Genomic DNA, 144,179 nt, shown 5'->3' with positions numbered 1-144,179 from the left:
CTTCTTTCTCCAAAATACACTACTGCTCGACTATCTAAGAAAAGAAAAATAACTCACTGTGCTTCCAGTAATAGTTTGGCTTGGAATGGAGTGAGAAAACGAACTTCTGTGGTCATCAGTCAATACAGATGTCAGCAAATCCCCCAAAACTGGACGATTAAGCAAAGCTACTTTACATCTTTACATAGCTCAAGGCTACAACTGGCAATGCCCCATTCGGGAATTAAACCCGCAAACTTAGAGACCCAAGTGCAGTTCTGTCATTATTGTACAGCATTGCCACCCCATCTGCCCACTTGCTGGTGAGGACAGCACAGATTAAAAAAAACAAAACAAAATGGAAAGTTATACAATATACATTGATGATGCATAATACAAAGTGGAAGCTTGATTATCATTTGACTCAGGTTTTGATGGTCTGCTTTTTGGTTCAGCACATCTGTCAACAAATAAATAAACCATGAACATTTTCACCGCTCGCGGCCTGAGATAAAAAAAGAGAAATAACTTAAATTCACTGAATTGTGTGAAAATTATATTCGGCAGGCCTTTCTTTATTATTTTATGAATATAGGACTACATTTAAAAATATATATATAAATGTGCTATGTCTTTCAGTGTTTTGTAATTAGAAAAAGACTAATTCATCAGTTGATGGTGTACTGAAAAATATATATATATATATATATCACAGATAGCAAACACATACTGTACAAGAAATATTATGTAACGCAAAAAATATTTTATTATTTTATGAGGAGTGAAAGAATATGCTGTGCTTCTCATGGTGTGGTGGTCAGGTACCAGTTCAAAGACATAAACCTGAATTAGAGCAGAAGATTTTAACTAAGAGCTGTCTAAATACAAACTCTCTCTCTCTCTACACAATAATCCACTCAGTGGAGACGAGAAGCTTAGCTTGGTTTGTTCTCTCTCCCTTTCTCCTCCCTCTCTCTCTTTCTCTCTCTCTCTGTCTCACTCTCTCAAATCTCTTATGGTTAAATGAGGATAAGCACTTTAGGTTAGTTCTAAAATGCAAACCCCAGCCTCTCCATTGAAGTGAAGTTCAAAAATATGCCCTCAAGGCATTTCCATCAAAAAAAACCTCCCAAAAAAACCTGTTTGAACTGAGTATTTGAAAGTCAGATCATCTGTTTTGGACTCCAGTTCTGGATCAATCACCGGCAGCAGTCCCATCAATGCCGGCCTCAGGGAGCCGAGGCCACTGGGTTCTAGAAAATTCCGTCAGGGTGCATTCTGACCTTGAGCAGACCGAATCATCTGGACCAAGGCTCCGTGACTCTCCAGGGCCCGAGTCCGGAGCGTGCTCCGCCCGAGCCGTTAAACATCTAATGGGATCGATCGGCCGGGTGATTACATCGGCCCCGCCCCTGAGGACGGAGATTTAAAGAGGGCCGTAAACACCGCTGGACATTGGGGACTGGGGGAGCTGGTTGGGGTGGGATGTTGGCAGGCTGCCCTGGCGGAAAATAAGAGGTAACCGCGGTGGTGGTGATCCCTACTGAAGGGCGCCTATTTATTTCCCGAAATGTCTGACGTGGCCCGGGCGATGATTCATGATGTGTGGTGGTATTTGAGCCTCTGCTCCGTGTATTTGCTCAATCTGTTCTGCGTTACCCTTTCTGAGCCTAAATCAATACCCATGGGTGGAGGATGGGCATCTGCACCGCACAAAATAGACGGTAAGTTACTGAGCGCTGAAATGCCCAGATAGACAGGCTAACGTGCTAACGCACAGGCTGCTGCGCAGTGGGAATTGAGATGGAGACGAGTTAAATCTCAGCCAGATGTACGGCATCCTGTCCCACGGCAAAACTGTGCCCCAAAACCCCTTCCCTCCGCCCCCCTGTTCCCTTCCTCGACCCCCAGGCCCCCAGCCTCCAACCACAGGCCAGCTCAGCTGACAGCCCTCCACAGATTAACATAGAGAAAATGTCAGAGTTCATCCAGAAGTCATTCCCCGTTACTGTATTATATAAGCTTTGAGCATATGTGCAAACATGTGTGTAAATTATGTGTGCTTATGTGTATGTATTATCCAAGTGTTTTTGTGTGTGCACCTGTGCGTGCACAGGACTGTATGAGCATGTGTGTGTGCGTGTGTATGTGTGAGTTTGTGTATGTACGTGTGTATGTGTACTGTAACTGTGCATATGTATGTGTGTGCATTTGTATGTGTGAGTTTGTGTAGGTGTATGTACATGTGTGCGTATGCATGTCTGTGTGTGCGTGTGTATGTGTGAGTTTGTGTATGTATGTGTGTATGTGTACTGTACCTGTGTATGTATGTGTGTGCGTGTGTATGTTTGAGTTTGTGTGTGTATGTGTGGGTTTTTGTATGTGTATGTATATGTGTGTGTATATGTATGTGTGTGTGTGTGTGAGTGTGCATGTGTGTACTGTACCTGTGTGTATGTATGTGTGTGCGTGAGTTTGTGTGTGTATGTATATGTGTGGGTATGTGTATGTGTGTGTGTGCGTGTGTGTGTGTATGTTTGAGTTTGTGTGTGTATGCATACTGTACCTGTGTGTATGTATGTGTGTGCGTGTGTATGTTTGAGTTTGTGTGTGTATGTGTACTGTACCTGTGTGTATGTATGTGTGTGCGTGTGTATGTTTGAGTTTGTGTGTGTGTGTGTACTGTACGTGTGTATGTATGAGTGTGTGTATGTGTGTGTGTGTGTGCAGACAGCTCTGTGAGCAGCAGTGGAGGGTACATACGGGGTTATATAAGGAGGCTCAGAGGAGCTGAGTGGACAGGCTGACCACAGATCAGGTCAGTGGAGTGTGACACAGAAGAGTTCACTGCTGACAGACACTGCCTGTCACTGCTGCTTCCTGTCTGTCTGCCTGTCTGTCTGCCTGTCTGAGACTGCCCCCTCTGTCTGTCTGTCTGTCTGTCTCTGCTCCTGTCTGTCTGTCCGCCACTGCACCTGTCTGTCTGTCACTGCTCCTGTCTGTCTGTCACTGCACTTACCTGTCTGTCTGTCTCTGCTCCTGTCTGTCTGTCTGTCACTGTTCTTACCTGTCTGTCTGTCTGCCTCTGCTCCTGGCTGTGTCTGTCTCTGCTCCTGTCTGTCTGTCTGTCTGTCACTGCACCTGTCAGTCTATCTCTGCTCCTGTCTGTCTGTCTGTCACTGCACCTGTCAGTCTATCTCTGCTCCTGTCTGTCTGCCTGTCATTGCACCTGTCTGCCTGTCACTACACCTGTCTGTCTGTCACTGCACTTACCTGTCTGTCTGTCTCTGCTCCTGACTGTGTCTGTCTCTGCTCCTGTCTGTCTGTCTGTCTGTCACTGCACTTACCTGTCTGTCTGTCTGTCTGTCTGTCTCTGCTCCTGTCTGTCTTGCTCAGTTTTTCTATGTTGCCAGTTTAAGCACTTGCCAGACTGAGCTGAAAAACCTGCATGCATTTATTAATGTTTTTATGTTAAAGTTGAGAATCTAGGCCTATGACACCACACCAGTGCTTGTGTCTGACGTTGCTTTCGTTTGTCTGTCTGTCTGTCTGGTGCAGTGTCTCCTAGTTAGCCAACCGGGATTGGGCCGCGGACTTCATCAATCTAGCCCACGGGTGCCCTTCGATTAACGGGCGATTGAGCCAGTGTCTCAGCCGCAAAAAACCACAACCACCAAACGGCAAAGGTCCTTACTGCTAACAGGCACAGCCTGGCTCAAACCAGCACCTGAGGGAGGGACCGCTAACAGGCACAGCCTGGCTCACACCAGCACCTGAGGGAGGGACCGCTAACAGGCACAGCCTGGCTCAAACCAGCACCTGAGGGAGGGACCGCTAACAGGCACAGCCTGGCTCACACCAGCACCTGAGGGAGGGACCGCTAACAGGCACAGCCTGGCTCAAACCAGCACCTGAGGGAGGGACCGCTAACAGGCACAGCCTGGCTCACACCAGCACCTGAGGGAGGGACCGCTAACAGGCATAGCCTGGCTCAAACCAGCACCTGGAGGAAGTACTGCTAACAGGCACAGTCTGGCTCAAACCACCACCTGATGGAGGTACCCTTGGGATTTTAAGAAACCGGGAATTATGGGATGGTGGGCGAACACAAGCGAATATTTCACCACTGTTGCTGAGGGATGAGCGGGCCTTCCCGTTTGAGCTGGTGTGTCCTTCGGTGCTCGTTTCCAGCGTTTGATCTCAAACACCTGCCTTCTCTGCATCAGTTCAGCTGCATGTAGGATATGACTGCAGAGTTAAGAGGCTTTAAAGTCTTACAAACTGCAAACAAACCGGTGTGAAAACTCACATAATACACTGTCAAGAATGACCATGCATGAAAATATGATATATTAATTTGCCCAAGGGGATTAATAAACTATTTGTGTACATCCTGTATTATTTGTTGTATTATTTTTGACATAAGGTTATCAAACACTACAGGACAAGAATGTGAACGTAGCACAAGGGATCTGAAATAAGAACGCACCCAATTCATTCCACAGCAGTTTCAACCTCTATTAACCACCAATAAACTTCATGATTCAATCTCAGAGCCTAATCATAGCACAGCCCACTTGTCATCTGTTGGCAAAATCACAATTCAGCAACTAAATAGAGGTAAGTGACACATAATCCTACAAAAACTGTGCAGGAAAATTAATGTATGCATTTGGACATGATATTATATTCCATTTAAAGCATAAAAACAGCTGAATGCTGCAGCCTGAAAATGACTGCGGCCTGTGTTTATTCTCCTCAGGTCAGAGAATGTTTTTTATATTATGCGATTTACTGGCTCATTTTATTTCCAGTTTGATTTAGTCTTACTAGAAATGAAATTGCTTTCAGCACCCTCAGAAAAAAGAACATTTTAATTTGTCATACATATTATTATTATTATTATTAAAAGATGTAATTTAAGTTCACTCACTGTCAGCTCATAAACACACCACGGCGACACCATATACATCCCTCTTTGAAACGTGTGCGCGAACAACTTTTAACCGTCTCAGGACTCTGTAGAATCCGTGGACCAATTCATAATTTGTTAGCAATTTGCAGTGCTCAACCGTACATTTTGAAATCTCAAAAAAGATCTTAGGGAAGCCTCCAAAGTCTTAGACACAAATCTGTGGAACAGCAGGAAGACACAGAATAATAAATATGAACAAATTCCACAGCAGCTCAACGGAGGTTATCCCAGAAAAGTTGGGGTGTGGGTTTAGTAAATATCCAGCCCTCTGCCTTGCTCATCCCAGCGCAGACTGTGGATAATTACATTCTTATCACCACTGCCCTGGAGCTGCAGGGGACCTCAACACCACCGTCTCCCCCAAAAACGCGCTCACGGGGGTGACATGAAAAATGTGGGCTGCCGTGTTTAGTGGGAAATCAAATGTGTGCTATAAAACCCCACTGATGTACACACCAAGTAAATAAATATACATTCGCATTATACTGTTTAAGACATAAAACGCCGTCCAACAGCTGACCGCACACCGCATCAAGACACAGCAGGAGCGAATAAAAAGCAAATGAAACAAAGATAAGATAAGCAGCAAAATAAATTCCGCGGCCCAAATGCCCAGCACTTATCAGAGGACACATACTCCTCCATTCATCTGTTAAGGAAAGAAAAATGCACTTCTTTTAAAGAACACAAATAAATAAATCAGGCTCACAGTGTAATGCAAAGCCTCCCTAGCACGCACACACACACACACACACATACACAAACACACTCTTTCAAGGTGTCCTACTCCCATAAGTGCACACTTTAACCCAGCTGACATCCTCCAGTCACGGGGGAAAGAAGTCGCAGCGACTGAAACGTTTCTGAAACGCTGTGACGACGTCAGGAACGTGAACGCGGACAGAACCGGAGCCGCTCCGGACGAGCCGAACGAGAGCAGACAAAGTTTTGTGCAGCGCGCGTGGAGCGCCGGAGTGCGGAAGCGGAGGCAGAAGTTGGCGTATTCGGATGAGAACTCACCTGATGGGCATTTCCAGCGCTGCTCTCCCCCTCCCCGGACGCCAGCACCCCCGCCCCCCGGCCCGGATGCCCCCCTGAGCTGCCCTCACTGTCCTGCCACCCCCCTGACTCCGGACCTCGCTCCCTCGGGGGGGGGGGGGGGGGTCAGCCTCGGATCCTCACAAAAGACGCAGACGACAAGACGGACACCCGGCTCTCTGCTGCATGTCTGTGTCTGTGCGTGTGTGTGTGTGCGTGTGTGTGTGTGTGTGTGTGTGCGCGCACTGCTTGCCGGTCAAAAAAAAAAAACCTCCGCTCCCTCTTTCACACTTATCCTACCAACATCCAGCTCAGCATCCCTTCAGAAATGCACTTAGATTGCGAGGAACGGTGTGTGAAATTCTCTCTCTCTCTCTCTCTCTCCCTCTCTCTCCCTCCGCTAGCTTCACTCTATTCATTCCTTCTCAGGAAGGCGGCACACACCAGTTGTCCGTCCCTTCTCCCTCCCTCCCTCCCTCCCTCTCTCCACAATTGCTAGTAAATATAAAAGGCATGCTTGTACAGACCTCGCCTCGCGCTCCCCACCTCCCCCCCCGCCCTCTGTGTCGTTTACCCCCTCCTCCTGCCCCTCCGTCTCTCCCTTTCTCACTGTCAAAGCTGCTTTCAAATGCTGATTAGCAGGCAGAGTGAAAGAGAGAGGGAAGGAGAGAGAGAGAGAGAGAGAGAGAGAGAGGGAGGAGGTATGTGACTAAAAACAGGGGAAAGATTCCATCACATCCAAACACATCCGAGGCCGTCTCCCCTTCAGTAAAACACACAAGCTTACACACACGGCATGTACATGAGCACAGTGCCCGCATACACACACACACACACACACACACACACACACGCTTTGTCCCTCACTTCTCTACACACACACACACATAAAGTACCCCCAGAAACCCAAGGGCAACGCAAAATGGGGAATGGCCCCTCAACAGCTCGACCAAAACACACAGACCCAGACGCTTGCATGTGTAAGGACCGATGCAAACATGAACAAATACACACACTCACCCAGACACAAGATCTCTCTCTCTCTCTCTCCACAGCCGATCTCCTTCTCTTCCTCTCTCCCTCCCTCCCTCCCTCCTCCTCCCCCTCTCCTTCACTTCTTCTCCTTGCCCTCAAACACTACTCAGAATATTGAAACATTGCTCTCCCCCTCTCTCTCTCCATCACTCTCTCCTCTGAATACTGATAGGCTATCTGCTCTGTGGCACTGATTTCAACTTCTCATTGTTTTGGCACTCACAAATACAAATACAGTAGATATATAAACACAAAATGGAATATTGCGGAAGCTAATGCACTAAGGTAGACATATAAATTCACTTAAGCACCATTTCAGATTATGTTTGGCAAAAAAATGTTCGGCTCTAAGAACTGCAGGGCAATTGACGGGGTAGATGAAGTAAAATAAACCTCTGCTCTCAGAAACGGACATCAAGGAGCTGGCAAAAAGAACTCCAATGAATAAAGACAAGCTGTGTTCGGTGACTTTCCCTCTCAAAAGACACGGACATTATTAGGTCAGAGAAGCTACTTTTCCAAAAAAACAGTCCGACAAAGCGCTTCTCAGCGGCATATCAACCCGACAAACACTCAGACAAGAAAACGAGAGAAAGGGAGTGTTTTGAGGCCCGGAGCCTGAATGTTTGAGGAGCTGGGAGGGGTGTGTTTCCAGGAGTCCTTGACACCAGACGGGGCCCACAGGAAAAGTGCGGCTTGCAGAAACGCATCGCGCCGTTCGCGGTCCGTACACACATTGCACAAATAACGCTTTTAATCCCGCGTTCCGGGTGTACGTACGTGCGCTCGTACTCCACGTCGGTGTCGAGCGAGTATCCGGGATGCTTTGCCTTTTAATGCAGGAAGCGGGGGTATCTTTGCGTTCGCTCACGACACCAGCCTGGAGTCGGCACCTCTGCTTTAAACCAGCAGGTACAGACAGACATTCACCAGCCAGCCAAGCCATACACGGGAGGAAGTCTGCATATGTACCAATATGATCAAATATATGAACACACCTTTTAAAAACACGTGATGACTGCGAATTTTAAGAAAGAAACAGAATAAAAATGTCACCATGTGCATGATGTGCACCTTCATTTTCATACATTTAATTTGACAAACAGCGGGAAATATGTGCACAAAATGACATAGGAGTGCAAACAATTTAAATATCCTGTATGACAAATTTTTTTATCAATATTAAATATGACTTTTATTTTCATCTCATACATATCGTAGTGTACCAGTTTTTTCACTATTCACAGGAAAAAAATAAAAGCAGTACTATGTACTATATACTGCATAAACTCAGTGAGCACTTTATTAGGTATTTATTAGACCTATTTTTTAGACTTATTAAGTCTTCTGCTGCTCTAGCCTATCCACTTAGAGGTTTGACACGTTGTGTTCAGACATGCTGTTGTAATGTGTGGTTATTTGTGTTACTGTCACCATCCCGTCAGCGTTCTCCTCTGACCTCTCTCACTGACAACATGTTTATGCCCGCAGAACTGCTGCTCACTGGATGTTTTATGTTTTTTGTACCATTCTCTGCAAACTCGAGAGACTAGTGTGTGTGTGAAAATCCCAGGAGATCAGCAGTTTCTGAGATACTCAAACCACACTGTCTGACTGACTAAATATTTGCATTAACAAGCTGGTGTACAGGTCTACCTAATATAGTGGGCACTGAGTGTATATACATCAATATTGAAGTATTTATCCACAAAAATATGTTAGAATATAAACGTAATGTAGCATACTTCTTTCAGAAGTCACAGAAAAAATGAGAAGCAATATTATATTTCAGGGTTTACCGAAATCTCTCTCTCTCTGTTTCGTGATGACCCATCTGCCATTAGCTCACTAGCCGTCACCCATCTCTACATCTGGCATTCTAAAAGCAATTACCACTTTAATTATTCTGTCTAAGAGTGTGTGCGTGTGTGTGTGAACATGTGTGTGTGCACCTGTGTGTGTGTGCGCATGTGTCTGTGTGTGTATTTGTGTGTGTGTGAGCATTTATGTGCACGTGTTTGTGTGGATGTGTTTGTGTATTTTTCTGTGTATGCGTGTGTGTGTGTGTGCATGTGTCTGTGTGCGTTTGTGTGTGCGTGTGAATGCGTGTGCATGTGTGTATGTGTATGTGTGTGTATGTGTGTGAGTGTGTTTGTGTGTGTGCATGTGTGTGTGAGTGTGTGTGTGTGTGTGTATGTGTGTATGTGTGTGTGTGTGTGAGTGTATATGAGTGTGTGTATGTGTGTGAGTGTATGTGTATGTGTGTGAGTGTGTGTGTGTATGTGTATATGAGTGTGTGTATGTGTGTGAGTGTATGTGTGTATGTCTGTGTGAGTGTGTGTGTATGTGTGTGTATGTGTGTGTGTGTGTGTGTTTCACTACATGAGGCCACTCTCCCCTCGGCCCAATTACTCCAGAACCCAAACCCCAGGTACCGTCCCCAATCTCAAAATCCCTCCCCACCCCCTCCTCCTCCAAAACACCACCCCCCGCCCGCAGGGTCCCTAATGACAGGCCACGCTGGCCCCGACCCCCAAATAATACCCCAAATCCCAAACAGCCCCGCACAGCCGCCCATCCCCGGTGAGACGGCCAGCCCAGCATCACGCACGTCGCACCGTACCGGGCCGCAAGCACTAACGAGCCGCTCAGAATATCAACGACATCACTTTCATTCATTTTGAGGAGGTAAATGGGTGAACGGCCACTTGAACAGATGATCAGGGCTGTGCATTCATCACATGCAAAGACTGGTGTGCTTGCAGAACCAGTCTCTCCTCTCTCTGTTCCCTTCCTGTGTACACCTCCCTGCTGAAAAACAGAGCTCAAGCTAGGTTTTAAAACAGCTGGTACCTGGTGGACCAGTTCAGTCCAGCTCCGTACTTTGACCAGCTAGTTTTTGTGACTGCATTTCCGTTTATTTCATGTCCGTTTATTTGTGATTTGTTGTTTTTATTGACTGTTGACTGTTGTTTATGTATTATTATTGTTATTATTATTTTTTTTATTTTTTTTTATCCTGTGAAGCACTTTGTGACTCTGTCTGTGAAAGGTGCTATATAAATAAAATCTACTTACTTACTTACTTACTTACTTACTACAGCTATGTCTCCAAACAGCTGGTAGCTGGTAATCTCGATGGTCACAGCTGGATTTCACACCACGGCTGAGCTTAAATTCAGTACCCAACTCTTTTCCTTTCATTCGTCCTTTCAGCAAGCAGTGTTAAGAACACGGACATATCTACTGTGTACATTTGGCACTCAACATTACCAGCCTGAAAACACTGAGCAACATGTAAAAAGACTAAAATGTCTTTCTGGGACTATCGGAAATTAACGGCGGAGTGCAGCGCGGCTGGAGTGTGAGCCGTCATTACCGCGCACCTTTGCGTGAGAGAATACAGAGCGATAAATCTTAGAGGAGGGGGGCACGGTTTGCTGTAGGGGATGTTTTTAACGGAAAATGAGACATCAAATGCTTACCACGTTCCCCCCCCCCCACCCCCACCCTCTACCTCCTCCCTCCTGTTGCTCTCCTGCTATCCTTCTTTTAATCTTTTCCTCTCTCCGGGTTTCTCTCCTGGTTTGACTCTCACCCGTTCCCTCCCTCCATCCCTCCTCCCCTCTTTTCTCTCTCTCTCTCTCTCTCTCTCCGTCTGAGGGCTGGCCTACTCGATATTCCACCCTTGTCCTGCTGCAGTCTCTGGCAGAACTTTCCGACCCATTTCTCCCGGTCCCGCAGATCAAAGCTCCCAGGACAGAGCTGCCTTGGGCCAGGGGGAGAGGCAGAGGGAAGGATGAAGGGATGATGTAGAGAGAGAGAGAGATGGAAGATGGAGAGAGGAAGAAAGGAAGGATGGAAAGAAGGATGGTGTTGGGGAAGAGTGCGTTGCCAGCTCCGTGCCTCTCGATCTCCCAGCGCTGCTCTCCCTCCGTGATGTCACTGCCCCGTACACACACAAATATTACTGCCCCGGTTTCCAGAACCATCTCAGCGCCCACTCCCTCCTGGGAGAGGTGTGCAGCACTCCTCCAGGGGACTCCCATACCCAACGGAAAACCAAAGTAAAATGATCAAGTCTGACGGAGTACACTTCACTCTGACAGTGTACTCTTGATCAACACTGGACTCGTACGCGCTCTGTTCATAGCTGAATTAACACCGAACATTTTTCAACGTGTGTGGAAGGGTAATGAACGCACACCAACACCGGCACGTGTGAAGCTCAATTCCTTCATCAGACTCATCATTGCTTAATTCTGCCATCCTGTATTACCGGCATTTATAGTTCGACCACATAATCACACATAATCTGAAAAAGTCTGTTCCGGGCCAATTAGTTCATCCATTTTAATGGTCTCCCACTCCCTGGCCTCTTTCTTCTTCAGGTCCGATTGAATTTTGATAAAAACATAAATAACTGCAGTCGTGGCTGTGCCAGCAGGCGGAAGGACAGATGGACAGAGGAACAGGTTTGTGTTCGGCCATGTCCCGGGCGCAGCCACATCGACGTTCCCGGCGTTCCGGAGCAACACTGGGCCATTTGTACCCAGACGGGAGCGCCGTGTTCTTTAACATTCCCCCAGCATCTGACAAAGAGCACTAATTATAAATAAATTAGAGACACGACACGGTGTGCCATGGGGGGATGAGGGGGGAGAGAGAGAGCGAGAGAGGGGGAAGGAAGGAGAGAGAGAGGAGGAGGAGGAGGGGGAGTGATGGAGAGCAGGGGGAAGGAGAGAATGGGAAATAGATAAGGAAGAGAGAGGGCTGAGGCAGAAGAGGGATGGGGCGTGAGTGAAGGGAATGTAAACGAGGAGTGAGGCTTTGATTCGCGGGCGCACCGCGGAGCGCGGACGCCCGGTGCTTTTCGGGGGCGGGGGGCTGAGCGCCGTTTAAAGCACGCGTGCAGGTGAGGGGGCCGGGGGGGGGGTAGCGGCTCGCCAAACCAACAATATGACAGACGCAAGGCCTCTCCGCTCACGTCAAACGAAACGCGCGCTAGCGCAAATTACACTGCTCCGCTAAAGTTGAGAAGAAAATTTCAGGTTTGATTATTCTTTTGACACACAGTGTACGTTCATTTGATTAATATGTCATATCTTATGCATCAACAGCAACACAAAAACAGAAAAACAAAAGGAGACTTTCTGCAACATGTGATTTAATAAATTAACGATTATAAAATTGGAGTAAGTATGGAGCAATTATATATTTATTAAACACTGATATTATTTTTAAAAATGTAATAGAAACTCTGAGCCTGAAAAAGGTGGGCGGGCAAGGTCTTGATTGAGACCACAAATAAACATTTCAAATATTTACCAGCTGCCAATCACTCACAACTTTACCAGGAGGCTGTTTGTGCTGAGGGAGGGGGAGGGGAGGCCCAGACGATCTCCTTAACAGATACCAATGAAAGAAATAAGTATAATTGAACTATTTTAACTTCATTGCAGACAGTGGAGTGCATTGGTTCCCTAAACCAAGAAAAATCCATATACTTTTCATTTAGGTTTTTTTATCAACATGTGATCAAGGATCATTTATAAATTGCAGCTCCATTCCTTTGATTCTTAATTCAGTTGAATACGTTTTCAAAATTTTCCCCGTATTTGTGAAAACTTCAAGCAATCTATCTCTCTCCCTCTCTCTCTATCTCTGTCTCTCTCTCGCTCTCTCTCTCTGTCTCTCTCTCTCTCTCTCTCAAAAGTAAAAGAAAGCGAGACCAAACAGGAGAGAGCAGTCAGGGGGAGGTCAGAGGTCACACTCTGCGACACAGCCTGCAAAGGTCAACACTCTGACCTGACGTTGCCCCCCCCCCCCCCCCCCATCTCTGTTCTATACCCTCCCCCAATCCCCGTCCCAATCCCGCCATGATCGCTGGGACACAAACAGGCATGATGTCATAGCGGACACCAGACAGGGGGGTGGGGAGCTGCTGCAGACTGTCTGGAACAGCGATAATGGAGACCACACTCAAAATAAAGAATTGCTACATTATTAACATCACTACTAACTACTACTAACATGTTATTAACATTTACACACCTTACGCTGCAACGCAAGACAACGGACCCTTTACATCACTGATTTAAAACATAATAAGTCATTTATAACAGGACCGTCTGGAACAAGCAAAGTAAAATTATGAATACATGATATTCACAATGTTAATATTCTGTTGATAATATTTACCCCGTTAAACAGCTGACAGTAATCTCAGGCTATTAAACTGGCTTTTAGATGAAAAATCAGTAGTTCAGATCAGTTTGGTAAAATAACTCCCAAAGTATCAGAATGAGTGATTCTGCTCAATTGGAAATACACATGCAACACCTATTTTACAGTACCGAGTCATATTTACATTTATTCTTAAATCATTTCAAATATTTGCCTAAACATTTTAAATTGAACATAAAAAAAATGTTTTGTCTGAATTAAACAATTAGCTGGTCCAAATTTAATCCGTTTCTAAATTAAATAAAACAATAAAATGTGAAAGAGAAATTCGGTTGAAATGAAAGGTCCTATGGTCTCTAAAATATCTTTAATATATTTAAGCCTTTTATCTAATTGGGATAAAGACTGATTATTAATGTAATATAACAAACTGACAAACCAAATGAAATTAGGATCACGGTGAGAATGCTGTGTGTTGACTTGTTTTGTGATTTCATATTTCCTCATTTTGTACTGTATGCATTCCTTTGTATAAATCTGAGAAATTCACTCAATACTGTGGAGTGTATGTATTTGTGTATTTTTAACGATCAAATCCATGATCAATTCATCAGTCATATTAATAAATACTAATAATTCTATAATAAAGGGTAGTGAGCGGGATTTTGATATGAAGTTTGGCTGTCGAATAGGGCTATATCCTCTAGAATGTTGAGTGGGCAATTTATTGATCTGGGAGGGGTGATACCGTTTAATCTTCTTTCTTTTTTTAAATCGCAGAAGCACAATTTTTCAGCCTATAGCATAAATGATACACAAAATGTCCTACCTGTATGCATTTTATATTCATTCATCAATTCAAACCAATTTATAACTATTGAAGTTACTTACAGTTGTGCTTTTAGGGCTGCAGTGGCCTTTATTTCACTTGATTATTTGACAACTTTATTTGAACATTTACACAATTAAATACGTACTTAATATGTTATTTAAATATAGAGCTACTTCCTTGTTTCTCTAGATTAAAGTATCATTGTCTTACTTTGCCGGATGTAGCTCTAGAACTTTCCCAGCCAATCACGTTTCAGAATGACACCGGCTGACTTGCCTGAGCAAATCTGTCAGGGGCAAACACACTGTACATGCGTGAGCATCTACCGCCCAGGGCACTGCACCTCACAGGAGCGAGGGAAGGTGTGTATGTGTGTGTGTGACAGGCTCCCAAACAGCACCTCAATCACACACTCTGGGAAATCCGTAAACTAAGTGAAATACGTTGGCATGGCGATGATATTTTCATATCTTTCCTTGGTGAGAAGTCATCCGCGCGTAGCGCTCGGGGGAAACGCTCTCTATTAGGGGCAGGCGGCAGGTTCCTGTGACACGACGTCGCCGTGATGTTTGCCCTCGGCGGTGTACGTGTCTGGTCTGTGACGAGCCAAGTGTTTCCACGGCTACGGGCGCTTCTTCGAGGATTTGAAAACATACATACACTGAGCTCCAAAATAAAAAACAGGGTATTACCACAGTAGCACCATTCCCACTATGTGATCATCAAGCCCACAGGCATCCTGGGCTGAACCGCCACAGCCACCTCCATAGTTCTGGCCTGGTTATTGTCTGCATGAACTTCTAGGCCACTTGGAAGCTTCCGGGCCCTGGACTGAGGCTGAACATATCTTTCTGGTTTTGGTTTTCACCCAGGAAGCCAGCTGAGATTAGATAACTGCGGAAGCGTCTACTTTAATTGATCGATCAACCGCAGAGCAGAACAAGAACAAACAGAGCCTGGATTCTCTGCAGAACCGAGCGGACCCTTCGGGCTCCATCAGAACCTGGGCTGCCCCAGGCCTGTAGGGAGGTGGACAAACACCCGGATGAGGAGCCCAAAAGAGCCGTCTGGGTTTCATGGACGGTCACAGGGCAGTGCTGAAATGTCTCAATCTTTCAGATTCCTGAGATATCCCAGTCACCCCAAATACACACACAAACGCAAGCATAAACTGCTGCAATCCCATTACCAAAACACATGCGCGCACTCAAACACACACACACACACACACACACGCACTGACCCAAACCACCCCCCCCCCCCCAACACTCCCCCCACGCCCCCTCCACCAGCACCACTCCCTCCCCCAAGCCTCACCCAAGGCTCTGCTAATTGGACATCGATTGCCAGGCACGGCAATCTCTTTTGAATATCTAGCCCACTTTAATTGAAGAATTACTTTGCCGTTACTTAACCCTGAAGGAGAAGGAGACGCAGACAAATGCCTCGACGTGTGCACGCAGGTAAAAACACACACACACGCGGAATGGGAGATTATGCTCATTGTTCATCCAGACCCTTGTCCACGTGTGAATGTGCCTGACTTGCTTATCTCTCTTTTTCCTCCCACAAAAAGGCATTAGCCACTGCGATCCCCCTCTCATTCTTTCTCTCCCCTCTCTCTTCTCTCTTCTCCATTAGATACAGGTAGCCTTCAACCTTCACACCCAACCGGTTCATTACTATGCCACATTAAAGACTGCGACTCCTGGGGGGAGGGGGGCTAAATGTACCCAACCACCACAGTCCGGACAAATATACCCACTACCTCACACACGCAAATATACCCACCTCACACACGCAAATATACCCACCTCACACACGCAAATATACCCACCTCACACACGCAAATATACCCACCTCACACACGCAAATATACCCACCTCACACACGCAAATATACCAACCACCTCACACACGCAAATATACCCACCTCACACACGCAAATATACCCACCTCACACACACAAATATACCAACCACCTCACACACGCAAATATACCCACCTCACACACACGAATATACCCAACAACTCACACATGCAGACAAGCAAAGAAATCCATCTATATTTGGACTGCAGTTGACATCAGTTGACATCAGGAATGTTAGACCTAGCCTGCATCGCCTGCATTTACTATGACAGTTACTCAACTGCAGTCCCATCTCCATTTGTTACCCTCTCTGTTTTCTGCCTCTCTGAATAATGCAAAAAAACAACTAAAAAAACACAAAAGGAGGACAGATTTGCACACACCTTTAAAATAAATGAACAAATAAATATAAGCTACACATGCGTGGAATCAAACTAATAAAAAGTATTGAGGAAACACACCCCCTGTGCAGCTTAATAAAACTATTCACACGTTTCAATACAAAACTGTAAGTGCTTCTGATTTGAAACTGCAGGGATATCCTGAAAAACGGAACGTTCAGCACCTCCTGTGCTTCTCAATAAAGCTACGCAGGCCTACCTCCGCACCGCACCGTAAACCGATCAAAGGCTCTGTTTGGATTCACGGCGATATCGGGAAACCACATTCCACATTCCCAGAGCCCCTCTGTAAAACTTTTGGCCTACGGCCCTATCGTGAAGACTGCACTGCGACTACTCAAAGTCTGGATTTGGGATCAGGATGAAAACGAACGCTTGCCACCTTGGAGAGGGTGAGACCGTGGTATTCATTCCTTGCTGAAACTCCAGCACAACATGAGGAAAGAAGCGGAGAATTAACACCCGCTCCACAGCGAGAGACAGCCTTGAGTGGCTTTGCTCAGTACTCCAGACCCGTGTTGGTGTTTCCCAGCACGTCCTGCTGTCTGACTCCACGGTAAGGATATCCCCTCCGGTATCTGAGAGCTTAGAGATCTCCTCTCTAACAGACTAGGATATAAATTCAACCAAGCCACTGCACTCATCACGACTTAACTGTGCCTAACATGTTTAAGCAAGTCCTTTCCTTCTTTAAAAGGAATAATTACTTTATTATTCTTCTTCTATTCTTCTATACATTTCCATAACTAACAATAATAATAATAATAATAATAATAATGAATTCACCATCCGTTTATAATCCGTTCGTGTGATAATGAATGGAAATCAAACAGCCTCTCCACTACTTTAAATGTGGTCCTTTAAGGTTACCGAGGATTTGTAAACGTTCAGTCTGAACACTTGGATGAATGCGGTCCCTCTGTTCAGGCTGGTAGACAGCTTGTGGTTGTCGGATCTGTAGGTATCACGGTGCTACTCCACACGTTCATGGCTTCAAGGAATACTGCCATAATTGTTTCTGCCAGACATATCAACACCGGGCTGTGTAAAATGTGCATGACAAGGGCAACTGCTCAGAGAACAGATAATGTCATTAATATAATAGGCACATCCTTAGCTGCCACGGCATACGTGCCTGCAATGCATTAACTGTGGCCTTCATTCCTCCGTACTTGTGCTTTGTGTCTGTTTTTGACATAAGGGTATACCTCCATTTATGCATCTGGAACAGACTGTCTCTCTTGTTCTAATACAAATCAACAACACTGACTAGAACAATCCATATGCCCTCCTTGTGCCTACAGTCTATTGACTGAGGAAGGCGATATTTTAAAACGTTAAAAAAATTGCAAACCTGCGATTTCAGCCACAAACACTGACTCTAATTTAAATCGTTTCCCCCCACACTGCGGATTGATGTGCAAACACACACACACACACACACACACATACATAGAAAGAAAGATTGCAGATTGCAACAGAGAAAAACTAATGAAGCGTAATTAGACAATAAACCCATTCTCTCAATCCCGTCTCAAGCAGCCACTCGCTGCGGTATAAACAGAAACATATCGCCCATATCTGTGGAATAACTACTCTGGAACCCCCTCAGCTGCATCGCTGAGCCTCTCCGGGGCAGAGGTAGGGGGTGTGACTGTCACTCTGGACGTCCCAGGTGGGTGTGCTCCCCAGCCGGGAGACCCCTCAGTCGCCCTGGCCCGCCCCCCGATCTGCCCCCGGCATGATTAGGCCCTAATCCCCGCACTGATGGGGGTCTGCTCGGGGGCTCATCCGGGATTATGGGGGGCATCCAGTCAGGTCTCAGGGGGGTGGGGGGAGGCGGTAGAATAAGGGACTGAGATGGGGGTGGGGGGGGGAAGAAGACATGGAAAATGGAAGCGCAGAGCAGGGAAAAGGGTACGGCGTTCCTCTCTCCATCTTCTGCCCTGCGGGTCGGTCCGAGACTACCTGATCTCAACCCCACCCCCCACCTGGTGCAACCTGCTTACTACCTGATCTCAACCCCACCCCCCCACCTGGTGCAACCTGCTTACTACCTGATCTCAACCCCATCCCCACCTGGTGCAACCTGCTTACTACCTGATCTCAATCCCATCCCCACCTGGTGCAACCTGCTTACCACCTGATCTCAACCCCACCCCCCACCTGGTGTAACCTGCTTACTACCTGATCTCAACCCCACCCCCCACCTGGTGCAAACCTGCTTACTACCTGATCTCAACCCCACCCCCCACCTGGTGCAAACCTGCTTACTACCTGGTCTCAACCCCACCCCCCCACCTGGTGCAACCTGCTTTTCTGATGTTCGGTAGATGCTTCAAATTAACGTGGACGCATATTTTCCTGTCGCCCTGCCTCTCCTTTGTTTGACAACAGACTCGGCAGTTTGCTCTGACGTGCCTGGTTTATATCCTACATAACAGCAGCAGGGTGGCGTATCTGCTAGGACACTGGATGAGATATGGGTCCCAGATGGGGAATCATAGTTATTACCCATCTGCAGCCAGTCAACATTGTGGAAATGTTAAGAAAGCAAATGAATAAATGTACTAACAGTACTAGCTTGTTAGCCCTTGATAGCAGGGTCCGATAAAAATATTCTTAAGCATGCAAAGTTAGGGTCTAATCCAGAACTCAAACACGCAACCATCTGGTCATAAGAATGGGTTCTTCCCAGTACCCCCCCCCCCCCCTTTCCCCCGCCCGCTTGCATGTGAAGCTCCCCAAAATCACCTTGGGATGATCACAGGAGACAGAGGCAGAGAGAGCAGACAGCAGACAGAATGAGGGAGGGATTCATCTTCCCCAACTTTCAAGTGAATCCTGCTTGGAGTTTTAAATGCTTCCCCCGCTCCCCCCCTCCTCCTCTCTCTCTCTCTCTCTCTCTCTCCCTCTCCCCCCCACCCTCTCTCTCTCTCCCTCTCCTCTCTCTCTCTCTCTCTCTCCCTCTCCTCTCTCTCTCTCTCTCTCTCTCTCTCTCTCTCTCCACTCCTGGTTCATGAATTAAAAGTGCAGTCAGTAGGGAGAGGCATGTTTAATTCCAATCAGACGCCCCACCCCCCCCTCCCTGACGGCCGACTGGCAGGCAGACGGAGATGGGATCTGACAGTAAACAGCCTTCCGGATGCCTCTCGCGTGATTGACAGGCCGCCAGGTCGTGATACGCGGGCCCTGCACCTAATCCTGCCCTGTCAGTTCTAATTGGAGAGGTGGAGCCCCTGTGTCACCGGGGCGACTGATTGGCAGGACCCCGTCTTTGCATAGATATGAGCTTCAGATGAAGGGTGGGCACCGCTGCTACTGCTAATAGAGATAAAGTCAGACACGCATATACACACGCACACGCACACACACACACTCATATGCACACACACACACACACACATATACACTCACAAGCACATACACACACACATATACACACTCACAAGCACACACACACACAGACACCTGCATACACTCACACACACACACTCACACTCACACGCACACACACACACGCACACGCACACGCATACACACACTCATATGCACACACACACATATACACTCACAAGCACATACACACACATACATATACACACTCACAAGCACACACACACACAGACACCTGCATACACTCACACACTCTCACTCACATGCACACACTCACCCATCCACACACACACACACACACACATGCAGACATACATGTTGAGTATCTGGGTATAATCGATTCGAACTTACATTTTAAGAAACATATAAAAAAAGGTCTCCAGAAGCGTAAGAGCTAGCCTAATGAATTTTAGATATATTAGGCATCGACTACCTCCAGCCACTGCTAAGCTCTTTATGCACTGGATGATTATCTCGCACCTATCTTACAGTGCTACAAGCCGGTCACAGGCAGGTGTGACTACGCTAAAAAAACCAAGGAGCTACTGTCATTGTACCATCATTCAAAAGTACAGTATAATTTATTGATTTTTGACAGATATGGGCCGGAGGTATAAATTAATTCATGATCTTGCGCCACCATCACTTAAACAATTTGTGTCATTCTGCGGGGACAATGCTAGGGAGACCAGGGCATCAGTCAGAGGTGACTGCTCGGCTAAATTTAGGAAAACTGCTTTTGGACAATCAGCAATTTCAGTCAGAGCAGCAGATAAATGGAACTCAATCCCCACCCATATCAGAGAATGCACAGGCTTCAGGAATTTTAAAACACGTAAAACACAGCTCAAGACAAGCCCATCATGTGCTCACTGATTTAAACCTTTGTAGGGAACCAACTATTTTCTAAAATGGAGACTATGCAATATATTTTGTACGATCATTGCGATGTACTGTTTGTCAATTCTAATTGTAGTGCTTTTACTTGTTTGCATTGTATTGTTTGTATTGTATTGTTTTAATATCTTCCTGTCCAGGGACAGCATATATAAATGAGCTATATGGCCCAATGGTTGTGTTGTGCATGGCCCCTGTTAAATAAATAAACTACTACAACTACATACTCACACACACACACACTCACTCACTCACATGCACACACACCCACCCATACACACAAACACACACACACACACACACACACGCACACACACACACACACACACACCCACCCATACACACACACACACACCTGCACACATATACATTCACTCACATGCAGACACACAAACACACTCTCGCACACACCCACACACACTCACATACACGCACATGCACAGATGCACGCACACACTCACATGCACACACACACTCACATAAACACACACACACACACACACACACACACACACACACACACACTTCCAATCCTAAAGCTCAGAGGTCAATTGTTAAACTCACTCCTATCTTCCCCTCTCTCACCTGCTCCAGCCATAGGATCTGACCTCAGGGAATGCTGCAAGTACGGTGGCCTGCGAGGGACATAAAGCACGGTCTGGGAGTAAAGCCAGGCCCACACAACACTGGGACAATGCAGGGCTGTAAAATGGCGGCGCGCTGTGTCTCACCAGCCCGCGTTCGGGTCGCCGTATCCCGGCAAGCTTCGCCAGCGCTGGAGCGTTTGATTGACAGCTGCCGCTGACCCGAGCCAGTTGCGGCGCGTCGGTGCGGATCAAAGGTCGGAAGGCGCGGGGCAGTTCCCGAAACGACCTCGCCCCCTCATCCGAACGGCCCGGCTCATTAGCATGCTGTAGGTGGGGGATAATGATATTTCTGAAACAGACGAATTAAGAGGAATAGATGGAGAGGGTGACAGAAACAGCATCGGCGCAGTCTGAGAGCCGACTGCACAGAGACACGCTGAAGAATTCTGCTCACCTTGAAGAAGGAGGAAAGGAGCCCTTCATAGTAGTTTTAATTTTAGTTGCCAGGGGCACAGAATTGATCTTCAGGAGAGACATCCTTTTTGTGAGAAGCATATTGACACATTCTTGGACACCCTATCGTGTGTGTGTGTGTGTGGGTGTGTGTTGGTTGGCTGTCTGAACCACTGATCTGTTTGCCAATCAGTTAAACCCAATTAACTATAACATCTCCAGCAGTTGCTGTTGACCACTTTCACCCCTACCTCCACCTCCTGTGGTCTGCTTCTCCTTCCGATGAATCTTCATCTCCATCATCATCACAGTGTGGGGATTACAGACGTTACAGAAACACAGGGAATCCTCATCATCATCATCATCACCACAGTGTGTGGATTACTGATGTGGTACAGAAACACAGGGAATCTTCATCATCATCATCATCATCACCACAGTGTGTGGATTACTGATGTGGTACAGAAACACAGGGAATCTTCATCATCATCATCATCATCATCATCACAGTGTGTGGATTACTGATGTGGTACAGAAACACAGGGGAATCTTCATCATCATCATCATCATCATCATCATCATCACAGTGTGTGGATTACAGATGTGGTACAGAAACACAGGTGAATCTTCATCATCATCATCATCATTATCACAGTGTGTGGATTACTGATGTGGTACAGAAACACGGGAATCTTCATCATCATCATCATCATCATCATCATCACAGTGTGTGGATTACTGATGTGGTACAGAAATACAGATAATGTTCTTCATCATCATCATCACAGTGTGTGGATTACTGATGTGGTACAGAAACACAGGGAAGGGGGCCATGCAGAATGGACTACAGGAAGGTAGCAGCTTCACAAGATGCTCTCTACTCACCAGATACTCAACTCAGTATGATTTTTGAGGTCCCATCTCACTACCACTGAAGACAATCAAACCAATTTCAGGAATCTTCAGAAAATGAATTAATAGGCATAAATAACGCCAAAACGGGCATAAGCCAAAATTGTGGCAGCCACAGAACCAGCAACGAGTGTTCTGTACTTTATGATAGACTCTGATTACCAACCTGAATCCCAGTGGGATGAAATAGAGAGGATAGGAGATACCTTCTGAGTTATCCACAGAATCAGTGGTTATTGTTAGCACAATGGATTCTGGGAACTAGTGTTCAGTCTGCAGCATCTCTCCTGTAAAACCGTGACAGAAGAACGGAGGACTGGAGCGGCCTGCCGCAGCCAGGGAAGCAGCATAAACAACAACACGTTAGGCCAGGGACGCAGCATAAACAACAACACGTTAGGCCAGGGAAGCAGCATAAACAACAACACGTTAGGCCAGGGACGCAGCATAAACAACAACACGTTAGGCCAGGGAAGCAGCATAAACAACAACACATTAGGCCAGGGACGCAGCATAAACAACAACACGTTAGGCCAGGGAAGCAGCATAAACAACAACACGTTAGGCCAGGGAAGCAGCATAAACAACAACACGTTAGGCCAGGGAAGCAGCATAAACAACAACATGTTAGGCCAGGGAAGCAGCATAAACAACAACACGTTAGGCCAGGGAAGCAGCATAAACAACAACACGTTAGGCCAGGGAAGCAGCATAAACAACAACACGTTAGGCCAGGGAAGCAGCAGACGTCAGCTGACCAGCCTCACCCGTTGCCGTGGCAAGGAGTTTGGGAAAGGAGCGGAGGGCGGAACCTGAGCCTCTCGCTCCTGGCAGCTGCCTGCTGAGAGCCGGCGGAAATTCTCAGGGCGATCGATGCCAGGGATTATGGGTAGGCTTTGGGGCTCAAACGCCTGGATCTGAGCGTATTCTCCGGGGTGGGGAAGGGCGGGGGGGAGGGCGGGGGGCTAACCTGAAACTGTCAGACACGCATGAAGGGGCCTCCGAACCGGGGCCTTCCGGGCTGATCGACAGGACGTGCCGTACACACACAATTTCACCGCGCCGCCAACGTTATATAAACGTCGTGTAAACGCTACGAAACACTCAACCGGCCCCAACATAACACGGCACAAGCCAAGGAAGGCTGAAAACAAAATGTCTGTCAGCATATTCATTCTGATGCGGAAGCCTTAACTGTGCACTTTCTATATTTAATCTATATTTAAAAATGACATTAAACTATTCAAATGTATTTCATAATAATATTGAATTGTTACATTTTGAAAAATGAATCTAATGGCCAATCCAAAATTACAGTGATGGACCAACACAGACTTTGCTGGAGCAAAAGTATAATTAAACAGGCAAAAAACTATATTTGTGTGTTTAATTCCCGAATTTTACCATGTCAACATAAGAGATTAAATTATTAGGTATTTATTAGACTTATTTTTAGACTTATTGGTATCCACTTGCCAATATCCGCTTAGAAGGTTTGACGTGTTGTGTGTTCAGAGATTCTCTTCTGCATACCACTGTTGTAATGTGGTAATGTGGTTGTAATTGTGTGGTTATTTGCGTGACTGTCACCTTCCTGTCAGCATCGACCAGTCTGGCTCTTCTCCTCTAACCACATCTGCATGCTTTTATGCATTTAGTTGCTGCCACATGATTGGCTGATTAAATATTTGCATTAACCATCTGGGGTACAGGTCTACCTAATAATGTGGTGACTGAGTGTATATTCCCACTGACTCATCAAAGCTTTTAAAACAGCCAAGTCATTTGTGCCAGGAGTCTGACAGGTGGTGCTAATGTGGCACAGGGATCACTGGCCAGTAGCCTGCTGGCCACTACAGCACTGGACCAATCTCTGGCTGTCACCTGGTCATGTGACCTACACAGCCACGACCTACTGTTGTCAGGGTAACCCCGTGTCCCTGCCCCATGTCCCAAACTTCCTGAGTCTGGCTAACAAGCAAATCCATTTGTTTACATCAGTGGCAGAGCTTGGGCGTTCGGACAGGCGGTGCAGAGCCAGTTTAGAGGACATGTTTGCCATAATTTATTGAATAAAAAAGATCTGATCACAAAAAAAGTGGTTGTGAAATGGTGTGTATGTTGTAAATGCAGAAGCCTAATCTGTGCAGTGCTTCATTTGGGCTGACAGGGCACCTTCATACAGCCCGTGGTGACCACTCCTGCTGCCTCAGAACAATACTCCCAAACTGCTTTTAATTCAGCCAATAATCTGACACCACTCCTACAATGCAGCTACGTATTAACTGATTACATAAATAAATAAGTAAATAAATAAATGCATTCTTGGGTTCACCAAATATGTGATTCTACTAATTTACTACATTTTCTGATCTGTAGATCATTCCAATTTCGGTCAAGTGAGTCTTTCTTTGACCAAAAGACCTCTGTCCATTAGATCCTCCCCCCACATCGAAACACACATACATACATCAATATGCCCATCTCACTTTCAGCTGGTCAATAGCCCCCCTGGTGCCTTCATCAATCGAGGCAACGTATCGATAGTCAAATACCACCGCAACGCCAAAGAATCAATACCAACCTTGAGGGAAAATGGGGTTTCCTAAAATCATCGATGAAACTGATCAGGCCCGAATCAGGGTCTGGCGGCTTGCGCTGATCATACCTTCTCCACCTGTGGCGATAAACTGCCTGCCCGGCGAAGCGGCGGATCTGAATTCAATAGTCACAGCTGCGATGACTAAAAGACGCGGATGGAAGGAGGTACGTGCCACGACTTAACATGAGCATACACAGGAAAGTCGCAAAACTTAGTCTGCTTGCAAGGAAACTTTTCGCACCTTGTAGCCTGCATTGCACATGCAAAACAGGACAACTCACTAACCGTTTAACTCCATGTTTAAAGTTGCCATGTTTAGTTGAACGGCTTTGTGGAACTGGATTTATTCTCGTGCAAAGCCAGAGTTTAACACCCGGGGTAAGACACGGATGGTCTTTTTGCACTTGAATTCATTTGACATCATTGCAGTAGAATCTCGGCGAACACCAAGTAGCGTTAACTTCAACAATTATTTCCATGTACAAAGACGAAGTAAAACTTGGTTCACCGACATCTGTTTATAAGACAAGAGTGCCGTCCAGTGGTAGCAATGGGCAAAAACATCACGGACTATGGAGCGTAAGTTATGCGTATGGTTAAAGGTTAGGATTTATATAGCGCCTTTATCCGAAGCACTGCACAATTGATGCTTCTCATTCACGCACACGCACACACACACACACTGACGGCGATTGGCTGCCATGCAAGGCACCAACCAGCTTGTCAGGCGCATTTGGGGGTTAGGTGTCTTGTGCAGGGACACTTCGACACACCCAGGGCGGGATCAAACCGGGAACCCTCCGACTGCCAGACAATGGCTCTTACCGCCTGAGCTAGACGCTCCCTATATGATAGCCTTTCACACTTCATTATTGCTATAATCGATGTATAATTACAATATTTTTTCAGCAATAACCTCGAAAATGACACATACACAAGTATTAAGAGACTAATAATGATGTATATTGATCAAAATACAAATTCGAACCAATCATGTTTTGAAGGTTTTCCTGTGTGTACAGCTCCAATTACGTTACATATCCACGATTATAATTCTGGTATAATAAAGTATAGCTTTCTCAGCCAACTTTTACAGAAATTTATATTATGTAAAGAATCATAAACTGTTCTGGGGGCGCTGATAGGGGGAAGAAACCTAGTACAGCCTAGTACAGGCTCATGTGACCTATTGTCAAAATGAATGCATATTTGACAGATTTTACCTGAGTTCTGCAGATCCACGATAATGCAAATGAAAGCATGTTACTGAACCTAAACATGTAATTGTGTATATATATTTTTTGTTCAAAACATGTGAAAAAAATGCTTTTAATGCTTTTAAAAGGATCAGTAATCTGTAGGGACATTATTGGTGCCTAAAGGGTTTAGGCATTTCAAATATGAAATGTCTGTCCCTTGCTAGGTTAACTGTTACTAAGGTGACAATAGTGGACTATCGGCTGTATTTATTACTGGTAAGATAGACTATGGGAGAAGCTTGTGGCTGGCAGTCAGCAAGGACTCAAAGATGACTATAAATGTTCAAAGATTACTATCTGAGGGGAAAAAGCCACATTGATTAATTCCTACATCGATCAATGTGGGGGACTCATACTTTTGTTACCCTGGTGTCTTAATTCTATCCCATTTTAGAATATTTATAGTCACATTTTTAGGCCTCTGCCGTTGCTGCAACTCCCCACTGAATCCAGCAGAGCTCGGACGTGCGTGGGCAGTGGTCATGTGCGCGCTTTACCTGCGGTCCACCGATCGAGTCGGGCAGCCGTTGCGCTGGGGGGCGGCAGCGTTTAAGCCGATGATGTGAGCAGGCGGTCGATCTTTCGACCGGACCGGCAATCTCCCTTCCTCTGCGGTGATTCGCCCCCTTGTGGAAGCACTGTAGACAGCACTGGGACAATCGCTTCGCATTGGCACTTCAACTCCGAGCGTACGTCCAAATGTCCACACTTTTACTATGAAATCACTTACGCAATAGAAGTGTTTGCACAAAGAAAGGATTTATATATATATATATGATTTTGCACATTCCATGTGTTCTTTAGTGCTGTGGTTTACAGACTTGCCCCTGTGGACCAGTGTGTGCTGGTTTTCATTCAAACCACAATTGCAATCCAAGAATTCTACCAAGCTGTTCATTTTTTGTAATTATGGTTTTCATTTTTTGAGGGATTATTTACCCTCTTAAACCACAGTATGCCAGAAATAGCTGTGCATGCCATGAAGAATAAAAGTCCATATTCACATAGTGCTTATTGTGCTGTATTGCAAATGATTACATAAGAAGGCACAATATTAAAAATAGTGTCCACGTGGGGCCCCTATCATGAAGCAGGATTACACAGTTAGCTGGATAACTGCACTGAGTGAAGCCTGGATTAGCAGCTTTTTACATCGGTCTGTGTTCCAGATTTAGGAAGGTTCCTGGTGTCACTCTGGTGCCGTTGTTCATTATCCAGTGCAGTAGATGATGAATAATTTGAAGACAAAGCAAATGATTACTAGCCAAACCTGCATTGTGTTGATAAATGTAACATTTAAAAAAATAAAGAACCCACGTTGAACCAATTTAATTGAGCAAGAGATTGGCTGTAACATAAAAAAGCATACACAGGGTTCCCCAGGACCAGGTTTGACAACTACTGCTTTAGGGTGTAAAGTAAATGTAAATGTAGGGTGTGAAAATCCAGTCCTGCAGGGCCACAGTCTCTGCTTATTTTTGTGACTCCCTTTCAATCAGCGTCCAGTTTAGGCATCGGATACCGGGTGTGCAGACCCTTTAGCCAATCAATTACTTAAATTAAACACTTAACTGCAGGAAGACTTCAAAACCAGCAGGCACAGCCGCCCTCCAGGAGTTCAGTTTTTGAGTCCTGCTTTAGAGGAATTGACGCATGTGATGTAAGATGGGTAAACATGAATCAGTGGATGCACAAGTATAGGTGATCCTCAAATTGAATTTGGTCCGAGACCTCACGGGACCTCAAGACAAGCTGCAAGCACTCAGTTGGCCGGTAAGAATAGAACACCACTGCAAAACATCAGTTAATTGTGAGACAAACTGTCTACAAATGGAGAACATTCGAGTTATCCTCAATCCTGGTCCTGGTGAGCCAGTAACTGATTCAGACCCAAGAGACCCGTGACTTGCTTTGTGTATCGGTATTTTTAGTTGGCTAGGTAAGCAGTGAGCAGTAAGAACTTATCCCTGGTTATGGGTATGCACTTTGTTGTACGTCGCTCTGGATAAGAGCGTCTACCAAATGCCAATAATGTAATGTAATGTAATGAAACCAGGTGAGCTGAGCTAGCCTTGTAATCAACATCAAAGTCTTGAGTAACCACAAAAGCCAGCAGACCCTGCGGTTCTCCACGGCCAGGATGGAAGACCACTCATTCAAGACCACGGTGACTGTGGGGCTAATTTCAGGTGCTTATTTTATCCTTCCTTGTCTCCTTGTTCCTTGCCTGAGGTAGGAGCCAAGAGGCTCCTGAAGATTTCTTGAGCAAGGAATCTTGCGGCTCAAGCGAGGTTTAAAGTAGCTGGTAGCTGGTTGAGCAGTTAGACTGGCTCAAGCTATGTTTTGAAACAGCGGGGAACGGGTATTTCAAGCTGGACATAGCTGGGTTTTTACACCAGGGTAAAGTAACGAGAAAAATCAGACAGGGGACCAAAAGTAATCCCAGAAGCGCATACAAGGGACGGCAGGCCTGTCCTGCTGCAGAGTTCACATTTAAACATGATACAAGCTGTCTGCCAATGGTGTGCATGGGAGCTCCTGCCAAGAGGAAACGCTTGTGGTTCCCAGGAGAGCTTGTATAAAGTTACAGAGGACCTCCTGGATGATCCTGTAGATTTCCTGAACAATGTCCTCTGGATGGATGAATCTAAAAGCGATTTTTCTGTGCATCGCCAGAGGGCACGTCTGCTGAAAACCCAACACTGCCTGGCAGAAAGATGACCTTATTTCAGCTGTCAATCACGGTGGCGGGAGGGTCATGTTCTGGGGCTGTTTCTGCACCCTGGATCTGGACCACAACTAATTATTGTCTGAGAACTGCAATGTTATCCTTGCTACATGACCTAGTGATTCACTAAAAGAATAGATGCAAATACAATAACCACACAAGCACACCCAAATCTTTGTCAGATGAGCATTTGCAATATATTTTTAGTAACACGACAATAAGGTTCGATGATTTGTCATGTAGTTAACTACTACTACTACTACTACAGAGAAGTTAATCTGCATAGCTGTTAATGCATTTGTGCAGCATTAATTCATGTTAACATTAGTTATTGCCAATTCATAAGTTCATCCTATGGTTTGCTAATGTATAACCTATGTAGCAAATATGTTAGTTATTAAAAAATGCATTAACAAATGAAAAGTTAATTTCATACTTAATGTATTTGTCCATCATTAATTCATGTCAACTACATTAGCTACATTGCGAATTCTTGAACCTCATCGTAAAACGTAACCATATTTTGATATATTTGAAGCTATGCAGTTGTCAGAACATTTTTATTAACTCATAAATGGGTCTTGTTGTCATGTTATCTCCAAATTAAGACATAAAAACGGGCTTGCATTGCAGATTTGGTCACACCCATTTCAGAAGCTGAGCAAGCACTGATTCAATAACATTAACTGGAAACTTGCCCATCAACTTACAAAGGCCCACAAATAATGGCACAGGATTAATGAGGAATAAAAAAGATCCATAGAGCCACAGGCCATATCAGCCGAATGATCAGCAAATGTGCTTCTTCAATAAAACTTGGAACAACCATCTCAATTCACAGAATTGGACCATTTCTAATGATTGCGTTTTAAGTTCCAGTTATATACTCGCCTCCGAGCAATGAAATGGGCGATTTAAATTATCGCAGAAAAATAAATTACAAGGCGACGGTTCAACAAATTGTCATAATGTTGTGGTTTCTCTGGAGGAGCAGTTGCTTGCCCTTTCTGCTTACTGGGGGTGCTTTGTGGACCTTAACCAGGTCACTCTTTTATGGCTATGGTTTATGGGGCGCAAAGGCACAGCAGAACTTTAGTGGATTCCCCCTTGTGTTCAGACCTCAACCCAGGTGAAATGTTGAGTTCCCACCTGAAGGGACTTGTTCATGCAAGGCAGCCCTTAAATCAAGGCAGCCTGTAGTCTAGTTGTGAAGATACAATGCAGGGACCCGGGAGGTCGGTGGTTCAAGCCCCGGTGTAGCCACCATAAGATCCGCACAGCTGTCGGGGCCCTGGAGCAAGACTCTTAACACCGCATTGCTCCAGGGGGGATTGTCCCGTGCTTAGTCTGATCAACTGTAAGTCACTTTGGATGAAAGCATCAGCTAAATTACAAACGATTCAATCTGAAACAGGTTAAGCGCATCCGGAAGGAACAAAGCTCACTGCAAAAAGAGGTTCCACACGTTACTGAATCAAGAGGTTCCATACAACGATTTTTGAGTTCCTGTTAAAAAACATTTTGTATGATTTCTCTCTGTTACCGACCAAGCATGAATGCTTGTTGGCGACTATTCTGTCTTGAGGGGAGGTTTCGGGGCAATCCTACCACCACAGTGCTGACGGGAACTGTAGTCAAGGGGAAGCTTAAATGAACAACACCATATCCAGCTGTGGACTTCACTGCCCATCAGCATTCTGTTGCACTCGGTCTCTCTATGGGGTGAATACAGGGAACAATGCACCTTTTGTCTGGCCCTTAAAACAAACCACAGTTAATAAAGGACATGGGGGCAATTAAAACACAGATAAGGCAAAAGCACAGCATTCAGTAGTTCTACCTCTGGCTGTGGAGGGTACTGAAACTGTCTCAGGCTTCATGCTGAACACACAAACTGAGTGCTTTCAAACTTTTTCCATTAAAAACAGATAACAGAAAGACAGACAGGAGGCAGACTTTACAAGATTGATTTATTAACTATAATACAGGTCACATAAGGCCTTAATGTTTGTACACCATTCCCATTGAGACAAAGTACGATACTTTTAGCAAATAACATGATTTTTTGTTGATGTATCTTTTTGTTTTACTTCATTTATTTCATTTTTTTTCATTTTTATTTTTTTCATCATTTTATTTTTTTTTATTCTTTTTTTTTTTAAATATTGAGAGCAGCAGGTCGCTCCCATTGGCTTGGTCTTAAATCATGCACTATACTGAATTGGCCTCAACACCATTCACAAAATTGTTAAAAAATGGTCTTTTTTTAATTATTAAAATAAAACATTAAAAGAAATGTTTTTCTATCACCATCGACTAAAGGGCAGAGTGTTAGACCCCTAACATACAAATAAACAACCATTTGAATATAGTTTGCTTGTTTTTTTTTTTCATTTAACTTAACAGACAATCTGTCACCATTGTTGCAAAAATAAAGAAAAACAAAGTGATGCAGCCACATAAGATTGCTGAACCAATGTCACATTTTTTTTTTTTTTCAATACAATTGTTTTCCATTTTTGTCGCGTATGTTCTCCCTCTTGCCCCGTTAAGCGGCGTCTCCGTCTCTCGGTCTGTTTAGTGTTAATGCATTGATATACACAGAGAATGCGTAGCGGGCATTCAAACACAAGTACCAGAATTCGCCCCAACCCCAACTCCTACATGTCAACCCCCCCCGCCCCCTTCCCTTCAAACCCAACATATCACTACCCCCCCCCCCAAAAATAAAGATTAAACTGTGCTCAGAGCCATATTCAAAAAGGGTGGGGGAACACCAGCCAAGGCCGCTTCGCTCCTCTGCTTGAAAGCACAGTTTCTTCAAGTACGAGTCCCACGGACCCTCCGTCTGGAGAGCAGAGTGCCCAGGGGCCGCTCAGGACCGGCCCAGGAGCCCCCCGGCGGCCGGAGCGGGGGTGCGGGCGCGGGGGGGATATGTGCACAGACGGGGCGAAGCCCGGTGAGCTCACCCTCGCCCGAAATCGGACGCCGTTCCCCCCGGAGAAGAGCAGCCATTTTCACCTCGTCGTGGAAAGGCGGTTTGGATTCAAACGATTCAAACTCTGGGTTGGGCCTGAACCGGTGATGGCGTAGAGACTGGAACCGCGGACACAGGACTCATGTTCGAAGGGACCAGCCGGTCAGCTTGACATAGGTGGCATTTCCGTGTTACCGTCCCTGATGCATACACACGCATGCATACATACGTACAGCACATACAACCTTCCCAACTTTATTTTCAGGTGAAGCCATGACAAAATCTTTTCATAAATACAAAATGAAAAAGTGCCATTTCCCAATGTTCCCCAGCAGAAAAATCCCATTTAAAAATTCTCCCAAATATGCCTGTATATCGTCGAGCTAACTCCATGCGAAAACTCGATCTCCCAGAAATCAATGAAACAGCTTTCAGTGCTGCGAGTGCCCAGGAATTCTGGGATGGCTTGCCGGTTGGCGGGACGAACAGCAGACCTCCGAATAAAAGCCCACGTTCCACTCAGACCTTCCAGAACTTTACGGGAAGGGACTTCCTGAATTCGAGAACCCTATTCACACAGGATACAAACAGATTAGAGGCGTCCGTGGGCCTGAAGACAGGGGGGGGGGGTTCTAGCACGGTCAAGACCGGCCCAAATCACAGAGTCCGGTGACAGCCGCATCCAGAACTGCTGGAGAACTTCATCCTGGAACGTTAAAGGTGCGAATCACCCATATAAAGACCACAGCAATACTGATGTCAGGATAGTACAATAATAAACAACTCATTAGTGTCAATTGTGTGGGAATTCCTATTGGTCCACACGTTATTAATTTCACTGTGCCTTAATTTCAGTACTTTAAGAGAAATGACCACAGACACAATTTCAAAACCATAGACACCTTAGAGCAGTGGTCTCCAATCTTATCCTAAAAGGGCCGGCGTGGGAGCAGGTTTTTGTTTTAACCCAGCAGTAACACACCTGATTATACTAATGAACTAACCGTGGTCTTTAATCAAGACCTTGATGAGCAGAATCAGCTGTCTTAAGTCCTGTACTAAAACAACAACCTGCACACACACCGGCCCTTTCTGGATAAGATTGGAGACCCCTGCCTTAGAGGGTGACTTTTGGCCTGTTTTCTGTTGTTGGCAACTGTTTACCGAGGGTATGGCACAACAGGACAGTAACCCAAGAGTGGAATCAAAGTAAGCGTTCTGGGTTTGAGCAGCGTGACCAATCACACTGCAGTCCCACCTGTTCCAGGTCACAGCACGCTCCCGTGTTACGAGACGTTAATCGAATGCCAGCATACTCAAAATAAAATTAAGCGCCACGGTCGTAGCTCCAGCAGTGGACAGTCTGGCCGTGCCAGGGATTACACGGCCCAGTTCTCCGGGCTTAATCTGGGTTACTGTGTTTCACATGCCGGTCGGAAAAGTCTGGAGGAAAATTAGGTCAGCGGATACCTCTAATGGCTCACCTCCACTCAGCGCGCTCGGGATAATGCAGAGTGGAGAATATCTACAATGGTATGCTGGTTTTGCGTGACCTATAACCTCGCTGCATTCCGGTAAGGAGCGGAGGCAGCAGTGCGCGTGTTTGCCAGCAGGTGGCAGCGGTGAGCTCACGCTCTCCGTTACCGTTGTGCAATGTCTGAGCACAGGCTGCTGGGCCGACTGCACCATTTCTGTTTTTTAATGAAGAATGAGACAGCAAAGGTGAATGGACCCGCAGGCTAGTGCTAGGGACACACACACAATCATTCTCACTCTCTCTCACACACACACACAGACACACACAGACACGCACACACACACAGGCTCACACTCTTTGTGCCGAGAAGCAGAGACAACCAGCAGTTTAACTGGACCCGCTTTTAACCCTGGAAACTGAGTCCATCTTTTAAACCGGCCAACATTCAAGGTAGCTTTCATTTTTTTCTCTTTTTCTCTTTTTAAAGCGTATCTTCCGGTTGGTAATCCAGACGACAGTGTTCTGCAGTGATGGTGAATGCTGCTGCCAGCCTGCTTTGAGCTGCAGGGTTAGTTTTAATTGGGGCTTTTAGGAACAAACGGCAGCGCGGGCCCTTTATAGACTGCAGCCGCGGCGATATCTGGGCCCGGATCTGGCTGACACCCGCCAACAATCGATTCCGTCGCACCATTTTCTCCTCCTCTCTCCCTCCCTCCCTCTGTCCCTCTGCTCCTCTCTCCCTCCCTCTGTCCCTCTCCTCCTCTCTCCCAGTTTCCAGCTCAGACTTCTCATCGCAGGCTCCCACGGGGGGGGGGGGGGGGGGGGTGGGGGGAAGAGGACAGGGCCTTCCCTAACGGCCGAGACGCCTGCGGCTCTCTCTCCTCCTGGGCGCCATGGGAACACCCCTGATGTCAGAGGCACAGCTTGCCCGCTTTGCCTATCCAGCCCTAATAAGGCAAAGGTGAGTGTGAACCCTGTTGCTGTGGAGACGCCCTTTGACACGCTTGTGTCGCAGGGGGCGGATCGCCGCCCTGCGGGCCGGGCTGCGGCGGATGTGACCTGTAAGCTCATGCCAGCGTGCACTGCATTGTGGGATGTCAGGAGACATTTTTTTTTATCCTTTTTTTTTTTTCTTTTTTGCAGAGTTTTCAGATTGTACCCTGAGTCAGGGGCGACCAGCCCACCCTCTAGCCTGCTATACCCCTCACCAGAGGCAGCACACACACCCTGCTAACACACCCTGCTAACACACACAACGCATCCGCATTGTGCACCAGTCCGCTGCTCTTTTCTCCGTGTACCTGGCCCGACAGACATGAAATCACACACGGGGAAACGTTTACGCCGCGTTCCACCCGCCACTTCCTGTCTCCCTGTTTCTCCAACATCATCCTGGTGGCACCCATGGCAACCTCAATCAGACCAATCGGGGCTCCTCAATTTGGCCGACACAATTTCGCTCGGCAGCTCGACGTGTTGACACCTGCAGACATATTTTCAGCGCCTTATCTCCCCCCCGATCCCCCCTCTCCCCTCTGAAACTCGTTCCAATACCACCACCAACAAACACACTTTAAATCAACAGGATATTTTTATCTGTGCGGAGCCCGAAGCGACCGGGAGGCTGTGGAAACGGAGCACGGACACACACACACACACACACACGTCCACCGGACCGCGGGCTGCTCACGGTGACCCGGGAGTGAGACGGAGACAGAGGCTGGAGGCTCGGCCCACAGCTCCCAGCCGGAGAGGCGGAAACGGGGGCGCGAGCCGGCATGCTGGGATACGGGACGCTTTTGGAGGCCATCTTGGCGGGCACGTCCCGTTTCCTCCAGCGTCTGTGGTAGTGTTCTGAGGCCATTAAAGTGCATATCTTACTCGCACCCGTACCCTGTCCCAAACCCCCAAACCCCCAAAACCCCTACCCACCCCCCACCCCCACCCGCTAGCTACAAGTCCTTGACCCAGGAAGTCTTTTGAGAACCCACGCAGGAGCAGGGAACTCCCCGTGCGTTTGATCGCACGGTCCGAAAGCGCCGCTGAACTCGCCGAACGGCTGGATGACCCTGTCAGCTGATCCATCCCATAATTCCACACGTCAGAGATAAAGGAAAAGAAGCGGGGGGGGGGCGTGGAGGGGGCGAAAACAAGAAATGGAAATAAAAGCCTTCGGGCAGTCTTCTGCCAGCGGATGAAGCGACAGAGGAGACGCAGAGGGAGGCGCGGGGGGGAGGCGCGCATCGATCCGAGGGCGGACCCGACCTCCCAGGGCTCGCCCACAGAAGGTGGAGGGCTCTAGTCTGTGAAAGCAGGTCCGGTGGGCTGTTCGGGGGGGTCAGGGTTAGGGCCGGTGGGGCAGAGTAAAGGAAGAGCCTGAATGAATCCCCCCCCGCAGTACCACAGTACTCCCCTCCTGACAGGCTCAGACCGCACCCTGCACCCCATGCAAACTGGGCCAATTCCGGGGTCAAGGGTCAGAGGGGGACTGAAGAGCCAAAATGGAGCTAGAAGGGGGTTAGAGTTAAAAGTTTTTCAGTTCATCGACGGTCCAAGCACACCTCTCTGCCTGTTAGCCCAAATGTCATTGCGGGAGAGTTGAGTTGGGAGCACGTCACCCCAGGAGAGCTGCGGCACAGACTGGCACCACGAGGGGACTCCCCCGCCGGGCCGCACCCCTACACGCCGGGGCGGGGCACCGCAGGGCGGGGCGTTCCACACCACAGTGAGCGGGAGGGAGGAGGAACGGCAACAGACACCAGTGAACCTACGCCTCCGAGTGTGTGTGTGTGTGTGTGTGTGTGTGTGTGTGTGTGTGAGGTGTGTGTGTGTGTGAGGTGTGTGTGTGTGTGAGTGTGAGGTGTGTGTGTGTGTGAGTGTGAGGTGTGTGTGTGTGAGGTGTGTGTGTGTGTGAGTGTGTGTGTGTAAGAGGTGTGAGAGTGTGTGAGGTGTGTGTGTGTGTGTGTGTGTGTGCGTGTGTGTGCGTGTGAGAGTGTGTGTGTGAGGTGTGTGAGTGAGAGTGTGTGTGTGAGGTGTGTGTGGGTGTGTGTGTGTGTGTGTGGTGGGGGGTGTGTTGTTTCTAAGGCAGGAGGGCTAGGGGACAGGAAAGCAGCGAGGGAGACACAGAAACCAGAGAGAGCGCAAGAGGAGGGGCTCCGGGAAGACAAATAAGGAGTTTCAGTGTTCCTCTGCTCTCCTCTCTCTTCCTCCCCTCTTCCTCTCCTCTCTCCTCCCCTGCACTTCTCCTCTTCCCTCTCCTCTTCTCCCTCTCCCTCTCTCCCCCTCTAGCAGGGGGAAAAAAAAAGTGTCTGCATTCAAGAGTAAAGTCCAGCATTGCGGCAAACAAAATCATCCCTCTTCCCTTTTCCTTCACACTTACTTTCTCCCTCTATCTCTATCTCTCTCTCTCTACCTCCCTCACTCACTCTCTGTCTCTCCCTCCCTCTCTCTCTCACAGCGTCTGTGGTTCAGTGGGGGTGTGGTGGGGGTGGAGCGAGGGGAGCAGGGCCTGCAGGGGGGATTGGGGGGTGGCGGGCGGGGAGTGGGGCGGGGATTGCTGCAGGGGGGTGTAGGGGGAGGAGGCGGCGGCCGGGGAGGTGTAGCAGGAGTAGGCGGAGCCTCCGGACAGGGTGGTGGGGGAGGCGGGCAGGCAGGACAGTCCGGACAGTCCGGAGATGCCGCTGGGCGTGTCGACGAGGGGCTGATTGTAGAAGAAGTACGCGCACTGGTGGATGAAGCACTCGATGATTGTCTGGTAGGTGCGGGTGGCGGTCAGGGCGTCCATGGTGGTGAAGTCCGGCCGCATCAGCGTGGGCCAGAAGCAGATGGACAGGTTCTCACAGGTCATCAGGTTCACCCGGTTATTCTGGCTCACCCTGAGAGGAAGCAGGGGTTACTCCTGACTGTATACACACACGCATGCACACACACACAAATACACACACACACACACACACACACACACACACACACACACGTATACTCTCTCACATGCACTCACTCACACACACACACACACACACACACACTCTCTCTCTCTCACATGCACTCACACACACGTATACTCTAACACATGCACTCACACACACACACACACACGTATACTCTCACACATGCACTCACACACATGTATACTCTCTCACATGCACTCACACACGTATACTCTCTCACATGCACTCACACACGTATACTCTCTCACACACACACACATAAACATGCATATTCTCTCTCACACACACACACACAAACACATGCGTGCACTTATGCATACTCACACACATGCATTCACACCGACACACACTCACTTGTGGAGATGGCCGATGACGTATTTGAAGACGTCGTAGTTCTCACGCGGAAACTTCCGTAGCACCTCCTTCATGGTCTGCATCTTCTGCTCCCTGTCGTTAATCTCTGCGGAGACAGTGTAACACACACACATTACACACACACACACACACACACACATACACACAGAAAGCAGGGCTCTCCTCTGACACAATGCATTTAGTCTGCACAAACACACAAGGCACAGGGGCCTGCGAGGGCGCGGAGGGTGTTGAAAGTCACGGCCACGCTGTGTGAACCTGCTGTCAAAACAGCACCCGGCCCGCTCTGCCTGGGAAACCGTTTACGAGGCAGGAGGCCTGGGCGCGTCCACAAGACGAGCGCGATGTCACTTCCTGAAAGCGGTCTACCCCGCCCCCACCACCGCCAAACAGGTTGTGTCACTCAGAGGTGATTCTAAACAGTCCAGCACAGCCTACCGCGAATAGGCCAGTTTGGATTAATAGAACAGGGTTTTTGTCCAATCAGTCCCGTTGTTTCTCTCCACGCTTAGCTCTGCGCACTGGCCTCTCATTGGCCCTGCACTTTAGTGCTGGATCATGGCTGGTGGACCAATGATCGATGAGGAAAACCCCAGCCCTGTTTGTGCCACAGTGCTGACACTGCTCACACAAAGTTCCTTCTGTTTATTTCTGCCAGTGGAGGAATGAAACGGATTATAATAATCACTCATTTAATTTCTCTGTTTAAACAATGAAATGATGTAGAGGTTTCCATTAAAAAACACTGGAGAGGCATGATAAAAACAAATTGAGCAAAGCGAATTAAAAATCCAGGAGAATATGAATAGAAGTGGTTAAAGCGTTGCACACACACACACACAGGCACACACACACAAAATCACACACAGACACACACGCTCGTTTTCCCTCGTTCCGAGCACGCGGAACAATGGCAGCAGTGACTCAAACATGCTTACATCATCCGTCACATACAGGCAGCCCTGTATTCCTCGCTCGCTCGCTTAATCTCCCTCCCTCTCCCGCTCATGTGACCCCAGATGACAGATGTGTGCTTTGCCGGGCACAAACGCTGATGTCACCGCCATCGCCGCGGAGACAAGGCAGTGCCGCGGCGGATCGGTCACACGCAGAACCGGGGGGGTCACGGGTTTGAATCCCAGGGAGTGGCTCTGCTGCTGCATCCATAAGGACCCCGCACGACCTGATCTGAAACGCCCCAGAACATCCAGTGACATGCCCCAGTTTTGGGCTAAAAGGTTCGCCTGAAAGGGCAGAACGGCCCGTTCATTATGTATTCCAGTATCCTTGTATAGGCCTGTTCCTGGAAAATATATTTCAATGGATTGTTAATTTTATTGGGTCTTTTGATACTCGTTTTCAGTTGGGATATTTTCGATATTTTCAGAAGTTTCTAACTACCTGGCAACTTTACAATTGCTGGCACAGGGCTGTTCAGGGGGTCTATGGCCTTAAAACAGAAAAGACATTTCAGGGCCTCCAAAGCAGACGGTGCAGTGACAGGAGAGCTCCAGGGGCGGTACCTGTGCTGTTAACTGATTCCACTGTAATCATTATCTTCAGCTGGAACCATTTTGTTTGCCACGAGAAACCCGAGAGATCCGCTCTCGAGAAAATAAGCGTAAGCGTTTATATTTATATTCATAATTTATGTTCATAATAGTGACTTAGGGGTATAACATCTACATATGTACAGTTTCCGGAAACATCCGAGTATTTTCCCGGACATATTAATTAAGTGAGATCAAAAACCCGCCAATGGCCTACAGCGGCCATTTTGGAAGCCAGGAAGTAGTCAGAAACTTCTGGAAGCTTCCAACTTATCTGCCGTTAACTGCCAATCAAAAATGGACACTAAAGCAGAAAATTATGTCCTAAAAAAACACAGTAAGTGAGCTACTCTCTTAAATGTAACCTCGTATGAAAAATTGTATTTCATACAAGTCAATCCAAATGAGGGGAGAGAGGCAACACTCCAGAGGAACGGGCACCCCGGCCAGGCCAGAGGGCTTTGACTGTTCTGAACCCCTCCCATATCACACAGCCCATTTACCAGCCATCTGAGAGGCAGGAGATGATGGTGCAGAAAATGCACTTCCATTTCAATCTGTGCCTAAAAACCGTAATTGTTTTTAAAAGCTTAATTTGCACTCTGCGTGCCCGTTTCTATTCACGGGCTATCAACCAAGAGAGTTGTTAGCGCTGACCTGTAAAAGATCTAATGCGATAAAGCCCCGGTCCTCTCGGGGCGGGTCAGGGCCTGAAGCGGGCCCGGTACGGACTGCTGGGACGTCACAAAGCGCTGTGATTGGAGGACCGTTGTTACCGGGCACGCTGCGGGTGGCGAGCTTCACCGCGCCTCAAACCAAAGCGCTGTGTCACCGAAGATAACGGCAACCTTTTAAATCTAATTAAAAAATGTCATGTCAGCAGCAAACCGAACAAACGGGAGTAGGCTGCCAACAACCCGCGATGCGTTCGTCAGCAGGTCTCCTTTTGTTTCAGCCGTTTAAAAGGAAACAGATGGTCAGAAGACTTCTTTTTTTTAATTTAATTTTTTATTTTTTTACACAAATTAATTTTTTGTATGGATATTTATTCAATATCTATAATTAAATGCCGTGTATCTGGGCTGCCTTCGCGGCCCATTGAGAATCACCAGAGTGGGGTGAGGTGACGTGGGGCGGGGTGGGGTGAGGTGAGGTGGGGTGAGGTGACATGGGGTGAGGTGACGTGGGGTGGGGTGGGGTGGGGTGAGGTGACATGGGGTGGGGTGGGGTGACGTGGGCTGACGTGGCCCCCACGCGCCCGGGATTCCCAGGGGGGCCACGCACAGCTGGCGCCCGCATCCCCAGGGAGGGAGGGTGTCTGACTCTGGGCCTTCCCTTCACACTACAGGCCCACTGCAGGCCTCCAATCGATCATTCACGAGCAGCGCTAGCGCTACATCAGCACACTCAAACACGGCAGCCTCGGTAAGCTTCAGAATCAACATGTCAGAACTTCTGTTACACATGCAATATGTTCTGCTGCAGAAAGACAAGCTACAATAAAAATAACCCTAATGTATGTAGCCCTTACAGTAAGCCCCTCTGTCAATTACTTAAAAATACATAAGTGTTGCAATGACATAAACTACAAATATATACTCCGTCTTAATCGCACAACAAGTTTTAAATGGGGACTGGTCAATGTACCGTGAAACCGTAGCCATAGTGATAACTATATAAAGAAAACAAGTGACTCACCATTCATTATTTTATTTTTTACTTGCGTACACGCATCTAAAAGCACAAACCAACTATAGAGACATCCAAATGACAGCTTTATCACTTCCAATCAAACCCTGGAATGGGTTCAAGCCGGAGTTCAGCTTGTTGCTATTTTTACACACACAGAAGCCCGAGTTCAAGCCATTAGGACGAACAAGAGGAACGAACAGAGCGCGAACTCTCATCTGCTGCATCAAATACAGACGGATGAAGAAACTAATGACGAGGTCGCGCAAATACACTCAAGCAAATGAAGCATAGTTTCAAAATGTCAACCAATAAGAGCCTGCCAATCTTGTAGCGCTGAGCAGCAGCAGCAGCAGCAGCAGCAGCAGCAATGGGATCTGGGAAATGTAGTCGGTCTACAACTGTACTTCCCCTCTGGGCCTCATTCTTGCGTTTTTCTACTCCAGACAAAACTGCAGGCCCTTTTTGCAGCGGAGAGCCTTTCACAGTGCAGCAGGGGTAAGGGGAACAGAAAGGGCCGCAGAGTTATCGCTGGCCCCTGGTGCCGTGTTTGGATAAGCCAAAATCCTCAATCATTCAGCTGTCCGTCTCCGCAGGTGAGTGTTTGTGCCCAGAAAGGAAAGAGCAGGGAGGGGGAGGCCGCGGCCGCCCTCACATCTCATTCCCAGAGCGAGCGAGCAAGATCGTTTGCACTCCGGCATCTTCGCAAAAACCCAAACGCTTCACCCCAACACCCCTGCACGCCCCTGCCAGGCAGGAGGCCGGTCATTCTACCCCACGTTTAACACTGACCCTGGATAAGACCAGGCTTTACAACACAATGGATAGCGCTTATGGTTAATGTGGTGGACGCTGATCCTGGATCAGATGACCAGGGCAGGAATCTTTTTTTAAATGTATTTTTATCCCTCCATCCATCCCTCCCTCCCTCCCTCCCTCCATCCATCCATCCCTCCATCCCTCCCTCCATCCATCCATCCCTCCATCAGCACTCACTGTGAGCCTCCACCAGCTCGACCTGCATGACGTAGGGCACCAGTGGGTCAGGGAGCTCGGAGAAGAAGCTCTTCATGGCACCCGCCACCGTGTTCACAGTGAAGTCCTTCTCCATCAGGTCCAGGTTGTGATCTGTGGGGAGAGGGAGCTTTAAATCCGTCCCACAAACCCCCCAAACCCCCCCCACACAAAAAACACCAAAACACAGTCGAATGAGCTGCAATGTCCCTGGTCCCTGGGAATGATGTCATCATTATGAGCCGGTATTTAGAGACAAAACACACACACATTCAGTATAATAGAAATGCCCCTTTGTGCTTAGATGTGTAATCATTTAAATTGACAAATGCACAGATGCATTTACTGCATTGTATAGTTTTTGTGGCAATTGCACGCACAGTCTATCACAAAGAGAGTAAAGAAATGGTTAAGGCTTAAAATATTGTTCATGAAAACATAAACTAACAACCGACGCAGGTAAGCTTGCTTAGCAACCGTGACATCAAGTTCACCGCCTACAAGTTATTGCAGTAAAAAAAAAAAACAGCATTAACAGTATAGAATTCATCATTGTTCAGGGGAAAAAGGGCACTTAGTTTCAAGGCAAAACCTTCCTCTGCATAACCTGAAAGAGAGGACGATTTACACCCCCAGAAGCAGCGTAAGCTCCGACTCACGTCGTGACTTTGCGCACACACACTGCAACAGCGCCGCACACAAACACACAAATCACACATTTCAATTACCGAACATCCATGACCTCGCAGCCCCTGCACCCAAAGCAGTTCACTGGTTATCCTTTGCCCCCGCCATGCATTATTCATGGGGATTAATCCCTGCAAAGCGTGTTTAACACTTCGCTTCATAGCATTCGATGCTAATCTGGCGAGCGCAGGGACGGGGGTCCGGAGCGAACGAACGAACAGCAGGGTCTCATTAAAAACCATCGCAAGTGTAATTACTGTGGCCATCCTCCTGGACAGAATTTGTTTTAAATTAAAGAGAGGGATTCGATGACTGTTGAAAAGGATTTTTAAAAAAAAAGAAAGAAAAAATAGGAACTTAATTAAAAAATCGCTCCTGATTAATTCCTGCTCGTCTGGAGTAAAGTATAAAGCCCTGGAGTCTGACTGCGGTTCTCCCTACTGGGTTTGGATTTTTTTTTTTTTCTTTCTCCGACATCATCCTCTTCCTCCTCTCCCCCGCGTCGGTGAAGCGGAACCGGCTGACAGAACAAGCGCCCTCTCTGCCAGTGCAGTCTAACCTCCGCCCACACGGCGGGTCAGGGGTCCGGGGGCGGGCGGCCACGTGAAAGCCATTTCCCAGAGGGCCGCGGGGCGTGGGCGGAGGCTGAGGGGGCGGGATGGCAGCGGGAGTTTTGGCACAGTTTGAACCCCCTCTAACCACGCCGTCGCCTCCGCGTCCTCATCTAGCGGAGACGAGACGTCCCCTATCGATTACCTGAGCCAGGAGCGGCGGACAGGCGGACAGGCGGGGGCGCGGCGTTCCTCAGAACTGCGCCAGGGGCACGCTTCATTAGCCAATCCAATTTGGAGGAAATTAACAGGGGCGGGGGGCCGGCCTTGCAGAGCGCTCCGCGCTCCAAAGAAGTGGAAGAGAGGCATACCCCCTGCTCTCTCCCCAGATTGACAGCCGCAGACCAGACAGTCAGCAGGCAGGCCCAGCGCAGGCAGGGTCCCAGTGCCCAAACCAACTGCGCTGCCCAAGTGAAATGTGTTGGAATGGACCTACTGAATGGACCTACTGAATGGACCTACTGTATGGATCTACTGAATGGATCTACTGAATGGATCTACTGAATGGATCTACTGAATGGGCTTTTGCTTGTCAAGACATAATCATAATGTTCTTGTTAATTCTCCGTTAAGCATCTTGAATGGTGCTATAGAAATTATTATTGTTATTATGCTTGTGATATTGTCTCTCCCTACTTAATTGGAGGACAGCTTCATTGAACAACATGACGGAAGTCATGATACAGCATAAAACGCAACATGTGCCCACGCCAAGCAACAACATGAAAGTACGGTTTCCCCTCCACCAGGGACATTCAGTCGGGCGGTTAAAGCCGCAGTCGGAGGCGGTCAGACCGGGGGCAGTTGCGGTCAGGCCAGGGGCAGTTGCGGTCAGACCAGGGGCAGTTGTGGTCAGACTAGGGGCAGTTGCGGCGGACTCACCCTGGTCAAACTGCCTCTGCATGCTCTCCATCTCGGCCTTGTTCCCGCTCACGCGATAGATCCCCTCTGTCGTCAAACCTGTCGAGAGAAGCGCATCTCAATTACACACAGCACACAGTTTCATTACAGTCTACAACACACTAAGGACCAGACCTGAGTGAAATACACAATTGTTTTGGATTCAAATACTTATTTGTGCTCAAGCGATCATGCCTGATGTAACTGAGCCAACCAAAAAGACCAGAAGTCGGGGTTCGTGCCTTTAGAGAGTATGTCATAGGTTCCAATACACCAGACAAGCTCAGTAAAGCAAGAACATGTTTTTAATCCAAAACAATTACATATTTGAGCCAGGTCTGCTAGGGACACACTGGAACACTGTCATTAAACTGTACAACACACTGTAAGGAAAATATTAAGGAAACTGATGCTGGAAAACACTATAAACACAGAACACACTGGAATATGTTGAGGACATATTAGAACAAGCAGGAACACCGAGGAGGCACTGGAACAACACACACACACACACACACACACACACACACACACACACACACACACACACACACACACACACACACACACACACACACACACACACACACACACACACACACACACACACACACACACACACACACACACACACACACACACACACAGCGAGGACCCAGCAAATTCAATACAAAGCAACAGCACCAGACAGGAGTGAGAAGAGGTTTCAGTGGCTTTTCAGAGACGTACGTTTTATTGGGCATTTTAGCAGAATACACACATCGGGATATTAGATGTGCACACATCTTTCACAGCTGATTTCACATTATGCAAACGCTCGACATGCAAATCCGGCAGATACAGGAGGTTTCGGAGAACTGAACTCACTATCACATGTACCACTCTCTCTGGATGTTTCACAATTGCATACAACCCACAGGACAGGCATTGCGTTTCTCCAAAAGCACAAAAACGGAACCACAGAGAAAAACAACGGAAGCAGACATCCCACGTATGAATGGAGGATTACATGCTACTTACTACTATGCGAGTACTATTTGAGCACCATTTCTAAATTGTTGTATGCTTATTTGGAGTGCTTGTATAGCATCTTGTCGAACCCAAAAAAAATAAAAAAATAATTGCACTTGATGATGACTGTTTAGAACAGCACTTCATGTGTATTTTACTAGTTATGGATGTGACGCTTTACCTTGTGGAAGTACCCATGCACTTGTAAGACTTTGGATTAAAAGCGTCTGCCAAATGACTAAAATGTAAATGTAAATGTAAACGTATAGGAGCAAGCCAAGCTGAAATGCTACAAAAGGTTACAATCACCCAGTCGTGTGGCGCACACACCAGGGGAGAGAGAGGAAAGGGCTTAACGTGCCCCGTTAATGCAGTGACTTAAAGACGAGGCACAGTCGTGGAGGTGGGCGAATGAGATTAACCCCGGGCACAGCGGGCTGTAGAAGGGTCCGGTAAGAATCGACCAGAAGGCTTGGTGCGCAGGACGGCGACGCCCACTTCAGCGCCGGCCGGGGCATGACCGCCCCACGAGCCCCGGCGGTTAGGAGGCCCGAACCGTGGGCCCGTCCCCCGCCCCGCCCCGCGGCGCCCCCCCCAGGAGCGCACGCTCTCCCCCGGCCCGGCCCGGCCACGCCGCGGCCTGTGATGTCTGGGTGTCGATAAAGAAAGAGACACCAAGCTGTTCGCGGAAATGAGGAGGCTCGCTGTCAAGGCAGGCCACATCGATTCCCCTTCCCCCGATCAATTATCCACAAAAGCTTTTATACGCAGGCTGGGGCTGGGGGGGGGGTGCTACTGACGCAGGAGGGAGAGAGGCAGAGAGATGGAGGGAGAGAGAGAGGGAGGGAGGGAGGGACGACAGAGAGAGGTAGAGATATGGAGGGAGAGAGAGAAGGAGGGAGGGAGGGATGGACAGAGAGAGGCAGGGAGATGGAGGGAGAGAGAGATGGAGGGAGGGAGGGACGGACAGAGAGAGAGGCAGAGAGATGGAGGAAGAGAGAAGGAGGGAGGGAGAGAGGCAGAGAGATGGAGGGAGGGAGGGACAGACAGAGAGGCAGAGATGGAGGGAGAGAGAGAGAGAGGAGGGAGGGAGAGAGGCAGAGAGATGGAGGGAGGGAGAGAGAGGCAGAGGGAGACATAGAGAGGCAGAGGGAGACAGAGAGAGGGAAGGAGGGTGACAGAGAGAGAGAGAAAAAGGGAGAGGGAGACAAACAGAGGAAGGAGAAAGAGAGATAGGGAGAGAAAGAAATAGGGAGAGACAGGAAGAGGGGGTTAGGGGAGGGGGGGGTGTAATGGGGCAGCATTTCTCCAGCTGCCCAGTGTCCAGAGAGCGTTAAGAGCAGCCCTTTGGTCAGAGGTGGCGGTTAACGAATGGCCGCGGCCAGTAATGGGATCGGCCTTCAGCCTTCTCCAGCCAGCCACCACTGCCCCGGCACTAACAAAATATCAATTCCTAACTCACTTTCCCCCCCGGGGGAGACAGAGAAGAGAAAAGCAAGGTGCTTGTAGGAGAAATTAATACCGAAGAAACAAACAGCCATTTGTCTTGTACCCTCTGCACAACAAATATTTAGTCTGGTTTGGCCTCCGGTGAATCAGACAATTGACCCGTCTCCTGACCCGAGTCAGATTGGACCGAGTGCAGGGCGGGGCGGAGCCTGCCCAGCGCACCTCAGACAGCACCCTGAAACCCTCCAAACATTTAACCAACAATAGGCCCAAGTCCAATCTCATCATAAAATGGTGGCTGTGTACGCAGGTTTGGGTCCTGGCCCAGCACTAGGACACAGCTTCCAACTAATTAACGAATCAAGACTTAGAACAGTAGAATCGGATGTCTTTTTTTTTTTGCAGGGCTAAAACAAAAAAAGGCCCCTATGTGGATCGCTTCTGTATAAGATTGAACATCACTGACCTAAAGCATTAGCAGACTCAAATGAGCATTAGCCAGCCACAGGCCAGCCATCTTTCTTGTAAGTTTATACTACCGTGATTGTTTAGCGGAAGTGCAACAAAAGAAGGGCTGACAAATAGAGCAGTGACATTTTTTCGAGTTCTCCTACAACAACCGTAAAAGTAGCGTAGCGGTTAGCCTCAGGCCAGTGGGCGGCCAGTTCCACAGCGACAGGGGCTTGGGGAACGCACAGGCTAGCGTCTCAAACCGAACGCAGGTGCCTCGACGCCTCGCTGCCTGATGAGTCACTGTCCTTCAGAGGTGTCCTCAGAGGTGCTTAGCCAGCAAGTAACGAGAGGCACTTTGAGAGGCAGACAGACGTCACGGTAAAAGTAATGTGATTATGTAACGCGTGACGAAGCGTGATTACAAGCAAGTTAGCTGGCTAGTGGCGCTGAAGGCTCGCTGAGGCTTAAAGCCATTAAATACATTATATATATTTTTACTTACGTTACGTTAACTATTTCATACACAAGTACAGATAGTGGTCTCCCTGCCTTAGAATACTGTCCAAGAAGTTTGAGACGTACAACGTCAAACTCGTACAAACTCTGCATTTCCTGTCCGCTCTGCGTATCCTTTCACAGGCCTACTCCCCCACACAATTGGCTGCCAGGCCCAGCCAATCAGGGAAGGCCGAGAGGAATCAATTTTCTCTAACAAGATGGCAGACTGTCTCCCAGTAGAGAGAGCAGAGAAGGAAATGGCCATTTGTGGGGGGGGAAGAAAAAAACATCTGCTCTCATGTTGATAACACAGTCATACAAAGATAGTACAATATGTTTTTCTGATCTATTCACAGATAAAATATGTGCCCATAGCTTTTAGGAATTGTGAAATAAACCCATTCACATGAAAGCTCCCACTGTCATTGTGACCTCTGTTATTCTCAAGCAAACTAAAGTGAACTTCCTGGGCCTTTTTGGCCATTTCTATATCGCAGCAAGTAATGAGTGCTAATCAAGATGTTAAATCAAAGACTAAGTGGTGAAGCAGCCTAAAGGCACATTATTTCTCCAAAAGCATCCATTTGCATTTCTGAACTGCGCAGACAGGACGGCTGCCATCTTTTCTGTCAAAGAACATTTTCCCCCACAGTCATTTGCCTTGAATTATTACCAAACCCAACTGCAATGGCCTAAATAGGCAGCAGGGGTTTTTATTATTTTTTTTAAACTGAAAATTTGAATGCACCTACATTTGGCTATCCCATAATGAGTGCCACTAAATTTGAATGTTTTCCCCAAGGCAAAGCCTGCCCTCGAACGGGAAAAGTAACGGGATAATAAGCAGCAGCAATGGCACAGAGAAAACTAACCCTGGGGGACCGACATTATTTGGGAGGAGGGAGGGGTCGAGCAGGGCCAAAGCCCAAAGCGTTTCCCAGGCGCCCGCAGACAGCTGAGAAACACCATCGCCACGGCAACCGGCCCCAGGGCTGCTCCTGGGAGAGCAACCAGACCAACATCACTTCCTGCAAGAGCACTGGGGTTAGGGGCCCCAAACTACACTACGACCACTGGGGTTAAGGGCCCCAGTCTACACAACGACCACTGGGGTTAAGGGCCCCAAACAACATTACGACCACTGGGGTTAAGGGTACAAAAAGTACACCAAGAGCACCATTTTCCTAAATTGCTGCAAAGACTCAGATTCCAACAGCAGCATTATATTACACAAAAAGGTCACACTACACAATGGCAAGATCTTACTTTAAAATGATATCAAACGCAAAAATTTGTGCTTTTCTTTGTGTAAAACTAGACTCCTTTCCTTATGGTTTGAACAAGCAAAATAAGCCACTTCCTGTGAAAATGCCCTTCCTGACCACGCATCCCACTGGATCCTAAACCCCCCCGCCCCCACACACACACACACACACACACACACACACACACACACACAAGTAAATAAAGTAAAACACTTCAGGCACAGTGCCGGCCATCCCTGCCCCATCCCTGCCAGTCACAGTGATGCTCAGGAATCGTGATAGACACCTCACCACGGTTGTGCTGGTTCCAGGTTCAAGCCCCGGGCAGAATTACAGCCGTTGGCATACCTTGGCCAGGGAAATTCACCACCTGATTCAGTAAACGAACGCGTTTAAACGGAACATAAAAATCACGCAAGCTTTTTAAGCCACTCTGTCTGCTGAGGAAAGAAATGAAGCAAATAATGCTAAGTAAAGCAAAGCGGCAAACGGCACCTCGGCCAACAGACCAAACACACTTTTCACCGGACTACAAGCTCAGCCACACAAGGAGCATAAACCATAACCTAAGTGTGCCCAATTTCTGCCTCTCCCCAGCAGGGTCTCACTAAATCCCCACTCCGGTCCCAGAGATCTGGGGCGTGGGGGCGGATGGGGGTCAGGTCCCGAGGCCATTTTTCCAAAAGTCGCCGCAGAACCTATTTTTTTTTGGGGCCTCGAGTACCGGCCGCTTCAGCCCCTCTGTGCCTGCGGACGGTGGCGTGTGCCCAAACGCTGGAACGCCCTCTCTGCACGGGCGAGCTGCAGGGCTGAGATTAAAACGATACCCTCACACTCGGACCGAGGAAGAGCGACGACCGGCGAAGAGAGAGGAAGGAAGGGACCGTGAAACAGGACGTGAGGCGGCGGGAGACAATGCGCCACCCGCGCCGTATTTCTGTCCCAGGACAGAGAGCCGGGGGGAAGGATATACATCACCACAGGAATGCGGCAGAGAAACCGCGTTGAGCCCTCTCGAAAAGTCCAGCTCACAGGTAATTTATCTACGCCGTAACAAGGTCTTCCAGCACAGAAGAGCATCAAAATAAATGCAAATATCGATTTCATTCCCCTTTTCGCGGACGTTGATTTCGGGCGCCGTTTTAACGTGTGCTATTCTAAACACAGACATGCTATTTAAGTGAAATGCTTTTTGTCAGTTAGCCGATTGATGTCGCTCGCTGGGGCACTAACAGGTCTTTTTTCGGCATGTAAGACGAGCGTAAATCAGGCTGCAGTAATGACTGCATGCCAAGCTGTGCCAGGAAGGTATATTGGACATTGTTCAGAAAAGCAAGCTTTAAAATAAAACAAGTCTTCTAAACATGGAACTCACAACAAACCCTCACCAAACCAGAGTGTGACATCACATCCTCCTGCAGCTATATGAAGTGCCGTGTTTATATAATATAACCCTCCAAAGCAGTGGCTGATGGGCCGGTTTTTACACCTAGGTCACTTCTAGGTGAGAAATTGTGTCAACAGCTCAAAAAACTTCGAGGGCTGATTTCACAAAACACTTCAGTCAGACGCACATAATTTAACAAGCCATATCTCCAAAAAGAAAAATGATTTTTTAAAAAAACAGTAATAAAAATATTTGCTATCTGCGCTATGTTATCCCTCTCACTGCGTGGCGTCGCATGACATCAGAAAGCGGTACTCGTGAGGCAGTTGTGACCGAGGGACTCTGACGGGTTCTGACGCCCCCTTCCGCGCTGCGGTCTTGTCGCGTTCGGCGAGGGGCGAGGGGCGAGGGCCGTTATCGGCAAATCTGTCTCCGGGCTGTTGGGCCGCTGCTCTGCTCACAAAAAGCGCAGAACGGAGCCCGGCCCAAAAAGATTGTTCTAATTTCCTGCACCCTGATATCGATCTCAATGAGGGAGCCATCAGGCAGAAAATTACAGCTAGGAGCCTGGCACCCGCTAGCGTTGAGCAGAGCGGGAGGAGGGAGAGAGAGCGAGAGAGAAGGAGGGAGAGAATGAAAGAGGGAAATATCAGGAAAAAGGAGGAGAGAGTAGAGAAGGAAATCGGACAAGAAAGAGGTGGAATGAGAGAGAAGGCAAGAGGAAGGAGAGGAGAGATACCAGAATAAAAATGAGATTCTGAGAGGGAGAGAAAGTGAGAGGGCGGAAGGGGAGAGATTGGAGGAGGGGAGAGAGAGAGAGAGCAGTAGGGGAGAGATTGGAGGAGGAGAAAGAGAGCAGTAGGGGAGAGATTGGAGGAGGAGAAAGAGAGCAGTAGGGGAGAGATTGGAGGAGAGAGAGAGAGAGAGAGAGAGAGAGCAGTAGGGGAGAGATTGGAGGAGAGAGAGAGAGAGAGAGAGCAGTAGGGGAGGGATTGTGGGAAGAGAGAGTCCGGAGGCACCAGCGTACATAACACCTGTCACATGTTTGGGGGAGCTAGTTTCACCAGCATGTCTGCTGCTCATTGAGAGCGTGCAGGTATTCCACGTGTCACATGGTGTCCCTACCCTAACCTGTGGGTTCAGCTCCTGCGGCTCCTGGCAGAGCCTCCTGCTGCCTGGGTGTTGGGCCATATGCTACACCATTTCTGCAGTGCGGCGATATATCTCTCATAGCCGGGTGTAAAAGGGGGGGGGGGGGGGGGGGGGGCGGCGCCTGGGGTTGTTCTCCAGCTCCACATTCCTGCCGCACAGAGATATGCGGAAGACGTTTGGGAACGGGGGGGTGGATACAGGGAGGGGTGGAGAACGTTAATCCTTGAAAGGGAAGTTGGCTTAATCGGGGCAGAGATTACACAAGAATGCAGAAACAGGCGAAAATGTAAATACGCTGCTCATGATCCCTCTCTCGCCGTCACGCACCGACACACAGACACGCACGCACGCACGCACAAACAAATGTAGGCGCACACGCAGACACAATAAAGACACATAACCGCTTATTCCACACAAGGCGAATTCCGCATTTGGACTACATTTTACATTTAGCAACTGCTTTTAACCAGATCGACCCACAAAGCAAAGGTACATACACAAGAGATCGGGTAAAGTCCAGAGACGACACCCAAGACAGCACAACGATAGCAGAGGTTGTTACATAAACCTTCAACACAGAATTAAGTTCAGTAGTATGTGCAAGGAGACGTTCGAGGACATAGTGCCTAGAAAACCTTAAACGGTTTGAGGCGATATTAAATGTGGTATTGAACTTTCCATACGACTCCTACACAGCCTGCTACATATGAAGAGACATTTTCCTGTGAGCAGCTGAGACCATAAACATACACAGGTATAAAGGCAGCATCAAACTGGGAACCAGTGTTTCATTGCCTTCACCCCTCCTCTACCCCACGACTGCTCACCATGTCTCCTCATGGAACACACACGCGCCCGTGTGTACGAGATGCCAAATCAGAAAGGCAAGCCCAGATAGGGAGTTAAGAGCATCCTGCCATCGTACACCAATCCAATTTCTAACCAGTGCCCACACGTATCCTTAAGAGCTGACAAATCAAAGGTACAGTATATGTATATGTTGGCAGTCTTAACGGGCGTGAGCGGCCTCCTATCTGATAATGCTGGAGAAGATAGACCCAGGAGCAGAGCTGGGGGTGCCTCCCACATCATGTAGTCACCTCATAAACCGTCACCATAATCATAAAAAATGTTCATGGCATGATAATCACCACAAAGCCTGTTTACAATGCAACACTGATGTCTGTTTGGAGCGAGAGTCTGTACACACGGTAAAAACCCATAATAAACACAAGGGCAAGACTCCCAGAATCCCTGCCCTCGAAAGCGGAGCCAACATGGCCATCTGACATATACAAAGTCCGGCTAGTCCGCTACTCATCTGAGAGACTCATCTGACCTCAGGAGAATCCCACTGCAGGGCAAGCAGTGAGAGGACAGCTGTGGATTAGAGCTGGGAGCTGGAGATAAATACTGTATGTGCTAACTGCACACTGGCAGACTGGCATCTGCTCCTCAGAGAGGGAGAGGGAAACAGACAGAGATGGAGAGGGAGAGGGAGAGGGAGAGGGAGAGGGAGAGGGAGAGAGAGGGAGAGGGAGAGGGAGAGGGAGAGGGAGAGGGAGAGGGAGAGGGAGAGGGAGAGGGAGAGGGAGAGGGAGAGGGAGAGGGAGAGAAAGAGAGAGGGAGAGCAAGGACCTCGCAAATTAAGCAGGAATAACCTTCGGTTTTGTCCCACACTTCTTGAACCGTGCTGAGGGGGTTATAGATCACTCTCACTCTCACTCTCACTCAGGGCCTACCTGTAAGCTCGATGTAGCGGATGCACTTGTCGATGAAGACGGGAATGGGTCTCTCGGGGGACACCACGCTGACCAGGGGGATCCCGAAATAGTTGCTCTCCAGAGGCTTGGAGATGGAGTGGCGGGGCTTCGGACGCGTTTTCTGGAAAGATGGACAAAATGGTGGAAATCAGCGGCGTGATTCGACATTCCTTCTGAGGGGTGAGTAGAAGTGCATGGAGGCCCTCAACTACAAAGGCCAAATGTATTTCACCATCATGTACATATAATTAACAGCTACTCCACTCAGATGATTGGTATCAACAAGCATTTTTAGGAAATTACATTTCTGAATCACATGGGGAAATAGCTGTGAAAACATACAACATGAAATTGGAAAAACTAAGAGACAAGAAATTCAATTTTCCAACTTTATTGCCAATTTCCTGGGTATGGATAACCATAGCAGTTCAGTCACTTCAAATTCGACAAAATGTGAGTCTAACCCCAAAGCATCTCCAGTGTCTACTTCAGATCTACCTAGTAAAGCAGAAGAATCAGCACACTGTATGCCCCAAAATAATGTGACGTTATTCACACAAACTTGTCACCTCCCTCTCCTTATGGGGTCCCCCCCCCTGAATTTCAGACACTCTCCCCATTGCCATAAAAAAAAATAATGCAGAGACAAAACAAGAGTCCTTCAACCAAAGGAAAAAAAATAAAATAAACAATAATAATAATAATAAAAAGCCTTCACACACCATAAAGAAACCAGAATTCCCGCCTGCTACCCCCATACACAGACACAGAGACACAGAGACACAGAGACACAGAGACACAGAGACACACAGACACACAGACACACAGACACACAGACACACAGACACAGCTTTGGTGCTGTGCCAAAGGAGGTATCAGAACTGAGAGTTGCAGGAATGCACAGCACGAGGCGATTTATAAGGGTTAAGGGTAGAGGGAGCTTTTAGGGCGCTTATTCGGTAAAGCAGCTGGGCCAAACACTCGGCCGTACCCCATGCCGTACCCCACTGAGAGGCTCTATGAGGCCCAAAGAGACCAGCCCAAGAGCTCAACCGTACGCTGGGCTCCAAGGCCACAGTGGTTATCGCTGCCGTTAGACCACTTAGCCCCCAGGGGGGCCACACACAATTTTATAGGCCCGATAGCCGTCTTTTAATTAACGACTGATCTCGACCCTGGGCCTGAAAAACAGGTAACGCAACCCCAGGGGCCTGTTACATCCCCAATTAAGCAATAAAGACCCTGAAGCACAGAGAACATTCCGGGCTTCCCACCCTCCAGGGCCCAAACGACTCCTTTCCCAGAGCTGGGGTACGAATCAGTCGCAGTCAGAGAGAGCTGGGGGATGAACGAGTCTCAGTCGCAGAGAGCAGGAGTACGAACGAGTCACAGCTGGGGTACGAACGAGTCACAGAGAGCTGGGGTATGAACGAGTCACAGAGAGCTGGGGTATGAACGAGTCACAGAGAGCTGGGGTATGAACGAGTCACAGAGAGCCACAGGCAGGCAACCCGCCACTCGGTGCGAGACGTCTGCAGTGAAGCTTGGTTCCGCCGAATTGGCCCTGACTGACAGGTCTGATTGTTAACAATTTACACAAACACTGCATGGGCTTATTTAGCTTCTGCAAAAATAAATAAATAAAACGAAATGAAAAAAAAAGGAAATAAGAACACCAATTACCCATTGGGCTCATTCAGCTCTCACTGAAATGTTCCCAGCTTTCAGGGTGAACAAAATTGCCACAGCTGGATGGATTGGACGCATTAGGCCAGAACTGAAGTGCGGTTTCGTAAGGCGATAGACGGATTTGTGTACGTCCCCCGCCAGAGGCGTTCGCTGTCGTCCCAGCCGCCGCCGCCAGCAGGAGAGGCTGCACAGGCCCGCGCAGATCTGCTCCGGTTGCACAACGGGGGTCTTAACTACCGAGAGCGGCCGCCCCGCCAACCGAGCCCCCCCCCCCCCCCCCCGGGGAAGTCACGCACCCTCACACTGGAGACAAAAACTGGCGGGAGAGAAGGAGAGCCACTTAAGATGCGCCCATCACAGTTTTTTTGTTTTTTTTCTGACAGGAACCGTGCTGTGTGGAAAGTGAACAAGCGATACATAACGGTCAGGCCAAAACAGCAGGTTTGGAGCGGTCGTTTAGAGAGTGGGTAAAGGCCCAGATTTAATCTTGGATAAAGAAGACCAGTAGGCAGGAGACTGGGAGGGTGGCGAATATGACACCTTGCTTCAGGTCAAAAGAAGCAGATTCAGGTCGAGGATGGTGTGATCACCTCAATGGTCAGAAATTGACAAGAGTAAGAAAGATGGAGGACATTTTTGTCCAACTTCCTTGAACAATTTAAAACCAGTAACCACACTGAGGTCCTGGAAATCAAATGTTTTTCAACCAACATCAAAATAACTGCATGTATGCAGTAACAACAAGGGCATGTTAATACTTTGACTAATTAATGAAGAGTATTGGTGTTAAGTCCAGAAATGGATCTGCCCTTCAAGAACAGGGTTACCCCACACCTGCAATACTCTAATTTAGGCGAGTCCAGCACTGTTACTGACTGAGCCAATCAGCGCTGTCCCTCTGCTGTGATGCAATGAGGAGGAGAGCCAATCAGGAAACGGCTACATTGAACTGCACACCTCTGGCCCCAACAATCAGCATTAACAGACAATCCGTGTTCAAACAGCGTTCCGGTTTGCAGGTTCCGTAATAGGACGGTCTCAGCACACACAGAGGGAGATGTGGTTTATGTACAGTCAGTCTGTCAGATAAGGAGGAAAATTTGAGGGCCTGAAAACATTTCTTGAAATCCATTAAATTCCATTCACAAATGAGATCCGTATCAGTAAATGACTTGACACAGCTTTGACATTCATTTACTTTTCTCCTTAAATCCATGAAATGCAGATTTACTCCGCAATGTTGACTCCAGTGGAAAGTGATGGTGTTGTATTGTATCTCAGGAACCAGGGCCAACAGACCAACACGCTAAAAAGTGGAATTTTTACTAACCTTTCCCGCAACAGAAAGCACCGCATGCACACTCAACCTATACACACCCCTGTACACACGCATACACGCAGAAACACACAGTGGCAGGCAGGTGCACACACTCACGAACCCACACGCACACACGCGCACACACACACACACACACACACACACACACACACACACACACACACACACACACACACACACACACAGGCGCACGCAGGCACTTAGAAGATAGAATTGAAGGGGAAAACATTTTGGCATGCTGAATATCAGTCACCAGCGACTATTGGTGGTGAGCTCTGTGTGCAAACCAATTTGTGCCAATGCAGTGGCGTCAAGGCAGTCATTTAGCTCCCAAGATGGGCATGTTTTTCCAGGTGCACAGAAACCTTTTTTTACTTTAACTTAAATTTTTCCTTTTCTATGAATTTTGAAAGAAACGATGAGGTTCTAATCACTTTGCCATGCCATTTAAAGGAAAAACTTTGCCACACACTAACTAAATAACACACGGCTTGTTTATTTTTTCATTATTTCTCTTTTTTTTTTTTTTTAGTTACAAAACGTGGCTTTCTTCAAAATCTGCTGCGCTCTGAAGAAATAGTCGGAACTGGCATTGTAATACGATTCCCACCAGATCTGTCAGCGGCATGTCAGGGGCTGTTGACACACGATGCCCTGAACTGAGCTGCTGAATGCCTGCTCCAGGCATGGGAACCAGGAAAAAAGCTAAACTGCAAAACATGTCTTAAATCTTAACGTGTATTAGTCTTGTAATGTAAAAACTTCATAGTCATAGTCATTTTAATCTTATTTTTAGGTGGAAAATATTAGCTCGTTTTAGGTTACTTTCAACAAAAAAAAAAAAAAAGTTTAATTCTTACTCCATTGGCAAATCTTTTTGACTTGTAAGATGAACTTGTTTTCTTTGTTTCTGCAGTGGATGTACACACATGGAATGTCTGTACTTCAGTATTTCATTAAACAGAAGTAGATTTCCCAATCTATGTCATAGACAGTAATTTGTCTACTTCCAAGCCACGTTATCTTATCAAGCAGGGTACTCCATGTACCGTACTCTGGATGCCTGCTCTGTTATCTGTTGACAGTGAAAATACCTTTTTCCATGAATGACATCAAATTTAAAACCTTGGTTGCAAGTCTATTGGGCAGCTAAAGGGACATCTACATCATATCTTCAAAAGATCACCAGGGCCTGCACCCTTATCAGGGCCCCACCCCACGAACCGGCATGTCACGGTCAAGTCTTCTGTCTGTCCCGCCCACACGGAGGTGGAATGAGCATACCACAGAAGCCCTACTTATATTATGACAGAGTCTGAAGACCTTCCTTTCACCCAGTCCCACTGTAGAAAACATATTTTTCCTCTTTCTTTCCCACTGAATAATCCCCGCTGAGTTCCCACTGAATAATCTTTTCTTAGCTGTTATAGGTAGCTTATCTGTCTGGCAACACTTTTTAGTAGTCAGCATACACACTGTTGTTTGTTAAGTTAACATTACACATCACGGAGAGATCACATTTCTGACAGTTACTCTTTCTGTATGCCGCTCTGTATAAGGGATTGACATATAATGTATGTAATGCAACATATCGAGCATGACTGGGAGCCACAAGGTCAGACATTCATTCCCCAGTGTAGCCACGATAAGATCCGCTGTTTCTCTGGGGGCGGGGTTGTCTCCCACTTAGCCTAATCAACTGTAAGTCAGTTGGGATAAAAAGTGTCAGCTAAATAACATGTAATGTAATGTAATATGATATAATGCGATGTCTATGGCCAAAAAAGACCATGAAAATTACACACAGAGACACATTAGTGATATTACATTACATTATTGGCATTTGGCAGACGCTCTTATCCAGAGCGACATACAGTTGATTAGACTAAGCAGAAGACAATCCTCCCCTGGAGCAATGCAGTGTTAAGGGCCTTGCTCAAGGGCCCAACGGCTGTGCGGATCTTATTGTGGCTATACCGGGATCAGAAACACCGACCTTGCGTGTCCCAGTCATTTACCTTAACCACTATGCTACAGGCCGCCCTGTGATGGCGAACGGGACGCGGGCACGTACCTTCCCCGTGCGGCGCAGGCTCCTGAGGATGTTCCTCCTCTTGGGGTCCTCGCCCTCCTCGTTGAGGGAGTTGTCCCCCTTGTGCGCGCCGCCCTCGTCCTCCTTGGCCTTGGGCGGGCCCACCAGCTCGTCGTCGCTGCCGATGGAGAAGCTGGTGCGGAAGCTGCTGAACTTGCCCAGACGCTTGGACCGGTCGCGGTACAGCCGGGGCTTCAGCCCCAGCGCGGACAGCTTGCGCCGGCGCTCCAGGGAGCTGCTGTCCGCCTCGCTGTCCGAGCCGTTGCCTCCGCCGTTGGAGTGCGGCTTGTTGGCGTTGCGGATGGTGATGATCTTGCCCTGCGTGCTGTCGTGCGGCACGGAGTATATGTTCTCTTCTTCGCTGGGGCGGGGCTTGGCCACGGCGTCCATGGGCTCGGCGTAGTCGGAGGGGTCGTAGCCGGCGTCCCCGCCGGGCGCCCACGTGACGGCCGAGGGCAAGGAGCGGCGGTTGACGCCCGAGTCCATGTAAGGGCTGAGGTTCACCTTACGGAAGTCAAAGGTGACGGTGGGCTTCGGCCGCACCTGGGGTGGCACCTTGTTGTTGAGCCTGCTCTCGAAGGTGCTGATGTCAGTGATGACCGAGAAGGGGTCGCTGGCGTCCAGGTCGGGCAGCTTGAAACCGTGGGAGCCATCGTGCGGAGGATACGGGGGCGAGGGCTCAACGTCATCCTCCGAATCCACCTGGGTGGTGATGGGACTCGGGGAGCCACAACGGGGCGAATGGACGCTTTCGTTGGTGCTGCAGGCCTCCGCCACGTTGTCATACATGTGCGTGGCCTCCACGATGGTGCGCTTCTCCACCACATCTTTCAGGAAGGGCTGCAGGATGTCTATCCGGTGCAGGCCGCCAACCACCCCACTGGGCCCGCACACAACGGTGGTCAGCCGGGCCTCGATCTCGCGCGCCAGATCTTCCCCCTGGTTAAACTGCTCTCGGGAGCTCTCGCAGTCCGCCAGCTCCGTCTGGCTCTCGGTCACCGCCAGCAGCTGCACAGGGATGATGTCCTGCACCTCGCACAGGAACGCGCAGAGCGTCTCCAGGGAGGCGCGCCGGCGGGCCGAATACACGGCGATGTAGCCGTGGACCAGCCGGCTCTTGCGCAGGGAGAACGAAGAGTGGTAGGAGAGCAGCGAGAGCTCGATGCTCTGCCGCTGGCCGCCCACCGTCAGCTCCAGCAGCACCGAGGTGCCGCTCGTCAGGCTGGACGTGGGCCGGCAGTGCTGCTGCTGCAGGAAGGGCGCGAGGAGCTGGTCGACGTCGTAGGAGTCACCACACATCAGGCACATGACCACGCGCAGGTCGGCCTCGGGGCTCTGCTGGTGGTGCGAGTCTCTGAAGCCGGGGGGCGGAGGGGGTAAGGGTGGGGAGCTGCTTCCCAGGCTCCTCCGAGAGTCCAGGAGCCCCTTCAGCACCTGGTTGATCTGCTTCTCGTTCACATTGCGCCCGTAGCCCACGCCGGGCGAGGCCGGGTCCAGGAAGCTGCACTGCAACTTGCTGGCCACCTGCTGACCCTGGACGATCAGGCTGTGGGCCGTCTCCCCGCCGATGTCTCCCACCGACCCGACGCCCCGCTTTGTGACCAGGAGGAGGGACATGGGGAGCTGGACCAGGTGGTTGTCCCGGCGGCCTAAGGTAGACTCCCGGACTTTTTCAATGCTCTCCATTACATATGACAGGGACTCCTTGGAGTTATATAGGCAAAGGCAGCCGTGCGGGGAGAATGTGGGTGTGTGGAAGGAGTTGACTGGCAGGCGCACGTTCCCCTCGATGGGCCGCAGTGCCAGCTCGTACATCTTCCCGTCTAGCACGTACCTGTCGTCGTTTGTGCACAGTGCTCGGATCTCGTTAGCCAGCTCCCGAGACAGGCCGTCTTTCCCCAGAATCACCAGGTTGATCCGATCTGCCCTGCCCTCGCCAGGCTTCTGGCTCCCATCAAAACATGGGTACCGGGTCGGGAATCGGGAGGCCAGGGTCTGCTCGATCTTGCTGTCCACACACTGTGGGCTGCTAGGGCACGTGTCCTTGGTGGGGTGGTAGACAAAGTGGATGTGCTTGAGCACCAGGGCATCCCTCTCCGCCTGGAGCTTCTGCAGGGCCTTGAACCTCTGCTCCTCGCCCAGCACCTCCTGAATGGCACCCATCTTCTCCTTGCTGGGCTTGGCATCCACCTCAAGCTCATAGAACAGCTCAGAGTACTCCAGCAGGAGCTCCTGGAAATCCTCCTTGGCCCGGTCGATGATCTCCTTCTGGTGTCTGTTGTAGATATCAAGGTATTCCGGCTCTTCCAGCCACTGGTAGAAGTCCTCGTTCATGATGAAGCTCCGCGCTTCCTCCCAGGGCTTACCGGGCGTGACGAAGGGCGAGGCGCCCAGCTTCTCCTTGAACTCCCAGCGCATCTCTGCCCGAGTGCGCTCATTGCGCAGCTGCTCCAGGTGGGCATCGTAGACTATCTCTGCCGCCTCCGTCTCCAACAGGTCCTGGGGAATGCGATCGTCCTCCATGTTGTCGATGTGGGGCGTGGTCTCCCAGGGCGTGTCCTCCAGAACAACGAACCAGCTGCTGAAGTCCCGCTTATTTTCAAGAACTTTCTGCACCCCAGACCAACTCAGGTGGTCAATCTCCTCCAGGTCAGGCACCAATGAGCTAAGGGCCTGGGGCAGGGTGCCCAGGTAGAGCTTCCGCCTCCTCTCTATGTGCTCCTGTTTCAGCCGGTGAACATGCTGCTGGAACAATTTCTTGGCCTTTGTCGTGCCCTCCAGGAAGACGTACTCCTTGTACTCAGCGGAAGCCTGCATGCGGCGGCTAATGTTCAGCCACGTCTCATTGTGGTTCCTGACAATGCGGCTGACCAGCCACTCGTAGTGGTCCTTAGCGGAGGCGATCTGCTGACTCTGCTGCTTCAGCGCCTCGAAGTAGGGGATGATCTTGGGCTTGCCCCGACTCTTGTCGATGAGCTGTACCAGGGTGAGGAAGGCCAGGTCCACGTTGACGTTGGAGCGAGCAGAGGTCTCCACCACCTGCAGATTCTTCTTGGCCAGGGCGAAGGTATGGGAGTCCTTGATGTAGCGCTCCACACCCTCATCGCACTTGGTGAGCACCAGGACCACCGGCTTCTTGGTCTTGGCCAGCTGATTGTAGAGGTTGGTGACGAACTTCATCTGGTCATCAAAGTTTCGGTTCATGCCCCGGCTGACATCCACGCAGAGCAGGAAGCCGTCCACCATCAGCTTCCCCTCGGGCATCTGCTTCTGCTCAAAGTCCTGCTCCAGGCCCAGCTGGTCTGTGCAGAAGTACATGAGCTTCTCAGCGGAGGCCAGCTTGGTAGAGGCCGCCCTCTTGATGTAGGGTTGGAGGGCAGTACTGCGGTGCGGCTGGAAGGTCTGGTCGTCGATGAACTCGGTCTGCTCCACCACGTGCATCCGGCACTCGGGCCCTTCCTCCAGTGCCCGCGTGGCCTCCCCCCAGAACAGGAAGTGGTCGTTGTTGACCACCCGGCCCCCGAAGTCGCTAGTGCTCAGCACGGAGGTGTGGTCCAGGTAGAAGTCATCGGCGCTCGGGCGGACGAAGCGGTTGCAGAGGCAGGACTTGCCCACCCCGCACTGCCCCTTTTCTTTCTCCGTCCCGGACAGACCCACCACAACCAGGTTGTAGGTGGGAGCCCGGGCATCTTGTTTTTTCGCCATCATTATCGCACGCGGGAACTCATCCTGCTGTGCCTGGAAGCTCGGGAGAGGAGTCTGCCTGGGCACGTTTCCATGCAACCCTCTCTAATGCTCGCAAAAAAATATGTTTTTGTTTTTTATTTTTTGGCTTATCTTCAGTTCACTTAGTTTTGTGTCTTTTTTTATTGTTTTTGTGTTAAAGTTACTGCTGGAGCCGTTTTTTCCTTCGCTTTCACACGTTCTCGGCAATATCCAGAATGTTCATTTTTCAGTCCATTTCTGCAGCTCGGCGCTTGTGTCCAATGGAAGAAGGGAGGGTGAGGAAGGAGGGGAAATGGAGGGGGAGGGGGGACGTGGGAAGGGGGTGTGCTGACAGGGATCAGGCGAAAGGGCAGGAGACCACGCTAGCCCGACCCATCTCTTTCCCCCGGCAGCGTCTCTGTGCAGCAGAAGCAGAGGATGGTCTCAGAGCTGTCCAGTCCAGATCTGTCCCTGCAAAGGGAGAGAAAGAAATATTTAGAAAGCTAACCAGAGAAATCAACACCGGACATGATGTGGAACAGTCGCTTTAAGTGAAAAGGTCTCAGTACATTAAGTCTCTGAACAGATAGCTCATATTTGCTAAGCAGCTTTTTATTTTGACAAGGAATATGCTTCCAAAAAGTATCCGACAAAATATCAAAGCAAACTAACATACTTATTGGTGCGCTAAAGCTAACTGAGGTCTGGGGTTGCCAGACTGGGGTTTGAAGATAGCAGAACAGAATACAACATTGGAATTGCAAGAGACCAGAATTTTTACAAAGCAGGGCATCAACAGGCAAAGATGATTCCACACTCCCGAAGATTCTTGAACACATGATTATTTTGCTACCCACAAATGCACTGCGAGATGAAGGCTTTGATAAGTAGTCCTTTGCTGGAGTTATTAATTAGTCGACAAGGGAAACCCAGCTGTCTTTTAAAAGATTGCGCCGCACGTTGGCTGCTTTCCACAAAGTAAAAAAAACAAAAACAAAAAAAAACACGCTTTTTCCGGGTTTCTCCACAGGCAGAATCGAAAACAAGGGCCACTTGTGTTGGCTGATGTACCACCACTAATTACACATGCAAATGAAGAGAATCAACATCGACACGTTTACCTAGAGGTAATAAACTCACAGCTCCATACCATTCAACAGTTTAGTTGCATTCTCTCGCTTAAAATGCACCTCCAAGAGGGAAATTAGCCGCGTAGGAACATAATCAGACCGTTTGCGCAAATGAAAGAAAAGAACAACCATCTTGCACATGCTATCTGACAGAGGCCATGGTTTTCAGTCTCATTTGAAACAAAACATGACACGACAAGTCACTACTGACAAGAAGAAATATAAACAAAAAAGCCGGCGAATGATTCAGCGATCTGAAACGATTATTAGAACTTTTTTTGTTTTTTTTTCCCCCCACAGAACAGAAAACTCTTGAGTCAGCCCGGAGAAGCAGCTCGCAGATTTGATTTCAGCTTGTCATTGAGCATGTACAAACAAGATTCACTGACAGCATGATACATTAATGAAGCCCGCCCTAAGTCCAAAATTGGCGGTGAGCCGAGGGAGAAGACTAGAATTCAGCCAAGAGGAATACAGAAGTCCCATTTTGTGCCAATTTTCTTTTCTTTTTTTTCTAATGAAAGCGGACACTAACGGGTCCACAGCACGTCTGTCAAACTAGGAGAACTTAAAAAAAAAAATTTTTTTTAAAGAGCAATCTAACATTCAAATGGAACAGGAACACCCAGGCCAGCATGCTGAAATATGCTTCGTGGGCCATGCGAAAATGTACCTACGACCGCGAGCAACGCAAGGGGGGGGGGCGAGCCGTAAAGTGCAGTCCGGCAGTTCGCCGATCGATGCGGGATAGACGCTGGGGCTTGGGCCGCCATGGTTTATTCATGAGCCTTTCCCCGAACGCCTCTCTCTCTCTCTCTCTCTCTCGCTCCCCCTGGTTTTTGTGTAATTAGTCTGCGATCGATACGCACTTCCCACCAAAGTGTCACACGGACAGCTCACCTGGAAGGCCAACAGAAAGCCCACGCCCCAGAGTTTCTACTGTGCGGCAAAGCCCGGAGGTCTGGGGAACACCGCTGGCAGACAGAAGAGAGGACTTGTCGCCTGGAGCACGTGCTAGCAATTTAACAACGTTCCCTTCACAGATTTATCCCTTCACCTGAACTTAGGGCTGGTCACCTTACCGCAAACATAATTAAATGTTTTCTTTATTTATTTTATTTTAGTAATAACGAGCATGAAGCACACCGGCTTCCTTTCATCTTTTTTTTTTTTCCCCTTTCGTTATACGTGACGCGGTAGTAAATATCTAAACTTCACAGGTTTAAAAACTGCTTCCGGGGAAAAACATCATCACGGATATCTACTGGGCGTTGGCAAGACAAGGCCTTTGCAGCTTTCTTGTCACTGACAAAAACACATCACACGGTCACATGGAAGCTGTGCCACCTTGCATTTCAAATGGTCTCCCAAGTTTAGATAAACGATACGAAAACTAAAAGAAAGGCAAATGCAATACACTGCGTGGTGGCAGTGAGCTCAAAACTATTAGTTAATTATCGCCAATGTTAATTATCACCCAGCCCTACCCAAAACCTCAACTGGAACTGTAATAGTCTCGTGCTAGCCAAAAGGGGGAAAAGTATGCGCATGTGAGATTTAATTGTAAATGTTCTGCTGGACGATCCAACTACAGAGCAGCTGCATGAACGAATGATAAATATTAAAATTAAACAGAACTGCTATACATCTCACTGCTGGGGCTGGCTATTGTACCACCTAATTTAACTACCTCTTACTGAAACATGCACATTGCACAACCCATTTCATCAAGGAGATCCCGCCTAATTCTGTCGCCATTCATTCTCTATTAACGATTACAGTGGCAGCCAGTGGAGAATGGGAATCTCCTCCATAGTTGGGTTCTTAGATTTCTTCACATTGCTCATTACTAGGGGGTACAGGCCTGTTTTTTTGCTGGACAGTAATCTCTCTGCAATATAACGTATTTTGTATTTTTTTTGATACAAAAAAAGTTTAATTGAGCTGAATAAATATACGAATCATACCGACCTGCCATTTACGCTCCGATCCACAAAAATATTAAAAATAAAAATCCCATCAGAATTGGGTGATCCGTTTAAGGATTAATATTATGTATGGGATGTATGCTATAAGCAGAAAGTTATCCTTCAAAGAGAACAGAGAATATACACATCTCATTTAGATTATCCCAAAGCATATCCTGAGGAGGAATTCACTCAACAAACACAGACAAATCCATCTAGAACAATCTATCGAGAAATCTTTGGGCAACATAAATCTAAATGCCATAAAGCCGATTTTCCCCGTTTAGCCACACGCGTGGGCAGGTGGCATTTGAATAACAGTAATTGAAAAACAAATGAAAGCAGAAAATGAAAATACGGAATTATACCTTAAAAATACTCTTGGCGAAACTGCAGAGACATTGCAGGGCAAAGCGTTTCGAGAAATGTGCGTGTAGACATTCAGGGGCTTTAAAGCAGTAGATACGCAGTGCACCTATAGATTAGACGCGGACCACGTGTGTTCACAGGGCACGTGTCCGTGTGTGGCGACCGCAGCCGCCTCCAGAGGAGTATCGTGCCGCGTCGCAATCACCGGGTGCTGGAAGGAGGGGACGACACGTCAGTTCGGGATCAGCCGAGCAAGCCTCTCGTTCGGGTTGGCACAGTTACCGAGGGGTCACCTGCCCCGCCTGTTCTCAGTGGCAGCGGCGCAGCGCGGACATCTGCCCGCCTCGCCGCGGCCCGCGCGCCTGCACGCCCGCCCCTAACCGCCGCGCGGAGAGTGAGCGACAAAGCGGCGCCGAGCGAGGCTTTTAGCAGCACGCTGGAGGCGAGCGCTAAGCAAACACACTCAGCCACAGCCGCCGGTCCCCGCTGTCTGAGTAATGGGGGTAACCAAAGAAAACGGCGTAGACGCGGAGAAGCGCGTCGGCACACCCGCGCTCCGCTCTCGCTGGGTAATGGGGCGTAATGGAAGGAGCCGGAAGGTTTCCGGCGGGGTCGTGCACGCCCGCGCGGCACCGGCCCCTGCGCTTAACCCCGGCCTGCACCTGGCGCGGCGGTCACTCTGACCGCCCACGACGCCTCCGCCCCCGCGGGAAGTCACACGCCGCTCAGACGCCCGCTCCATTCCGCTGGTGATGTCACGTCGCCCCGGAGACGGGGGGCACGGAGGAGAAGCGGTGGCCTTGGGGCCGATTCGGCTGCTTTGGGAACGTTTTAGAAACGCTCAGGACTTTTTTTTTTTTTTTTTTTTTTTTGAATACAGAACGACTTCAAGGATACAGATTTTGGGTAACACTTTACTTGAAAGCCTTGCCATAAGGCTGACATAAGACCGTCATACACATGACATAACCTGACATAATCTGTTATGCCAAATGCAATACCTGCATCAGTAAACCCTATGACTGAAGCAGGTCACGACCCTCACAGAATGTTGCGACCGGGCATTGCATAGAGAGGGGAAAAGCAAACAAAGAGAAAGAAACAGGATGATGGAAAGATGCTCGAAGGAAGAACAGGAGGAAGCCACTCATACAGGTTTCAGGGCTGCTGATGCAGTTCCATTTACAGCCTGCCCCTGCCTATGCGACAGTCAGGTAAAATGATGATGATGATGATGACGGCTCTGCTGGTGATGACAAAGCAAGCCCAGGAGCAGGAAACACACTTTCGTCTGACTGATGCTCCCAGTCTACTCCTGACTGTATCCACTGTTAACGCCCACGCTAAAACGCTGGGCCCTCTCTCTCTCTCTATGTCTGTCCATTTCTCTTCCTCCTCCTCCTCCTTCCCTCTCTCTCCTGAGACCTGGGCTGCATTATCGCGGAGCCAGGGGAGCGGGGGGGGTCACACAGAAACCACTTCCTGTGCTGGAGAGACTGAGAGCAGCGCTGCAGATGAATGGGAGGACCGAGGCTTATGAAAAGGCATGAAATATTCAGCAGCGCGCTGTAATGAGAGACCCCCCCCCCACAGAGACCAGGCCTCAGGTCTGACACTGCGCCCTGGGACCGCTCGCCATCTTTAACGGAGAAATTAATAAAGCCCTGCTTTTACCTGGCCCCGCATCACACAAACACGGTTAGGTTGAGCACATGTGAACAGTAAGCGTGTGCGCACGCACAGCCATAAGCATGTACACCTCACACACACACACGCACGCACGCACGCACGCACGCACGCACGCACCCTCCCCTCCATAAACACACCGAGACATTCCCCACCCACTTTCACCACAAGCTTACTGTAGTGCGCCTCGTAATAAGGATGTAATCCCAACGGGATGGTCAGTTTCCCGGCGGATTACACCCACCTCCCCACACCCCCGCACCTCGGATTAAGCGGGCCCCCCCCCCTCCCCACGCGCCTGCACCTCGGATTAAACGGGCCCTTCCCGTGTTCACATTTTCAGGATCAGCCCGAGTGCGAGCGCGAGTTGATGTTGTTATATAAGCATTACACATCGGATGTCGGCAGAGCCAAAACCAGGGCCGGACCCGGAGTGAGATCCGGGGGACAGTCACACTGCCTAATCCCCCCACCGCTCAAACCTTCTGGAAACATCCGCCACGGAGCAGGAACACGGTGCAATGTTTTCATCTGTGAACTAACAGAATAAACGTGCATGGAGAGATCAGGCTCCAGTGTTGGCCGGGCCTTATAGACGGTCACATGGTACAGGATATGCTGCTACATACTGTTTATATGTGAACAGTGCCTTCCCCAGCATGGAGGCAGTTTTTCTTGACGAGGGCAGGAGTGAAAGGCGAGGGGAGGAGAGGGAGAGGGGGGAAGAGAGAAAAAAGAAGTCCACGGAGAGTCAGCTGGAGAGAGAGAGAGAGAGAGAGAGAGACAGAAAGGGGGAGAGGGGGGGAGAGAGAAGGAGAGAGAGAGAGGGGAGGGAGGGCAAGGGAGAGAGGGGGAGAGAGAGGAAATTCAGAATTTCAAACTACTTGGACACGATAGGCCAGAGGGTGGGAAAAGAGGCGGGGCGTGGAAAGGAGCGTGGGCGGGGTTAACCGCTCCATGGCACCCCAGAACCTCTGCGATAAAGAGGCTAAATATAAAGCAGCCTGGGACATGCCCGATGACAGGTATTAATGCAAGCAACAGACACGCATAACAGCGCAGTCACCCAGATAACAGCCCCCCGCTTCACCAACACGCCGGGCCCTGCCACTGGCACGAGGCCACACAGCCCACCTTCCTGTCCCAAATAACCTTCGGCTGACATTACCCTACGCCCGTCTCATCACACCTCAGCCTCCTCTCATTCCACACACGTCTCCCGGCGACGCCAATCAGCGCCCACCCTTCTGCGTCTCCCAGTTAAGGAAGTCTAAACGTGCGCTGTTAAAAAAAAGACGGCTCGGTACAATGCCAGACCGTTCAGCACAAGCGCGTAGACTTCAGTAAAAACCCACAGCGATCTGGGCTGCTTTACCGTGCCGCTATTTAGCATGTTTGTTAAAGCTTTGCAGCCCCGCTGGTGAGAAAAAGCGAAGTGAAGAATGTTCTCTCGCATACTTAATAAACGGCTCTCATTCACTTCTCTCTCTCTCTCTCTCTCCCTGCATTTCTCCTCTGTTCATTTCTGATTACTCATTTTTTTTAAGGTTAAGAGGAAGAAACTGTTGAAAGGACAGTTAATGCCCAGCGATCTGAATGGCTGTGTGAGCACCAGTCAGCGTTCTAGCGGGAGAAAACGCTGGCTTTCCTCAAAGCCAGCACAAAGCCCTGTGGATCTGCACTGGGACTGAATCCTTCCTCTTCCTCTCCTCTCCCCCCCCCCCCCCCCCCTCCCCGCTGCCCCCTTTCCCCAGCTCCACAGAGCCGCAGTCAGACAGGGACAGGATTTATATAGGCAGCACTGGCTGGAACTGAGAGCCATTCTGCCAGCTCTTTGTGTCACACACGCACACACAGTACTTCTCTCTCTCTCTCTCTCACACACACACACACAGTACTTTCCTCTCACACTCACACACACTTTTCTTCTCTCACAGTCTCCCTCAGTATCTCTCTGCTTTACCAACATAATACTGCGTCTCCCTCACTCTCCCCAAAACAGTCCCCGTTTCCTCCCTCTCTCTCGGTCTCCTTCCTCTCTCACACACACACAAACACACACACACACACACACACACAGTCTCCCTCCTCCTCATTCACACACACACACACACACACACACACACACAGTCTCCCTCCCCCTCTCTTTCACACACACACCGCACAACTGCTTCAACAACGAGCATCTTCTCTCCAGCTCTGTTCCAGCTGCTAATTGTGAGAATGAATGGCGCAGTAGAGCGGGTTAATTGGTTGGTTAATTAAGGTGACGGCGCAGGTGTTGGGGGCACCGCGCCAGCGAGGCGAGGCGATGGCGCCGTGTTAGGTCTCCGATTACACGGCCGTAACCGGGGGTAACCGCGGGGGGGGCCGCGAGAGTCGTGCTCACTGCACACGGCAGGTAGCTCTAATCCCACATCAGCCAACTCGACCCCAAACGCTGCACGACACAGCCTCCGCCCCCAAGCACAGCTGCCCCACAACTGCTCCCACACCTGCACACAAAACAGCGCCTCTGCGTGCTGACTGGATCAGTTCAGCGGCTACAGCTCATCTGCCCAGACCCTGATTTTTACGGAAATGGCTGATCCAGGGTCAGTACTCTGGGGACACCATCTATTCCATGGGTGTCCAATCTGATCCGAAAAGGGCTAAGAAACATGATTCTACTTATCAAGGTCTTGACTGAAGACCATGATTACTTTAGTCTTGAAACCCACGTCGGCCATTTTATCAGAAGTCTGGACACCCCGGACACATTTCTAGCCACTTTAGCCTGCTGACTGGGGCTACTCTTGAAGCCAGCCACAGGAAGCAGTGGGAGAACAAACACCTTTTAACGTTTCAGGCGCGCTAATCGCCCAAGAGCGCCAAAACAGGTCTGAAATAGTTGAGCAGCACTTACACTCATCTGATTGCAGGGGAGAGCACACACGATCAGGTCCTCTCATTTTCTAGCTCTATAATGATAACAATGATAAAAGAAAACAGTTTTTGCTCTCCCATCGATTAGCAGGGCCTTAACAATGGCAGAATGTGAAAACGTTTCACGGCTTTGTCATCTTTTGCAAGTGCAGGCTTGTTAAAGTCCGCAATTAGGAAAAACTCTCTTCTTTCAAGATAGACAATCCCTTCTCTTCTGCACACTGATTCTGGGGGGGGGCCTGGCCGGTTGCTATCGGAGACAGATGCCTTCCGCCACCCTCCATTTGCGGAATGTCAGGGCACCGTAATTACACTTTAACAGATGGAGTTCGGTTCCCCATCCAATTTTTTTGGCGTTCCGACTGTCACCCCCTTTCCACGCAACGGGAACAGAGCTCATTTTTAACGGGGCTTTTCATCGATGGCGAAGGTTTCCGACGGCGCCCAGCTACGTCCCGCGCCCATATTGCATTCCGTTTTGTGCCAAATCAGCGCAGAGCAGATACGTACTTCCAAGATTTTAAGATCCTTCCAGGTCCTCCTGGCCTACAACTTCACAGAGAATAACCGTGTCCCTTTTCAGCAAAAGATGGTGAGACTAAAAACTTGCAGCGATAACCGGGATCCTTAGTTATTTTGGGCCTCTGGTTCTGTCGCAGGTTCCTCTGTTCTTCGGACGACGTTCCAAGCTGACGTTCAGCTCATGTCAGACATGGGTCAAATACGTAATAACTTTGGATTCAAATACTACGTCTGCGCTTGATTGATGGTCGACCAGAAGGGGGTTTTTGCATTCCATAGGTTCCAATACACCAGTACAATACAATCAGTAAAGGGTAAAACAATATTTTAATCCAAAACGGTCCCCTGCATGATCGAAGTGGCAGACCCACCATGTACTCAAACGGCACGGTCTCCCCTGCCATCTTAATCTTCCACCGGACTCCTTCCCACACCAGTGTGGCCTCATCCCCCACTCCCGATTCTTTTCGCCCAAAGCCCCTCATCTGTCACAGACGGAATCCATATTAACTGACAACCCCTCTCCACTGGAGCCTAAAATATATTCCGGTACCCACCACGCAGTTCAACTGCAATCTTCTTCCATCTGAATTAGCATTATTTTTCCTTAATCTGCTTCAGCTACAGCGCGAGTGAGTTATTACAGAAGAAATTAACTTGTAATAAACCTGAGGATTATTCATATATTTTTCATTAAGAATCTGATTTCAAGAGGTAGAGTGACATTTTTGGTATTAAACCAATTCAAAAGTAGAATTAGCAAGGATATATTCTTTCTTTTTTTACATGATTACTTATTAGCTGAATACATCAAGGCAGAAGCAGTAGGATGAACAGCCTTTGACAGTGGACAGGCCTAAAGGCAATGGCTGTGTATGGCAATACACGGTTTAAAATAATTATTTAATAATCTCCAATAACTTTTTTTTAAATTGCCCACCTCTCTAATCTCAATTCTTGAAATTCTGGTTCATGTATTACATTTCTCAAAATGTGCTCTGCTGCTAGCGGTTATTTTCTCTCTTCTGCTGCCCTTTCAGGCCTTCTGAACAAAACCCTGCCCTCTGATGCAACCCACAATGCACTGCTCTGTGCCAACAGGGCGTTTGTGCACCTGTGTCTGCCTGGCATTAACCAAACCCAAGTTTTGATGCCGGGTCCTTGGTTCCTCACTTTGTACTGGTTTCAAATGAGCCATTCAGCATTATAAATCTCATCAAGAGGTTTCTTGAGACACAGAACACTCATTTGGCCCAAAATGCCAAACACATCCCACTGGCTCTCAACCCTCAGCCTTCTGATACAACTTCACAGCTCACAACACACAGTGTACTCTTACGCAACACACACCTGCTGGCTCAGCTGCCATGCATTCACACTCGCACGCGCGCACGCTGACAGACAGATGAACACACACACATACACACACACACACACACACACACACACACACACACACACACACACACACACACGGAAAGGAGGGAGGATGTTCGTATAGTTTGTAGGAATGTTCTCATCTGACGTTTTAATAGCGACTCAAAATGTGTTAATTATCTGCTCTTACTTTTGTTACGAGTGTTTGATTAAGCAAAGGTATGACTTCCACGAGAGGCTTGTTTTTTTTTTTTTAAACAGAGATTTTTTTAACAAAAGAAGTTTGATAGGGACTGAGTAACTACTTAATTTTATATACAAACATGAGTCATTTATTATAATACAGGTTTAATATACATGCACTGTTATTAAGACTGCTGTAAAATTAGAAACATCACCTTCCACATCACAAGGTCTCAACTGTCATGGATGACTGTCAATCATCGTTGATGGACGAGCCATCGAACTAACCCTAACATATACACACACGCGCACGCGCACACGCACACGCACACGCACACGCACACGCACACGCACACACACACACACTTCGATAAACCTCCAACTCCTCGTTTGGTAACCACTTAAAATAAAGAGCAATTAAATTATACCTAATTTCGGCCCAGTCGGAATGTTTTGATGCGCTGCCGCAGTCTGAAGCCAATTAAAACAGGATATGACAAGTATTGAGCCACAGAGAGAATAGTGTGTGTGGGTATGCATATGTGTGTGTGTGTGTGTTTGTCTGGAAGAGTGTGTGTGTGTGTGGACGAGGGTGTGTGCGTGTGTGTGTGTGTGTGTGTGTGTGTATATACACATGCAAGGGATTATAGGAGAAATCATGCACTGCAGGTTTAAAGGTATATTTCGGACTTCTAACGGCCAAGAGAGGAATAGCAGCAACAAACACCTTCAAACCACAAACACCTTTATCCCTCCCCCTGCTCTGTAAACGCGCTGACGTTAAAACGCCATTGGCTGCTGCAATTCGAACCAATTTTCAACCAATGAACTTGAATTATGGTACAGCTATACGATGTTTTGGTACAGAGCGTCGGGCCATCAAACTGTATATTTTGAAACCCGAATTTAAGGACGAAAACACAGGCAGCGGGCGAGTCAACATGTCAGTGAGCCTTTTTCCAATGATAGGAAGGGATTTACAATGGTCTTGTAACAAAGTTTTAACACAAAAATCTTACCTATTGTACCTTTAAGACTGCTGCAGATTTATGGGCGGGGCTGAGTGTCCACTTCCTGCCGGGAGAGGCGTTAGCATGGCCACTCCGCGGCGGCAGCCAATCCCAGGGCCGCGGCTCAACTGGGCACGCTCAGCAGAGCTTCTGCAAGCCCCCCGACACCATGGACGAGGAGGAAGAGGAGGAGGAGTGCGCTGCAAACACGAGCGGTCGTTCATAACGCAACGCGAGAGGTCAGCGGTCGCCTGGGGCCCCGCCCCGCCCCGCCCCGCACTGGCGGGTCTGCGTCTGTGAACTCGCCGTGCCGTCATACGTGCCCGAACTCGCCGTGCCGGGGGCAGGAAACTCCCCCCTCCACCCCTCCACCACTCCACCCCTCGCTTTCCCTTTCAGCCCAACAGCACGGTGAGACCGCCCAGCTCAGCTAGGCCCCTAAATCACTTTTTATTGCCACGAAAGACTGGAGACACAACACTCCCTCCCTCCCGTCAGCTCTTCTGCAGGGGGGGTGACTCATTCCCAGAGGAGCACACAGCCAAGCAACTGCCAGAGATAATGATTATTTTTTTTTTTTTTTTTTTTGTTATCACCACAGCAAACAAAACTTTTCTTAATGAAGTCTTTATTTTATTTTAATGATTTTTTTTCTTTTTTTCTTAATGAAGACATTACAAACCGGATTGCTAAAATAAGGAAGCCAGTTGGTTTGGATTCTCAGTGGGAGAAACGCCTCACAGACACAGCCATCAGACCCAAAACCCTTTTGCATATTGTTAGAAGCCTGTTGCTTGACAGTGAGCAATCACATCAAGCAATTACATTCAGGGGACTTTAGATTTATTCTTAACTCCCATCATAGGCAAATGGCCATCAAAGTGGACCGGACTAATAGCCAGGCTGAACATTACTGTACATAAGGAGTCTCCTAGCATGAACATTTCTCCTCACACTGGTGATGCCTGATTGGTTGTAAAGTATTCATGCTGGCCAATCAGAAAGAGAGAAGGCAGGGCTGGCAAATACGGTCAGCGAGTGGATTTGTAACACAAAGGTCTCAGGTTCAATTCATAGGGAGGACAGAAGCATTACACTCGAGTAAGGTACTGAACCTGAACTACTGCAGTAAATATCGAGCTGTATCAATGGATCCTGCTAAATGCCTGTACTGTAACATGTAAGCATCAGCTAAATGCCTGTACTGTAACATGTAAGCGTCAGCTAAATGCCTGTACTGTAACATGTAAGCGTCAGCTAAATGGCTGTTCTGTAACATGCAAGCATTTGCTAAATGGCTGTATTGTACTGTGGCATGTAACGCAAGACACCGGATGTGCTTTTCTGTCCCCAGACCGAGCCGGTTCAGAACCTGCTTTAAGCAGCTCAGCTCTCAACCTGCAGAGCGAGCCGAGATCAGCGTCAGAGCGAGCCGAGATCAGCGTCAGAGCGAGCCGAGATCAGCGTCAGAGGGCAGAGCAGCCCGCGCCGTCCTTTCCTCCGCTCCGACTCTGACCCCGGTGATTCAGAGCCGTTTCCCGGCAGGGCCATCTGATCGGCGCCAGGGGGGCGGGAGGCTGTCGGGCCGTGGCGCTGCCACTCACCCTCCTGCCACGGCCGCGTCCCGCCACACGAGGCCCGCTGCCGCCCCCCCCCCCCCCCCCCCCCCGCCAGGGCCTGCCGAGGGGGAGGGGCTAACTTCCACTCTGCGCGCGCGGTTTCACGGCAGCGGCCATTTTACGATCCTCACGCGCCTAACCTGGGACGTTAGTTTTGGACCGCGCCGAAACTCCTATGATCAGCCGCCGTGTTGCGATCGGTCCGACTTCTCGCTGCCGCCACCACCACTTCCGTTACCGCAGAAACAGAGGAGCGGCTCGGTGACATCACACCCCCAGAAGAAACCGTGGCGGAGCCCTGTCTGGCACGAACGCGGCGATGCGTGTGGGGTGGAAAAAAATGACAAAACGGGAATAAGAAAACACCGATTTATTCTGGGTTAATTCGCACAGAACATCCAGGGACAAAAGGAACAGTGCTGGACTGGGTGTGCCGGTGTTCTGGGCCGGACTCTGGCCATTAAGCGCACTCACCACTTATTAAATCCCTCTATCCTACCACACCGTCCTGGGCACTTCCACGTCAGACGTGCAGTTTAAATCAGGCGTGCGGGGCCTGCAGACACGATTCCTAACAGCCTGTAATCCTGTTGTTCCGCAGACAGAGAGACAATGAGGGAGTCCAGACTTAACCAAGGCACTTTTCCCCCCCGATCTGCTCATTCTAATCAATGTGCCATCGCATCCCCGGCCCCACACACGTCCATCTGTCTGCCCCTTTATGACTGTTTCCCAAAGCAATTTATTTCTGATTGTCATGGGGGGTGGGGGGATTAGGCCGGTGTCTGGCCCCCCATCGGGGGAGCGGGGAGAGGGCCGGCTCCATCTCGGAGATCTCCGCGGGGATTTGAGAACAGAGGACCGGGGGGGCTGAGAGAAGTCGAGTTCTAGATGTTTCTCCAAGATAGAGGAAAAATGTGTGATCCCTCCAGACTCGGCAGAACGGACAGGCCGATCGACCTTGAGTGCGACCGTTCACCGCGCCAAACAGAAAGGAAAGAACACGCAGGGGAAAAAAAAGAAAAAGAAAAAGGAAAAAACACTGATAAAATCTTCTCCGGGAGAAAGGCAAGGAAGAAATGAATAAACGAATTAAGCCTGATAAACCTTGGCCCTTGCTACACGCGGGAGCACAACTGCAATGAAAAATAAAGAATTAATCTTGTTGAATGAGAGACGGTAGTCTCTATAAAGCTCTTACCTCAAGTCGAGCACAGGGCACACAGCAGCATCATGAAGGTTAACAGCATGTGCATCAAATTTAACTCCAGGTTATGACTGGCTACATCGGGCGAGGCACAAAACCTTCCCACAATGCCCCAGCAATGCTGCAGCGAGCTGACGACGTCCCTTCACCGTTACACGTTAACCCAATCCAGTCGCCACCAGAGTTCTAGTCAGTTCCGGGGACGGGCTAAAGGCAGAATAATTTAACCCCAAACTCCAATGCCTTTCATCATCTTAACAGAAATGCATTTCCTAGCCAAAGAGCCCATTTTATTCCTCAGCAATAAAACAAGGTCAAACAAAATCATCTTTATGGCTCTGCAAACAACTCCGGAGCGATCACTCTCATAAAACACCCAGAATGCATTTCACAGTCTCATTCCCTCTGGATTGACGTGAGCTGTGTGCACTGAACAGCGCTGAAGGCATCTCGGTGCGTCTGAATAGAAATATTACCAGCACTAATAAATAACAATGTCCCAAAGACAATATGGACGGCATCGTTAATTTATTTTCCAAGACGAAAGCATAGCGTTCATCTCGACAGCGAAAAGGAGATTTGCCACCACTGATTTGAGCACTTTGATTTGATGCCTACTAAAGCGTACGGGCAGGAGCTTGACAGAACATCATTTAGTGGGGGTTCGTTTGTGTCGTGGCGGCTGCAGGATGTTGAACAATTTATAGAAAAAACAAGCGGAGAGAGACTACCCGTATCGGGACAACAGAAATGACGGACGCAAAGGCCTAACCGACCAGTCCCCATCCATCAGGACTGCAGTGCAGTGGTGGGGTGGTGTGTGAGAGTACCGGAGAGTCCTGACGGACAGGACCAGTCACGTCGCGGCCGTAAAGGAGACATGGAGTATCTGAGTGGGGAGCAGCCCTGGCTCCTGGCACCGTGTTCCGGCCTGCCTGCGTGAACAACCAGTGTCTCCAGTAGAGAGCTGGAAACCCCGTCCTCTTGTTCTCTGCCCGGTTTGGGAGCGCGCAGATGGCACCCTCTCCACGTTTTACTAAACTGGACAGTAAAGCTATTTCGCTGATGCTTTTATCCTTACACGCTTACAATCGCGCCAATCCCCCCCCGGAGCAAAGAGGGTTTAAGGGCCTAGCTGCACTGGGGCTTGAACCACTAACCTTCCGGGTCCCATTCAAACACCTTAGCCACTAGGCTATAGGCTGCCGCTAAGTTCCTTCCATGTCATCCTGCGTCTGGAGGAGCACCAAACCAAAAGTTGGGGTAATGGCCCGGTGCGCCCCTGCCTGAACTCGCCCCTAACCGCAGGGCGGGAGAACGGAGCACGCTCAGAGGGAGGGCCAATAGCACACCTAGGGGTCTAACCCTAACCCTGTGCAGCGGAGGAGGAGCCGTTCATACACGGCCCTCAGGGGGAGAGACTGCGGGAATGTTCCCATAACGTTACAGTAACGTTGCAAAAACGTTCAGAGGGGTGGAACACAGCCTAAACGCATGACCGTGTCCCATCCGCGGTCCACCGATTGGTCGAGAATTGCCATTGGACCTGCAGACGTCCCACGAAGGCGCGCCGCACAGCAACAGGTCAGTCAGGAGCCGGAGCCTCTGGAGCCCAGGTGAGGTCACGCAGGTGAGAGACAGGACCGAGGCGGAGACCAGCAAACTCCCCAGAGCACGAAGACGTCGTTCGTCCAGCAGCCGTCCCCCTGGAGTTAGAGCGGGAGCGCAAGGCGCACCACGAGTACCAGACGCGACCCGCAACCGCGCGCTAAAACCGCGCCGCTTCAACGCCGGCAGAACCGCAAGCGGTCACGTTCTGCCGCGTCTCTCGTGCCAGGAGCCTTCTCCACACAACGGAGAAAAAATTAATAAATTAATAAATAAATAAATAAAAGTGAAATGAAGATTTTACTCAGGAGCGACGCCAGCGGCTGGAACCCAGCCTGATCACAGGGAGAGGCTCCTGACATCCCGACAGTCTCTTTTATTACGCATACAAATGTATGCAAATGTATGCCAAGCGAAATATCCACCTGCAGGTACCATATCTGCATGTAAACTTCCGTCATTGCTATAGCTCAGACTGAGCTGCAACTCGCAACTCAAACTCCCACTCCCACACCCCAGCCCCCCCACCCTACATACATATTTCCTCTGATATTGCCTATCAGATATTGATATCAGCCACTCAGACTCAATCTGAGCAGGGTTACTGTACAGGCTGAGAGAAGTCTACACAAAGCGACACACACGCACAGTCTCACACACAGTGTCGCACGCACGCACGCACGCACGCACGCACGCACGCACGCACGCACGCACGCACGCACGCACGCACGCACGCACGCACGCACGCACACACGCACGCACGCACACAGAGCAGACAATGTCTCGGGAGTGCATGAAAAAAGCCACCCTGCGGAGACCCCAATTTCTCGGTCTCCACGGAAACCTGTGACAGCCTTTCAAGCGACAGGAGGCACACGCGGCCCTACACAGAGATAATGTGCCGGGGACACGTGTGTACATATTTATACACGCACACACAGGCCTGTCTCTGGAGGGGGAGATAAGACGGCCTCTGTGTGTATGTGCGTCTGCGTGCGGGTGCGTGTGCATGTCAGAGAGGGAGCACAAATGTGTGTATGTGTGAGACAGAGAGACAGAGAGCACAAGGTTGGTTGTGTGTGTGTGTGTGTGTGTGAGAGAGAGCACAAATGTGTGTGTGTGAGTGTGAGTGTGAGTGTGAGTGTGAGTGAGTGAGTGAGTGAGTGAGTGAGTGAGTGAGAGAGAGCACCACTGTGTGTGTGAGAGCACAAGGGTGTGTGTGCGCATGCATGCCAGTGAGAGGGAGCGCATACGTGTGTGTGTGTGTGTGTGTGTGTGTGTGCGTGTGTGCATGCGTGCGTGCGTGTGTGTGTGTGTGTGTGTGTGCGTGTGTGCATGCGTGCGTGCGTGTGTGTTCTTTGCCACAAACTCTTCCCGAGTTTTCGATTTTCCTAATCTCCTGCTTTCTGTGTCTCATTCTCTCCATCTCCCCTCGCTCAGCATCAAATGCCCGAGTTCTTAGAGCTGTTTCTCTATCTCTCCATCTCCCCTAAAGCTCCTTCCCTTTCAACCCTCTGAGCTCATCCTCCCATCCCCCACTCTGCTCTCTCCCTCCCTCCCTCATCTCTACCTGTCATATCTCTCCGCTGCATCTCTCCATCTCTCACTCATCCAATGTTCTCTCTTCTGTCATATTTCTGCTGTCTCTCCTCTCCTCTGTCAGAATCTGCCCCTTGAAGGCCTTACCCCCCCGTCCTCCCAAAACCTCTACCTGTCCATATTCCTCCCCAGTATCTCAATCCACGTCCCCTCTTTTCGTCCTCTGTTCCCTCCATTTCTTTCTCCTTCTCTCCGCTCCTGTGTCTGAAACTGTCGCTCAAAGCTTTGACTGGGGGGGCTGCTATAGAGTTCCCATCCGCCCCCGTCCCCGTATCTCTCCCTCCCTCCCCTCTCTGACACTTCCCCCTCGTCCACAGGCACGCCACTGAAGGCCCTTTCTCCCCGCCATTAACATCGCAGGCGACAAACCACACAGCAACCAAACAGAGAGAGGGGGAAGAGACACAGCAGGAGAGAGGGGAAGTGAAGCAGGACGGAAGGATGGAGAGAGAGAGAGAGAGAGGGAGAGAGAGAGAGTGAGAGAGAGGAAATAATCACACACAGATCAAACTCAGCTCAAGTGATATGACACGATTAGAGGAAAGGGGCATTTGGTTACCGCAGAAGCCCCCTGCCCTTGAACCCACGTTATTAAGCCATCGAGCCAGCACTACCCCATAATAAACTAACCACAGTAAGAGACGCAATTAACAATCCATCACAACAACGTCGACCGGACGCGATTACAACAGCGTCATTTCTCCTGCTACCAAGTAAATAAGAAAAAGCCCACAGCCTCCAGCTCGGTGACAAACAGGGATTTCAGCGCGAGAGAGAACAAAGAGATCAGTACAGCTGGCAACACAGCGGCCTTCACAGACACAACGGCTGTCAGGAGAGAGAAAGGACAACGTGAGCATTCACACGCCAGTGAATGATGCTTCTTTTCGCCTCCGGACCGATGAACTGAATGCGAAACTGAATTCGGATTGTTCCCATTCACACGCACTCTGGAGGGAAGACAGACAGGATACAGTGCAAGGTACAGAAGAAGGTATTGAGACGCGGGGGGGATTAGCACTCGGCAGGGCCGGGTGTCTGTGTAAACAGTGCTGAGCTCCGCGCGCGGGATCTGTCGTGGGTTTTTAAGTGGCTCGGTGGATGGGTCGGTGAGACCCTGGTGTGTGGGGGGTGTTCCTCACTGGGTAAGTGTGGAACCTGCCGCCATGTTTTTCATGGGGGCCAGTCGCTGTCTCTAACCTTCAGCCACGCTTTGCTCCAACCTTCCAGTTATCTCTCTCCAATGCTGCACATATCCCAAGCCCTACGTGCGTCTCCTGGATCCTGCATCGTCTATGCACTCGTCTCTCCTTCCTTCTTCCATCCCCCTTTCTCCTTTTCTATCCAACCATCCATCTGACCACGGTCTGCTCGGAAACTGAAACTGTCACTGCATGTCTGAGTGATCAGGGTCGGAGGGTCTACCCCACAGCTGCCCGTCTCAGACTGCAGACTGCTCTCCTCTCCCTGGTGTACGGTAATCACACCTGCAGAACGCGTGTTTGTCTGTGTGTGTGTGTGTGTGTGTGAGAGAGTAAAGTGCACCTGCAGAGCTTGTGTGTGTGAGTGTGTGTGCGTGCGTGTGCGTGCGTGCGTGCGTGCATGTGTGCGTGTGAGAGAGAGAGAGAGAGAGAGAGAGAGAGAGAGAGAGAGTAAAGTGCACCTGCAGAGCTTGTGTGTGTGTGTGTGTGTGTGTGGGTGTGTGTGTGTGTGGGTGTGTGTGTGTGTGTGTGGGTGTGTGTGTGTGTGTGTGAGACTGTGTGTGTGTGTGTGTGTGTGTGTGTGTGTGTGTGTGTGTGTGTGTGTGAGAGAGAGAGAGAGTGTGTGTGTGAGTGGGTGCACCCTCTTCAGCTTTGGGCTCCCTGTGAGGCGTGGGGTTCTCCTACTGTTCACTGGTCACAGCACAGAAACTCAATGACACGCATATAGAGGAATCGCTTCACGCTCTCTCACAACACGGCTTCACAGCGAGGAGGCTACGTGCTCCACATCCGCCCGGTTCTGCGGGCCTTTCGGTTAGCGGCACCAGGCCAGCGTTCCCCACGAGCGGAGCGTGCAGGGAGACGGAGAGCGCAGACGAAGTCAGCAGAGTTTCAGCTATAAACCACCGTCCCGTCAAAACCAGCAGCTCAGTCAGCCAGGCAGGGTCTCTGAAGGACACGTGACATGGGCTGGGGGGGTAGTTTGGGGGCACAAACGCTCAGTCTCCCACCGACTGGGAAGGAGGGGGGGCGGGAGGCATGTCACAGTCTGCCACTGCACTCTTTGATTAAGGAGAAGAGAAAAGCCTCTGACTCATTACACCTTTAAACAAAGCCCCCCCCTCCCCACGCAGACTCCCCTCTATCTCCCGCGAAAGGCCCCCCGACACGGCGGTAACGGGCTGGAGAATACTATCAGCCGTGAAAAAGGCGCGCGCGGATATCAAGACGAGCCGCGGAACACTGGCAGCTCCTCCGCATGCATCACGCGCAGAGACACTCGCGCCCATTCACGGTCCTCCGACCCCGGCCTCCCCCGAGCGCTCTGTTTGAACAAGATATGGCTTCTGTCCACCTCAGCATTTCTAAAGGGAGACCGACCCATTCTTCGGCCTCTCCCGTTCAATCACCACCGCCGCCGCCGCCCCCCCCCCCCCCCCCCCCCCCCCCCTCCCCCTCCAGAGAGAGAAGCCACTTGGTACGGTCCTACTATCTCCCCTTCCTGTGGCGCGCCTGATAGGGGAGTGCCGCGTTGTGCCCCACACTGCGGCGTGTATGTTCTGGAGAGGACGACAAAGGCTAATCCACACACGCGCTAATGGGCCTGGTATCCTACCATTACACGGAAGGGACCGAGGGCCCCTGCTCATTCAATTAGAGCTAAATTACACCAGCACGCAGCTGGCCCAGATAAAGGAGCTCATTTCAGCCCTGACTTGCATGTTACAGTGCACACGGCAGCTGAGCCAAGCAGATGACCTTTTTCTAAGCAACTCGTGCTGTGGACGCGTAATCTTAAGGTCTGATCGCTGCAGACCTGGGCACCTCCACCACAGTGAACGCCAAAAAGGACAGGAATTCCACTTGATGGAGAGCCTGTCACATTGAACTCAAACCAACAGGAAAACAGAGGGAATAAGTCACTATGTGATAAAGACCGCGGTCAACCAGGAGTCAACTCCAGACATATGTTTGCACTTGTCATGCCTAAGAACCACAGAAATAAAAGCACATGCCAACTAATTTGAACCTCCTCGAACTTGAAACAATGGCTTCAGTCATAAAATTACCTATTTATATTACTGGTTGCACCAAGGCACATTCTGATGAGGAGAAACTATGTTCCACAGGGATTGAGTCACAGGACAGCAGCCCCAGGAGACTCCACTCTGAGAGATTGAGTGGTCTCTCTCATTAAGTGCCATGGACTCTGTCTCAAAAGGGCCCCAGGCTCAAAGCAGTTAGCCTGCTGGTGTTCCTGACCCCAAGCTCTGCCGATCGAGGCGGTGGGGCCAGCAGGGCCTTTTCTGACCGCACACATCGGTCAGGGAACCACGCCCGGGAGGCAGCAACATAGACAGGAAGTGCAGGGTCAGTATCGCCAGGGACAGGCAACAGGCCACCACACCACCAACTGTGTAAGATGTACTTTACAGGGTCAGCACAAATGCATACAAACGTGCACGCATACACGCACTCTCACTCACACTCTAACACACAGGCACACAGGCACACAGCCACACAGCTGAAACCCTTCCCCTGCTCCAGCCTCACCACACCCTGCCCCTCCGTTCCTCCAGCACCAGCAGCACCAAGCCAAAACCAACACCGGCGTGCCGAGAACCGGAAACCCAGAACCGCACGCCCAGAACCGGAAACCCAGAACCGCACGCCCAGAACCGGAAACCCAGAACCGGAAACCCAGAACAGAGCCTCAGACACATATACGACTCCAGCTCCCATTCCAGGCCATAGGGGGCGCTGAGTCAAGTGGCATCAGCAGTCCAGAGCACTGCTTAGGGATATTATATTATATTTATATTATTGGCATTTGGCAGACGCTCTTATCCAGAGCGACGTACAGTTGATTAGACTAAGCAGGAGACAATCCTACAATCCTCCCCTGGAGCAATGCAGGGTTAAGCCCAACGGCTGTGCGGATCTTATTGCGGCTACACCGGGATTAGAACCACCGACCCTTGTGTGTCCCAGTCATTTACCTTAACCACTGCGCTACAGGCCGCCCTAAAGTCTGGATCTGAAGTATCATGACTATAAAATGCAGGTCTGAATCTCAGGCGGGATTCTGCAGTTGTATCCCCTCAAAAGAATGTTGAGTTAGATGAAGGGGTATGGTGTAAAATGTGTGTGTTGCATATTTGAGGACTTGAATGTACTGTAGCGCAACAAATCCATTCATATTAAATACCGCAAAAACATTAGCGAAGACTAATGTTTTTAAATGCAACTGAAGCAGGAAGTTGAGAAAGTCATCTCCCCCCAGGACAGTTCTGCCTTTGTCTTTTGGGCTCATGGGAGCAATGCCTCATGTGAACCTCAAAGTCTCCAGTCCTCCACAGAGGCCTCAGCACCAATCCCACAATTTCAGTGCATCCCCACTGCCTTCCAGTGTTCACATCACTCTCCCTGTCATTGACACACCAAAATGTACTCTTTGATTGACAGGAACAATGTCTCTGGGCATTGGATCAGAAGGCATCCTGCACACGCTCATAGACACAGCAAGTCCTGAGAATGAGGCCTGGATTCAAACCCACAGATCCCTACAGACAGGTCCCCCTGCCCTATGAAGGACACAGGGCATCTTCTCCAAAACAATCCCCATCAATTATTCATCCGAGCCTCCTCTGGAGCCGGGGTGACCCCACTGAACCTGAAAGACAGACACATCTATGGAAAGATGGAGCATCAACTCAAGGTTCAAACGGGCGAACGAAAAAACAAAGGGCTGCGCTATTATCGACAACTCAATCGATCATAATCCATTTTGTGAGAAAGAGTGCAGAAATGACACTGGTGTTGTATATGGATAGCAGAATTAACCCATTAATACTCATGAGGAAAGCACTGGTACTCTCTCAGAAATAAGGTGACACATTACACCCAAAGTAATATTCTCTTTGGGTACAAATTATACATTTTCCAAGCAAAAAAGGTACAAATTAGCTAGGGGAGGCTGCTCCAATCGCAAGCATTTGTACCCTTTTGAGGCACTTTTTGTACCTGTATTTCTAAGAGTGCAACTCCACCCATGTGACGTGTGTCAGCCGTCACTGTTAATGTCTGGGCCAGCCTATCAGCATTGAGAGCTGATTGAGAGCTGAGTTCCACATAGTCTGCATCTCAAGAACCAACATTTGGCTGACAGACACCTTCCCCTCTAAGAGGGTAAAGATTCCCTTGACTGTTCCTCTCCGTCTGCACCCCCTTTTCACGTTCCAACCCCCCTTTCAAACCATCTAGTAAATGGTAAATGGCAGGCATTTATATAGCGGCTTTATCCAAAGCGCTGTACAATTGATGCTTCTCCATTCACCCATTCATACACACACTCACACACTGACGGCGATTGGCTGCCATGCAAGGCCCCGACCAGCTCGTCAGGAGCATTTGGGGGTTAGGTGTCTTGCTCAGGGACACTTCGACACAGCCCGGGCGGGGGATGGAACCGGCAACCCTCCGACTGCCAGACGACTGCTCTTACTGCCTGAGCCATGTCGCCCCATCTCTCAAATCATGTCCAATTGTACACCGTGGGATGGGATTTGCCGCTAACTTCATTAGTTACGCCTCACACCAGGGCCTATAGATTACGTCTAATTAAGCAGCTTAACGTGGCTTAAACTGCCATAGAGTGAAGGGGAGCCTTATCTGTCAACCAGCTAAAAAGATTACATTTCTCTTCCTCCTCTGCTTCTTCCAGCGGTGAACTACCCACACTTCCTGCCTTCCCGTGTTCTTCACACGCTACAGACCAGCCTGAGGAATGCACCGTGGGGTGAGGGGCCTGTCTCACATGACTCCGCACCCCCCTCCCAGGAGTCAGCTTCCCAAAGCGGTGACCCCACCGCCGCCCCCCCCCCCCCCCCTCCTCCAGGGCACGGGTGGGCGATTCCTGACCTGCCGTGCACCAGGGACGGGCCCTCGCATTCCACCCCTCTTCTCCGTGGTGAAACCGGAGCGCTTATTTAGGGTAGAGCGCCTTCCGCCCCGAGGGGGGTCACAGTGCTGCACGTCTCACACGCAGGTGGGGGTTAGGTAGACACACTCACACACTCACACACTCACACCAGCTCGCCTACAATTATGGCAGAAAAAAAAAATTAAAAAATGACTTGATGCTTCCCTACTGAAGTGGCTCCTGGGTCTCAAACACACTCTCTGACTCCAACACGCAGTTTCAGACAAGAACTTAAAACGTCTCTTTTGTATTGCGAAAGCTGTCAACACCCCCCCCCCCCCCCCCACAAACCGCCAAACCCCCAAACAAAAAAAAAAAACTACGCTGCAAGTTTGCAGACTGTCCAAACTTTGACAGAAGACGTGCGACTCCAGAAAGTTCCGTGGTGAGACAGACTGGAGTAATAAATGGCCGCCGCCGCACGTTAACTGCAGCCAAGAGCTGCCGTTTGCTATCCTCGGGAGCCATTAAGAGGGACATCTGCAGCGTCGCGTTTCATCGCTGCGGTGGATTCCCCCCCTCTCTCTCCGGGCCTTTCTTCCCTCACCTCAGGAGACTCTCTCAGGTTTAAAACCGGGAGCGCCGGGCCCCCGCTCAAGCGTTTCCGAGCCGCCTCAACCCTCTCAACTGCGAACGGCAACGCAAATTAGAAACTTCAAAAAGAAATTCAAAAATGGGCCGCTGCGATCGCACCGTTGGATGGTGGTCACGTCGGGCCTTTAAAAAAGAGCCTCCCTCTGAGCTGAAGAGGACGTCGGAGGCCGATTCAGAACCCAGACAGCAGGCCGCCGAAGAGCTTCCCGGCCGGAGGGACAAACTCAAAATGGCGGCCGCTGGGGGGGGGGGGGTCATCAGCAGGATGTGAGTGTTTGGTGAACGCAGCGTCCCGCGTCGCCAGACTTGTCGCTGACTCACCGTCCCAAAAAGGGTTTCTGAAATCCCCCCCTTAGTGTATGTTTTTGGATAATGGAGCTGAAGTATCTCTTGAAGCAGCACTGCAAGAGAAGTGTGTGGTTCACTGGGCCCACGGCAGAGGTGCAGGTTCAGGGGGGCGCGATATGGAAGAGGGGGGGGGGGGAGGGGCTTGGAGGTCAAAGAACAGGATGTTGGACCAGTTTAATTCGATTTTATCCTCCATTTTTACTTTTGTCACGATTAGAATTATGTTTTGGTTTCTCTGTGGTCCTTCCAGGGGTGGGAGGAAAATAAATCTGTTCATGTCCTTTTGAAAAAATAAACTCTTTTCTTACAAGCCTCCTTTGAATAACCACCGAAATCCTTTGAAATAACCACTGACTCTCATACATTTTTATCTCAGAAGCTTACCCAATTCATTTTTCCAAAATCTCATACATTAGGTAGGAGGGGGAACTTTAAACTCTGGTAACCCAGAGGGGACCCGTGTACACAGAAACCTCACCGTAGCTTAATTTCACCAGTAACCATCCAGCAGTATCCAGTGCTCTGGAGCGAATACCACAGTGTATGTAGCTTTAAAAATGTGGTTGGTGATATAAGCGTGCCTTAGTGTCGCTGAGGAAGTGGGAATGTGGCTGTCACTCAACAGCAGTCCTCCCCCAGCACGGAACGGCGGTTTGCTGTTGAAGGCGGTTTCTGCCGTTCGGTTACGCTGGGTCAGAGCCGGACTGGTTTCGGAATACCGGGACACACGCCCGCCCCTCCGGGCGAAATTCCTTCAGCCGTCACAGTCCCCTAGCGCCCAGAGGGATCTCGGATCAGCGAACGCCACGGGACGGCTCGAAGGCCTCGTCGCCGCGACCGGTTTTTCCCGTTTACCGGCATCCAGACCGCTCAGCAGGACGGCGCTGTGCTGCCTCCCTCCTCCATCTCGCTCTGAACAGTCACACCATGTGGAAACTACAACTCCCATCATGCCCCTCGACCGTACAGAATGCTTCCTGTCAGGCCACAAGGACAGAAGACCTGAGAGGGGAAACAATTCTGCTTCGGCAGCACATACAAGGAGGGAGAGAGAGAGAGAATGAGAGAGAGAGAAAGAATGAGAGAGAATGCGAGAGCGATAAGCTGAGACAGAGATATGCAGAGAGAGAAGGCAGAGGGCCCCGCCTCCCGCGAAATACTGTCTGAGCTCTGCGCTCTTCTGTGAAGCGTAACGTTGGCGACTGGCATACGGCCCGATCGCGACTGAGGCTGCAGGCGGATGGAGGCTTAACTCCCCGCTCACCTCCCACGGCCGAGTCACGGACGTCTGAAAGGACTTCTGATTATGACAATTATGCCCGTTTCACCCCGCCAGCCCCCCCCGCCCTGGTCACGCCCACGCGTCTCCCTTCGAGCGGCGGGCGCGGAGGAGTTTGGAGGGGCCTGGCGGGGCTTGGCGGGGTTTGGCGGGGTCTGGAAACGACGGCTCCAGCAGCCCTTCTCCTCGCGGGGAGACCCTGGAAAAGCTCCTTCCCGCTCCCCGTGTGAGACACTTCCCCCTCTGCCAACCGTGCTCCCGGGGGTACCCTGAGAAGGGCAGGGCCACAGGGGGTCCATCCCCCACCCCCTACCACCTACCACCTACCCCCTACCCCCTACCACCTGCCACCAGATACCGCCTACAAGCCTTTACTAATTACCCAGCATCCCCTTCCTACAACCCGGGCGAGGGAGCAAACGCATCACTTATATTTCTGCAGCTGAATCAGTTGCTTTTTTTTGGTTTGAAATTCTCCTTGGAGGAACAGCAGAGTGATGAGGTAATGAGGATGATTGGGAGATTTGTGATTGGGAGGTTTGTGATTGGGAGATTTGTGATTGGGAGGTTTGTGATTGGGAGGTTTGTGATTGGGAGGTTTGTGATTGGGAGGTTTGTGATTGGGAGATTTGTGATTGGGAGGTTTGTGATTGGGAGGTTTGTGATTGGGAGGTGCGTTGTCCACTCCCTCAAAGCCTGTCACAGGGTCCACTCTTCATGCCTTATTTCTGGCCCGTCCACCAGCCCTGCACCAAACTCACCGGCACACACCAAACCCCAACAGTGGCCTATTAAAGCACATTCAGGCACAGAAAGGAGCACCAACACAAACAGGAACAGGAACAGAGCAGAGGCTCACTGACACAGGACAGCGCAACCCGAGAGCCTCCATTTTAGCCCCGGGGGGGGGGGCTCCCACAGAGACGTGCGTTACTGAGCCCTCACAGATAAACCCCCCCCCCCACAAGCCCAACATTTTCCCACAAAGCCCCTACACAAGACGGTCGGAGACGTGAACCAAATCACCAAGATCCAGTGTCCGTGGCTCTGACACGCAGAGGGAGGAGAAAGAACCCTAAACAAGACTGAGCTGCTTTTTCCAGAACGGGCTTCTGACCCTGGAGATTTCCCACATCTGCGCTGCCCCCCTCCCCTCGTTCTGCAGTCGGAATGTCTGCTGGGCTAACTCTCCCTCATTCAGCGTTGCACAATCTCCCAGCTGCCTCCCGCAAAATGAAGGGAATCTCCTCACGCAGCACAACAGGAAGTGTGAGCAGCACCGAGAGATTAGTGTGTGTGCGGGGTGTGTGTGTGTGGGGTGTGTGTGTGTGTGTGCGGGGTGCGTGTGTGTGTGTGCGGGGTGCGTGTGTGTGTGTGCGGGGTGCGTGTGTGTGTGTGCGGGGTGTGTGTGTGTGTGTGCGGGGTGTGTGTGTGTGCGGGGTGTGTGTGTGTGTGTGTGCGGGGCGTGTGTGTGTGCGGGGCGTGTGTGCCCGTTCCTGTTTGTTTTTACTGACATACCAGGAGTCTATGCGTGTTTGTATTAATGTATGTGAATGTGCGAGTGTGTTTGTTTTAGGTTTCGCACTAGCATTCCAAGAAGCTGTGTGTGCATGTGTGGGTTTATTTTCATTTTTTCTACTAATATACCAAAAGAATGTGTGTGTGTCTAAATGTGTAAATGTGTGTACAGTATTTTTCTGACTTGTATCCCCTAAGAGCACTGTGCATACATGCATGTGTGTGTGAATGCATGTTTTTGTTTGTATGTGAGTGTATGTGTGTGTGTGTGTGAGTGTGAGTGTGAGTGTGAGTGTGAGTGTGAGTGTGAGTGTGAGTGTGAGTGTGTGTGTGTGTGTGTGTGAGTGTGTGAGTGTCTCTGTACACGTGTATGTGCGTGTTCACATTTGGCTGGTGTATGAAGGCTCACTGGCAGCCCAGCGCTGCTCTGAAACAGCTGGAGCGCTGTCAGTATAACTGCCTCCCCATCACCGCGTGATGACCCGTCACATCCGGTCCATTCCGCCTGGCCGGGCCATGTTGGGTCGCGTCAGAACCCACAGAGTCCACCGACCTTCCCCAACACCGCATTCCTACCACGCCGTCTCCCGGCCCCGTCGGAACCGGACGGACCGCATTCCCGCAGCGGAAGTCGCACAACGCCAAGAGGGCATTCCGTTCCACCACCCCACCCCACCCCCCCCCTCCACCCTGTCGAGAAAGTTCTTCCCCGCCAAACCCCCGTCAATCGACTGAACCCGAACGAACCTCCGTTCTCAGAGGAAGCCAATTAAGAGGGCCCAGGTAAGGCCAGGAGCCGGGGCTTAATCTCCGTCAACACACACCTCGGCGGCAATTAGCCCGGCGGACGGTGGCGAGTGACGTGCGGTTTAGCTAATGCCGCCGGTGATGTCCTGATTAAGCGCCGGCGTCCGAGGTCACCCCGAGCCGGGAGTAAATAAAGGCCAGGGCGTCGCACGGGCTGAGCGGGGGCCGGAGACGCACCTGTGAAACCGAACGGCTCATTACCCGCGCCGCGCGCTAATCGCTCGCGGCAGCCCGACGCCCCGTCCCGGAGACTTCAGGGTACGAGGGTTACGCCCGCCGTCGTCTTCGCTTCAAACCTGAACTCTTTAACGATTGTCAAGTGTTTTTAAAACGCGCAACAATTACGCGTTTACTAGAATTTTCAGGTCCGCCGCGAAGCCGCTAATTGCCTGTTTTGTGTCAAAGGGTATGATGATCGAATAGCACTAACTGTACATCAGCAGATGGTTTAAATGACTGTAGGTTAAGCAGGTGCAGGAGAGAGGACGGAAGACATTTTGTAAGAAGCAGGGCCCGAGTGCCTTGTTGTGTAAAGTTGGGTCTGTTTTTCACATAAATGCCAGCTCTTTTTACCCTCAGAAGTTGGAATTGATCTGCGAGCAGAGCTGCAGCCGGCTTCGTCACGCGGAGATCCGGCCGACAGCTTACGTAAACGCTCAAACGTCTTCCCAGACAACGGCGCAGAGCATCAAGGACACTGCTGCCTCGCATTCAAAGGCCCAGGTTTGGCCAACACGATTACGACACATCCCGGTCTCTGACGATGCCAGAACATTCTGCCTTCAAAGTGCTGTAATGCAAGTCCCTCGCTGCTGCTGCTGCTGCTGCTGCTGCTGCTGGAGTTACGTCCATGTGCGCAGAGTCCGCACCGTTTTCCCAGGGTCATTACCGAAATGACAGCTCCTTTATTCGGTTTTCCTAAATGGATCAAAATGAGCAGTTATAAAGGACACCACACATCCGAACTCCCGCCCTCCCACCCTCCCTCCCTTTTGGAAATTTCGAGAGGGGCAACATGGCCGAATGGGTCTCCACGGCAGACGCTCGTGGGCTCCGACCCCACGCCGCCCGCTGCGGCCGTACCCTTCAGCAAGGTCAAAGCAAGGTCACAGTCAAACTGACAGCACATAAAACAACAGCAATACGGACTGCCCGGGGCAACACGGGTAATGACTGAAACGTCGATGGGAAGACCATTAACGGAACACAAACGGCAGTAAAGAAGTGATAAAAGGCTGAGAGGCGGAGAAGCGGAGGAGCTTCGGCGTTCCCGCCCTTCCCGAATCCCGGCCTCCCATCCCGGCCCCTGCTCGGGCGCGCGGGCGTAATCAGCCAAGTGGAGCCGGCCGGCGGCCCAGCGCAGGGCGATCGATGACCGCGACCGAGACTCCCCGAGCTCCACTCGCTCTCCGACGCGGCGAGGAGCGTTCGGCCTGCGCCTCTCCACCGTCCTCCGTCAGCGGCTGCACTCGCTGTCGCGCTCGGCAACGGTATCCGTGACGACCCACACCAGTGCGCGCCGAAACCCTTCAGCCTGGCTTTCAGTGTGGGGAGGGGCGGGGGAAATCAAACGTACTTATCCGCCCAAAGGGCTATAAGTTTCTGCGGTTTCCTTTCCATCACCATCTGATTTAGGCCCTGGAACCATGCCCAGACTCTTCAGCCAATCAGTGGTTTGCATGAACGGCTTTATATGCTGTAATGCACCAATCAACACTGCAGCCCTGGAGTCAGAACATGATCAGGTGATCAGGTGTTGAGCTCAGTCACTGATAGAGCGTCCTCAACACTCCCCATCACCTCTCCTGAGACCTGACCATACTTCCTGACGGTACAACAGGCTATTTTCAAAGATTTATTTTTCTATGCATTAAGCAATATCCACAAAACGTGGGCGAGTCCTGAATGCATTGTAGGGCAGCACGGGAAAACGAATTTAACCACGGTTTCTTACACCGTCAATGGAAATGCGCTGAATGAAAAGTGGTTATTAAAAATTGAATCATTGAAAGCTAAAAATTAATGGTAGTAAGTTGAATAACTGCAACAAAAGCGGAGGCTGACTTAAGACACCTCTGCCTGCCACACATCGGCTCAGCCGGGATTTTGCGCCTTCAGTCAGCTCGTAATAGATGTCAGTGTAAAACATGTAATTGGATCATAATCATAATAACGTAATGACATGAAAGAGAACAAAAAAAAAACGGGGAACGTGAATCGAAGGAAAGACTATTTTGACGTTTGGTTTAAACTGGCCGAAACTGGCCCTTGCGAATGCACCGCTGTGAGGAAACGGCATTAAAGGTCTTATCAGCCTCCTTCAGCCCACATCATTGTGCGTGCCTGGGTCTCTGTGCCTGACAGCACGCCTATGTGCATTTGCATTTCATTGTGTGTAGGTCATGCACGTGCGTACATATGCACGACAGTGTGCTGTGTGTGTGTGTGTGTGTGTGTGTGTGTGTGTGTGTGTGTGTGTGTGTGTGTGCGTGTGCATTTATGCATGACTGAATGTATGAATGTGTGTGTGCGTGCGTTGACACAAGGATGTGTTGGTGTGCAACCCCGGTGCATTTCACTCTGTGTATCCCCCCTTTGCGCAGGCAGCTGGACGGACGGACAGACGGTCACTCAGCCGGACCAGCGGACACTGCCCCGCTGCAGCAGCCAGCCTGAGGCAGCCCTGGAGCCCGGGGACCTGGCAGCACACACCACTGTTCTCCGGCAAGGTGGAACGCATCCAGATTCCCAAGCAACCGCGAAAAAAAGCTGACGCAACCTCCAGCGCTTCCCCAGAAACGGGCAGCCGGGGGCCAGCCTGCTGCCGAGGTCTCCGCTCCCGATCTCTCCCCTCGCCCGCCTGTTTATCTGACCGCCATTAAAGCTGCCGGCCCCAATTAAAATCAGCCAGCGTGCCTCTCTTCCTTCTCTCTAGGTGTAGGTGTGCTTACAGTATCCATGGCGATGGTCACAGTGTTACCAACAACTCCAGAAGTGACAAGACAGGTACGCTTGATGCGCAAACACAGCGCTCACCAAGACCACCATGCTAGCATTATAGACAACAGACTGAACCACCGCGCTAGCATTAGGTACAACAGACTAAACCACCGCACTAGCATTATGGACAATAGTCTGCACCACTGTGCTAGCATTAGGGACAATAGTCTGCGCTACTGCGCTAGCATTAGGGACAATAGTCTGAACCACCACGCTAGCATTCAGGACAATAGTCTGCACTACTGTGCTAGCATTAGGGACAATAGTCTGAACCACCGTGCTAGCATTAGGGACAATAGTCTGAACCACCATGCTAGCATTAGGGACAATAGTCTGAACCACCATGCTAGCATTAGGGACAATAGTCTGAACCACCATGCTAGCATTAGGGACAATACTCTGCACCACTGTGCTAGCATTAGGGACAATAGTCGGCTCTAGAGTTACAGACAATAATGGTGTGCATCACCACACCAGCATAAGGGACAACAGTGAAATACAACAGCGAGCCCCTTAATAAACCAACCGATTCAACTGCCACTGTTTAATGGCTTACAATGCCTCCCTGAATACACGTCCACCCTCAAATATGACAGCCAATCAGATCACTCAGTCCCCAGACACTGCAGGTGAAGGCGGATTAATATTTTGGGGGAGAAAGTGGTGATTTTCCCCCCAGCCTCCGCACTCCAGCCAGGTAAATGGCTGTTCCATTGTCCCCCTCTCAGAGCCCCGCCCCCACCTCCCCAGCCTGAGTGACAGGTCCCGCAGGTACGCCTGAGCAACTGCCAGAACTGGCACGATCTGACCCTGCAAAAACACAGCGAGGAGAACACATTACTGAGAGGAGAGAGGGAGGGAGGGAGGGAGAGAAGGGGAGAGAAATGGGAGGAGGAGGAGGAGATAGTCAGAAAAGGAGAGACAGACACAAAGGTACAGTTAAGAAACCGAGAGAGAAACGGTCCTATATTCTCCTCTCTGCAGGGCGAACCCCACACCCACTCCCTCCCCGGTGCACACAGCAGGGAGCAGCACCAGGTTTCTGCACCTCTTACATAAACGCAACCGCAACCACGGCAACCAAGAGAGAGACAACCAGTCAAACAACAGAGACTTGACAGGCACGGCATAATATCCTATCACAACGGAGATATCCAGGAGGCGGGAGAACCCATCTGAAGGGACCATCAATCGGGCAGAAACCGTGACACGGGCGGGCGCACGCACGCACGCACGCGCACACACACACGCTCACGCACGCACGCGCGCACGCACACACGCACAGTCACTCAGACAGACACCAAGCTCCAGGGGATCCTGTGAAATGTGGGTGGAACTGATAAATGTTACCTCCACTCATCAGTCTTCCCATGAGCCTCTCTGTTGCAGCTCTTCCCTTTCTGCCAGCACGCTTCCCTCTGTCTGTCTGCCTTCCAGACAATCAGCTTTCACTTTAAAATGCTGAGTCACACACACACACTCACTCACTCGGGTTGGGCCGATATCCGATAATATACTGCAATGTATAAAAATACTGACAGTGTTATTTCAATAGCACCCAAACAGCACAGTGTTTATAGCGCACACATTAATAAGCGTTACTGAGAAGCATCTCTTCATAAAGCACAGCCACTGTTTATGGATGTGACATGGTGACACGAACAACGCAAGCGATATTGTGGGATCAAAAGACGTGCAAGTGATCCTATTAGCTGGTAGATCAAAAAAGGGAGTGCTTGCTCTAATGTGGCAGTACAGAAGCCGAGAAATGTTCCAATTTGCCAAAGAAAGGCAACACCAGGCGCGTGTTCAAGATGGCAAACGTTCATGGTGAATGTTTGCAGCAAACAGAGACTGTTGAACAATTTTAAATGAACATTCCCTTTGGTTTGCCACCAACACCTTTTTAATACAAATGCGACTTGAGTCTAACAATGCTAGCTAGCCAATTAATTGCTTTCCTGGGATTTTTCTAAAGATAAGAACAAATATCATTGATTTAAGTGCATTACATTACATTACATTAATGGCATTTGGCAGATGCTCTTATCAAGAGTGACATACAGCTGATTAGACTAAGCAGGAGACAATCCTCCCCTGGAGCAATGCAGGGTTAAGGGCCTTGCTCAAGTGCCCAACGGCCGTGTGGATCTTATTGTGGGGATCTTGCGGGTCCCTGTCATGTACCTTAACCACTTAAGGTAATTTTGTTTGCCACACACTACCTTTTCAAAGTACGGTGAAACCGAGTTTAATGACTTGTTCCACTGATACTTAGAGTGGCTGCATGTGAAACATGAGAAACAGGCCAGCATTTAGATTTTTATTCCATGTCCATCAAGGAAAGGCTGTGTCCCACATTTTAAATAAAACAATAGAATGTACATGTTAAAAATGCAAAATTTCTTTGTACATTCCTATCTCCTCCAATCACTCTCCCAAGATGCACTGGGCACACACACACACCACCCCCCTCCTCCCTGATAGAGGGAGTTTCTATGGAAACCGCATTACACTGCAGCTGCAGTGCACAGTCTGCACTAATCAAGCAGTCAAATGTGGCAACATGCTGGCGAAAACACTGACCGAGCTAGCCACCGCTTCGGAGAGACTGCAGTAAGGAAAACGAACGGTGTTCAGCCATTCAGCACAAACAGTCATTGGTGGTAACAGGGAATGGAATATGTAGCCTCCACCTGGGGGAAGCCCACGGCAGCCAATGGGCAGACAGGCCAGCAGAAATATGCCCATCTCTGCCCACCACAGAGAGGAAGGAATTGTCAGCGGTGAGTCTCACTATTAAACTGTCACACCGAAATAACTAAACAGCATATCACTGGCTACTCTTGCACCTGCAGTGTCTGTCAGTGCAGCTGAAAAGGGCCGTGCTTACTACCGTGTGGAGAGTCCTTCATACAGGGCGTCATAATTATGGGCGTGAATGGTTAAACATGTGAATGGGAAACCGAAACTTTATGAAGTGTTGTGTTCTATATATCTAATGTTGGCCTGAAATGGCTTAACTACATTTTCCAGGACTGTGTAGTTTCACCATTTCTAAAATTGAGGATGACCAGCAGCCTATCATGTTGGATATTGAAGACTGGACATCTGTGTAAATGTAAATCCTTAATTTGGCAATTAGGCTATTATCTGACTCACAATGCTGACATTTTAATGAAACTATTGTAAGATGGCCCAAAATAAAGCTTGAAAATGCAACAACAACAAAAAAAAAAATCAGTAGGCTACTCCAAATTTGTTTTAGATAAAAAAAATTAAAAAAAAATATTAAATAAGATACGACCCCTAGCGGTTATCAGCATGGGATGGTAACCGTTTACAAAAAGTGATGATTTGTCACACCCCTGGTCCTAATGCAGCAGCAACACTTTTTATTCAATTACAGGTGGCAGCAGCATGACCAGAGGAATTCAAGTCTGAAGCGTTTACAACAATAACGGCGGTGTAAACGCAGTGAATTATGAAGAGCTGTAAAAACTACAAGCATGTTAATACGCCGTCACCTTTCAGCTGTACGAGCAAAACTGTATACCTTACAGCTCAACGTTCAGTACAATGGCAGAGTCCCAGGAGGATTTGAACCCTTTGAGAAGCAAGCCCATTTCTCAAACCGTAACGCTACACACACAAATACACACATATATAGGCAGGGGTATATACAGAAATAATTATATGTGTGTCCACACACAGAGACACATCAATGGCAAAGTGCAAATGGCAACTACCACAGGCCAGTGATGAACATCCCATTACGTCACTGCAACGGTGAGCAAGCCCTGCAGTGAAATCAGCATGGGACTTCACCACGACTGCTTGCAGCAGACCAGCATGCATCCCTCTCTCTCTCTCTCTCCCTCTCTCTCTCTCACACACTCCCTTTCTCTTCTGCCTCAGCCCTCCTCCCTCCCTCCCTCCCTCCCTCCGGTGCAATCGAATCCACAGCAGCACTGCAGCAAGCTGAGGGCAGGGCTCAGCCCCGATCCTCCCGCGAAACAGGGGAGACCCACCAACAGGGGAGACCCACCGTCCTCTCCACCTTCTCACCCACCCGGCACACATCACACCGCGGCCCCGTATCAGAAAGCACAGGGTTGGGAAATCGTGTGGGTTCAGGGACAATGATATCCACTATGCGCCCAACGCCGAGTCAAACTGTTTATATCCGAGCAGCCCCCCTCCCGTGAAAATATCTAACCCATGATGAACTCATTCAAGAACCTGCAATACCCCTCCCCCCTCTTCCTCTGTAAAGATACACTGCGGCCACATGACCTCAGCTGACAGCGCATACCAGCTCATCTGTGTGCGTGCATGTATGTGTGTGTACGTGTGTGTGTGTGTGTGTGTGTGTGCGTGTCTGAACTCTGGTTTCAGTTACCGCCACTGGCTGGCTTGCTCGTAACCACTCTGCCTCATCGATTTTATCCACGGGCCACTTTCAAAATGGCAAACGGGGGACAAAGTCCACCAGGAGGGGCGTTAGCAGCGCCCTGCCGGCAGCCGGAGGGAGGGGGGGACAGGCTCCGCGGTTCGGGAAAAGCCCCGTGTCCCCCCGCCCGCCCCGGCACGGCCCGTCCAGCGGCTCTGACACTCTGCTGACGACAAACGCCTGATGGAAACTGAAACTTGCTCGTTACAGAATGTGGTTTTCCCTTTTAATCCCGTTTCAAACAAGGCCACCATTCAAGGTGCAGCCACATAATCTGTCCACTAAATTCTAAAGCTGCTATAATTGGTTCCTTGCTTTATTAAACACAGGCTTCCAATTCAAATCTAACTTTTGTATTCCTCTCCGCAGGAAATACAAAAAAAACCTGCGAATACAAACCATCTATTCCTAATGAGAATTTCTTTGTGACAATTAAATATAGGAGCAAATAGAACGGGTCACCACCTCATTTGATCAGAACAAAGATCGGAAATCTGGACATTATAGATTCTTGAGGCCAGTAGCCACACAAGACAACAGCCAGTCATTAGCTCCGCCCCACAGAGGCAAAGGGCACCATGTCCCAGGCTCGAGGAATTTTAAGGTTGAGCAACGGCCTCTCTCTGCAGCACCACGACGTGTTCGTCTCTGGCCCCACACGGAAATATACAAGCCAACGCCAGGCCAGACGTAACCTTACGTAACCGGAGTGAAAACACAGAAGCTTGCGTACGTAACCGGAGCGAACAAAACAGCAGCTAGCGTACGTAACCAGAACAAAATAGACAGCATCTTGCGTACATGACCAGAGTGAAAAAACAGCATCTTGCGTACGCAACCGGAGCGAAGAGAGAGAAGCTTTTGTACGTAACTGGAGCGAAATAAACTCGGCTTTTGTACGTAACCGGAGCGGGAAAACGGCAGATTGCGTACGTAACCGGAGCTAAAAAAAACAGGCAGGGAGTCAAACTCGGGCCCTCGCAACCGGGCAGCACAAAACCCCCTGACAAGAAATACGATTAGCTCACCGAGCCAAACCGCCCAGGTCCCCAGAACAGGGAACAAATCACACTCCTGTCCGGGGAGGGGATGACATCACTTTCTGTAGTGGACTCACATGCTCTTCAGAGCGCCGCCACATTCCTCCGCCTGAACTGGGGCAGAGAGCGCGTCCAACGCCACTATCCGAATCCTCCAAACCCAATCGTACGGCTTCCCCAAGAAGAAACCTACACCGATATTCCGTGTTGTTGTGTGTGCCCAACTCATCTCCCAATTCCATACATTCCAGAGCTAAAGGCTAAACTGATTCAGGATCCCATTTATGATTCCAAGGGTCGATTTATGAATAATAGGCCCTGGTCAGGACAAAGACCCGCATCCAAAGCCAGGAGGGAAAAAGCAATCACATGACCATCATCACTCTTGGGAATTACATAACTTCCTCATAGCTGATAAATTTGCTCTTCAAGGTTCCACCACAAATATGGAGGTCAGGACTTTGTGAAGTGTGCTCCATCACACTAAATAGTAGAGGGCAGAAGGCTAGGCCTACCCCTATAAATGAGACTCAAACAGACTACAAGTATATAGCACCATTGGTTCTCACTGAAGAATGGTAAATTCATCTTAGCCACTACGAACGTGTAATACATGACTTGGTGATGCACAGCAGCCATTTTGTGCCAGAATGCTCAGACAGTGAGGGGGGGGCATTATTTTAACATTTTAACTGAGGGGTGACTAGTGTTGTCCAGGACTCTGTGGAACCCCCAACTCTTTGCAATTCGTATCAAGAATAATTATACATAATGGAACGACCAATGGTGTTTGAGCATTGCTTTATCAAAGCAGAGGCACCTCGGAGCTGTCCAATTATAATGCACAATACCAATCACTGCCCTGGAATGCCATCTCAACGCTGTGACAGGCTGAGGTCAGGGTCCATATTCATAAAGCACTCCGGGCTAGAAGCACTGATCCAGGATCAGATTCCTCCTGTCCATATCCCGACCTTCTCCATGACAAGTGTGAAGACAAAGCTGATCCTAGAAAGACAGACAGACACAGCCTGCGTCTGCAGCACACACCCGCCCGTCTTCCTGGAGGACAACTGAGCTACGGCTATGCACTGGTGTGTACATGCACAGGGAGCGTGTGAAAACAACACATTTATCCGTTTCAGGAGCGACTGGGTCATGTATGTCTATCCCTCTGCATAGACGCGCGCGCACGCGCACGCGCACACGCACACGCACACGCACACGCACACGCACACACACACACGCCCTGAGCATGAGGCTTCCGTGTGAGGCTCCAGAATGCAAGTGTCCCTATTCAGACCCCATTTAGAAAGCACACACCTGAACAGGGTCGACTGACAGGGTAACGTACCGCGTCCACCACAGAACGCAACATACTTTTATTCAATCTATTCATTCTTCCTTTCACTGAATCCAAGGCATCGAGGACATGAAACCAAACAGGCCAAACCACAACTGCCATTATTCCAAAAAACATTGCACTTGAAGCGACGGCCTGTCACAAATAAAACTGAATATTGCAGATGTGCATCGTCATGCATTTGAGATTCAAATAATCCATACTCCAAGATGTGATATTTGAAGGGCACTGTCAGCCCACTGCAGTCTACAGATCTTTATTTCATATAAACGATGAGTCACTGCAGTGATGTCATCAACTTACACACCAAGACAGGAAAATATATGGGTAATTACTCTCCTTGAAGAAGAATAATAATAATAAATAATAAACAGGGATTTTACGCCATTGTTTTTGTTTGAATACATATTTGAATGCATGATCCACGCAAGCTTTTCTTAGCATCACAAGTCACTTGACCGAACGACCACATTCTGGGTGGGGGTAACCAAGACGACGCAGTGTGGTCAACCCGCAGTGGACTGCATCCTCAAGGCCAGGCAGAGGGTCGGCCGAATGGGGCTCTCATCCAGAGCATTTGTGCGCGTAGCATCCTGGTCAGACTCAGAGGCACGTGAGGATTTGGGCAGGGTGGGGCCATCCACTGAAATTCTACCATCTGCGAGGGGGGGGGGGGGGGGGTGGGGGTGGGGGGCCCAGCCATGTTTGGCTCGGGCACCTTCATTAAAGGAACAGCCAAAAAGCTGCATGACGAGGGGGCACATTTTGAGCACAGGCTCAGCACGCTTGGCAGAGAAGACACGTTCCCCGCAATCCGTTTCCGGTCGACGTCATATCCGATGGGGGAAGGAGGGGGGGGGGGGGGCTAGCCATGTTTTTTTTTTCTTTTCTTTGAGACGCAGAGATCATCGCAACCGCCGGGCCTTCACCCGAGAGACGGGTCACGTTCCCGGGGCCTCCTCTGCAGACGGTGCCTGACGGACGGAGGGATCCAGGCCTCCTCCTCTCCTCCTCGCACAGCGAGAGCAGCTGCCACCACCTCCTTTCATCGCCCCGGGAGCTGCACTAGCACCTTAAAGTGACAAACCGCCTGCGCGGCAACTGCTGACATTTCGGAGAATACCTGAAAGGTGGCTTTCCAGCAGTCGTCTGAAACGGATTGCGAGCAGCTCTGTCACACATTGTGAAAGACAATAGGCCGTTTTGGCACCAAGCGCCTGCATCAACCCCTCATTCCTGGTGAGTCAGGGGATTGGACGCAGCGTGAACCATAACACGAACCCTGCGTCTTAAACTGAGAATAAAGAACCGTACCAACCGCTTAGCAAAGGCATTGCGACCGGTGTAGCGCATAATTCATGACGGTCCAAAATCCTGAATCGTATTAAACATCACGCCCTCTGCGACTGTTCAAAGGGTAGTAACCAGTTTGGCTACATTCAGCAGAATTCTGCTTACATCCAACAGCTGTGAGATGTTGTGTTTACTGCACTTCCTTTGTCGAGCAAAGTTCACATGGGAATGAATAATTAGACAGAGATGCCTCTTTTCTCCACAAATTAGCAATTGCAGGGTCCCTGGGAGGCCAGACTGGCCAAACTACCCATTTTAACATCCTGGACATTTAACAACATTTCTGAAAAATACCAAGCCATCCATGTCAAATGAGACGCTAACTGTATGATATTACGCACAAAAGAATATTCGCTACAAGGTAAGGTTCAATTAAAGGGCACTTTTCCCCACCCCATCAATCCCTGACTTGATAAACTTTTGACAGGCTGGACTGCGGTCGTACAGACTCATTTCGACAGACTTCACCAAGCTACAGTGAAAATAAACGCAATGTCCAAATCAAAAAAACTATTGTAGCGGCCCTTGGACCGAAGAGCATCCTCTTCTTGAATATAATGTTATTCAGAAAGGCTACTTATTAGTTTAAAAAAAAATCTAACTTTGAACCATCCGAAACTACCAATGTAACTAACCAACTATTGACACAACCAAAGCGGGCTCATTTATTGAAAGTCCATCTTAAATGGACAGCATGCACAAAATAGTTTTGCTTCCAACTACATTGGCAATTTTAATAAACGAACAATAAACGGGGGGGGGGGGTTAATGACATTTAGATTGTATATTAGCAACAAGCAAGTGTTTGTTGCGGGCTACGTACAGATCACCAAGCATGACAGCTTTACTGTCGCGCAAGACCTATAAGTATATGTCAACAAATACTGACGGGAATCAACACAAGCGAAAAAACAAACCATGGCATTATTAACATAGCGGGGGCTGTCGCCAAAACACTGCAGTCGGTCAACACGGAAAACGCTTGAAAAATTAAAATAGCTGCCCTTTTCCCGAAATATGAATTGGCCTAACGGCTGCGCAAAAGACTCTGGACTACCACTGTATTAAGTTATGCAGATTTAGAGATGGTCACTTCCTTCAACCCAAGGAGTGGTCACAATGCAGGCTCGAGAATCTCATTGGCACGGTGCCTCTTTAAAGTGTGCCAATTCATACATTTTGTAAATGATCCAACGGGGTAAAACCGCGGCAATATCCATTTGTCTTTCGATTAGATTTGGTTGCAAATAATCGGCGATATCGTTAGTTAGCCCTGGTTTAAATTGCAACGTAGCCTCGGCTAAGACCGCACAAACAACAGGGAGTGGAGTGTGCAACGAAACGACGTGGGGGTCAAAATTTAACATGCAAAACGTGCGTTTGTTCCTGTGCTCCATTTTAGCTCGCAACAATGGCAAATGGGTAAAAAAAAAAAAAAAAAAAAAAACTCACTAGAAAACACGAGGTAGCCTAAACGACGAAATCTCTACATCCGCTTCCGAGAGAATGGTCGTTTTCGGATCATGCGGGTTTTAAAAATAAATAATTTATTAGCCGACATATTTGAGGGGGCCCCGTGTGTAATCATCACGTTTATCTGTCGATTTGGCTATGTTGCTGTAGGCCTAAATCCCGTGTGTGCCGCGAAAGGGAAATAAACGCATATGAAACATCTCGACTGAACAGAAACATGCACAACACCCTGCCCTTACCGCTCGGCCTGCGGTTTATACCATGACCGACAGAACAGCGAGAAGAGAAAAAAAAAAAAAACTCCCCCCCTCCTCCTTTTTTTCTCTCGATGGGCGAGGAGGCAGCCGCGGTAATTTTGGGTGTGTATGTTCGATAGTATGATTGTCAACTAATTCAATCAGGCCACTCCAATGCACTGCAGCTTTGCTTTACGTCGACTTTATATGTATTCTTCGTTTGTCTAATTAGGCATCAATTAGGACAGACAGTCTGTGATTGCCTTAATCGACACAAGTGACATTGAGCGATTTCACTTTTACAGAAACAAAACTAATTTTATATCAAAGTAACGTTTACATAACTAACGGGTCGTCATAAATAGCCTATTTTCATCTAAACTCATAAATAAAAAATAATCACAATTGTGCTCAAACAACAAAAACTATCTAGGCTAATCGTGGGCCTGTAGATTTTCCGAGTTCTCTCTTAACAGGGAAAAACAATGCCCTTTAGGTCAAACAGTACACAATGACCACCAATATTTTATTTAAACCAACTGCAGATGTTTAAAAATATCTGCAACAAAACACTCATGACACGCGTAGGTTTGATAGGCCGAAATGGGGGCAATTAAGGGAATGGGCAATTGTTACATTGATAATTATCTCAAACTGAAATAATGACAAGCGCCCCCCACCCCCCACAATTCTACTTCTCGTGATATTAACCAACCAAGGATAGAGAAAATAACGACCCTTTAAAACCTAAATACTAACATGGCATTGTCTGCTAAATGCAGGCAAGTCGCTATGACAAATTATAGAACTAAAACATTCCAGTTTAATTACGGATTTTTTCTTTACGCAAGAAAAAAATAAAACCCTAAGCCGCACCAGGCCTCTAGTCCACGGAATGATATTGCAGACCCCTTCGCTGCACATTTTTTCTTGTCAATGTAGGCTATGAGATTCACTTTTTATTAGCTAGGCTACCTCGTTCAGTCCAAACATTACCACTTAAACCACCCAGACGGACAGTTTACAGTACGCGACACCAGAGACTAGCCTAGTTTTAATTCCTTTCTATCAACATGTCAGAATTTCCTTGTTTTATTCCCATTAATTAAATCGAGAGCAAAAAGACGGATACATACCATAGCATTACCCTCCTTTCTCTGCCTCTTCGCTCTGTCCTTTCTCTGCTGTTCTCTCGCACAGGCAGCAGCCCCGACCGGCTCGATAAATAAATTAATAAAGAGATGAAGAAAAAATAATACACCTCCAACAGTCACACGATAATCTGTATTTCCTTTTTTCGTTCGGATGATTGATAAGATTATGTTTTTCTATTAAGTCTCCATTTTTCATGAGAGTGAAGTTTTGAGTACCATTTTTGCTTCTTGTTCCTCTTCGTAGCGTTTAAACAAAACAAAAAAACAACACAAAAAAATCCTTCAGGACCTCAAATGGCTCGTCCACTGGATTTTTTTCCTGTAAGAAAGGAGGGGGCGTTAAAACGGCTTGTTTCACAGTCTTCCTCTGGGCTCACCACGTTGTTTTTTGACCAATTATTTCCTTTGTTGTACTCATAATATGCATAGTTGCCCGCATACATTCACGGCACTTGATTCAAAATTTAGGTGCAATTGTTTCGTCGGTGAACAATTCCACCTTTAAATGTTTTATCTCAAATACGCGCGTTAGACTTGAGACTGCGTGTACGTGTGTGCAAGTGTGTTTTTTTCCCCCTGCTCCCAATAATGGCGGCTTCTCCCAAACCCAGTTCTCTCTCCTCCTATTCCGAGAGAAAAAAGGGAGAGATACAACGACCGCGGAGACTCGCCCAGTGGCGCATGGACACCATTGCAACACACACTCACAAAACAATATACACGGCTCGTGTTAACGGGAACCAAATAACGTATGGAAATATATGCAAACGTCCGGAAATCTATGCAAACGTCCAGAATGAACCTTAGATATACTGAACATTTGAAAAATAAATTCCAAAAGGATATTACCCCAAAACAGGCAGTTGTTTTTCTAACAATCAATGTTTTTCTAGCACTTTATGAAGTGATGTTAACTTGAATTGTAAACATTTAACATTTACCGAGCGGAAATAGCCAACTGATTGATATTGGTTTGCATCGGGTTACACTGTCCTATTTCAAGACAGAACGTGGGCACATATATTACAATTTAAAATAGTTTGTATTTATATTATGGCTCTATTGATAACAAAGAAAAGTTCCTCCTTATTGTTCACCTCGTCAACGTTTTGCTCACCTATAAAACCACAGCAGTCCTGGACCTATGCGGGCCTAATTATTCCCAGTTTTACTTTTCTTTTCATACGCATTAGGCTATGCACCAACCTTTGACTCATGAAGGACTTGAGTTCTATTTTCTTGACTCATGTTAGTGCAGTGAAATGGGTGGCAACATTTAAATGGGTACTTTAAAGAAGTAATATTTTCCTTCAGTACACATAACTATTAATACTAATGACCTTTAGACATTTAGAATATGATGGAAACTCCAGCAATGTGTGTGGAAAGCTGGCTGGCTAATTATTGTGTAGCAGCTTTAAAAGATGTTTGGTGACTTGGAAAGTTTTTCATGCAACAATTCTTTATTTAATACAACAGACTTTACCTAACCCAGTTGCCTGCAAAATATCAAAATGTCACTGTATCGCCGTCAGTCCAACAGTACTGACAGCAGGCCCAAAACTTCTGGCCCCTATTTTACCGGCTGTGATTTATAAACTGAAAGTGGAGGGGAAATATAAAAAATAGAAATATAAAACATAGCCAGCTGGCATCTTTTGTCACATTTCTTTTCTTTCTTTTTTTCTTATGCAAGGTGTCCTGCTGCTCCATTTGTAAATTCTGCAATATGTTTGAAGTGCCAGGAAAAGGGAGGCTGCTCAATGCAGAAGTGGCAGAATAGTGCCTTATCAAGTATTTCAGCCCCGTGGCCCTCTAGTCTAGAGTTCAGTATCCTATCCACTGCCACTCCACATACTGCCCCCAACTGCAATAGAGCACTGCAGTGTGCCTTCCGCATTGATTTTCAGTTTCTGAAAGGCAGTAGCGTTGGGCTAAGCGTTTGACCTGGATTGCACAGTGCAAGATTAGAGAGTGGGTCAAAGTTTCAGTTTAATCTGTGGCTCTTTTGCATTTTCCCTCATTTATTGCACCGTAGGCGAGGCGCTGGTGGAAGCATTCACTTCCTGTCTTGGCCCTGTGTGTCTGCACCACACACCTTAGTTTTTAATTTATGAGATGGGTTGTATTTGATCATGAAAATGGTATTTTAAATTGGCAGCAATAGACGGTTAATGATTAATAACATAGTCGCATTCCAGCAAGCTGGATTGGTAGACACGTTACTTCAAGTCAAGTTCATGTTTTTGCTTCTTAAAAACTTCTCATTTGTTTTTACAGTCTATGTTTTCACCAACTTGTTTCTTGCTTTCACACCATTTTGCCTTAAAATTATTACCCTTGTAAGAATGATCTTATTTACTAATTATACTATACAGTCTATTTAAGAAATACTAATTCAGTGTTAAATTCCTATGTTTACACCGTTAAGAGCCTACGACTAACCGCAAGAGGGCAGTGAATTTTTTTACTGGGGTCCCAAGGTCATAAAAATGAAGAACTATCAACTATGAACATTACGGCTGGACACCCAGGAGTGCAGTTATTTCACCATACATTCATCTACGATGATCTGCCCCTTCCAGTTTCACTATTCACACAAGACGCAGCTGCCCCAGTGGTTTTGTCCGCTTCACCCTCAAGATGCCAAGCCAGAGCCGTAAAAAATGTGTCAAACTGGGCAAAGAACAAGAAGGCTGTCCTTGCAGTTTGGTTTCCTCTCGCTATCCCACTGCTGTCAAATGTCCCAGGGTCCCCAGGGGCCCGTTTATTCTTTCTACTCACCCCCCTCCCCCGCCGGACCCACCCCCAACCACCCAGAACACAGAGGAGCTATCCAGGCCGTCTGGATAATGTTCTGAATTGGGTCTGCTTCCAGCTAGACCAGTAAACAAATGCTGCACCCTGACTCCAATGCATGTTTTCTCTCTTGTGGAAATGTGTGTGATGTAATGAAAACACTCTGACCTTCCATTATACTTGTTTAGTTGTTTATTATACTTTTTGGGGGTTTTGGCAGGGGAGTGTTTTCACTATTTTCCGGGTAGTCTGCTGCTATGTAATTTTTATGTATTTACATTAGTTAGTTGTGTAATGCCGCAATATTCAGCAGATATTATTACATTAATGGCATTTGGCAGACGCTCTTATCCAGAGCGACATACAACAAAGTGCAAAGTGCATACCCATGACCAGGGAGAAGTGCGCTGAAAGACCCTAGAGGGAAGTACAATTTCAACTGCTACCTGCACAACAAAGATAAGGACCAGGGCCTATTTGATCATCGTATTTTATAATTATTATTATTATTATTATTATTATTATTATTATTTTAATACTTCGTAATACCACAACACGCAAATTAAAAATAAAATAAAAATGAACTGCTTACCTTGCCAAACAAAACTAGCAAAGGTATCATCCTAATACACAAGTAAATAACACAATTAAGGTTTACAGGGAGGTAGAGAGGGACGGGGACAGGTGCAGCTTGAAGAGGTTCATCTTCAGTCTGCGCTTGAAGATGGCAAGAGATTCTGCTGTTCTAACCTCCACGGGGAGTTCGTTCCACCACCGTGGAGCCAGAACAGACAGTAGTCGTGAGTGGGAGATGGAAGTTTGGAGAGGGGGAGGTGCCTGTGGTGGCCTAACAAAGAGGTCTGGCAGGCGTGTAGGGTCTCATGCTTTTTTGGAGGTAAGCTGGGGCTGACCCCTTAACTGCTTGGAGGATAGCACCAAAGTTTTGAATTTGATGCAAGCCATGAAAGGCATCCAGTGGCGGGAAGTAAGCAGGGGGGTGACATGCGAGTGTTTGGGAAGGTTGAAGACCAGACAAGCTGTTGCGTTCTGGATAAGTTTGGGGTCTCTGATGGCGGATGCTGGGAAGCCAGCCAGGGGAGAGTTACAGTCGTCCAGGTGGGACAAAACCATTGCTTGGACCAGGAGCTGGGTCGAGGAGGGGGCGAGAAAGAGCCGGATTCTCTGGATGTTCTGACCAGGTTGCCACCGCAATGTTCTTGGAGAGGGACAGTCTGCTGTCCACCACCATGCCGAGGTTCCTTGCACAGGGTGATGCTGTCAGTGAGGTATCCCCGAGGGAAATGGAGAGATCCAGATGGGGAGAGTTAAGAGCAGGACTTTATTATCATGAAAGTCTTTTTTTTTTAACTGTGCCATATCCCTTTTCAGGAAGCAAATATTTTCCTCAATTGACCCAAAGAGATGAAACTGGAGATAATGTTTTCCTGCAGGTTTTGTGCAGAGTCGTCACAATTATTGCTTTCTTGTCATGTCTTCTTGTCGCCTTTTCCTTAGCGCAAAAGCGATGTGTCTCTAAAGTGGAGAGCGGTAACATGTAACCTTGCACTCGGTTCAATTGACTAACAAAACAAATCAATAAAACAGGAATTAACATCTTCCTCTTTTTCATCTTATTATGACAGCCCGTAATATCATCATTATTATTATGTTGTTGTTAAAAACAGTAGTATGACTAACAACAAGTGGATTTGAACGCATGATTATGATGTTTCGTCTCAAATACACCGAAGCCTCGAGTTCATGTGATATCATATTTGGTATCGACCTCGCGCCCGATCCCTGTCAGTGGATTAACTGCATTGCCCAGAATGACACTTGAGAAAAAGCGAAGTGCGTGCTGGTATATGAAGTCAAAAACTACACTATTTCTGTTTAAAAAGTTGAGATCGTGCGCTACATAAACTACTTCACCCATAATACACTTCATTCGAGGCCTTTCCCGGATATCCGGTTTTAGGGAGATAGCGGAGAACCTTGGGAGGTCTTGAAAAAACAGGGGTATTAATTCCGGAATTCATGCCATATCTGTCTTAAACTTGTCACTATTGTTTGAATTCTGTCTGTTAGTATACCCGTGTCAAGAAAGATACAATGGTAAGTCTATTTCTAATTCATTTTAAAACTAGCTATGTGTATTCAAATGGCTGTAACATTTTGATCGCTAGCTATCTCATGTGAATGAGTTAGCTACCATAGCTAACTAGCTAACGTTAGCCAGCTAAATGCTTGAAGAAAATACCTTAGCTAGCTAATATCAAACGACAGTATTATTACGTGAAATAAACTGATATGACATGCATGACATATTTATCGCTAGCCATCGGTAATGTGTCGTTTAAAGCGGGTTGATAATTAACTAACTAGCTAGCAGCTAGCTAGGTTAGTTCACACTAGAATCTGAGAAGAGTGGGGTTAACGTTATTCCTTCCACCAGAGTTTTCAGTCTAGCTAGCTATGTTATTGGTGCCATGTTCGTGGACAAGATGACACCGATAACTATATTATTGCTGCCTGACATGTTGGCTTGATCATTTCGTCTCTCATTTGATATTCTCCAGTATATTTAGCTGCTAGCCTGTGAACTGGCTGCCGTTGCAATTGGCTAACTAGCTAGCATTCGGGAGCTACGTTTCTGTAGCAAAATTATATAGCTACGAGATGTGTGGGTGCAAACACGAATATTGCTTCGTTTCAGTCGCGAATAGATGGGTTGGGCAACTGTTTAGGGTCTCTGAAAGAATACGGCAGCCGTCGAGATTCGGGAATAGGGTGTTTCTCTCCCGAAATGACCGAGACCCCGCCGGTCACGAGACGGTCTGCACAGCTTGCAGATGTGGGATGCCCAGCGACGTTTCGTCCATCACGGCAGTATCTTCCAGGCCTTTGACCGGAAGGTGGAATGCAAGCCTGTTTCCTTTCCACCGTGCACAAGATGTCAGAAGTCAGGGCACTGGCTGTCGGATTGCAGCTCGTAAACCCTCCCTGGATGCTGACTGCAGGTTTATTCGGTGCTCATGTTCAGAAGTATTGAAAGAATGTGTGCGCCAAAGACCAAGACCAAATGCCTTCTATATTCATAAGTGACGAAATTCCACACAAGACCACATATTTGATACCGTTTTTGGTTTGCTGTAGAAATGTCCAAATAGCTGTTGGTAAGAAGTGCTAAGAAAGTTTACCGCAAAAGCTGATGTAGGTTTCGGTTCCAAGGAAAATGGGGGCATAAGGGGAATTGAGTTCAAAAGTGACATGTACACTGGTATCCAGCAATATTTTTGGCGTAGAAATTGGGGAAGGGTTTACCTGGTCATGCAGTAGAAGCTCCGGGTGTTCTCCGGACATTAGCTTACTCGTCATGAAAGTTGCACTGTTCTGAACATGGTGGGCTAACTTGATGTTCGAAACACGGTGGGCTTACGTTATATGATGATCAAATATGCTCATGTTCTTGTATGTTCATGATATTAGGCCTATCATTAATTTATGGATGGGGTTTAAAAAAAAAAAAAAAAAAATTATAAACTTGTCATCTTTTGGCACGACTGGTGCCCAGACTGTGTTCCACCTCGACTGTGTGCCGCAGTTCTGCACTGACCCTTATCTCCTGACCTGCTGACCTGTACGGGGATGGAATGCTGCAACCGCAGCCATAACTCCATCTCCAGCTGTAATGACTAAGGAGGAGGCCGGATATTTGATTGTTTGAATATTCAGCAATGAGGTCACTAATCTGTTGACTGGAATTTGCAATCTCATGTTGGTTATTAACAGAAAAATCCATCATCAAATTGTATTCTTATCAATATTCACAATGGAAAGCCTAACCGCCCAGGGTAAAATGAAAGGCGGTTGGTGTTATTCATTTTTCTGCCTGAATTGTCAAAGTTGGTCTTTGCAGTGAATCAATATTTACTCAAAAAAAAGATTGGGAGTTGCGCACAACGAAAGATGTATGATGCCTAACCGCACACGGTTGGTTGAGAAGGTTGATGTAAATTGTGTGGGGCGGTACTGAAGCGGGGCCTCCGCTCCTCTCTCCTCCTCCTCTCAGATCCGGTTCATCCTGATCCAGAACCGCGCCGGGAAGACGCGGCTGGCCAAGTGGTACATGCAGTTCGACGACGACGAGAAGCAGAAGCTGATCGAGGAGGTGCACGCGGTGGTGACGGTCCGCGACGCCAAGCACACCAACTTCGTGGAGGTACGCGATGTCATCGCTCACGGCACTCAAGGAATGCAGCAGTGAAATTAGCGTCGTTTTCAAACGAAGACCAGTAAAAATTATTCAAATGATCCTCAAGTGATCCACAAAGCCTTCGCATCTTTGATTCAAGGTTGTTTGCTTTTACTAGCTTTCATTTAGTAAGTTATTTTTCTTTTCTTTTTTTTCAAGATTTAAAGATGAAGGAAAAATGCAATTACACAGAAATGACACAATCACAAAGCTTAGTGTCACTCATCTGTACAGTCATTGAGAGATGGGCATCAGTAGTGTAGAGCTTAGAAGAACCTGCCTAGGAATTGGCAGTTGCAGATTCAAATCCCTGCTCAAGCACTCCAATTGTACCATTGAGCAAGTATGGATAAGTGTATCAAAAAGCAGTTGATTGAACAAAACAAAGCATGAAGCTGCATTAGGTAAGGGTATCTGCTCTGGGGAGATGTACAGTGCCCCTTACTGTGCCATTGCCCATGCGTATGAAAGACTAGCGCACACCCATGTGAGTGTGTGTGAATGCTATTGGGCTTCACTGCAGTCCTCCGTGTTATCATATTCTGTATCTGAGCCGTCAGTGGCTGCAGCAAAGCAGACCTCCGAAATGCTCTGACTTCTACAGCCTGTGTAGCGGCTGAAAAGGTGAGGAACAGCCTGTACAGAACGGAGCCGATTCCACCGGTCTTTCCCCAGTTAATCCGCTGACTTCCTGCAGTTTGTGTAATTATGGGTATGTGCATATTGGCACAGTGGGACCAAAGCTTCACACTTCACACTCAGAAAGGTAGTACAGTGAAATGTTTACTTTACTTTTATTTGATGAGAGATTGTGACTTGCACTGGGAAAATATCACTGATAGTTGGTGATCGCTTTGCTTGCGTAATTGCTTTAGATGTCAACATGAAACGTGTGCTGGGTATTTGGGTTGTGTGAATGTTTTAGGGAGAGGGATCACTTCTGTTGCTTGCGTATGTGAACTGATAAATATGATGTATACCAAGGACAATAAAGCTGTTGTGTACCATTGCTAAGATGCTTGTATTGGATATAATATTGGATGTAATTTTCCATGTTGCTGAGGTTTAGGATGCCACTGCATCCACTGTAGGTGTAATCTGCAGGCCTTTGCTAGGTGAACTCAGTAACCACCTTCCCCTGGATCTGAATTCATGACCTCAGGATCAATATGCACCACTCAGTCCACCTTGTGTCCTGCCCCCGGCCCACCACAGAGAGTTGGGTTCCAATGTTTTCCAAACTTATCGATTGGCTGAAGTAACACCAGTTTCAGCAGTGGACAATGATGATGATGATGATGATGATGATGAGGATGAGGATGACGATGATGTTGTTGATGTGTTTCCCTTCCGTGGGCCTGGTCCATGAGTCCTGTGACAGCAGAAAGGACAGCAGTGCTGTGATTTATGTCGGGTGTAGTGTAGGGGCATGGAGGTGTTGGTGACTTTCTCACGTGGTTTATGTCATCTCTTCTTCTCTGTCCCTTTTCTTAGTTCCGAAACTTTAAGATCATCTACAGACGATATGCTGGTCTGTACTTCTGCATCTGTGTGGATGTGACTGACAACAACCTGGCCTACCTGGAGGGCATTCACAACTTTGTGGAGGTAGGACCCCGCAAATACAAGCACTGTGCATACATGCACACACACACGCACATTCCTGCACATTAACATGCGTGCTCACACTGCATCTATGTACTTGAGTTGGCAAGAGCTTTGATATAATCCCTGCATTTCGAAGGTGCACCAGGCAGCTGTGTTCCCCAGGCAGAGCAGGTACACGCACGCACACGCACACGCACACACACACAGTGCAGGGACATTGGCATGGTGGCACACTGTTTTTCAGCAACAACATTTACGCTGTTTGCATTCCTCCCTGCGTATGTGATCGATTCCTGTAATCTCCTGGGTTTTATACTGAATAACCCAAGGTGCCTTTTAAATCAAACATTACCTACAGTGATGAGCGTTTCTCCAACTAGGACACTTGAAATGCTTCCAGCCTAACAGGTTCATCTTGTTCTATATTGGGTACTGGAATATTTGATGGATGGCTTTTGGATGAACATTTTGAACATGTTTATTATAGAGAAACAATGGAGAACGCAAAAAGTAACAGCTAAAACACTTCAGCTATGGAGAAACCATATAGTGTGATTTATGACCACTTTATTTTTTTCGGGTGCTGCATCCATTTTAGAGTGATTTTAGCTGATACGCATTTTTATGATTGAATATTTACCCATGTTTTTACATAGATAAACACTATTTGCTAAGAAATAACTTTGGAATCTATGATTGAAATTCACTTAAGATGGATTAAACGCGGTCCAACTGGCACTTGTGATGGCCAACCCGGGTCCTGGAGGCCTGGGTTGAGCTGGTTTCGGTTGCTGTTAATCAACTGCTTTGGGCTCACCTGGGGCCTGTTCCACAAAGGAACGTTACCGAGATAGCCGAATACCTGCAGGACGTAAAAACCTGAAACGGCTATTTTTACTTCCGTTCATGTTCTAGATTTGGGTGGGGTCCATGGTTTACTCAGTACAGTTATTCGTCTAACTCCGTAATCCTGCTTTGTGGAACAGGCCCCTGGTTTCTTGGGGCTGAATTGGTTGTGGAGTTTAAGATGAAAGCAAAACACTGGCTGGCTGTCTGTTGCCTTACCCCAGGGGTGCAGAACTCCGGTCCTCGAGGGCCGATCTGCGTACTGCTTTTTGCTCCAATCAATTGCCTTGTTTTTAATTTGGTGACCTCACTACGAATTCCCCTGGTTCAAGCCTGTACTTGAAATAGGGTACACTTCCAGTCTGCAGCTGTAGCCGGTACTCGTACACATGTCTGATAAGATATGATTGAGAAATAATTAAGACCAGAAGTTGGCACAAAATCCTGAAACAGATCGCCCCTTGTGCACCCCTGCCTTATCTTAATGTGGTCCTCCTGGCCAGCAGGGAGCGCCAGTACGCTGCTTGTCAAGGCTCCATACATACTGCAAACTACTTTCCACATTCCTCAGAAGCAACCACACGGGCTGTTATTTCCTTGTTTTACCAAGGGAACGTAGCGAATCTTATTGAATTCCTGCAGGAAAATATTAATTTCCTGTTCATGATTTTGGACAGCGTTCAAGGGATCTTCCTGGAAATGTGTTTTCCAACCGGCTGTACAGGATGCGTGCGCTGTGGCAAAATGTGAAGCGGGTTTCTTTACCGCCCTTTTCCCTTTTAGGTTCTGAACGAGTATTTCCACAACGTGTGCGAGTTGGACCTGGTCTTCAACTTCTACAAGGTAAGAGGCGGACTCGCCATTCTCACTTCTGGAAAGTCTCACCCCCCTAGTGGCAAGAGGCAACAATTCCTGCTGTTAAAACTCCAGTGACTTAAGACATGCAGAGAGGCATTAAGTGAATATGGAAGTGGGGGATGGGGGCCTGTTTTTATTTTAAGGTTGCAGTGGAGGCATTGCCATAGCAACCGGTACACTGCATAATTACAACAATCAGTCAATTAAGCTGCGCGCGTTCCCATCAATTTGGTGCGGTGGGTTTTCTTTAAAAGAAAACAGTAAGCAATTAAGCGAGTCACTACTGATAATTACCTTCCACTGCTACTGCCTTAATTACTAGAGATATTTTTTGAATCCACCCACCCGGTCAGCTGCCTACACACAAAGCAGATGGATTCTTGTTAACTCTGCTGCTCGCAGATGAATTTAAAAATACAAAGAGCCGTCACAATGTTAAACATCAATTAATCTGGGACATTAATCCCAGTCAAACCTGGTTGTTAGGCGCTCGCAAAATGGATCGGTCCAGCAGACTCTGTATATTCGCTCCAGTGTGCCCTGAACACGAGGAATGTTTGCGAGGCGTGTGTGAGAAAATCGTATTTAGCTATTGGGAGCAGTAGAGTGATACCAGCGCAGTCATCTGCTCTGACGGGAAAATTGGTTTGGATCCTTGGACACTGGCGGCGTTCCCTTGGGCAAGCACTTAAACCGAATTGCTGCAGTAAAAATCCAATAAATGAGTAGTTTGAAGTAATGCGCTGGAACAGACCTGGACAGAGGCAGCTAGCTGTGGAAAACCCAAGATGGCAGTTTTAAATAAAGTTCCCGTTGTTAATTTCCTGGTAATTATTTCCTTCCTGGTCATTTTACAGCCGAATATTCATATATTTATGACCGCATGTTGTCATTAAGGTAAACTGCCAAGTTCTGCTCTATATGAAGCACCAGCTTCAAGCTTATTACCTCCGTTATTTTTAACGATTGTTATTTTTAACGGTGATAAACAGCCACGGCCGCACAGAGATAACGAGGGATGCAGGTTTGAGCAGGTATCATTTTCCCAAGGATCCCATGAGTTTATCCAACATGGTCAGATCCCACATTCTCTTCTCTACCGGTCTGTTCCTCTCCTCACAGAGGTTAGTTAGCCCAAGCACAGAAAATCCATTGCCACCAATGTTATCATTGGTCACAGCCTTTCATTACTACTCCCAAAAGGCATGAAATTGGGGGGGGAAAAAAAGGGTTTCATTTTCAACAGGAGATTGTGTGAGAGAGTGCTTAATGTAAAAATGTGGACCTGGCCGTCTGGTTAGACCAGCGCTACTGAACTCCACGTCCTGCGGGCTGCAGTGTCTGCAGGTATTTGCTCCTACCGTTTGCTACACCACCTGATTTCAGTAATTATTTTACCTGCTTTGTGCAGATAAGGTCATTAGTGGTGGAGGGCACGGTCGAGGCAAATGCCTGCAGACACTGTGGCCCGCAGGACGTGAGGTTGAGTCGCCCTGGGTTAGACTATAGTATCTATGGTAGTCAATGACTATGGGCAATTTGGTGGTTGCTATATTGCCAACACTGTGCCCATTCAAACTATGTGGTCCTCCCAATCTATTTATTACAGGTGCTGTAAAACACTGTAAAATATTTACGCTGTAAAATACTTTAACCTATTCTGTTAAGATGTGTTTCCGAGGGACTGCGCAAGGAAAGCAATATTAGTACAGAGGTTTATGATAACAATTATGAATCAACATTAAAATGTATCTGTTATCATGCTTATCCTCTGAATCAGAAACTTCTCTAAATGTGTAATATCCTTCATTGCACACAAGAACGTACTATAAACCTGAAATGGTATATAAATAAAAAAAGTAAAAAAAAAAAAACCCAGAAAGCCGACTCTCTCAGTGGCTTGTGGGGATTTGTGCAGTCCCCGGGAGATGACCGCTGTTCCCCTGTCAGGTGTACACGGTGGTGGACGAGATGTTCCTGGCGGGGGAGATCCGGGAGACGAGCCAGACCAAGGTGCTCAAACAGCTTCTGATGCTCCAGTCCCTGGAGTAAGGCCAGACCACGCCCCCACGACCCCGTCCCCCATTTCACAGGCCTCCCCCCGCATCGGCCCCTCCACGGAGCCGGCTCCACCCTGCTGACCGCACCATTCCCGCCCCCCCTCCCTCTTTTCAGGAGTCTCCGCCCCTGCCACCTTAATGCCAGATGTAGGGGCTGCCGTTGGCTCCGCCTGCGATGCTCTAAAGGGTCTGATTGGGCGGAACCCCCCTCCCCTTGTCTGACACTATCATTACTGACGAGCAACTGAGTGTGTGCGAAATGCCCAACCTGAACACCCATTAGCTACAATAAACTGGAAGTGTTTGACTTTCTGGGGTCTGTACGGTGACGGCTGTTTTAAAGGGCAGGGACTTTGAGCGCCGCCGTCAGTGCAAGACTGAGTAGGAAGTCTTTCAATATGTGCACGAGGTCCTCGTCCGATATTGTCACCCCTCCATAACTAGAGAAATTAAACGATTGTTACAGACTCCCTTCCCAATCAGGAGCTGGCTTAGAAATCGCATGACTGAACCACCGGGCGATACGGAGACGCTCACGACGACAAGCTCCCCAGAGATTCCAATTGGCTCAGTCGCGTCACTGGGAAGAGGTGGCTCAGGCAGAGAAAATGCCTTTGTTTTCTCTTGAAAAAACCCAACAAAAGTCTCTTTCCCCCTGGCTGGGTGAGGGTTGGGAAGTGCTGACCTCAAAGGTCAAGGTTCAGGCGGCACCCATTTTGTCCTGAAGAAAAGGTTGAGCATTTCCATGCCTCCGCTGCTGCCTGTCAGTTCTCCCCCCCCCCCCGAAAAGCGATTCCCTTACATTTCAGAGTCAAGTGAACATGAATTACTTCATCAAATATATCGTACTTTTATCTGTAATTTAGTATTGTGAAGTTATGTTTGTATTGTGTACATATACATGTGTTTTATGTGGATGATGCGCTCAGTTTTCAGTTCATCTAAAGCACTCATGTTCCACAATAAAATGTAAAGCATTAATAACAGGTCGCTACAGGGGCATTACCAGAAGTTTGAATCCTCACACATACACATTTCCCTCTGCCAGAGATCCTATCGTATCGCACACACAGCCGCACCTCATTGCTGGCCGATCTCTGTACTGGACTGCTTGTACAGTAGCCTATGCCGGTGTACAGAGAGCGTACACGCTGATTGAACGCCCCTTCTCCAAGCAGGCGGTGTCCCATGAATTTCCCCTGGCAGGGACTGTTGGTGAAGAAAGACCCTGTAAATAATGAAGCGCGCTGTTCAACTTGTGCACTTTTTCCACTTACAGCACTAAATAAATCCCAACTCTGAGGTAAACTCTGGGGGGGGGAGGAGAGTTTGTTGTTGCGCCTTATTCTGTGTGAAACTGCCATGTTATAATCCTGCACCAACATTCGCTGCCGGTGTAAATGTATTGGATCTAATCGCCGCACTGAAACGCTACTTCCCCTTGTTCCTCCTCAAATATATTGATTTTAATCCTGTTTCTTTTCTGAAGATTCTCACATGTGATACTGAGCTGACCTGTCCTGTAGGGGCTTGTTGAGGGACCAAGATGGGGGGGGAGGGGGGTGGGATGTCTGATATCTGTGTATCGCTGGTGTATTTCAAAATTGTGTGTGTGTGTGTGTGTGTAAGATGCTCAAAGATTTTCCAAATACATGGGTGATGCCCCTGGTCACAGGGTGTGATGACATATGAGGTCATTATATTACATCACATCATGGGAAATGTGGTCATCCATCCAGTGTTTCTTGTGTGTGTGTGTGTGTGTGTGTGAGAGAGGGCGGGGGAGTGGGGGAGACTGAGTGTGTTGGACTGAACAATGTAAGCGATCTGGGAGTGGAGTCATGTGACCAAAGCATGGGCTGCCCATTTCCCCATTGTTAATGATCCCTGCCTAAAAGGAGCCTGCGCCTTCACACACCTCCTCCTCCAAGCATTCTGGTATGGAGCAGATGGCCTGCACTCTGCAGGACCCCAACCCTGCTGCATAAGCTGCCCTCAGCTCTGCCTGTATGAAAATCAGGCCATTTCAACCTTTAAAAATCACGTAAAAAAAAAACTCTGGGATGAACTGGCCGAGGCAGAAACCACCTTGGCTAGGCACACATGCAGCGATGACTCATCGCAATGAGTGTGTCGCCGGCTATAACAGAAGTGACCTGTACGCTCTGTGACCGGAATCAAGCAGCTCCTCTCTGCTAGCCCAGGATTGGCCCGGTCCATCAGCATGCCCGTTTTTGCTGTCCAATCACTACAGGGCCAGGCTGCTAGCGTCCAATCAGAGGCCAATAGGAGAGGGTGCCCACCTCTCTCCAGTGTTGAGAGGAGCACAGAAACACGCTGAGGCTGTGTGTGCAGGGCCCGTGTTGAGTTGGGCAAGGGGACGGGGCTTACAGGTTATTTTAGATAGATTTCAAATATATATTTTAAAGTTTGCAGACGTTAAGCATTTTGTTTTTGCTAAAATACGGCAAGTATGTATCCCTTCATGTCCTAAGGTGTGTGACGGGTGCCGTCTGTGTGCGTGTCGTCATGGTCATTACCTTGTTGCCGAATCCTCCCATTTTATTCCACTCTATATGTATATATACCCAACTGAAATTAAAATGTACTCTGAATACGTACTCCCGTTTCCTCTCTTTAAATGAAGGACCTTTGGGGTCTCTGGCTGTTTTCATGTCCTACAGCGTGTGATGGGTGCTGCGTATGTGTTGTCATGGCCATTCCCTTCTTACAGAACCTCCATTTTATGCCAGTCTGTGAACATGTACACAAATGAAATTAAAATGTGCTCTCAATATATTGGGTGTCCAGATTGATTAATCTTTTCATGTTTAGGACCTTAAATGTTTCTGCCTATTTTAGCAAGAGGACCACATTTTTTTTTTTTTACATGATTTATGTGTTAAATGGCTTCCAAACTTAGTAAAATGGTACACAAACCACAGTTCTCTCATTTCAGAACACATTTTGAAACCTTTAATTTCTGTTGTATTGTTACAGTGATCATTGAGCTTATTTTTATTTAAGTATAATCAGTAAATTGCCAGTCTTCATTTTGGCCTTCAGATTGGACCTCGAGTACAACTTTCACAGTAGAACTGAATTTAAAACCTTTGTTGGTTGTCAAATCTAAATCGCTATAAAATTGCTGAGCAAGACAGAGAATAAACTCACAAAGTAACTGCAGTTAATTTTAAATACACACAGCACTTGATTTTAGACCGTTTTTAAAAGGACCATGCTTCCATAATGCTAATTTATTCAAGCTCTATCCTAGTTATAGCCACTGAACAATTATGGTCACAAACTAACCATTTTTATAGTCTGGTAATTAAATAAACTGAAGAAATTGAGACAAATACTCAATAAAAAAAAATAAAAAAATGAAAACAAAAAAAAGTCTAATCTTCATATCCATCGCTTGGGCGTAGTACGGACTCTGTGGTGCAACACCACCATCTAGGGGTACAAGTAGACATTTGCGGTCACGAACACAAATCTGTACTGGAATCAGTGAATCAGTCCTGATAAAGCTGCCTCAGTGAATGGAGATGTTTCGCGGTCAGCCTCTTTGCATGCTGAGCCTCGGCCCGCCCCGGACCCCTGTAGCGGCAGAGGACAGGAAGGCGGAAAGGGGGTCAGCTCAAAGAGGGCGCAGCACTGGGTTGCACTGGGCCGCAGTGGCTGGGAACAGCAATCGGGGGGCCAGGCTGGAACACAGCTTTAATTTTACATTTCCGACTCAAAATGGTGTCCGCTCGGCTAGCCCAGGGATGGACGGTGACCAGTGCTGTCCAATCAGAGAGGTGCGGAGGAGTCAGGTGATGTTTCCTCAGCAGGGCGGGGTAGAGCTCCATGGCCTCCATTCAGACTGTGCTCTGGAGCGCCCCCCTCTGGCCCACAGTGGCACCTTCGCAACACTGGGGCTAGGAAGCATCTACATGTACCGCAAACGCAAACAAATACACGCCCTCAAACTGGCAACACGCGCGCACACACACACAGGCGCAACACACACACCAAAGGGGAAATAGGATTATGATCAGTCTCGAAACAGCCCCGACAGGGTCAGCGTCTATATGCCCTTCAAATACCAACATGGAAATGTAAAGAATTGTCACAATAATTAAAAAACTAAATTACAAAAATAACCAAGCAAATTTTGTTACAGTCCATTTTTTAAAATTCACAACACCTCCCTCCCCCCACACACACACACGAAAAAATACAACAATCCATATTTACAGCATAGATGACTCAGATATACAGTTTCTTAGCAATGATGATGATATCACATTGGTTACTAAGCAACAACTGAGTTTCCTGCAAGGAAATTTGGGAGTGATTTCTGCTGAATAGTGGCATTCAGGGAGTGACATGGAGCCATGTTTTAGAGAGGGTTAGTGAGGACAGTGTTTCTGGTGGGGACCGTTGAGTGAAAGAACAGGTAAAGCAGGAGTGGGGCTGCCTTACAGCTCGGTGCAGTGTCTGACCTGTTCAAACTGCTGCAGAAATCACTGGTTCCTTCCCAGCAGAGTCTGTGGTCAGTACATTCAGGAGGACACACATTTAATCCACAACAGCACAGGCAACACACAGAAAAGCAAGTAACAACAACAAAAAGAAAAAAAAGATCAAAAATAAAAGTGCCAGTCACCTCAATAAGGGTGCATTTGCTTTCTTTCAGGTTTTGGAGGTTGAAGGTCCAAAGAAAAAGGAACAAAATAACAACTTTTGGAATGTTTACATTTTTAAGACCACAAACTCAGTTGTTCTTTAGTAAGAAATGAGTCCTTTATAAGTGTATTTGTCCAACATTATGTACGATTTATTTTAAATATATTTCAGATTTTAGGAACCTCAAAACAACTGTACAAGTATTTTACCATTGTAAATATTTCTATAGTTACAGTATTTAAAACCAAAAAATGAGTGCACTTGAGGAAAGTAGAACAAAAAAAATAAAGAAGGGAAATTAAAAAAGAATAAACCTGACTGTTATCAGTCGATTGAGTCAAGGGTTTAAGGACACCAGGGCACAGTGACTTTGTGGTTACCACACTTGCTCTGCCATGCCAGAATAGGCCTCCCACTGCATCTGAGAGGTGTTAGGGGGGGGGTACATGGCTGTCTCCAACTCTGCGACTGCTTGCCATGTCCAGCGGGACATTCCGTCCTACTGGACAGACATTTTGAATAATTGCTATGCAGGCCAATGGCTATAGGAAATGCTTTACAGTGCGAGAAATGGGATGGCGCGAAATCGCTCATTCGAAATTTTGCCGATTCCGTCGGATTTTGTATGGCCGCGGAAGTTTTCCGTTCGATCCTCCGCAAGTATTCCGCGTCAGTATTGAACGCGTGTGTACCGAGACCGGCTGGCTGAACTTCCCCATAAAAGCCTGCTGTGAAAAGGTTGAGGGAGCTTTAGCAGGACCCGTCGTGCGGTCCCTCACTGTGTGGTGTTAGCTGCCGTTAAAGCGCACACAGCAACGCTAGCACTGCCGGTCGAAAGCAAACGCAGGCGGTACACTCCCAGTACGGGGGGGGGAGTCCTCTCACCCCTATCATGTTTTTAAAAAGTGCTTTTAAACCCAGTGGATAACAATGAGCCCCTAAGGACTGATCTAACTAGATCATTTCTCTCAGCATTTGTCATGGTAGTGGCGAGGAGAGTGGGGTGAACCCTGTAAAATAGTTGGAGCTACAATGAGCTGTCAATTACTGACTTGCATGAGCCAATCAAAAAGGTTATTTGCTCTCTACCGGGTTTGGTTCCCTGACACATGTTTGCTTCCCCTATTTTTGCTTTTTGCTATTTTTTCCCCTCAGTGCCTCATCACTACTTAAAGCGTAGCCTCGCTATGGAGGAGGCCCAGGGGGGAGGGTGAAAGGGAAAGAGCCCATTTGAGGCGGGACAGGCTTGCAGCCAGGGGCACTGCTGAGGCTGGAGGGACTCCCAAAGACCACAGCATTTTGGAAGGTGCAGCCTTTAGCGAACAACAGCACTTAGCAACCTCGTGCTTTCCGCGGACCGCACTGCGCAATGCTCCGATAGGCTGCCTCTCCTCCCTCGGAGACGGTTCCTTAAGTGTTTGTTAAAGAAAGGTTGCCGTGGAAACGGGTGCAAGCACACCGAAAGGCGGAGATTGGGGGAAACCGAGCAAAGGCGGGGGGGACTGTGGGACGCTTTTGTCACGAGCGGTCTCCGGGGACGGAGAGGCGGCTCCGCTTCCTTTACCTGGCGTTAGCGGACGCCAGGTCCGCTACAACGTCACCTATCGACACCGCGAGACAAACCCCCTGGCGCTCTCTGCCTTTTCGACTGGATCAGCGAAGGCCGGCTGCTGTTGCGTAAGGGGTTCCCACCGTTACTGAAGCTGGCGGCCGGCTGCTGGGGTGTGCCGGGCCCCGGGCTTTTGGGACTCGAATGTTAGTGGGCCTGTCCTACGGTGGGACACCACGCACCCAATACCTGGGAGCTTCTGCTGATTAAATACTCAAAAGGGTTTCTGTTTGAATGAGCAACATTTAACCAAAGTCACATTTCTAGCTCCACTCAACATGGACGGTAAAAACAGGGGTGGTGAATTCCCCTGTGTCCTGTACCCCTAGCCTTCCCCTCTGCCCGACTCAGTGTTACAGGGGTGTGTGTGTGCGCGCCCTTCTTGGGTCAGCAGGGTAACCCTCTCACAGGGTCAGGGTTCAGGGGTCAGAGGTGGTCATCAGGGAGAGGGGACCAGGTTTTTCTGGGGGGAGGGGGGGGATCTACACACCCAACCACACCCAAAGCATAGAGTGAGAAAGAGTGGCAGAATTTCTCCAGTAACAATATACTTCATCTCGCTTAGTAGTTGCCCTAATCTAGGACTCACATGAACAAGAGCAGCGGCATACCTTTGGATTTAAAATGTCCTATTACGACGAGTCAAGTTCCTTCACAAATATAGGGGGACCGTTACAGGAATGGAAACAGCACTCCCAATGCACAGCATTTTGAGCCGTTCCAGGTCTTACTTCAAGCCCACTAGCAGAATCAGCACTGGGACAGGATCCCCTCAGTGCCTCTGTTTCCACCCCTGTTGAACGTGGAGGGATTAGAAGTGAGTTGCATAGTGGCAGTGTGTAAAATGGCCGGGATGGTTATCTGCGTCTCTCGGTGTGGGTGTGGGAGCTGCACTGTGCGTTTCTGACCTGCAGGGGCAGGGTTGGGGGCTGGGGAGGGGGCGGGAGGGGGGCTCTTAGCAGCTGCACTGCTGCTTGTTCTGTGCAGTGGTGCCCCGCGGCTGACGGAGCTGCCGCAGCGACGCGTCTCCGTACTGGATCCCCGACCCCATCCGCTCCGGGTCCAACTCGCCTGCACGGGAACCGCCGCAAAAAGCCCCCGTCAGCACCGCGACGTGGAGATACCACGCCTACACACGCACGCACGCACACACACACACGCACACATACATACACGCACACATACACATACATACACGCACACACACACATACACACATACACACACGTGCACACACACGTACACTTAAACGTGCACACACACATGCACACACACACACACACACACATACACGCGCACACACATACACACACGTAAAACACACACACACACACACACACACACACACACACACACACACACACACACGCACACACACACACACGCATACACGTACACACGTATAAACACACACACACACACACACACACAGACACAGACGCACACACGTGTGTCTGTACCTGTACCTGACTATCTTGGTAAGGAGGGTTACAGTGTGTATGTGTGTGTTTGTGTGTGTGGTACAGTGTGGGTGAATGTACCTGACTCTATCTTGGTGAGGATGGTTCGAGCACATTTGAGGAAAGCTTCTTCCACATTCTCCCCAGTCAGGGCACTCGTCTCCAGGAACATCAGCTCTGCACAGCAGATAAGGCAAAATACAAAAAAACAAAAGTCAAAAGACATCAACAAAGAGTCAAAACACAGTCAACGAAGAGTCAAAACACAGTCAACGAAGAGTCAAAAGAGTCACCGAAGAGTCAAAACACAGTCAACAAAGAGTCAAAACATGCTGAACAAAGAGTGAAAACATGATGAACAAAGAGTCAAAACACAGTCAACGCTGTGCAGTGCAGACTCAACAAAGAAATCACTGTCAATGTTCCGGCAACACGCAGTCAGCACAGATTCAACAAACGATCAGTCAACGTAGTCAATGTGACGGCAACACAGATTCAATAAACTAGCGAGGGTCAACGCAGTCGACACGCAAACAACCGAAAGCAAATGCGGGTCATCGCAGAGTCACCGCTGACAAATACAGACACGGGAAGGGGAGATTCTGACTGACAGCTGAGCTAGAGCTGGCTACTCTGAAGCCGTGGGACTGACAGCAGGAAAAGTAGAAAAGTGAAAACTGGCAGGTGACAGAGGAAGATGAAGACCTGGAGGCGACTGCAGAGGAGTGCGGGGAGTGTGGACTAATGGCTACGGAACGGGGCTTGTAACTCAAAAGTTGTCGGGTTGGATTCCCAGCTGGGGAGTAGTCGATGCAAGACACTCAACCTGAACTGCTTCTGTAAAAATACAACCTCTTAACTCTGGATAAGGGCATCTGCTAAACGTGTGAGGGGGAGGGGCCAGAGAGCAACACACATGGAAGGGTCAGGGAGGAGCAGGAACAGGGAAGGGCAGGGGGAAAGCTTAAAGTGATGCGCAGGAACAGGGAAGGGCAGGGGGAAAGCTTAAAGTGATGCGCAGGAACAGGGAAGGGCAGGGGGAAAGCTTAAAGTGTTGCGCAGGAACAGGAAGTGGCAGGGGGAAAGCTTAGATTGATGCGCAGGAACAGGGAAGGGCAGGGGGAAAGCTTAGATTGATGTGCAGGAACAGGAAGTGGCAGGGGGAAAGCTTAGAGCGATGCGCAGGAACAGGAAGTCCAGCTCAGGTACCGTTCTCCTGGGCGAAGCGCGAGGCCTCCAGGAAGGTGACCTCCCGGTCGGCGTCCAGGTCCTTCTTGTTCCCGCACAGGATGATGACGATGTTAGGACTGGCCAGCGTCCGTGCATCTGTCAGCCAGTTGGTCAGGGCATTGTACGTCTCCCGGCTGGAACAGACGGACAGACAGACAGACAGACAGACAGACGCAGGGACATTTTCAGCCTGACGGACGCCTCTTTGGACACTGGTCTGAGCTGGTGGTTTAGTGCAACACAAATCATGCCTTTTTTTTTATCTTCCTACTGCAGTGATGCCATAGCTGTAGCTGTGTAAATATGGGCTGTCTGATGGGTTTTTCCACTTGTTATGTTTGTTTGGTTAACATTGTTTAGAAATGAGTCTAAGTGACATCACATTTTAATACGACTGAAAGATGAATTGATATTGTCCATGTTCTCTCTAGATTAGTGTGTCTGCTACATGACTGTAATGTAATTGTATTTCCTACTAGTGATGGACACACATTTTGAGCAAGTCTTTTGATTGGCTCATGAGAACATAACTAGTACCAACAGCCATTTTAACACCGCAGTTAATATTTTGAAACCAAAACTGACACTTGAAACAGTATGCAATATTAAGCAGTAAAATCAATAAAAGTCTAAAATTAAATTAACTGGTATGGTTTTCAGCCTAACAATTTTAACATTATTTATCATGGGTCAAAATGTACATTTAGAGAGTGACTCATATCACAAGTACATTTCATTCACTTGTTCGTAACTTTTACAGATGGACTTTATGACCATACAGATGGATTTCAGGCCTTGGCTAGGTTCTTCACCGCACCTATGCGCCTTTGGACGTGACTGGGCTTGCTCAAGTCCTCCACAACAGCAGGGGGCGACAGAGCCCACTTCCCCTCAAGTGACGGTGAGAGAAGCGTGGGTTCCGTGTCCGCGAGGCTACGGAGCGCGCTCAGCGCAGCCCCAGCTGCTCCCGATTCTCAGCCTAATTGACTTGTGCTTGTGGGCTGAGCCCCGCTGGCTGAGGATACTTTGTTAAGGACCCCGTCAGATCGCATTACGGCCTTCACTCCGTCTTTCTCAGCGGAACTGCGGAGATTATTAAATCAAACCCCGGACCGTCCCTCCTCCTCCTCCTCCTCCTGTTGTCTGGCCGTTGCAGGAGCCAGCCTCCATTTTGTTAGATTTGTTTTTAATCTATCCGCTGAGCTGATGAAACCCGATCGGACAGCTGGTGTGCGTGCTTGTGTCCCCTTCCTGGAGTTTATCTTCACTTTCGTACGCGTGCCTTTGTATGGTACATTCGCCAGCCCCACCAACACCACCCATTGAAAAAAAATTTAAAAAAAACCACACAATTTATAGTACATGCAGATTATGTCACCGTACCCACAATCCCCTGCCCTCTCACCTGGTGATGTCATACACGAGCAGAGCTCCTGCTGCCCCGCGATAGTAACTGCGAGTCACAGATCTGGGTCGGGAAAAAAACGTCACTGTTACTCCAGGGGGGATTGTCTTCACTGAACACAATTCATCCTCAATCACAATAATGTATAATTATACAAAATGATAATAATAAAAATTTATATTATATTCAGTCACAATCCTGCCCTGACTGTACTGTTGCTTGCTCATACTCAAATGGGTTGTGTTTGTCCCCACACACTGCCTGTCTGAGATTGGCCTTGACATGTCCCATGACACGTTTAGAGCCTTAACAACTCCAGAGAGCAATGCTGGTAAACCCATTGACGTAATTAATGACGTAATCCGCCATGACATCACTGACCAATGGGAAGCTGTTAATGGCCTCTGCTCATGACATCATCACTTCCGACCAATGGGAGGCCCGTACCTGAAGCGCTCCTGCCCAGCAGTGTCCCAGATCTGCAGCTTGACGGTCTTCCCCCCGACGTTCACCACCCTGGAGCCGAACTCCACGCCGATGGTGTGGTTGGAGTCCTGTTTGACTGCGGGAGACACAGAGACCGTCAGGCGACAGCCCTCTCCACCACCGCCCCACATTCACCACCGCTCCTGAGGTTATCACTTCATGAAATGCAAAGTAGGAACTGTCCTGTACAAATGGAAATGGTGTCGCCCACAATACGGAATGGTGAAAGGTTGTGTACACAAGCTCTTTCGAGGGGATTTTTGAAGGGTGGGGAGTAAAATATATTTTTCCAGGAAGTGGATGGGGGGAAAAAAACAGAAACAGTTCAATTTCATACAATTTGTTGAATATACAGTTTGGGATGTGTCTGTATGGTTATGAAGAATTGAATAAATTGATTTCAGCTCGTCATTAATGAGCTGGCTGGAATCGGCTCACTGGAAGCTGACGACGGAGGTACAGCGGGAGTAAGCCATCTTGGCTCAGTTCCCGGGTCTTTGACCGCGCTTTGACCGGAGAGGAACGCGAGTGTGCCGCTTACACTTGTTTTCGATGAACTGGTGCAGGAGGCAAGACTTCCCCGTCCCGGCGCTGCCGATCACCAGGAACTTGAACAGGAAATCTGCGAACGGAGAGAAGACGGGAAATCAATACAGCCGCGGCGGGGCCTTAGAGCTGCAGCAAAACCACACGTTCGGCACCGCATCCTCTGCCAGCCGCACGCGACCGCCTGGCTGTATGCAAACGGGGGTCACCGATAATGCACACAGCGTTCCTCCAACACAACAGGAAACGCACAAATGACTCACGACCGTCAAACTCTAGGCAATGAACCAGCGCGCACGAATACAAGGTTACGGGAAGTGGGTACGTTCATTGGAAAGAGTTTCATCAGAGTGCCTTGACCAAAAATATGCACGCTGATGACTGAGAGAGAATAAACGTGCCACCCTTTTCCAACCACATGAATCGGTGTCAACACTGAAATGATTTCAGGGCTCGGAGTGAGTGCATAAGATGGCCTAATCAAATATTTATTACCCATTTATAATCGTGCATAAACCCTAAAAACTAATTAGGCTTAAAATGGTCTCTACAAACTTTTAAATAATATTTGTATTATGTAATATTTGAATGAATGCAAGTATTAGATAAATGTGCAGTCCTGGAGTCAATACCATTCTAGTCTTAAGAAATGACTTCTCTAGCTACACTGGATAGAAGCGCCACCAAACTGCCAAATCCAAACTGTGGCAAACTGTGGCAAATCCACACTGCCAAATCCAAACTGTGGCAAACTGTGCCAAATCCAAACTGTGCCAAATCCAAACTGTGCCATATCCAAACTGTGCCAAACTGTGCCAAATCCAAACGGTGCCAAATCCAAACTGCCAAATCCAAACTGCCAAATCCAAACTGTGCCAAATCCAAACTGTGCCAAATCCAAACTGCCAAATCCAAACTGCCAAATCCAAACTGTGCCAAATCCACACTGTGGCAAATCCACACTGCCAAATCCAAACTGTGGCAAACTGGGCCAAATCCAAACTGCCAAATCTAAACTGAGCCAAATCGAAACTGCCAAATCCAAACTGTGGCAAATCCACACTGCCAAATCCAAACTGTGGCAAACTGGGCCAAATCCAAACTGCCAAATCCAAACTGAGCCAAATCCAAACTGCGCCAAACTGTGCCAAATCCAAACTGCCAAATCCAAACTGAGCCAAATCCAAACTGCCAAATCCAAGACTGGTGGCCCTCTGGCCTTGAGGTGGAATGAGATCTATATGCAAGCTAGAAAACGAAGGAAAACATAATACAGCCTAACATCAATAAATTGTAAAGGACAGTTATAAACTGTCTTCATGTACCCTTCATCATGGAATAAAAATCATCTTTCAGTCCAGGGATACAGCTTTGTCATCAGCACATCAGAGTCTTTTCGCACCACAGAAAAATAAGAGTGCTTCATTTTATTTACTCAACAAGGCCACTGCACCTTTTGTTAATGTTCTTTGACTTTTTTTTTACTGCGTACATGATTAAATATGATCTGGCTCTGGTTAAGGGTATCAGACTAAGCGCATGAATGGGGTCTGCGCCCCTGAGTTTCAGGGCCTCCGCACGTGGAGCCAGCCAGCGGTTCTTTCGGTCGCCTGAGCCGAGAGGTGGCCGAGCCATTTGGTCCAGGTCCGGTCCGTGCGCAGTAAGAGCTGCCGTGACCGCGATCGGTCATAACGGCAGGGCCACCGTCTTACACAGGAACAGGGGGCGCTCTCACGACCTCTGAAACCGCGGGGAGGCCGCTAACAAAGGAGGAGCAGAGCGCTGGGGCTTCGACCGCCAGCGATACCGGGACCTCTGCGGGCCTGGTAAGAGCTGAACCGCTGACCCACAGACCCAACATGCCCTCTGTGAGCGGTCCGCAGCAGCGGCGGGGTCATTTGCATGCATCTGGCTTTGGAGCCGGCCAATCACGCAGGGGCATTCCGGGAAAGAGGCGGAGCTGCCTGTCGCCTGGGGAACAGGCCAAAGGCGGTGATGGGGGGGAGGGTGGGCTCTATAATACCTACACCCGCGTCACTCTACATTTCACACCGCAAAACACATTAACTGCTGATACACTCTCCTTATTTCAGGTCTAAAATTAGGTTTCCACTGGAACTGAATACAACTGTATTGCATTAATCCCGCAGGGACGGAGGAAGGCTTTCAGCAAACAGGCTCAGCTACAGAGAGCAGGGCTGGGAGGGATACTCAAACAGAGGTAAGTCCAGAGATTACAGCCCGTCTTCAGCTGCGTCTGCATCATCAACCTCCCTCTACACTGCTCCTCAGCTGAGTCTGCATCATCAACCTCCCTCTACGAGACTGCTCTTCAGCTGCAGGGAAAGTGTGGAGGATGTGACAGGCTTTCAGAGGGTCTCTTGGAAAGAGGATGTGAGGAGAAGAGGGTGGAAACGAGAGATGGAGGTTTTTGAAATAGAAAGCGAACGAGAGAGAGCGAGGGCGGTAAAACAGTGAAAGGGGGGGGATGAAACCGAGAGAGGGAAACCCGCGTGAGATTTGTAAACTGGACTTTCCCCTCCACAGTCATGCTGCACTACAGAGAACGTCACAGCCACCAGCAGTGACAGACGTGGGCACTCAACCTGTAACAGCCGGGGAGGAAGGAGAGAGAGCCACTGAGACAGACGCCATGGTACGTGTCACCACCTCGTTTACGTACAGTCCTTCTGCTAAGGTCATTCAGGCTGAAAATATTTAGTTAGGAAGGCCTCCCAAACCACTTCCCTTTCCTGCTCTTATTTGAGTTTCTGCGCTCTGACCCAAAGCCACTTTGACTTAAACAGCCAGCGGCAACGGGGATAAACTCAGACGTCTTGATTATATCATCCGTATGCAAGAGGACAGGGATGATGTATCAACAGCCCTGGGTACTGTTAGAGAAGGGCTCTGTAGCAAAACATCTATCAATACGCACAAAGAGCGTTTGTGTGCTCTGCAAGGAAAAGACATGACGCTCAGTTCACATGGAAACCCACTGTGTAGCATCACGGCTTGTTTTCTTCTGTAGAACAATGCCTAGCTCAAAGACAGCAATCCTGAGCTATTAAAGTCGAGCAGCAAACTCTTAAAATAAACGGCTTGCAGTCCTGCGCCACCAACCGACAAACTCTGCGGAACGCGAGTGGTCCAAAGCTGAGCCCATTAACCAATGAGGAGGCCAGGCAGCACTAAGCACTTCTGAGGAGCACCAGCAGTGCTACAGAGAGGCAGAAACGGGCCTGACCGCAGACTCCAACCCCTCAGACTACAGCAGAGCCCCGAGGGATCGCCCACACACCTCCAGTAGTGTTTCACTTTCGTGTGTGTGAGAGAGACAGAGAGAGAGAGAGAGAAGGGGGAAAGAGACAGAGGTAGACCGAGAGAGAGACGTACAGTGTAACCAAAACACACCTCCACCAGTGACAAACGATGCACTGGACCACTACCTGCGCTACTCTCCACAGACGGACTCCAGTTACGCTGCATTAATTATTTGCCCGCCGGCTTATTTGCTTTTGCGTGGCCGGCCAGCTCCACAAACACAATAATAACTTCTCCGAGATCTGTCACGGCTTATACACGAATTTAATTTATTAGTATTATTCATTTGCATTGCTGCGCCAAATGTACTTTGCACACAACGCAACACATTGCCCTACTGGCCTTTCCCTGGAGCTGCTGTGGTTGAGCACCGTTGGCAGTGGTGACCCACTGAGAAGACAAAAGCCGGGCTGTTAGCTATGGCTTCAGGAGCCGCGCTTTTTGGCCATGTCAGCAGAACGGAAACCATCTGTGTGCGGCGGGCCGCGACCGCGCGAGGTCTTCCTCCGCCTGATTAACGACAACAAACAAGGACACCGTTTAAGAACGCTGCTCGTGTGGCGGTGGCTCTGCCATTTCTTTTCTTAGTGCCCTTCCATTTCAACTCAGTGAGCAGTTCTCTCTCGTGTCCTCCTTTTCAGGTTTTCTGTGTAATCAGTGCTGGAATCAGCACCACTCTGATAAATGCACCCTGCAATTTCCTGGAAGAAACACACAGTATATTACAATACAATATATTACCCTTTGCTATGTGCCAGCTGAAAAGGGGTAGAGGATAAAGGAGCCAATATATTCAATTGAATTAGGGCAGACATACTGTATTAAAAATGCGTACCTGCTCGTAGCATTTCCAGAAAACACAACTGACATAAATATGGCCACAACAGGTACATTAACTTCATTGAACGCATTTTAAGTGTCACCAGAGAAACATCATTTCCAGTGACAATAATCATTAAATAATAATTCCCATAACAGCCTTCGTCCAGTCAGCAGACTGAAATTCTGTGACTGGTAATGGAATTAACAGAAGCTCACACTTCTGCATCACATTAGGGAGTAATGTAATATGGTATATGAATGTGATGTTAACATTTAATTTTCCAGCAAGCTACTTGGCATGTGTTATGTGCTATTTTAAATGTGTTAATATGTGATTAAATGTGAGGGCATGCCAAGCAAAATGTGTGGGTCAGATTTTACTTGACTGCTTAAGTCATAAAGGATTCAATACTTTGTTTGCTCAGCCCATGAAGCATCAAGGGTTTGAAGACTGTCAAATTGCTAGCCTCACTCCCGCCCTTCTCCTCTCTCACTGGTGCAAACAGCACAGGGACCCGTGCTGGGAAGCCATGCTAAAAGGAAAATCAATGAGAACCATTACAGAGCAACTGGACGCCATTCTCTCCAGCCCATTAGTATGAGGAAGTGTGGCACTTTCATGCCAGAGTGCACCGTCTGGTATTGCATTTCTGAGCATGGGAGAGGGAAGGGAAGAAAAGGATGGGGGAGGAGTTCCAGCAGCTTAAGCCTGCGAAGGCCGTTTCATGTGTGTGCGCTGCCATTTCAAAGGCAACTATTTCTATTTGTTGCCTGTTAAAGGCACTGCAAGAAATGTATCAGGCTACTGACACAAGAGCTCAGAAATATAAGACATGTCTGGACACCAGCAGGATTGAGTCATGGTTATTATCCCCCCCCCCCCAGCAATCATACAGTCAATAGCCCTGCCTGTGCGGGCCAAGCCACATCCATATGGCAACTCCCAAAGCACAGCCGAGTTAAGTATGCACCTTTGCCTGAGACTGTTGATGTAATGGCTCATAATATGCTGGCAATTCAGGGTAATCCACCGCCCAATTTAACTGCAAAAAGCTCTGTGACAAGTGCCTCATAAATACAAACCAAAACCATCATGACACATAGCACTTCAACATTTCCATTATGCAAAACAAAAGTACGTGACTTCGTTTATGGAATTTAAGCCACACGCAGGCAATAGCTAATTATTAAGATAGCCAAGCGGCGGTGGACGGATCAAAAGACGACAGATCCCACGCATGAGCTGTCACACTTGTTTGGTTTTTAGCGTGAGCCTTTAAAATTAGATTGTCCAGCACACATGACATACGCCCCACGCATAGCATTTTGTAATGACACATATTGTTTATCAAAAATGTTTGGTGAAAAACTCATGACAGCATAGTAGATGCAGTTCCAGTCACATAGCTAGTGTTTACTTAGCTCTAGTGTTCGCGACAAACGTCATTTAGCTCGTTAGCAACCACGCCGAACCTCAATCCAGAAACTTCGGTCCACCGTGAGGACAGTCTGTTTACATCACTGCGAGACACGTTTAAACGACCGGCAGATGGCAGGGATATTGGCTTGCTAGCTAGGCTCTCCGAAATGGCTAGGTAGCTAACGTCAGCTAACAGCTGTTACGACCTAGCTAGCCAATCAAGACACAAAATACATCCGTATTCCTACGAACTAACGTCACGACACTAAAGCTTAGCTAGACAACTTCTGATAGGCATAGCTACTGTTAAACTCCAGTTTCTTTCGAGTTAGCTGGGCAAGCTAAGGATATTTAGCTGTCAACATAATAACCCAACCACAGCTCACCAATAGTATTACTATTGCTTAGTATTGAGCTCGGTTAATAACAAGCTAGCTAGCTAGCGACGCCTAGCCTAGTTTTAAAGGAAGTAGATGGCTGCTAGCTCTGCTGGTGTAACGCGTCCGAAACGAAGTTCATCCAACTTAGCTAGATTAGCTAGCCAGTTATTCGTGTTGACAGTGGTCAGTAGTTTAGTTGATTTTGGACCGTCATATAGTTTAGCTACACAATGTATTGTCGTCCTAACTCAATTCGCTACGTAGCTAAGGTAGCTAGCTAGTTTAGCTAGTAACACATCAAGGACCTTAATTAGCCGGTTAGCTTGCTAAATAGCTAGCTAGCTACAGTTCCGTGCGGGTGTTGTTTTGCCTACACCTACCGTATGTTTCTGACATGGCTGTCCCCTGCTTGCCCGGACACCTCGACTTTTAACCCGACCGGCTTCCTGAGGTCTAAGGTTTTATGTTATTACAATACCAGAATACTATATATGTAACGGCCCGTTCGCTGTATTATCTGAAAAGCAATTGCTCCTCCTTGATATGGATGCCAGTCGCCACCCCGCTTCCTCCCTACCCAGAGCGACGCATGAAAACGTAATGACGGAATTTTAAATGACGACGTCAAAGCGTTCACCTTTTCCGTAGTTTCGGGAAGTTAGACCGAGATGTGGTGCCTGGCCAGAAAGATTTTTTGGCCAACAGGTGTTTTCTTGAAACAGTGGTCAGCAGCATTCAAGTCTTTGACCACATGCAAACTTGATGAAGCTACTATATTAGATGCAGACTATGTTGTGATAGTAGATGGTATAATTTTTAACACCACTGCATTGTTGCAAACACTTATTCAATTGCAGCTTAAACCGTAGAACCGTTCCGTTGTTTTGAATCACCACACTATAGTTTTTTTTTTCTTCCACCACCTTTTCAATAGCCTTCAGATGATTCCGATTAATGAAGTGATGCCAAAAGGCTGGATTTGAAATCGAGTAGGCTACGGTGTATTTTACTTTGATTTCTATGTTAATGAAATCCCATTTAATATCTTGCTGCAGCTATGTCACACCACACGGTGGCAGGCAAGCATCGATATTGAAGTGCCCATACACTATGTAAAAAAAAAAATAATAAAATCATTGCGCATGGGGACTCTAGTGCATAGCACATGTGTGCGTCTATTTAGACCAGGGTGTCCAATCATATCCGGAACGGGCGTGCAGGTTTTTGTTTTAGCCCATCAGTAAGACGACTGATTATGCTTTACAAGGTTTTTTATTGAAGACCATGATTAGTTCATTAGTTGAATCAGACATCGTATGCTGGGCTAAAACCAAACCTGTGCCCATACCGGCTGTTTTTGGATACGATTGGTCATCCCTGATTTCCAAGTAGCATATTCATAAATATGTACATGAGACAGATTAATTGAACTCGCCGTTATGTTTCAGATAATTATTATAATTTGCCAGACTATAGGTAATGCAATGGTTGTCATAGAGTGTTCAAAGATGATTCACACAGTGATCTTGGGAAAGGTCTTGTCAAGGACTGAAGCTTGCAGATGACCTGTGACTCAGTGATTCTTGAAGGTCAACGTATTGAAGTGCGTCACCCTATGGGCTTTGTGTCAAATCTGTTTGTGCATGTGATGTATGAAGGCTGGTTATTTTGGTAAAGGTATAGACACACACACACACACATCACGCAGACAAACACTGGATTATCAATGTACAACAATAGCTTACAATATAATGGAACCAGAGAATACTGTAAAAACCAAACTAAATGTACAATAAGCACAACAGTTGTGTGTTCAGTCTCTCTCTCTGTATGTGTGTGTGTGTGTGTGCATGTGTGTTTGTGTTAGAGAGAAGTTGAGTCCCCTATTGTTATGTCCTGAAAGAGTCTGCTAGAGTGAGTCAGTTTGTTGACTTGTCGTTGGTCAGATCAGGAATGTCAGTCAACGCTCAAATCTTTGTCTTATTCATCTTCTTCTTTTCTTTTTTCCTGGGCTTATCCATCCTTATTCCATCATGCATACAATGCCCCAGAGAGGAGCGGAAAACGGCTGGGTGCAGACGGCTTTAAAGTCCTACGGAACGCGGGCTGCCCGGGGCCCCCAGGTGATAAATTACAGAGGCCCTCGCCGCTGCCTTCCGGGTTTCCTCCGTGGCTTTGTTCTTCCCTGGCAGATCCCTCTGTCTCTCCAGCCCTGTAAAAAAAGGCCTTTTACGGAGATTAGAGAGAGGACCTGGGAGGAAGCGTGTGTCTGTTCGTCTTGTGAGGCCTCGGATGTTTTGTTAAGCCTGTCTAAACTCCGAAGGGGGTAAAAAAAAAAAAAAAGGTGTGTTTCCATGCCCTGCTAACCTCTGCTGCTAAATATGACTCTCCCATCTCTCTCTGGTCCCAACTGCCGTTTACAGCACACTGGCACTGTTTACGCTGGAGGCCAGGCAGCGCTTTTGACCTTGGAGGGAAACTGCCGCTCTGACAAATGAGGGAGATTAGGGCTGGGTCTGGGGATCTCCCCAGTTGAGGTGAACCAGGAGATGGCGGGGGGGGGTACTATTGACGGGCGCACAAGATCGAGGCCCATCCAGACACTACCTCACTGACACTGAACACAGACAGGCCTGTGTGTGGCTCTGCCAATGACATGGCTCAGCCAATGACAGGCCAATATCTGTGGATGGAACGATGAGTCATTTTCCTAAGTGAGTCACATTCTGTGACGAATGCCCTTTGAACACACAGGTGTACATCTGTAGGCGTGGTGCAGGTATCTCCCAAAAGCAAAGGTGTTGATTTCAGTAATCACCTTATCATCACCCAAACATGTCAGGGTACCTGCTTTATTTGGGCTGAGGGTGATGTGCGGAGAGACATCATTGGTTCACTGCATATGTATGGCGAGATACTACTGTCAAACCTGGGAGAAGGAAAAAGAAAAGGAATTCAAATAAGCATTTATCTCTCGGAGGGGAAATTCCCTAAATGCATTGTGTCTTTCTTGTTGCGTGTGCGTACCCATAACAGGATGAGGAGTGAGAACAGAAGAGCAAACCAGGCAATGAGCTAGACAGTGATGGGGTGGAGGGAAACAACAGAGACGGCATTGTAATGCTCATCACCGAGGGGTATGTGTACGTGCTTGTGTGACATTGTGTTTCTGTGTTTACACCACATCTCCACCGGCTGACTGGCCCAATGGAGCTGCCATCCTTATGGCTGTAGGACATGCCTCTGCTTTCATGCAACGCTGATATCTGAAGCACCCCGGACGAGCCCCCCCCCCCGCACCCCCGGGCCTCTCTGCTGCATGTGAAAGGCTGGACAATAAGGCAATAAGGGAGAGTCCTAGAGGAAGGCGGGAGCATTGAGGGAGGGAAACGACCTGGAAGAAAGGCCTTTCTGGGAGTTATTTTTGGTGTCAGAGGGAACGGACAGGCGCTAAGTGGGTGCAGAATGCTCTCGTCCTCTTTATTTTATTTATTTTTTCATTTCCCTGGCTGACCCTTACGGGGAATTATCACGGCCGTTGCTCGCCCACCTTGACCATTTCTAAAAGAAGCATTTCCACCCACCTTTTCCATTTCTGGGAGCTGGACGCACAAGAACCTGCGGCTGAGAGAAAAAATAAACTCAGGGTCAAACCTTAGGGCTGCATGAAAGGCCTGGGGTGGCTTTGTGAACATAATGGCATCCTAAACAAAAAAGAAAAAAGAGAACTACTGCCATTATTCTTGTTCTCCTCTTGCACTGTGAGTGGTAATGGGACAGGACAGCCCAGCTTTTAAAGCATCAGGTTCTTTTGTTGGTGGAATGCTTGTACCAGCCCAGTCGAGATTATCCAAATAACTGTCCTCCCCTTTAAGGACAGAACCAAGGTATCAGAATCTGTAGGCAGATTTGTGCAGTTTCTCTCGGAAGATTGACCTTTACCTTTTAATTGAGCCCAGTATGAGAGCGGTTGTCTTGTGACTCAGTAAAGTGTTCAAGCAATGGCAGTGATGGTACATTTGTATTGTACTTATATATGATTTTGCTTGAGGATACTCAGCACATATCAGCAAAGACAAAGACATGATTTAGGAATCATTAAGCCCGTTAAACCTGGAGATAAAGGTGGCCATGTTTAAAATATTACTAGTATACTAGTATAACTAGTATAATTATTATTATGCATTTATTATTTAACAGACACCCTTTTTCAGAGTTGTTTATATTGTTGCACACAGTTGTAGCGTCATACACAGTTTAGCAAGCAGCAAACATCTTGTGATCAATCCAGTTCTTTAGTCAGAATAGACGTTTTAAAGGACGCCCTAAGGGCACGGTACATGGAATGGCAAAACATGGTAAGATGCTAAAGGTTGACTAAATACTAAACATAGGGGTCGTATGTGCTCCCTACAGTGTCATACTAGCTAAGAAAAACTTAATGAGTCGTGCCCAATTGAATGGACTGCAGTTAACGGTGAACATGTGACAGGACGGGTGATGATATAGGTATGTCACACCCTTTCATGCCCTTTCAGATTTGGTCTCCCATTTAATGACGCTCCCTTAGCCCTCATTGACAAGCTTTAAAAGAATGAGCAGATTCACAAAGTTGGGTTGACTCACGCAACACGAAACACTGAAGGCACTTATTGCTCACCATGCAGAAAAACATGGCAAACACAGACAGGTGATGCAGATCTACCACTAATTGACATGGTCTAACTGGACTTAGCTGCTTAATGTCATACCTCGGCTATGTGTACCGACTGGATATCCATACATACTCATGCTTAGAATGCCAGTAACAACCTGTGCCGCCTTAGGCTATATTCTCATTGTCTCTGCCTCTACTATTTCTCATTTATTTTAGTGAGTGCTTTTATTAACTGAACTTTCATTGCATTGCATTTTGCAGTGCATTCTTAGTGGCTTAAAAGTGATTGTTAAAGCAGGCTACTGCTATTCTCAAAACTCTAGACAGCAGACGGCTTTCACATATTGTATTTATGGAGTCTATTAACGAGCATTCAAAGCTAAATTAAGTTTATATGGTACTGGGGTAGATGTGTGTTGCTGACAGTGGAGTAATGGATGGAGGAAGGGGGCGTTTTAGACCGCTGTGTGCCGGTGTTTACCCACGGTCTGCAGAGGGTCGGGGCAGGGAGGAGGGGTGAGAGGTTAAGAGTACGGACAGGCCAGGCCATGTCTGGGGGAAGGAATGCTTTGACCTGCTTTAGTCTCAGATCCCTATCTGTCCCCCAGCAGGATCACCTTTCCTCCGTGAAGGGCCCTTGGATTTTGGGCTTCAGGATGAGTTACAAACCCCGGCCCCCTTCAGCCCTCTCTCGTGCTCCCCTCTCACGCTGTGCGCTACTGACCTGGAGAGAGACGGAGAGACTGAGAGGGGCGGGTTACTTACATTTATTTTTGGAAAAATGTCCATGCTTCAGCAAACCTGGAATAACTCCTATTACACTAAAGAAGCCTGCTTGAATTCTCAGAAGCCTCACAGGGATCTTTTTGCATAGGTTGTCCTTTTTTTTTCTAACAATCTTCTTTTTGCTCTGATTGGTATACTATTAAAAAATGGAAAGGATATGCTGCACTGGTAGATATTTTATTGTTTACACACAGGCACAATCGGCTTGTGATATTAAAATTACATGCGTTATTTACCTTGGTGTACATGCTACTGATGCTAAGTTGCCAGTGGCGTGCCAGCAAATCGCATGTTAGCACATGAGGCCGACAGGCCTTCTTCTTCTGAACTGATGCGACAAGGGTGGGGGAAACCAGTGTGAGTGGAGGGGCGGAAAGAGAGAGAGAGAGAGAGAGAGAGATGGAGATCAAAGGAGCTAGGTGGAGATAGATAGAGAAGAAAATACATCAGGCAGATAACAGTAAGGGGAGAACAGCGTGGAGTCGGCGACCGAAAGAGCGGGAGATAAGAGGAAGAGAGAGACCTCTGTATTCCAGAAGCTCTCCTTTATCAAAGGCCTTCGATCAGATCTTCAGGTACACTGCGCCCCTTCATGAGGAGGGAGCGAGGCCTCCACGGAAAGTGAGGAAGGAGAAGCCCAAGGACCGCCCCCCACGCTCAGATCACAGGGATCCCTGTCACTCAACACCACCACGGGGAATTACCGAGCGTCAACAGCGTGATTGACAGCAGAGCCTTCACAGACCCGCTACCCTTTCAAAGGGCTGTCCTCTCCTCGCCCCAACCAAATATGTACACGACCTGACATGGAGCAGAACGAGCAAGAAAAGCCTATGCACGGGGTCGCCGTGAAAACTGTACCGCGAGCAGAAGCAGTCACCCCAAGCGCAAGCGCAATGTTCCCTCGATTGCAATAATCAGTCAGAAATGTGTCTTGCTGTGTAAGAGCCATTGACAGCTGATATTCGCTGACAGGGAGCGAGCTCGGCCTTCGATGGTGTGCAGAAACGTGGCCGGATGAAACTTGTCGAGGAATCCTAGCATGATGTCATCCGAAACGTTTGGTATTTTATGGGTAGGTGTCTGCGGGGGATTGTCTTTCAGGTGTTCGCCGCTCACAGGGTAGAAACAGCGCGGGGAGCTACGACTGCGGGCTGCCGTTTTCAAGTCCAGACTTCCCCTGTATTCTACACCTCTCCACAGCTCGGAAAACCACCGAGATACAGGGGCTGGCTGTAGGCCGGTGCCTGTTGTGTAAACCCACTTCATTCTTTCGTCACATTAGTGCCCTGCTCAATGATTACACTCAAAATAAATAGCCCTTCCCCCGCAGTTTTGCATGGCCACATGCCAAACTGCACGTATCCCCAAACCGGAGTGTGCTGTTTGGGCATGAACTTACACAGTGAGCAGTGTAGCCCAGAGGGGATGGGGGGGGGGGGGGGGGGGGGGGGTAATTGGGGGGTTGTGGTAACCGGGGGCAACCCTCCTGGCCCTGGTGGCCAAAATTGATCGGCGCTCTTATGGATTAACCGAATACCTTCTTCCTCACACCTGCGGCTAAGAGGAGGATTTCACCCTTTCACAGAGAACTCCCCCCCCCAAAAAGAAAACCCCCATATCCCACCCAGCCTCAGGCCCATCTCTCCACTCTAGCTGTCAGGAATCCTGAGAATTAACCCAATCCTTCACTGTGCAGATTAACACGCTCTTCCATGAAGCAGGCATCATGAGTTATTCATGCCTCTGGTTATGTAACCATCTGCAGATCGTCCTCAGATAATTCAGAAAATATGTCAATAACTCACCCAAAATGATAACCTCTGCTTGTCTATATGAGTCAGTAGTCCGTATTTGTATAAAATAATTTGCATGGTCATCTATATGTTTTACTTATTGCCTGATTAATCCAATATCAATAAATAAGTGAGATAATCATTTGGAACATGATTAGGGGAAAGGGTAACTTCACAGGTCTGACCTGTATAATCTCCCCTTCATGAGAAAGGACAGGAGTGAAATGTTTTTATTTTTTTCCATTATTATTATTATTATTATTATTATTATTATTATTATTATTATTATTGTTATTATCATTAGTCAGCTGGACAGTGCAGTGAATAAGCACATGAGCCATAGGGACATTGGCTGCACATTCTCTCCCTGACTCACAGCTTGGCCAGGTGTGTGTGTGTCTGTGAGGGAGTGTGTGTGTGTGTGTGTGTGTGTGTGTGTGTGTGAGGGAGTGTGTGAGTGTCTGTGTGCGTGTGTGTGTGTGTGTGTGTGTGAGGGAGTGTGTGTGTGGGAGCATGTGTATGTGTGTATGAGTGTTTGTGTGTGTGTGTGTGTGAAGGAGTGTGTGTGTGTGTGTGTGTGTGTGTGTGAGGGAGTGTGTGAGTGTGTGTGTGTGTGTGTGTGTGTGTGTTGTGTGTGTGTGTGTGAGGGAGTGTGTGTGTGGGAGCATGTGTATGTGTGTATGAGTGTGTGTGTGTGTGTGTGTGTGTGCAGGAGTGTGTGTGTGTGTGTGTGAGGGAGTGTGTGTGTGGGAGCATGTGTATGTGTGTATGAGTGTTTGTGTGTGTGTGTGTGTGAAGGAGTGTGTGCGCGCGTGTGTGTCCGGACCTGTGGACAGACGCTGCACAGGTGCGAGTCATCGGCACAAGACAACGGCCTCCAGTGATGAGGGGTGATGTCAGCAACCCCTATATGCTATATCACCACGGAGACGGCACATCTGCACAGCTGCCTGTTTGACAGTGGCCAAGGGGAGCTCCCAGCATGCAGTGGGGCAGACTGTTCAACAGAATGACTTGGCAGAGCACAATCAGTTGGATATTAGCATATTAATGTGATTCCTCTGAGCTGATAGAAAACCATGCATTTATAAATATTATTTTTGAGAAACTCTTTCTAAATTGCTCATATGACATAAAATTCACACTTTTCCAAAAATACAGGGTACGCAAGTCTTAAGTCTAAGGGCTGTAAACCTGGGTTAGTGTGGGAGGGGGGTGCTACATAATATATGTAATACAAACAAAGCCTCCAGCCATGATGTATTAGCCCAGGTGTGTCCCACCTGTGACACCACAGGCTCAATTGGACCTGCTCCCTCCCCTCTTTCAGACGCTCCTCTAATTGAGCGCTCATCCCAATTCACCTTCAAAGGCTCCCCTCGCCCGTGCTCTGTCCTTCTCCTCACCTCTCCGCCTCCCCGATCACCTCCGCCCGGTGGAGGATGACCTCAGCGCTCACGCGTGCGGGCGTCGCCACCGTTATTACCCATAACACCAGTGACAGACGCGACGTGTCCGCCTCCCTGTTATTCGCAGCCCGTGCTGAAAGGACACCTTTTCAAAGCCGTGGTTTTTTTCTGATGTGTTTAGTGTTTAGGTCATTTTTGCCCCCCCCCCCTCCCTGCCAAGGGGGACTTAACACAAAACACTGGCCTTTGTCTCCCTCCCCCAGGCACATACCTGTTAGGTACCTAGGTAAGGTACAAAGTTTAACTTGGAGGATTTGTAGTGTAAACACGGATGTCCAGGAAATCTGTGATGCGTGGATTCTCTGTGTTATTTATTTTTTTTGCCGTTTCCATTTGTTCTGTCATCACTCCATAAAGAACTGCACAAACATGATCACGCTGTTGTATAAATAGTTAAAGGTATGGTTTTTGCTGTAATTTATTGATTGTGGAATGTATATGGAATACTTAACGGGATGATGTATGAGAACACACTGGCTAAGCTCTGCCCTAAAGATACCCACCTAAAGAGATGGAGGCAACATCTAAAATCTCGCTGAACATTTCACTCCAAAAATCAGGTCCAGAATCAAGTATTGTCCATACATTGACTTTTATGTGAAACGTCGAATTAATCGATGTGTTCTGTAGTGAAAACAAACGACATCTCTGGACTGTGAAGTAGGAAAGCAATTGTTCACTGATATTTTGATGAGCGACAATTTTCTACATGAATAATATTGATTTACGGTTTAAAGTTCAACGGAAAAGCTTTGTCACAGGGTGTCCGGCGAGGATGAGTCATCGCTGACCCTGTGACCCCGCAGTGTGTGGACAATATGAAGGCAACACGTGGGCTAACCGGGTCTAGGGTCAGGTCATGATGAACTACTGCCGACTTTCCGTGCTTCTGTGTTCTTTGGTGAAGTGAGTGGCTTGTGATGTTTGTGACAATACACATTACAGTACTCAGCTGATATGTGTGCTTTGGCTGGAAAGATTTGAAGTAGCAGTGGGTTGGAACATATTGTATCCTCTAAGCAATTCATTATTGTCCCCTGTTTGGGACTGGAGGCTCTGGTCTTAATCTCAAGAACAAGATATTCCACTCTACTGAAACCTACACTGCAAGGGACATTCAATAGAAACAGAGTAAGTAATATTTTTGAAAATAATAATAATAAAAAGTTTCACTGCCACATCTTTTTTTCTTCCAAGACACTTGTATTACAAAGAATATGCAACAAAGGGCTAAACATAACTACTTTCATTGGCATAACTTTAATATGCCCCAAACATTATGGTGCCCTGAAACAGGGAGCTATGTATAAAAAGTGCTGCAATTAGAAAATGTATAAAAGTACAATTTAATGATAGCTGAGAGTATGCAATTAAACCACATGTGGATTGTTCGATTGCAAATCTAAAATTGTAGAATACAGAGCCAAATCAAGAAGAAAAAAAATCCTTTTCCCAAACGTGGTGGAGCTCACTGTCATTCTCAACCCACTCTCAACACTAA

General features: G+C 48.4%; 4 protein-coding genes across 5 annotated transcripts in view; 1 reads left to right on the top strand and 3 right to left on the bottom strand.

The window, feature by feature from the left end:
• Nucleotides 1-7,053, bottom strand: part of npas1 (neuronal PAS domain protein 1) — a 40,110-nt gene extending 33,057 nt beyond the window's left edge. Inside the window, exon 1 of one of the 2 annotated variants that reach the window (XM_061217484.1) lies at nt 7,013-7,053. The gene's annotated coding sequence lies outside the window, so the exon portion shown is untranslated. Of the gene's footprint in view, nt 1-5,974; nt 6,026-7,012 lie in introns of those variants that run through there. The other variant, XM_061217483.1, reaches the window with a different exon arrangement.
• Nucleotides 7,054-36,622: 29,569 nt separating this feature from the next.
• arhgap35a (Rho GTPase activating protein 35a) lies at nt 36,623-104,835 on the bottom strand. The gene is made up of 7 exons (XM_061217329.1): nt 104,168-104,835; nt 58,460-62,653; nt 53,337-53,478; nt 44,362-44,439; nt 42,164-42,295; nt 37,908-38,013; nt 36,623-37,478 (listed from the first exon to the last, which is right to left on the bottom strand). The coding sequence occupies exons 2-7, from the start codon at nt 62,183-62,185 to the stop codon at nt 37,055-37,057; spliced, it is 4,608 nt and encodes a 1,535-aa protein (XP_061073313.1). The 5' UTR covers nt 62,186-62,653; nt 104,168-104,835; the 3' UTR covers nt 36,623-37,054.
• Nucleotides 104,836-108,949: 4,114 nt separating this feature from the next.
• ap2s1 (adaptor related protein complex 2 subunit sigma 1) lies at nt 108,950-119,408 on the top strand. Its single transcript, XM_061217866.1, has 5 exons — nt 108,950-109,099; nt 111,057-111,206; nt 112,734-112,847; nt 114,477-114,536; nt 116,502-119,408. Exons 1-5 carry the CDS (start codon nt 109,097-109,099, stop codon nt 116,601-116,603), a joined length of 429 nt encoding a protein of 142 aa, XP_061073850.1. The 5' UTR covers nt 108,950-109,096; the 3' UTR covers nt 116,604-119,408.
• Nucleotides 119,409-119,564: 156 nt separating this feature from the next.
• Nucleotides 119,565-134,545, bottom strand: rab4b (RAB4B, member RAS oncogene family). Its single transcript, XM_061217506.1, has 7 exons — nt 134,351-134,545; nt 128,020-128,100; nt 127,440-127,554; nt 126,993-127,055; nt 125,567-125,721; nt 124,439-124,534; nt 119,565-123,968 (listed from the first exon to the last, which is right to left on the bottom strand). The coding sequence occupies exons 1-7, from the start codon at nt 134,364-134,366 to the stop codon at nt 123,853-123,855; spliced, it is 642 nt and encodes a 213-aa protein (XP_061073490.1). The 5' UTR covers nt 134,367-134,545; the 3' UTR covers nt 119,565-123,852.
• Nucleotides 134,546-144,179: the final 9,634 nt, after the last annotated feature.

Source organism: Conger conger, chromosome 13 (genome assembly GCF_963514075.1).
Source record: "Conger conger chromosome 13, fConCon1.1, whole genome shotgun sequence".
NCBI lineage: Eukaryota > Metazoa > Chordata > Actinopteri > Anguilliformes > Congridae > Conger > Conger conger.
The sequence above is the reverse complement of the archived record's forward strand: the minus strand, read 5'-3'. Positions and strand labels throughout refer to the sequence as shown.

Coding starts and splice junctions, on each gene's coding strand:
- arhgap35a (XM_061217329.1), bottom strand. CDS start 62,185: ATGATGGCGAAAAAACAAGATGCCCGGGCTCCCACCTACAACCTGGTT. Junction 42,296..44,361: donor GCAGAGGCAGTTTGACCAGG/GTGAGTCCGCCG, acceptor CTCTCCCCACAG/ATCACAACCTGGACCTGATG. Junction 37,479..37,907: donor GTCATCGGCCATCTCCACAA/GTGAGTGTGTGT, acceptor GCTTCCTCTCAG/GGTGAGCCAGAATAACCGGG.
- ap2s1 (XM_061217866.1), top strand. Junction 112,848..114,476: donor GCATTCACAACTTTGTGGAG/GTAGGACCCCGC, acceptor TTTCCCTTTTAG/GTTCTGAACGAGTATTTCCA. Junction 114,537..116,501: donor TGGTCTTCAACTTCTACAAG/GTAAGAGGCGGA, acceptor TTCCCCTGTCAG/GTGTACACGGTGGTGGACGA.
- rab4b (XM_061217506.1), bottom strand. Junction 127,056..127,439: donor GCTGGGCAGGAGCGCTTCAG/GTACGGGCCTCC, acceptor TTCCCGACCCAG/ATCTGTGACTCGCAGTTACT. Junction 125,722..126,992: donor CTCGTGTATGACATCACCAG/GTGAGAGGGCAG, acceptor CGTCTGTTCCAG/CCGGGAGACGTACAATGCCC.